The following is a 121,896-nucleotide window of genomic DNA, read 5'->3' as shown; positions in this document are numbered from 1 at the left end:
TACTTGCTGAAAGAGAAGCAGCCAAGGGAGGGTGACAGAAGGCACAGAATAAAACGGCACATCTTGTGAGAATATTGTTCATGTTCCAAACATGTCATCTCTACGCTCCTCTATAAGATCTGATGTCACGATATGTCCCTCAAACCTGCTGTCCTAAACTAACCATTGCTCCTCAAAAATAATTCAAAGTCATTTCTTGTCATGAAATCTGTAGATACTGGAGTTTTACTTAAGAACTTCAGCCACATGGAAAGACATCAACAAAAATACTACTCATTCTACGGCAGCAGATTTAATAGAAGAAAGCATATGAAATGCCCAAACACTTGAACTGCTTGATAGAGTTTGAGCTCCCTGGGAACTTCTGGAAAAATGCATTTAAACTCTTAGAGGTTTCATATCTTGAGTCAAGATTTGCTGTCTATGTGAATAATGGAAGCCTAGCTTTGCTGGAGCACAAGCTTTGCAGATGGTGAGACAGTTACGGTTTTGCAGGACCCATCAGTACAAGAATGCTTTTCCTTCACACTTCCCAATCAACAATGAAAAACATTCATGAGGGCAGGTACCAAGATGAACTTCTGCACATAGTTTTCAATCTGTTTGATGCAACAAGGAGTGAAAATGCACAAAGATAAAAAAACTTGGAGACATCCAGCAAAAAAAAAAAGGGAGGTTTCCCTTTTTGCCTATTAGTGTCCTATCTCATCACGCCTGTTCCAGCAATCACATTTTTTTCAGCCTTTGATGTATCGATCAAGAGGTGATGAGTTAATAAATTCCCTGGATATTCTTTCATTCCTCGTAGGAGGAGACTTAAAACAAATTTACTCCTCTCCTGAAGTATTAAAAGAATATTTAGAATTCTTGTTCCAGATTTGCCCTGAAGACAATCAAAACCTCTTTATAAAAAACTTGTGTGTGAATTTAGTGAGCTTTAGATTCTTGAAGTCACAAAAGCAAAAATTGTGACCATGATCATATTTGCACAGATCAAATAAAATTTGGCTCCTAGGTGATGGATAGATGTACTTGTGCATACTGGCCAGAAAAAATCCTAAATCCCTTTGTAAAAATAATTTTGTGAAATGCTCAAGATAATAAATAGCTAATGGCATACATACAGAATTGTATGTATAGGGAAAAGAAAAAAAAAAAAGAATTATGTAAGAATTTGGTTATCCCAAGCACAGATACAGGCTGGGAGGAGAATGTAGTGAGAGCAACTTTGAGAAGGACTTGAAGACGCTGGTGGATGAGAGGCTGGACATGAGCAAGCAATGTGCACTTGCAGCCCAGAAAACCAATTGTATCCTGGGCTGCACCAAAAGCAGCGTGGCCAGTAAGGTGAGGGAGGTGACTCTGCCCCTCTACTCCGCTCTGGTGAGACCCCACCTGGAGCACTGCATCCAGCTCTGGGGTCCCAAATTGAAGAGTGGTCCTACCAGAAATGGGAGATTGCCCAGAGGAAGGCCAGGAAGATGGTCTGAGGTGTGGAGCTGCTCTCCTATGAAGACAAGAGTTGGAGAGGTTCAGCCTGGAGAAAAGAAGGCCCAAGGGAGACTTTCTAGCACCTTCCTGCACTTAAAGGGGTACTTCAAAGTAAGAGAGCTGGTAAGGGACTACTAAGGGCATGTAGTGACAGGACAAAGGGGAATCCCTTCAAACTGAAGGAGGGTAGGTTCAGATTAGATTCTAGAGAGAAATTCTTTCCTGTGAGTGTGGTGAGGCATTGGAACAAGTTGGCCAGAGTAGCTGTCAATGCCTCTTCCCTGGAGTTGTTTAAGGCCAGGTTGGATGGGGCTTTAAGCAACCTGGTCTAGTAGATGGTTACCCTGCACACAGCAGAGGGGTTGGAATTAGGTGATCTGTAAGGTGCCTTCCAACACAAAACCAGTCTATGTTTCTATAATTTGGCATCATCATCTTTGTTTTTTCAATGCAGCAACAGAAGAAAAAAACCACAACCAACAAAACAATGTTAAAAGAAGCTTATACATGTTAATCCAGTTATTAAAACCTTGTCTTCACAATAAGCCAAAGGGAAATGCTAAAGTCTATAATTCTATTTTCACTGAGATGGCTACAACAGAAGTTTGATCTTTAGTTCTCAGAGACAGGATTTGACTTGACCTGCAAGATTCTGAGTAATGGTATTACTTGTTAATTAAAGCAGTATATAAAGAAAACAAATAATAATTACATTTCAGTAAAATAAAATTCAGTTTCACTTTATTCAAGATGAAGAAGAGGTTGAGGGGGGGAAGGCAGTGTGGAAACCAAGAGAGCCATGCCATGAAAGCCATGCAGCTGAACAAAAAAAGAGATGCAACAACTAGATTTATGAAAGTTTCAGCAGTTTCTTAAAGGTAGTTCTAACCCTTAGCAAATTGAGAACCCAAGTGACATTTTTCAAATTTATTAAATTTACGTAACAGTAATCTAGAAGAGAAACTGTTCTTCAGCATTTCAGTGAAGGCCATGATAATACTTTAAACACCACAGTGGACAGAACTGAATGCCTACATTTTAATATTTATTGAGATCCCCTTTTGTAATTGCATACACACTTCCAGTAAAAATTAATATACCTATTCTGCCTTCTTGAAAAAAATATGCATATTGCAATGCGGAATGAGGCACAGCAGAGTGGACATCTCAAACAACCTGCAATAATCCAGAAAATTACACAATGGCACAAGTTTGAATACCTTTCTCTTTGCCCTGGGATGATATATAGTTAAAAGTGACAACTGGTGTTTGCTAAGAAATGGTAAAATCCACTCATGACTGTATGGAGAAAGTTTAAGGAAAAAACCCAATTTACTGACTAGAATAGGGAAATACAAAAAACACACTGACTAGAACAGGGAACTATAGAAAATCATGCTGTCATTACAAGTGGAAACAAAGTGGGAGGAAAGGTCCCACATTGACTTCTAAACATTTCAGCTCTTGTGTTAAGGCTTTCAGTGAGCACAGAAGATCAAAATATTTTATACTCTATAAGAAAAATGCAATTTGGGGTGAATTCTTATTTTTTCCAAAACATGAGCTGCTTAACCACAAATACGCATATTTAAAATAATTTTTCAACATTAATGATTAAATTACTCAAATATTATTGAAGAGCCAGATGAGATTTGAGAATCAGTGTTTGTTGATAAAATAAATGTAAGAAATACTAAAACAGAGACAGAAGAAAATACATAGAATCAGGTAAACTGAAAAGCTACACAAATGGAAACGTACAAAGTACATACAAGAGGTATTGTAAATGAAAGTTGCAGCAAATACTCCGTAAATGAGATGGAGCTCGCTTAGCCCTGTAAGGCCATCCATCTAAGAGAAGGTCACTCTAATTAACCCTACATCCCGAGGACCTCGCTGCCACCGTCCAAGCTCGCTCGGCCCCGGCAGATGAACCTTAGGATTAAAGGGTGGGCCCAGTTCCACGCACACTGCGTCTCACCTAAAAAATCCACTGCGCAGGCTCGACTCTGTAAATGCTGGGGATAGGGGAGAGACCACAAACTAATCAAGAAAATAATGAGGCTGTTAATTGAACAATCATATATAAGATGAAAATGACAGATTATAAACAAATGACAGATAGAGAATGGTATTCAGGGCATTTAAAAACACTACTTATCTAAGGCAAAGTACATAAGTTTGGCAAGATAACCTGAGTTCATACTCTTGGTACGTGCTTGGTGTACAAACAAGTGGAGTAACACAATCATTGTAATATTTTGGAATTATCTTATTTTGTTTCAATTTACAGGGAAAATTGCAAGATTACATGTATTTTGTAACCCACTAAATGGTTACTCAACACCAATGGCAAGACTTACAGTACATTAAAGATCTGCAACTATAGGTTAGCATGCTAGTTGTTTCAGATTTTACAATAATGGAACCATTTGGATATCTCAAGCTTCAGAATTCTATCCTGTAGCTATAAATATTGTAAACTATTGTTTAGAAATCATACTTTGGCAGCAGGTACTTTCTATACGTACCAGATGTTTTGCAGACTTTGATATTGGAATTTATGGAAGCCTTCATGTAACACTGTACTGCTTCATGTACTTTCTATATCAACTGCAGTAAACAGCCATTCAACAACACTATGACTACTACATCTAAGAAACAAACAGAATTGCAGACATTCAAACTATCAAAATTCTGCTGTCTGGGTACAAAACAAAACAGTTTCATTGGGTAAGAAAAGTTGATATAAGCAACTGTGACATATTTATTATTTAATATAAATCTGACTTCATTAGTCACTTGCTTAGCACACAATATTGCGTAGTTCAAGGCATTTATTTTTGGTATGCAACAGTGCACTTATAACCCCATCAACTCCTCCTTGATTTGCAAGACTGTAAGTAACTTCTATTTAAAACAATAGGCTTTTATGACTATTTTTTAGTGCAGAGAAATATTAATTCTCCCCATTACACATTTTTGTAAACTGTTATATTTTCTGTGAGTACAGACAGAGGTGCTGCAACATTGCCTTAGCTAGAATATAAAAAAGTTTACACTAAAAGCAGTACTGTGTTGTAAATCAATCATGACCTGGTCCATTCATTTGCAAAAAGAAAATAATATTGTCAAATAAGCAGCCCCTCCTGTGATCACCTAAATTCAACTTCTTTGATCAGTAGCCTCCTTCCTATATTTTGAGTTGTAACAGTAATGAATAACATTTCCTTTGACAAAGAAATTTGTATTTCAAAACAGCCCCAAGACATAAATTAAGTATTGATTTTCAGAATCAAAACTGAAACATTTGCTCTGAATAGTATCATAAGAATTATTCCAGAGTTCAATTTCAATATCAAATGTTAAGACTAATTCACTTTATGCTGCTTATATAAAAAAATGAAATTTGGAATCTTATCTTAAAAAAAGCTGGAAAACCAAGCCCAAACTTGGCAGAATCTTTTCATCATTAGGTATTTTTTTAACTTGACATCATCTAGTTCTGTGATATAGCCATAGACTGTTGTGACCATAATAAACAATTCGATAAATATTCCTTCCTTCTTGTTTTTGTTGCTGATATTCAAATAGTTCTGCTTTTTAAAGAGGAATTAAAAGGTAGCCGTTCTTCATATCTTGGTGTTTTTCCATTCATTACAATTTTGGTTGATTCTCTCTCACTTCTTCCAGTTTAGAAAGGATCCACTGTGTGAAGAAAAAGAAACAATAAAAGTCTTTCCGCGGTAAAAACCAATGAGATGGAAATCTAGAGTAGGACAAAAGGACTGCCATAAGAAGTGTTCATAATATTTTGCAGGAAGAGTAGATTATTACAAATCAGAATCAGACTCTACGCCCTCATATTGACAGACCACTTAGTTGGTTTTGTTAGATTCCTGAGCCTTTCTAGGAAAATACACAAACTAGTATTTTTATGAAAAGTGTACTCAATTTTTTCAGCTTTCTTTTCCTTACTTAAGACTTATGGCATACATAATATGATGTGCTAATTTGACTTTTAGTATTGTTCCTGATTTAGCTGAGGCATAGACAGGATCCCCTTCCCAGAAAGACTACTGGACCTCAACACTGCCTGTCCCTGTTCCACCACAGCCAAAAAGAAAAAAAAAAAACCAAAAAAAAACAAAGAAAGAGAACCTCAGTACCTCCAAAGATTACAGGCAAGTCAAATTCAACATGAGGCCCCTACCTTTCTGAAGTAAGAGTCAAGTATTATCATTCAGCTGTGGTTAGAAATTACCTCCATGAAGAAAAAGGCAACTTAAATTGATGAGAAGGTGCAAAAGCAACTTAAATTAATGACAGGATGCAACTTCCACAACCTGTTTCAAATCATGATCCCAAGGAACCATGTCCCACTGGAATATATACAAGACTATGGTTTGTGAAAATTATTAGCTGCACTAATAAAAACAAGGCAGGACCTTCACAACTCATAATTCTGGTAGCAGACCTGAAACACTCCTACTTCTCCATTGTAGTCAAAACTAATGATGTCAAAATGAACAGAAAATGTTTATAATAATAGCAGCAATATCATATATCAAATAGAGAATTTGTATTTTTATTAAGGATTTTCTTAATTCTTTAATCAAAACTGCATTTTGAGGAACTGAGCAATAACACCCTACCCCTTCCCCACCCCTGGAATAAAACTAAGAGTAATTTACCAAATATTTTTGTTCTATTAAAATGTACTATTTTAATTCACATCCTAGATTGTTTAGTTTCTGTTAGTAGTACTGTTAAATCAGTCTTTAGACAGATAGTTATAATTCCAAAGATTACGTACGGACAAGTTTGATGTTGAAATTGATTATTTTTGAAATTCAGTACTGAATAGGTCATTGCTATTTCCACCTCTATAATGCATATGTGGAAATTACTGAATTTTAAATACATATAGCAGTTTCAGGTTAAGAATATTTGTTTCACTTTTTAAGCCAAATTTAGCACAGCATAATTTTAATAGTATTTTGACTTTACCTTAGCATCCTCTGGACTTCTAAAATTAATAATTTTTCCAAATTCTTTGGCATGGAACACTGACTTAACTCGTTCCTAAAAAAGACCCCAAAACAGTAATTCAGAATTGAAGTTAAGTTTCTTCACACTTTAAGACTAAGAAGTCATTTACTATTAATACAGATATGATGGTTCAGACAGCCACGTGTACCCATTACGCTAACCTGAGTATGTTTGCATTGCATGCACATACCCTGAGAAACATAATTTTCTGCATGAAAGCACAGTGGAGTGGAACACTCCAGCAGTAACAGACTTCTCTTTTTACCATGGAGTCCCTGGAGAAGGGACTATCAAGTGTGTAGGAATGGAAGGCAGATAATGGAGTATGTGCGGTAACAAAATCCATTACTCCCTAAGGTTTTAATTTTTCATTCTTTCTAAGTCATTTCTTGAGTGGGCATTCCACCAATACTGACTTGGAAGTAGTGGTCTTAGGTAGTGAAAACAGCAACTTTGGCTGCATAAATAAAAACATAAGGAGTTATTTGCAAAATACAGTTTTCAACCACAGATTTCAGTAAAGACATACTGCAGACATGTTAATGGATTCTGAAATGGCTGCTGTGTAGGGGTAAAGATGGATATGTTATTCAGCATTGTCTGAAATGGCAGAAATGCTAAGAATTATTTCATCCTATAAAAGTTCACTTGCAGTCAGAAATCCAGTTTGGAGGATTCCAAACCAATATGGCTCTGCCTTTCATGCTCTCTGCAATAGAAACAAATAATCTGAGTGAAAAACTGATTTACTTTGTACACTGTCAAGACTGTCCTGACAACCAGTATGTGTAATTACACACGTGAAGCTTATTAAAAACAGAAACAAAACCTGTCAGGTAAACTTATTGATTGAAATTAAATTCAGTTACCATTCAACAAGAATGTAAGAAATATTTTTAAGGAACTGCCTCTGTAAGTACACTCAGTCATTGGTGGTCATCTTTCTCCTTCTGTCTTTTGCAATTCTACCAGGGAAAGAATGTTATCTGAGTTTGCCCATGCCAAATTTCAACTCCCTTCTCTGAGTGTATCTCAACTATAAAAGAGACCAAGAATTCAAAGGAGAGAGAGTAGAAATTCAATTTTATAAGCAGTTAACACAAAAAAAACCCCCAAAAACATGGCAAGGTTAATGTACCTTGGCTTCAATGCGCAATCTTCGACCATCAACAATGAATGGTTCTTTGGTAAATTCATCGTAAGTGTATTGCCATTCACATATCAGCTGTCCAAATGTCCCTTTTGTCACAAATAACACACCACTAGGCAACAGAAAATAAAAGTAATGATTTAAAAATTATTATAAAATTCTTAAAAGTTATCATGTTACCCTTGCTCTAGTGAATTCATTTGCTGTTGCAAAACAGTTCTCATATAATGATCTATAACAACTATACAGCACACTTTCCAAAAGAGTCAATTTTGAACCTTCCTCTTACTTACTTAAAATGCTCTCTTTCAGAGCAAAACTGTAACACTACTTCAAGCTGTATTTTTACAAAAAGTTGTACATACATTTTTTTGAGAAGAATGCCTGATACTCCACTATTAGATGTTGACTCTGCTTTGGTATTATCCTTTTTTCCTGCATTATGCCAATTTATAAGTGAACTCCACAGTTCAGTTGACTTCACCGTAACCAGGTTTATAACAAATAAAGATTTCTCAGCTAAAGAAATCATAAAGCCAACATTCCCTTCTTAAATAGGAGAGAAATAACACTCAATGCTTTTCTGTTGTACAATGCCCCAGCTGAAGATAATTAAGAGCACATTAGGCATGCCTTTCCAATTATTTTATCTACATAAATGATAACAGCGCTGTTACTGATCAGCAATTATCAAGGTATGTACATTTTAATGATTGTTTTAAGTACATATTATTCAAAGTTAAAACTGTTTACCTTTTGGTTACCATTAACAGATCTGTACTGTTGACCATAGCATGTGCAATATATCTGAGTTTTGCAAATCTTCCATTTTCAATTTTCTAGAAGAGATAAAAGTTTTATAGCTTTGAATATGCTAGTAAATTAATGTACTAATTTTGTGCTTAAAATGTATTTATGCTCCAAAAGTATAAACTATAACAAAATGCAATGGACATACTTTTAAAATAAAAGGTTACTTTCATACAGTCAGAACATAACTAACAGATCTGTGACAGCTACTATTCATAATTATGTAGAATTACATGGTTCCTGTTAATACAGCTATGCAAATAAAAATCAATCCTAACCAAAACTGGCAAAGAAAAATATAATTTCTCAAAACATTTCAGGACTCATTTTTTACATATTTTTAATATACTCTGAACTTACGATAACTAATACAGTTGTAAGACAACAAATGATAAGGATTCTTTTACTGATTTATGCTAAGTCACTTCCAAATCATTGAGTAATTAACTCCGAGAATAAATCTATGCCTAACTGTATATAAACCCCACTATCATGTAGACAGCAGAACTTATAATAATGCACTTAAGGTAATGCTTAGCATTCCTCCATATTCATTTGTTTTCCTGTGAACTTAACATTTTCCTACAATTGCTGCAAATACTGTAGCAGAATATTTTTTAATGGGTAATAAACTTTAAATATTGATGACAGCAGATTATTTTATAAAAACAGACACTCCCTGTAACTCTAACATGACTTGACAAACATTGGATTTCTGATTTTCTGAGCTATGAGTGATTAAATTAGTGATTTAATTAATATTGATGCATCTTAATTGGGAATAGCAACATGACTGCTCGCATACTTCCCATCTTTTACAAATTGCAAGCAAAACTAGATTAGTATAAACCAGTATGATTCATTAAAGCCTTAACTACAAGCATATTCCTTCAGATATGTATGCCAAGATTTATAAACATGTAGGTTAGTTACCAAAGCAGTTAAAATAGCAAAACCATTTAATAAGCGTTCATCAACACAGTAAAATAATAAAGACATCTAATTTGGTGTACCCTTCACATTTGGCTGCATGGATAATTCCACTTGCCCAAACACATATTTTGAAAATTATGTCTTCCCCAAACATGCTGTTTCTTTAGTGACTAAAATGCATGAATATTTGAGTAACAGGTTCCCCAGAAGAGAGCTTTCCAGAAAGCTCTTGGAAAGCTCAAATAATTTCTCTTTCCCCAGCTCTGCTGGGCTACAAAAATCACCGCTATTGATTATGTGCCTACTTACATAAGTCACCACTTGTATTTACTTCTACAAGAGTTTATGCCCAGTGCAGGGTGAATCCAGCAAGAAGAATGGCATAAGAAATGAGGAACTAAGGGCTTGGAAAAGTCGTTATTTTTTGTTATGTTTTTGGAAACTTCTTATTCAAGCTTTATCTAGGGGTTGCTATGCCTCTGAACTGAGTCTCTCTCTGCCTTTCATATTTAGGTCCAAGCTTCCACCTTATAAGGCAATAATCCTCTCTAAGCAAAAAATCCTCTCTAAGGTAGCCTCTACAACATTCCTGCACACAACACATTGGATGATTAGAAGACAGAGGAGGTTGTATGGACAGACAGCATGAGAAGGATACCTGATCCAGATACCAGGCTACTGGTCTAGGTCTATGTCCTCATGGATATAGACCACTCGCTAGTGGTCTAGCAAGTTTTTAGTGTCTAGCAATTTTCTAGTGGTCTAGCAACAGGGAAGCAGAGGAGAAAGCTGACAGGAATTTAAAGAAATAACGTGTGTGGAAAGAGCAAGGGTGCTCCAGCAAAGTTGAAAAATACACAGTTGAGTTTAACTGCAAGACACTGTGACAATGACATCAACTTCTCTTACTGACCAAACATACAAATATCGCACAGCATGACCAATATCTCTGTTCTATTAGAAGCAAGTATAGGGGAGAAGCATTTAGCAACTTAGCTTTATTAGGATGGAGGGGATATCCCCTGTTCAAGGAGGTAAATTTCTTGTGCTTTGCATAGCACTGAGGTAAGTCTCTCAATCCAAATACAATCCAAATACTTAGGAGAGGGATGTTACCTCTTTTTGTCTTTTCCGTAGCTTGCTAGGTAATTTTCATCAAATCATGTCAACCTGCTGTAACTTACTTAGCTTACTGAAAATGAACTGAGAATTGTAAAAATTATTTTGGAAGTACAGTATTTAACTATCACACAGGTGACAATCCCAAGCAAAAGCTATTTAAATGTCCACCAAATTCCACAAAAAGAATTTCATTCTACTAAGATTCCCAAACATGTGATTTGTGGAGCACAAAAAACATTGTTGGCATGAGCTAACAAGTCCTCGTTATCTATGAGTCAAAGATCATAAGGTCAGTTTATCTGTGTTGTATAGTTTTGTAGACAAAAGAAGTTAATTGGGAAATAAGGCACAAGAAAATATTGCACAGGCTATTTGCAGAGGGAACACTTGTATCCATACCAATGAAGAGCAGTAACTACTTCTAAATTTTCTGCCTTTGGATTTTTCTACCCTTCACTTACAGTCTTTATCCCTTTAAGCATTAGAGTTATACCTATGCACTGGGAAATGCATCAGAGGGATACATCAAGTTTCTGCTGATAATTCTTACAGCAAGGTCACAACTGCGCTCTGCTACCAAAGTGCCTTATACAGCTCGAACATAAAAGGATATACAATTGATTCCTCAATATAGATGCATAAATAGTTTTTAAAAATTTTATAGTACTTAGCTAATGCCTGGAGAAAGACGGCAACTTGGATCACTGTTTGGTGATGCAAAACTATAAAAGTTAACATTGATCAACTATTAGTTTCACCACTGGAAAAAAAAACAAACACTGTTTTTTTAAAACAATGTCTGTATTTCAAATTTAAAGCATTTTAATAACCTGATTAAGAGTATATATGAAGCTATTGGGAAAAAAAAAGAGACACTCCAGCAGCTGTTACATGTGAAGTAACACAAGAACAGATCCCCTCCTTTGCAAATTCTTACCTGCAGTACAACTGCTTAGATGTCACTGCAATAATCTAACAGTAAACGTAATCATTTATGGATGGATAAGCAAATATGTTCAATGTCTTAAGTGGCATCCCTGCATTTGGAGAGATTCCTAATCACACTACATACTCCTAATTTAACAAGAAACAATCACAAAGGGCTATGGCAAAGTTAGAAATGAAACAGAGCAGAATGTTAAGTAGCAGAGCCAAAATTTAAAATCTATGAACCTTCTGGTAATAGTTCTAAAAAATACTAGTGTTATGTGTGATACTGAAGTCTGAATGCTTGATATCCTTCTTGAACTCATCTCAACTGAAACAGGATGTACAAAAATAGTGTAAAGGCTGTTACTACTTAAAAGTGGTTATAAATCTGCTGTTCTGTATGTTCAGGTTAACTTGAAGGTTTCAACTGAATTAGATATTGACAGTGTATTTCCTTATGAACTGGCTACGGTATAAATGTGTGAGTTCTGAAAGCAATTCGCTGTTGCTAGAAACTCCAAACCTGAATGCATCTTTCAGCTCAAATCATAAGGTAACTTCTTCAAAAGCTGTAGAATTACTGATTTCAGCAGATTAACCTGCCATAATTACATATCCAATCTTTCCCACAGAAACATTTAATAGTTCTAAGCAGTTCCCAGGTGACTTGTTACATGTAGCTTGAATGTATGTGAAAAAAAGGGGAAAACTGTTATAGAAATAAAGAGTAACACGTAAAACATTCTTTTTTCTGCCTTAAAAAATTATCTCCTCATCCTTTATGAATAAGAACTGACATTTACCCTTTATTACCTATTTCCTCATTCCAGTTATCCCAATGTGCAGTGTCATTCTACAAAAAGCAAAGCTTTTGTCCATGATGTGTTAGTGTCTGAATTCAAGATTCCATTCAGCCATGTTGAACAGCAACTCTGAAACCAACATGGTTTTATTAAAATCAACAGAAATTTGCAGTCAAGATTAACATTTAAATCTAAGGCCACAGTATGCAGGACAATAAAAAGTAGGACAGCAGCTTTCTTTCAGTACACAAAATTCCTTCTTCACAGTAGGAATAAAAGTTGCCTAAGCTGACTAGCAGAATCATCTTGGTCAATTTTTGATCCAAATACACAAGAGAATTTCTTTGATAAGCTGAATGGAGAAACCATACTGATCCATACTTTCATTCTGATGACAATATCTAAAGGTTCTATTTCCTACCAATACAATCAAACCTCTTTGATTTGTAGCATTTGAAGCATGATTACTGCATCAGCAGGAAAATGGAAGAATATTGCATTTATGCTTCCATCACAATCAAGCTAAAATGAAACTGAGTCATGCAAGTTGTCATATTCTTCTGAAACAATTGGTGTTAGCTGGTTTCAGGCAGCTTCCCGGAAATATATATGTCTTCTATTTGGGGTTGTGCAATGGCTATGTAATACTATCCAAATGTTGTGCATTTAGGTGGTGAGGATCCTGCTTCTTCCTTTAAACTAGACAGAGGAGGTTTTCCAAAGGAGGATGGATGACAGCCATGACTCACTTAAGGGAGTAGCAAACTAGATGGCATACATGAATGTCTGGCAAGAGTCAGGACAATGTCAAATAAAAATGAAATTAGTTTGAACTTTGGAAAGAATTTCTCCCAATAATTTTATTGGGAGAACCCCAGTTTTAGGGTACTTCATAATATGGATGTTTATGTTTGGATTTGAACCCAAGCTCAAGATGAGTGAGGGAAGGAGAGGAAGGAATAGTATGACACACTTTTCCTACTCCTCAGATGTTCTTCCTGGCAGACTGGAGTCTGAATACTGAGAGACAAATCACTTCAACATTCTACCATCTGATCTGAAGGTCCATGACCAAAAAAGGATCACTAAACCAGAAGCTGAAGACTTCCAATACAATAGGACATGGTATTGAAGCACAGCTTTGAAGGACTGTCTTCTCTACAAGCTTATACAGCAATCTCACACAACACAGTGAAAGTGTCCTCACAAACTCAGACACTATAAAAGCAAATTAGAAATATTTTAAATTTATTTTGGTTTTGGGTAGACATTAAGCTGTGACACAGAGAACCACTGATTTCATGGTGCAACAGTTGATGACTTATCTTCATAAGCACAAAACTAGTCTTCCAGCTTTATTCCCTGGCAGGGTAAAGATCTGGCAGGTCTATAGCTTCTGTAAATGACTAATAATAGCAAACGCATATTAGATGATCACAGAAACTGTCTAAAGTATCCCCTTGCACTCGCTTGAGTCTCCAGAGCCTCTTGAAAAAATAAGACCACCACAGAACCCTGAACAAAAGGGATATACTGGATAACATCAGAGATAAAGCACACAGATTATTCACCTCAGCAAGGAGGAAACATATACATTCCACCTACTGTTATACAAGTCACTAAAAGAGAAAAACTGAACTGAGAAAAGCTGAATTGCTGACTTGTTCTGTTGGCAACTGTTGCAGCCAAGAGCAGAAAATTTAGCAATATGAGACAAAAGGATGGCACAAAGGATGACTTCAAACTCAATTCAGCAGTGAAAAAGGGGTGGGTGGGGGAAATCGTGCAGCCAAAAGTTAAATTGTTAAAACACATTAAATTGAATGAAAGAACCAAAATTGAAAAAAATTGTCTCCATTTTTGGTGTTACTTCAAATCCCTAATGAAAATAATCTCTACATGGTTTTTTGGTTGGTTGGTTGGTTGGTTTGGCTTTGAGCTGGTTTAGCTATTAGTTTTCATAGCTTTTCATTCCATGACCTAGAGAGAAATTAAATACTAATATCCCAGGTTATATAAGTTTTTGTTATCCCAAAGCCCCAAATCCAAATTATTTATTTTTTCAATGTATATTCAGAGAAGTCTAGACTCAAGTGAGAAACAAATAAAATACTTGTATAAAATGAATATTTTTGTTTATTAACATAAAAACTTAAAAAACACAACTATATTCCATCAAAGAGACAGAATAAAGTAAAGAATTGTATTTGCCAACTACACTAGCAATTTTTTCTACTCTTTTGTTGGGTTGTTTTTTGGTTTTTTTTTAGTTAGCATTCTACAACATTTGGATCTACTGAGTAAAGAAAGGATTCTTCAGTTATACTGCAGTGTAACTTGAATTAGCAATACCTGACCCGGGAGTACTACCATTTGTGCTAAATTTTACTTCCTCGTTCTGCAAAAATTAGTAGAACTTTAAGAAAAAAATTTTTAAAGTTAGGTCAACTTTTAGTCAAAAAAATTATTAAAATAATTACATTTCTAAAACTGTTTTAGAACGAGGAAGAAATATGGTCTTTTATAAAATTGACATGCATTGTCTAGAAAGACTGGTTATTACAGAAGAAAAACAATTTTATAGGTTAAAAAAAAAAATCACACTAAAACAGCAAAAAGAGAAGGAAATGTTAGGTAACATTATTCCAAATTCTCAAAATCCAATAAAGTTAATAAAATGTCACAGTAACCTTTCCATAAAGTTGTATCTAACAATTTCCTCAACTTTTAGACATGATGTGTCTTTTTTCAGGATTGAAGAACAAAATGATTTCCTTTGTTCCTCAAAGAAATATGGAAGATCCAGTTGTACCTGAAACATTTAAAATCCTTTCCACTATGTTTCAGGCAGTAACACACTGCAATACAGTCTTTCATCTATTTCTGCAAGGCATCCTTTTGAGGTGACAATATTACCGAACAAATAGAAACATATGGCCTGTAGTATCAGTAATTTCAGCTAAAACCAGCTCTCAAATTTAGTTGTCCCCTCTTTCATCTGTGAGATTAAAGGCAAAGGGTAATTGCCCAAGAGATCAGACTGTACAGCAGGTTTTGAATGCACAGAGCCAGAATAAGCAGTCTTAATGCTTTTTAATGGTTCTTCCCTCAGCATTTTGATAACTGGAAGCCAACAGACAATGAACAAAATGACATTACTTCGGTAAATATGCAAACATTTCAGAAGCTCTTATTGCTTTAGAGCAATTCTAACTGTTCAGATGTTGGCAGAATTAATTATCACTACAATACTTAATGATACAGAAATATCTGCTGCCAGTTGTCTTTAAAGAGCAACACAAATTTAAATTTAGTAATGAACCACAAAAAAGAATGAGAAAACTGTGCAAGCATTCCAGTGAATACAGAATAAATAATCTTTTAAAGAAACAAGTAACTTATAAAGGTATTTCGTAGAATTTATAATATAGAATTGTAGTGGATGAGTGTTCCCTGCCACCTCCCATATCTAGGTAAATAAAAAACTAAATACTTTTGCATGTTACATATGTTTTCCTACACAAAGTCTTGTAAAAATACTGGTATTTTTTTCCATCTGTCTGATTTTTACATGGTGTTTAGTTCTGGGGTGGATTTTTTACCTTTCTGTTCCTATGAAACCAAAACCAATTTATAGTCAGAATAAAAAAAATAACTAAATAACATTATTTCACACCTTTAACGATACCACAACACACACAAAATATTTAAAAATTATGGTAAAACAAATTATAAATGAAAAATTAAAGTTTTATGTTAAATGTTCCTTGCAAAATGTATGTATGTTATCTTTTAAATACCTTCATAAGCCATTTAGTGTTTTCACATTATCTAGTTCCAGGAAACATGAAAAACAATGTTGGAACAGAACAGATGAATCCGTTTTAGATATACTTTAGACATGTTTATTTTTAGAAGAAAAGCAGACAAAATACTTCTGAAATATTTGAATAAAACAGTCAAAGAGCATTTAAACACCAATAATTCAAACTCAGTAAAGTTTTACTAAACACATTTAAAAGCAATCCAACTACTAAATTGTAAATAAACCCTCTCAAACACTTATTTAAATGCAAAAACATTAAACACAGTTGATAGAAATACATCTGGAAATAAACTCTTAAGTCACAGTATCACTTATTTCTTCATATTATTCAATACTGTTTTACCTAATGTACAGTTTTATCTGTAAGACTGTTTTTATTACATTCTTTGCTCCTTTGCCTAGCACTCATCACCATACAGTTTATTATCCCCACATTTTTATTCACAGTTTTAAAAATAGGAATTTAGTAGCACAGAATCCCAACACTCTGTGGGAATTATAGCAGCAACATTTAAACGTTAAAGGTCAAAGGAATGTGACAAAGGCCATATATATCTGTAACAATCCACATCCACATTATCCTAACTGTCATCATCATCACTACTACTGTGAGTCATAGTCCACTCTTTGTAGGCCTGTCTTTTCTGAAAGCATGGTAAGGGAAGAAGAAAGCAGAAGTATTAGTTTAGAAGTAATGATTTGTCCAGAAAGTTTGTTAATTAAAGCAAAATAAAACCCCAGAAAACAAAGAAATTCTGAAGTGACATCCTAGTTTAGGACGCAGTATGAGTGCATGAAATAACCTATATCCTATTTCCTTTAATCAGCATATTCAATCTCTAAATTGCTAAAAGAAGTTTTACTCCAACCTAACCCTGTAATCTGTTGAAAAGCTACAATACAGTGACTGAAGTGGGACCAGTCACCAGATCTGTATGCAAAGAAACAATGCAAAAGGGGAGAATAATTATTTTCCCCACAAGAAAATACTACTCTATTCAAACTGTTTCAAATAGGGAACATGCAATCCACTAAGTTCCATGCAAAACAAAGTAACAGCTCTGGATCCACAAACATTAAGAATCAAAAACATTAGTATGCTTGAGAGTTAAATTAAGATTAAGACACCAAACATCCTGTAGCAGAATTTAATGTGTGGGAAAAAACAATACTACTTTCTGATCTGACTGTCTACAGGGAGAATTATAACCCTGCATGGAGCTTTGAAAACATTTCTTCAAGAGCAGTTGGAACCATACTAGTGAAAACTGATATGAAACAACAATTTTTCAAGTTCAGTTATTTTCAAATGGTGGCTACCATCACAAAATATAAAAGACAACACACAGGGCCGTGCTTTAATGTTTTTGTAAGTTAGATAATGGAAGGTGGTGGTACTGTACTCGACCATACAACACCGAAAAATCAGAATTACGTATTATATTGCAAAATTCTGTAAAGACTTCTCAGGAAAAAAAACAAAACACAAACATGTACAAATTTAAGAAGGAAAAGCAGTGTACAGTAATGAGAGAAGTCTGCATATTAGAGCTGACTCTGTTGTTTGTGAGCCTTTGTTTTAGTGGTACACTTTAAAACAGAAAAGAGGATGCTTTGAAATTTATTTTCTTACCAAAACCAAAAAGATTAGTAACAAATTTATGCCGTTCATCAGTAGTAGCTTCTAACTATCCTCTAGTTAAGGCAAAACTGCTTTATGGCACTAGCTTTAAATTGGAGAGCACAAGTTAAAGCTATCTCCTTAGAAGAAAGGCAGAGGCATAATATTATCAAAGACCTTTCATAGTCTCCTGAACTAGATCACCAGTGAATGGTATAGTGAACACAGCTAAGGTGCTACAAATAGGGCAGTCCTCTTCCACCAGAAATGAGAGACAAACTGATGAAATGCAGAAGAAACAAAAACAAGAGTGGAACTTGACATAAAACAAACAGCTATGGCAATACTCAAAGTGAGTCAAAATGCTCTTCCAAACACTACTTCATTCTTACCTACTTCTCCTAAAAGGTTATTTCTGTATGACATTTTCATGGCACACTGTGAATCCCTTTATGTGTATTTTTAAAATTCTGTTTAGATTCAGGCAATCAATAATTACTGCTTTATTTCTTATGCCTGAACATTTCTAAAAAGCAGGTTTATTTCTAACAGAGGAAAAAACAAACTCTGTAAGCTGTTTGAGTCACAATTGAAATTATTTCTCAAATTTCCTTAAGAGGCAGATGAATCATTAAAGAATAACTGCTGCTTAGCATGTTCTTCATGCAAACAGTATTCCACTTCAGAACTGTTTAGGTTCTTTCATGGCTTTAGTATGACACAAGTACAGCTATTCCCAGGTTCTTTAAAATGTTGTTTTACATAAAATTGAGATTTAAAAGTCACTGTTTAAAATATGTATTGTAAAATTACTGAAAAAGTATCTGTACTTATCATCACTGTTTATAAAAAAATAAAATTTAAAGGCATAAAACTTTTTAATTGCACATTTAAACTTTGTTCTTCTTTCAAAATGCACTGTATCTTGCACAAACTGCTATAGATATACTGATAGACATTATGGTGTCTTCCTCAAGAGTTGTATCACAGCAGCAAGTGTATCACAGTTGTATCCCTAAAGTGGTCATACGCCTAAGAAATTAAATGAAACTTCTTGACTATTGAGTTACTAGGTATGGGCAGATTGGGAATTTAGGAAATGGGAAATTCTAAAATATTTATTTTAATGTAAGATGAGTTTAAATGTATGTCAATCTATCTCTCATTTTTCCTTCACCTGTAACATTTGACTTCCAGTTCCATCTCTTAATCTGTAAGGTCTAATAACTCCATCTTCACCAAAGAAGCGAGGTGGGCGCAGGCTTATCACATCTTCTGATGAATCTGCAACTCTGACAATAAAACAGATTACTTCAGATATGTATCAATATCTCTACTCAACTATAATATTTAGCTAAGGCTCTAAATTATTTCGTATACAAATTAAATTCAAGTCCTAGTACAGCAACTGTTATTGTCTATATATGTACTTTTGCAAAGAAGTAGACATCCTGTGAAACAGTAACAGACTCAGAAATCTGTTTCAGAGAATCATTATTAGCAAACTAGATGGCACAGGACAGCACGTGCCTGTAATACTTAATTAGTGTCTAACCATTGTACTTCAAATCTTCAAAATTAAAGACAACTGTAAAATACATAACTTCCACTCTGATATGTTTCTTGCATTTCTCTGCTAAAGAGTTTAAAGTGGAAAACAAAAGAGACTGGCAATCTTATGGTAGCAAAAGTGATCTAACTCACTAAGAACAGAGCCATTGAACTGCTGTATTCAGACAAAGTTACTAAATGCCTCCTCAAAACTGTTTCCTACTTCTTTATACATTACAGTGTGAGATAATCTTCAGCAATGAATTCATTAAAGTGAAAATACCAAGTATTCAAATGCAGTCTTAACACAGTTCTCAGTCTGAACGACCATGACAGATCCTAGCATAATCTGGTGGTCTTGGAACTCATCTCATACAATAGTAATAATATATAAAGTAACTTTAGATTCATCTGAGAAGTCTTTTTTATCTCCTTATTTTGGGTAGAAGTTAAAAATCAGCAATTGAAGGAAATCCAATCATGAAGGCTTTTAAAACTAGTTTTTCAGTAATGCGAGAAATACCTGAGATTTGTGGCTATTTTTTAAATGCTGTCAACTGTGTATTTTGTTAAAGAGCCACCTATTTATTATGTAAATAACACAGAAGTGATAGGAAGACACAATGTACTACTGGTACTACTGTCTGTTTCATGCCATACGTTATCCTGTAGACTTATTTTACTTACTTTTTAATACCCTGAAATGTGCTGCTTGCCATGTCTATGATTCCACCAGTAGGCCTAGCTACTGCTCCCACTAAGCCTTTTCCGACACCTTTGAAAAAACCAGCTGCTCCTTCTTCCTGAGCTCCTAAAAGCATTAAGAGCAATAAATCATTGTAAGACACTGAGTTTTTCTTACAATCGTAGCAAACTTTATTACTATTTAAATACAACTCTTATTTGATACACAACTACACAGTCTCCATCCGAAGTTCATACAAACAACAGGAATATAAAATCAGCAGGAATATAAAATCTGAGTTTTATATCTCAGACTTACAATGTCTCATCAAATATGAAGAATTTACCATGATGTGAACAGTTAATGAAACAAGACCCAAACTTACCTCTTATTGGTTTTGTAACTATTCCTGTTATGCCACTGACAAAACCCTACCAAGACAAACAAAACAGACATTACCAAAAGGCTTCCAGGTAATATTTTTCATTTTTAGCATTTTTCTTTCTATTTCATTGATGAATAGGCTCAAAGTACATGTGTTGGGAGTATTCTAAAATTCACTCCAAGCTAATAGAATTAGAGGCACATGCTTCACAATTTCTACCTTCTCTCCTACCCTCTTACATTTTTATTTAAAACTATGACTCAATTGAGGCTATGTATTTGCAAAACCACAATTAAAACTTAACAAAAACCTAACTAACTAAAAAAATTTCAAAACTAACAACTCTGGTGACTACAACAAGCCCCTTGTTACTTTTGCCTGCATAAAATTAATTGTATTTTTTTTCCTCCTTACAGAAACTAATCCTTTTCCACCACGAGTGATACCCTCTCTTAGACCAGTGGGCTGTTTATTCATAGCTTCTCTCCTTTTTTGCTGGTAATCCTCATCCATGGTTATTGCAGCTACTCCTTTTGCCATAGCACCTGTGATTCTTGAGGCAGCACCTGCTAATCCACCTATTGGAATACAAATCAAATTAAAATTCCAATGCAATTTACAAATACTCAACTCTATTGCTGACTATTAAGCAAACTACCATCACAATGCTGAAACTTACCAACAGCTCCCCCTACTAGTGCTTTAAGTCCTAGTGCCATTCCTTCTATAAATTCCTCAGGACCCTGGATGGCTCCCTATGAGAAAAAAAGTGACATATTTATGATAAGCTTCAAATAGTATGCATTATATATTTTTAAATCTTACTTTTTTATTGGGATTTATATGCAACAAAGAGAACAAGAAGATAAGACTGAGCAAAAAGTGTGAAAGTGCCCACAAAAGCCCTGTGAGAGAATGACAGACTATTTTAGAATACTAATTAATTCCCTGAATTCTGCTTATTTTAAGGTGAATGGAAAAACGATCAGATTTATTTTAAAGTAAGAACCGTAAGGAACGGTCATTTGTGAGTTAAGTTAGAGGGACTTCCCTCTCTTCATCTCACTTGAGTTTTCCAGGCACTTTCACTTGAAATGTTGAATTCTAAATCTAAATTTAAAACCTGAACAGGTATTAATATAGATTTTCAATACAACTCCTATCTATTTACTTCTACACTACATTTCATAAATAGGCAGCAGAGATTTTTACCTGGTATGGTTCATAGAAGAATGCTTCTACTCCTTCAGACAAGCCTCTTATGAATCCGAAGGGATTACCCAAGACATCAAGGCCAAGAATAAGAACATACATCTGTTTAATAGCCTAAAATAAAGAGGTTTTAGTTAAATATTTCCTAAATTACACTGAAACAAAGGCAAACAGTGTAGTTTAGAAAACTACAGATTAGAAACAGTGAAAGAAACATTTGTTTAATATAAAACCCACAAAATTACTTGGAAAAGTAGTAGCTGTACTAAAAAGGTGAGAAAATCAGTCAGTAAACCACACTAAGTCAGCCAAAGAAACAATAATACTTAAAAGCATTTCAGCAGTAACTGTTGTTAAAGTTACTGAGATTTTACAAAGCCAACATATTACATAGATTTCTCTCATACAACAGGACAAACTGTGGTCTCTTTGTATATGCTAAGAAAATTTTGTTGATAGTTGCTGCAAAATGTTGTAACTGCATCTATATGAAGTGTAATTTGTTCTAAAAAAAAAAGGTTGCGCGTCTCCTAAACGCCAAATTTTCCCTCTGAGAAAAGTAAGGGAAAGAGAACAAGAGATAACTCATTTCCCCAGTCAAAATACTGTATTGATTTTTTCTCCTTTAAAGATGGACAGAGCACTAAACTAAAATGTCCCAAGAATCCCTTATTATCAGTGGTGGATGGATAGAAGATGATGACTTCTTTCATGCACAAGTGTGTGTGTTGGATTCTCTCCACTGGATGACAGGACTTCAACAGTATATAAAAGCCAAGAAGGAAGCAAAATTCATATGCTACTAATGTCCAAGAAAAAGCATTAATATTTTCATGCTAATTATGTTCTATCAGAGCTGCATTGTGTTTGCTTCCCCTACCCATTCCAGCAAGCTGCATTGTTGTCCATGTCACTTCTCCCCAGTATAAAGGAAGTAAAATTTAAATAAGTAATTGTTTCATATGTGTTTATTTTACCTTTGTACTTAGATACAAGTAATTTTACTCAGTTTCACAGAACAAAAACACAGAGTAACACTTGCAAAATATAAATTTACTGGAATATTCTAACCTGTTTCGAATAATGTTTTACAACTGCTGACTGGAGCTGTTGTGTAGTACAGAAGTGATACCTGAGTTCAAAGAATGACAACCTAAAAAAACAGGAAAGAGAAAAAGTAAATCCTTATTATATTAACATATGTAATATTGGTATAATCTTTGGGAGTGATCTTTACAATCACATTTTTAACCTACTTAAAAACAATATCTTGTACATCTGTGAGGGTGGCCCCTATACTCTTCAGCAGGAGATTCAAGGACTGAAGTGGTATCAGTTCATTCTTTCCTTCTTCTTTATTACTATCTTCTCCACCCGTACTGAGTGAAAAGCTTAAGTGTAACTAAAAAATGAGATTGGGAAATAACAAGGTTCATTATTAAAAATATTATATTTCTACCTTTATAATATTTTAGATTATTTAAAAATTGAGTTAAGACATTCCTGGTCTTGACTGAAAGCAGTAACTTTGTAACAGAGTACATAAATACACCACGTAGGCCAAAAAAAAACCAACTGACAAAAAGTCAAACTGAGTAATTCAAACTACCTTTAAGAAAACAGGAAATAGAAGCTGCTTATTCATGTTTTCAGAGAAGGTCTCCAGATTCTTTTAGCTTTAATTTAGGTTTTTAGCTTGTTTTCAAAATATTAGGTTTCTGTAAGTTATACTCAAAATCAAAGCAGACAGAAAATGATAACATAGCATGATGTCCAAGCAAGAGTGTAAAACAAAATCCTGAAAACAAATAATTACTAACACAAGTTTTACAGGTGCTAAATAAACACTGGAATATGCATACAAGAAAAATCCCACCTGTGCACACCTGAAATAATCAAATTATTTGTTTCACAGAAATTACGACAGTCTCAAAACAAAAACATTCAGGAAAATTGCTCAAATGGTTCTATAGTGCACAACTGTATTCAGTAGTGTTCAAAATCAGATTTAAAGAAGTTATGTCTGTTGCTGATTCTCTGAAGACAATATCATGTGCCACTCATTAATTTATGTTATAACACAGCTTAACTATAGCTCATTTCAATGATACACAGCTCATCTTGGAGAATTATTGTCATTTAATTTTTAATCATTAAAGACTAATCAGCATATTAGAACCTGAAGCCCATTTATTCCATCCTATTTCCTCTATGCAATTTTTCTTGTCCAATATAATTTCTAAGATCTCACCAGATACTGCAAAGAGGTGAAACTAAAATAATTCTTTTACTTATTTCCTATGAGATGGAGATGAGATTCTCTTAAGTACTGCTACAGAAACTATAAGATACTCTCACAGCTTTAACAGTGTTTGTTACCCTGGCTGTACATGTTATTCAGAAATTACTTAAACCTCCAATCCACAACACACTGTCTGCACACAAACTAGAGAATTTTGCAGGGAAATCTTACATAATAAAAAGAAAAATCATTACTCATTATAAAGGAAGTAATGGATAGGAATGAAATACTAAGGTAGTGGTAACAATGAAAGCACTTTCCTGGAACTTTTTTTGTTTTGATCACCTCTATATGTCTTCATTTCCAGTGCCTATTATCCTGCAGGAGACAAATCTTCAGAGAGCAAACACACATTGTAATGTGAAAAAGGACTACCTTAATTGGAGAGATATGAAAGTATTCATACAAGCTGATTTGTGATGTATCCATTGATGACACACTCATCAGTTCTTCTTGAAGACATTCAACATCCTTTTTGAAATGTTGTATCTGTAAATGCATTTCAAATGAATATTACTTCAAAAGTTGGAATATATTAAACTAGCATGCATTTGTCACTGAGACACAATACATTGACTAATACTGCTTATACTCTCCATTGTACAAATTCCTCTCATTTACCCTGTATTGTAAGGTTTTGAAGCCTTCTTTCCATAGCATTCAAGATGAAGATAAAGGAAAGAGCTTACTATCTGTCTCAGGCAACAGTAATTAAAAAACTCACAGCTTCATACCAGTCCTAGACACACAGCAATTAACCATTGTTATGGACACAGAAAACCTTTTTTTTTTTAATACAATTTGACTAATTACAACTTTAAAATCTAGTTCTCTTCAAACAACAAAAGGTCTCTACCTCTGGGTCACTTGGCAAATCAGTCCGTGTAAACAACGCAACAAGTGCATACAGGAAGCCGAGATCTAATCTGAGATCCATCTCTTGAATCAGGACCTTAAAATACCTATAAAATAAAAAAAAATATTAAGGATTCTACAAAAATGTGTAACACTTAATACAGGATATTTAGGTCACTTATGTATTAATTTCAGGTATAGGTTTTATGGCGGCTTTTTCTGGTGTGGGGCTTTTTTGTAATATTTTGTTGTTGTTGTTTTCTTTTTTGTTTTGGTTTGGGTTTTTTTGAGGGATTCATCATTACTGGTGAAAAGAAGGCCTCCCACAGAGGTGTAAGATAAACACATTTCTGGTAAACAGAACCATCTTAATCACGTAGTGGCATTTAACACTCTACATACCACCACTAAACAGATTTTTTTTCTAAATTAAAGAAGACTAAAATCTGCATTAAAAAGACACCTAAAAATCCTTGCTTTGCTCTGCAATTATGGGGATAGCAAAAGGCATTGAGCTTTCATCTCTCTTAAAGTGCTCTGATCTTTCCAAGAATGAGTTGGTGCTAAAATTACCCTTCATTATGTTTGCCTCTATAATAATTTTAATTTTAAAGCTTGATTAAACATAATCAATAGCAGAAGAGATGGAACATGTCAAAATACTTACTTAATATGAGATATTTGTGAATGTCCTGCAGTTCTCATGACAATACTGACATCAGTAAATGGTTTTGGTGCTATGAAGTTGTAAAATAAAAAGAGATCAGCACAGACTGCCATACGTTATACATAACTTTATAGTTTTAATATGAAAATGTCATATACATTCAGAGTTTTTTCAATCCTGTAAAGCAGGATTACAGAATGGATATGACTGGCAAACAACTAAGTCAGGGAAAAGAGCAGGAACAAAAAGGAATTGGAAGGCAAAGATGAAATGCAACATAGAAATGCTATTTCACTGACCTCTTAAAATGCACCATTTTCATTTAAAAGCAAATTAATACTGATATAATCTTAGATTTAGATAATTTCCTTCGTTATGGAATAAGATTTTCCAATTGCTGATACAAAGATACACACTAAACAACTACCAAAAAAATCAACCAAAAACCAAAATAGAAGAAAAAAATAACAAAACCAAAAATCAAACAACAAAAAACCCCAAACAAACAAAAAAACCCAAAATAGAACAAAAAATTCTGCAGATTTATGCACTGTAGCTTGAAACTGATCATATTGAGAATGAACACCTGACATCCTATTAGCTTCTGCAAAAAATTAAAGCATTATTTTTTGTCTCAATCCACAATCCCTTTTGATATTCCTCAGATCTTTCAAGTGAATTTGGTATGAAAAATTTAATGAAAGACTTCAGTTCATCACATAGTAGAGAGACACTGCAAGCAATGTCACTATGCTCCAAGCAATGGAGAAGTCGGAAGGCTAAATACAAAACAGACAAAATATAATTTTCCATCTACAGAGTATATAAATAATTTTGAGTTTAGACATTTCTTTTCATATTAGTTAAGGTTATTTCAGATAGGTCACTAGGTCATGTACTGCATGATTAAGATATTGAAGCAGTAGGGAAATAATGGAAGACTAAAGATGCACTAAAGTCAATCCTCAATGCCCCACAACTCCAAATGCAAGCAAGACAGAAACAGTGCACCAGATTCGCTATCATCAACATTAACAAGAAATCTATCTTTTCTTATTTTCAGCAGACAACTCTTCTCGTATATTAGTCAGCATTAAGTTTTAGCCGTGGTCTGAATGCAACTACCAAAACCTCGTTTTAAGCCTGATTTGAGCATAACTTTCATGCTTATGCTCTCCAAAAGCAATGAATTAGCATGCCAAAAAATGTGCTTAAAAGCTAAGATATTGATGGATAAAGGAAATTTTCTTTTCTTCTGACTGTTAACTATTGAAATGGTTTTCTGTGTATCTTCTTTGTAGACACAACTGCTTCCTTATCTCCAACATTAGTATTTGTGCTGTTATCTGTAGTCAGAAGGCTCAGACAGACTTCATCTGATAGAAGTGACATGGTTAACTTCAGTACAAATAAGTTATTTTGTCTTTTTAAACGGGTTATGTTAAACTAGAACAACAAACCTGAATCCAAGGTGATGGACTTTGGAGGTTTAATAGGATAGAACACAAAGGGAAATATGGCTCCAGGAATCTGGTTTTGTATCTATTAGAGGGGTAAGGACAGGACAAGGTGCAGCACGTTAGCTTTTCAATAGTGAAATACTTTAAAATCAGGACAAACAAAAGAATTATGAACATTACCTGCAGCCTTCCACCAAACTGAAAACAGAAAGAAAGCTACTATTGTGCTTACAAGTATATCTATTTTAAAAATTTAATAATCCAATTCAAATAGTTTAGAAAAGCTTCTTAGTTGGTGGTCCACAAAATTATGTACATGGTCCAAAAAATTTTTACAAAGGATTTGTTTTAAAAAACTTGAGCATAACAAGAAAAGAAACCGTACATATCTTTTTGCTGGTTACAAAGAAAAGCTCCAAGAAAAAGCACGGAAGATGAATGGCAAATGTTTTTTTCTAAACAGTCATAGTTATCTTTTTTCTTTTTCCTAGAGGTATTTAAGTAATATTCCAAAGATTGAGAATCGCTGATGTAAAAGCCAATGATTACGAAAAAATTGAAAACATGAGAAATTCAAACAATTCTAAAAATGAATCCAAGTTTCTATAAAAGTTGTTTTTTCTGAATAAGTAATTCACTACTTTCTGACAAGACTCACCTGTATCCTGTAAATTTGAATTCTGAAAGACTTCTGATGTGCAGATGAACTGTATTCCACTTTTAAAGCTGGCAGATAATTCCTTCTGATAGGAATTTCATTTGGTTGTTGAATTTTCATGTCCATTCCATTAGGAGTTAAACATACCTATTGTAATATTACAGAAAATTTGGTATGCTGTTTTAAAATACTGCTTTTTATAATATACTTAGAAATTCTGTCACAAATTTCAATAGAAATAGAATTACAAAATACTGCATTATTTGGGAGTTACTAGCATTTAATACACATCTTTCTAGAGGAAAAGCTGAGTAGTATAATGGTCTATGACTGAGATAAATATTGGCTTTACTTATGCAATGTTTATTTTCTGATAACACATTTCTGAGGAGCATCTAAGAATTTTTCTATAGAAGAGGACTGAGCATTTGGAGTATAATGTGCTTCAACATTCCAGAATAATTTCTGAAATTATTTTTCAATTATATGTGGTTGAATGACAGTTGAATTATCCCATAATAAGCCATCTTAAAAATAGAAGATTTTATGCTAAAACAAACAAACTAATCCCAAACTAATACATTTACTGGTATAATACATAAACCAAATGCAAAGCTTCCTTACTGTAGTTTTATGAATATTTAGTATCAAGACCTGCAAAAATGTTACATCTCAATTTAAAGTTAGAGGCTAACAACAAAAAGGAAGCTTTCAAATGTTTGTGGATTTCCTTCCAAATTTTTTTAAAGACAGAGATGAAGAAGGATATCCAAATGGATTGCGTAAATTGATATATCTCAAATTTCACTGGAAGTCAGCCAAATTGATATATGATCTTTTTCTAGTGTATACATACAAACAAAAGAATTAGAGAACTATCAGTAATACCGAAACATTTGATTCCAACTCAATAATCTTATTTTCTGAAGGACTCAGCTCACTGTAGTCTTTGAATTCTTGTTCTAATTTTTCAATTTGCTTAACACTCATTGGTCTCCACCTTGACTTCTTCCTCGGTTTTGTCTCCCAAACCACATCAGAACTTTGAAAACAAAACAAAGGACCAAAAGAGATGTATTAGCCATTTCAAAACAAGTTTCAGCTACTGTAGCATCACTTTTAATAGGTTGTAACTGGGGAATGAAAAACAATATCATAAAGCACTACTGTAGTAGTGGGACCCAAATCACCCACTGCCTTCTTGGTACTAAGCAGAAGCCAGTCTCTCCAATATGATACAAAAAAGAAAAGTTAATGAGTCAGTATAATTCCATACTTCGATGAAGAGAGGTATGTAATGATATTTAGGAAGCTCAGTTGCAATAGCACTGCCATCCATTATTGTACAATCTCAATGTATTTTTCTGCTTATACTCCTGTATGTATTTTGGCATTTTAAATTTACTACAAATCGAGAAGTTTAAGTCAAGACAAAACACCTCCTGAACTGCCTCCAATTTTTGATAGCTTGTTTCTTCACTCATTCCATCTAAATCAATTGATGGTGACTTTGGTTTACATGTTTCCTCTACTGATTTTATGGTGGGGGGTTTGGTTTTGTTGCTTGTTTGGGCTTTTTTTTTAAAAGTTATCTCTAAATCAATTCTTTTCTTTTGTCTCTGAGTTTTATTAATACAAATAATTAACCAACTTTAAAGGGCATTGGACTCTTTTCCACTGCTTCTATGAGAAACTATTGTGTCTAATTTCATCTTACAGTCACTCAATCACAGAATCAGCCGGGTTGGAAAGGACCTCCGACATCATCAAGTCTGGCATAAAACAGAGGAGAAATCAACACTGTCAGGCAGGTGCAGGATGTTTCCTCTTTCCACAGATATGCAGGTTTTGAGACAGTCCACTAAACCCTTTTAGCTACATCTGTGTCTGTGTTCAGACACATCAATGGCAGAATCACCAAAATAAAAAAGTGAGCTAAAACACAAAACAACAGCTACAAAACAGAGTAACGCCTTGAAGTTGCTGGGAGTTTTCCCCCCTTATTTTTGTTCCCTGTCTTTTTTTTTCTTTTTGTTCCTCCTAAAAAAGGAAGCTCAATTTCAGTACTGCCATCCATTTTCCCAGAGCTTGATATCCATTCAGGGTTTGACAAGAAAACAATACCAACTATAAGCATTGCTAGACCACTGACTATGGATGACTTCTTCCAAAAACACCAACACCAAAAAAATCTCAACACTACTATGAATCTAGGCAATCAGATGTCACTTTTAATGGAGTGTTTCCACTGTTTAGATATCAGAGCACAGTTTCTCAGGTGAGGGCACAGACTGGAATTTTCTTTGTAAATGAGAGATGTGACTGTGTGAAGTATACGTGTATAAGAAGTTTTTGCTTGTTTATTTTACAGTGCAGTGCAAAAAATTAATCAAGAAAAAACAACTCTCACTCTTGCAACCTCGTGGCTGTGAATATACAGAAATGTGTAGATTACGGCAATGATATGTAAGTGTCCCTTAACATTCTAAGGAGCCCCTGTTTGAATATATGATAGCACACATTTCTTAAACATTATATAATTTCTTTTCTGCTTCCTTCTGAAATGTTTTCTTAGGAAATCTAAGTATTAGTGCTCTGGATCACCATAATTTATCAATCAAAACTAAAGAGACCTATAAGCTGCTATTGCATCAAAATTTCCAACACAGAATTCAGCAACTGTTCCTGTAGTGAAGATAGAAAAATCCACTGACACAAACTAACCACAGACCTTACAGTTTGAAATTCTATTATCACTTGCCAAACTACATGAACAGGAAATACTTCTGTTCAGCATATTGGGAAGTTTGCCACACAGAGTTACAAATATATATTCCAAAAATACACAGATACAGAAAGCATATGCATTAACATAAAACAGTGAAAACATTTCTCTTGACCAGGAAAATAGAGTGATTTAGTTCTAAATACTCTTAACCTAAATCTCTTGTTCCTCTTCCATCACAACCCAAAATAAAACTCACAGAGTGAAAATACCCACAAAGTTAAACATTTTAAACCACTGCACACAAAGTAAGTTACCTTGTAATTCCAATGTAGGACACCTCTTGTTTTAAGTAATTATCAACCAATGAAATTCCAACATCTTGCAAAGACAGAATAATTTCTTGTTCTGCTAGTTCTGCTTTTACACTTTCATATGTCAATTTAAACACATTCTCATCTTCAGTGATCAGGACAATACGCTGCAAACCTTCATAAAATGACATTAAATAGACAGCTTTTCTGCAATCCACTCTGAGTATTTCCATTTTGTCCTACAAACAAGAGAGGAAATGTTTTTAGAACTCTATTCATCATTTTACTCCACAAGCAAATGCATACATCTTGGCAACATAAAAAATAATAGAAGACATTTTTAAGGTGCAGGAAAAAATTAACTATGACATTTTACAAGAGGCTAACACAAACACACACTTTTCAACTGAAGACAACGCTTACTGGCACAAGCTCTGGCAAATACGGTGTTGGTACTGTTCTGTGTCTGAAACTCATATATGAGACTCCTAATCATACTCATTAAATATGAAGTTTCATACATACACTGATGAACAGGACAATAAATTAGATGCCACTAAAAGGAGATTTCAATAATAAGCATACCTCTTTTGGAGAAATTTCCTCGGTTCTATTTCCACATTTCCATGTCAATTTCCTAGATCCTGCTGGGTCTGCCCAAGTATACAGTACTGCCTTATTGGGCTGAAGGCAGTCTTCCAATTCACTAAGGGAGCTAGAACAAAGTAATTTTAAATTCAAATGTCAACAAATATTTTGTGTTAATGACCTTTGCATTCTAGCATTTCAAAAAGAACATTTTACTTATATTTTCAAATAATGAAAATGAAAACTAAAAATAGCATTATGCATGAAAAAACATGAACAAAACCATGCTCAGGACAGTTATAAAAACACGCATTTATACTTCGAAATACATACATATATTTTAAAAATATACACAGTAGACTTTAAATACTCATTTTCTTTCCCACTTGTGATTAACGGGGAAAAATAAAGTAGAAAAAAATTCCAGACAGTAGAGCTTAAACACTGAAAGAAAAACTCAGGATTTGTGTCGCCTACCATTAATATTTCAAGATAAGAAATGTGGGTTCAAAATTCATTGTTTAGGAAAGGTTTCCCCCTATGATTCGCTGAAGTGCAGTGTTTAGTATCTGGATATTTTCGTGCAAACATATTTTAAAATCCATTTCCCCTCACAAACAGTTAAAAACTGGCAGACTTGTCTTCTACTGATGTCTAAAAGGGGGCTACCCCAAGAGAGGTAGTGGAAGGGTGCTGATCTCTTCTTGCTGGGATCCAGTGATTGGACACATGGGAATGGTTTAAAGCTGTGCCACGGGAGGTTTAGACTAGACATTAGGAAGCTTTTCTTTACTGTAAGAATGGTAAAATGCATAAGAACAGGCTTCCTTTAGAGTCAATGCCCCAAGCCCATCATTCAGCAAAGCCCTTAATAACATGCTTTTACTTTTGGTCAGCTCAGAAGTGATCAGGCAGTTGGACCATGACCGCGGCAGGCCCCTTCCAACTGAAATATACTACTCTATTCTCATTAAATTTATGATAAGGATGCCCAAAATTCAGCTAGGAAGATAAAAATTTCTAGTCTTTACAGATAAAAGCCAAAGTAAACAATTGTATTTTTCAGACAAACAGGAAACAAACAGGATTTGACCAGTAGGTCTTCCACTTTTCAAGTAAAAATCTTTAAACAACATTGCCCTGAATGACTGAAAGGGAAAAAAGCTAGAGACTGTTTGGCTTTTAAAAAGAAACAGTACAAGAATCCTGTAGGTATGCTTACTCTTGTCAGCACTGCATTCATAGCTCACTTTTTACTTAATCTGCACAGTCAGCACCCACACAGGTCCAGAAAAGCCAAACACAATTCTTTGCCCTCACCAGGAATGTAGAAAGCAAGGCCACAAAATTCAAAAAAGACATCAGAGAGCTTCTTTAGCTCACAAAATAGGTTATTTACTCGTACAACTACCTAGCACAACATAACACTGCTAACAATACATTACCTTCAACTTACCAAGCAAGAGATTTTTGGGTGCTCCGACAAAATTAGACAGCCATTTTTTAAAAAAATAGGTTTCTTAAGAGATAAAAACAGTTTTCTTAAGAGATGGGTATGCTTACAATACATGAAGTTACAATTCACATGTCTCTATGCAGACATCTATACTAAAACTCTTCATACATACCTTTGTCCGTACTCAATAATTTCGTCGTTAGTATGGTTTATCAACAGAAACGGAGCTGCGCCATCATGGTAATCAGAAAAGGTAATCACTGTAGAATGTTCAGTCAGGTTAACATCCACTGTAATTCCTCCAAGCTATCAGTTGTAAAAATTACTAGGTAAGTAACAATGGAATGGATTTCCAGCAACCCAAATGTAATTTAAATGTTTTGAAAAACTTTTCCTCTCATAAGATAAAACCATCAAATAGTAAAACAAACAAGCCATTTTACCTTATCTTCAAAATATTTCCTTGATCTAACTACTAGTTAACAAGTATTTCACTTAGTAATCAAAACTGCACAAGTTCCATACTGTGAAAATTCAGGCTACTAGTAGAGGAACCTTCCTTACAGAATCATATGCATTAATGCCCTCAAAAACATTCTACTACTAAAATCACTCACATATTTAAAAACTACTACTAGATGAGACTACCTGCAACATAAAAGTAAATTTAGTGGAGTCAGTTACTTTTCAGAGTAACTTATACAATACTTCTAGAGTGACAATACTTGCAAAACAATCTGTGTTTCAGCTTCTATAGAACTGCTTCCCAGAGAAGCACTTAAACAGAATACCTATTTATATCTGTGTGTACACACACAGGAAAGAGAGCATAAGAATACATTTACGTAAACATAATCTTTTTCTCAGATAAGGTTTTGCAATACTTGATTGTATGGGAAAACAAAGTTTTGAGAATGGAAATGAAACAGTGATTTATACTGTTTTACCTAATTTGCAAAGGCAACCATTTTTACCTTGTTGTCTAAATGCAGTAGGAGACAGTTTTCTTGCTGATCAAAATTTATCTTCTTTGGAGGGAGATCAGAATTTTCAACTCTAACAAGCAGTTTGTTGGCATCATTTTCAGGCCAAAAAGGAATGCACTAGAGAAAAACCCAGAAATTTTAAAGTGAGAAAACAAATTACATGTTAAATGGCATTCACTTTAGGCCGAAGTTCATCTACTAAAATTTTATCCGAAAGTGTACTGATTTGGATCAGAAACTATACTAAAACCCCTAAAAGTAATTACTTATCTGAACACAATAAATTAAAAGGAAGTCAAGAAATAATTCAAACTACAGTGAAGAAAGTGATGAGTTAAGGAGCTAAAAGTGGAAACAGTAAGACTTCATAATCAAATGAAGAAGTACATTTAAAATGGACAGAGTATATAAAATCCAGAGTATAAAATAGCTACAACAGTGAAAATACCAAGCTCATCCAAAAAAAAAAAAAAGACAAAACTGTAAAACTGTTTGTCCATTAACAGACCTGTTTCCAAATAAGTATAAATTACAAATCAATCTTCCAGTGACAATGAATGACAAAAAGGGCTATAAATACTCTCCCCAGGACATCAGCTACTAGCAGTTCTTTTAAAAATGCTTCACATATATTTAAAAGTGCATATACAGACATATATATGTGGGTATACAATATGTATAAATAGAATATGAAGCATTAAGTAGCTAAATCAGAGAGCATGTTTTGCTATTCACATTCACAACTGAAATCGCTGCAATTATGGATTTAACAATCTCACAGATAATCTCTCTTCAACAGTTTACTCACTAAATGGAGAAGACCATGAGACAGAGAACACAAAAGTTTTAATTATAACTAATGCAAAGTTTCCAACTAATTAATAGAGTCATGCCAAGGGAAGAAGACATGACTAACAGTAACTCTCAACTGGCAAGAGCCAAAGTCTGTTTAGATAGACCAGTTTTACTGTATTTCAAACTGTTGACGTGCAGCATCCAAAATTTCAGAAGCATCTTTCTCCAGCGTAGCTTAGGAAATGAGATGTTCATATTCAATTGCATCTGAATCCTAGACCTAAATCTTCAGTGGTGAAAGACTAGTTCACCAACTTACCATGCCACTAAGTTCCCTTTCCCATTGTTTCTCACACCACAGGAAGCAGAAAGACAAAGGAAAAAATATAGTTAAATGGTAAGATCAATGGTGTTTTATTTACATCAACATGTATCCCACAGACAAAGGAAATTTAAATTGTGTTGTAAACCTAGCATAAAACACAGCAAGTAAGTCTCAACATGGAATTAAGGAAGCCCAGAGGAAATTCAAGGAGAATCCACCAAAAGCAAATAAAAGTTTAAAATCAAAACCAAAATACATATAAAGGATTGGTTAAACAAGATGTTATAGAATGAACCACAGAGAATTGAAAAATTAATTAGCTACAGAACATAACACAATGATATTGTTTTCAAGCCTTTTACCACACACATGATAAGTGCTTCACTAGACATTATATTTATTCAACAATCTCAATTTTACAACAGGATCTTTATATTTAGTAGAGGTGTTATGACAGTCTTCAGCAATGTCTTCTTTCTTTCTTTAAGGATATATGCTTATCAACTGTCTTGCATTATACCTAATTCAAAGGACGGTCCTTGGCAAGCCATTGCATACTAATCGCTGTCCAACAAATTCTACTGCAATTTTTGAAGAACAAATGGATTTTTCTGAAAATAATGACTTAAGTTTCAGATAGATTTACTGTTTTCCAGACAGGGAACATGTCCCAGAGGATACTGGTTCTACAAAAGGATTGTTTTTTCCTCTGAGAAGACAGGTAATCTGTCACTAAGAAAGACGAGTGTACAAAAAAAGAAAAGCAGCACGAAGGACTCTGCTTAACTTAAAATGACAAAAAATAAAATAGGGGGAGCAAGAACAAGAGCAAACCAAAATATGAATTAACATTTCAACAAGCTGCTTGGTTTTTTGAAGATCAACCTAGCGTAAAAGAGTAATGTGAGAAATACTCAAACAAATCACAGGCATTAGTTAAAAGAATAATTCGGGTTAGCAAAATTGCAGAGTTCCCTATCTCAGGATCAGATGGAAACCTGTTCCTAGAAATCTGTTCTGGATGCCCAAAGATAGACCAATAATGGCTTTACGCTACCTAGATTTAGAAGAAATAAGAGACATTGGATTGAGCACTGAGTTACAAATGAACAACCCTGGCAGACCTATTTGTCACAACATGGACTTCTAGAGACTACCTATCAAAGGGAAAAATATCAACACAATATGAAAAGAGGATTTAGAAGGGAATACAGATTCTTCTATTGACCTCTACTGCTCCATTAGGTAAACTGCCACATCTAATCTTTCAAAAGTTATTAGGAGTGATCCTAAAATTGACAGCCTATCCTTGATACTTTATAACAAAAAGGAGATTATGATTAATTAGTACAATTACGAAACACCTGAGAAACAGTGAGATTTGTGAGACAAACTAGAAAATCCTATAGGCATATGAATAAAAGGGTCGACACAAGAAACACACAGGTTATGTAAGTAGCAATGTATTTCAACTTTCAAAACTATTACCTTTGAATAGTATTTGCAGAAATTCCAAAAGTTCCTATAAATAATTCAGCTTAATCAAATAACAACTCTATATCAACTATAAACCACAAAACACCAAGAATAATACCATCTGACTATATTTTCTAAGAGTAAAAAATATAAGTAAGAATATAGTGGCATATGGCCCATGCCACTACACATGAACCTACTGCAATTTCAGAGCTCTGTCAATGAACTAGATGAGGAATCATGCACGTAAAGAACACAAAAACTATGTAAGGCCAAACAAACACTTGGCTCAGAGGAACATAAGAATATTAGGAAATAGAAAAAATGGCTTATGGCAAACAGTCTGTTCTTGAGTAAGAGCACTATTTTTGAAAAAAATGATAAATGTTATGGGAAGTTGAATGGTCTTCAACATTTAAAGATCTAAACATCTTTATGTACATTCAACAAAAATCACAACACAACAAAGTAACAATTTCATTAACTGAAATAATGATATTTAAATGGTACATCTCTAAGGACCATGTCATCAAAGATAAGAGGCATACTTAAGGAGTGTGTGTTGAAGGTACCAAAAATGTAACAAAAATATCTGCTTAAGATTTTGATTGAAAATGCTCTTTTAACTTCTGCATTTTGGTTTGCAAACATTTTTAGTAACCACCCGGAGTATTTGCAATGGTGACATTGAGGTGCTTGAGCGTGTCCAAAGAAGGGCAACGGATCTGGTGAAGGGTCTGGAACACCAGTCCTTTAAGAAACAGATGAGGGAGCTGGGATTGTTTAGTCTGGAGAAAAGAAGGCTCAGAGGGGACCTTACCACTCTCTTCAGCTACCTGAAAGGAGGTTGTAGCAAGGTGGGGGTTGGTCTCCAAGCAACAGGACCAGAGGAATCAGTCTCAAAATTACACTAGGGGAGGTTTATATCGGATATCAGGAAAAATTTCTTCACTGAAAGGGTGGTTTGGCATTGGAACAGGCTGGTCAAGAAGTGGTGGAATCACCATCACAGGAAGTGCTGTGGGTGTGGCACTTGGGGACATAGTTTAGTGGTGAACATGGTGGTGCTGGGAAGAAGGGAGAGGTCACTCTTTTCCAGAAAGCAGTACTGATCACTTTCAGCTTTCAGAGACTTCCAACGCTACCCCAAACAGGTAGTGCCTTTCCTACACATTCTGGAGGAAGGCATGATGGCTCCAAGACTCAACACACATACAACACATAATTGTGTGATACTGTAGTGCAAACAGCCAAGCTGCACACCCAGTCTGCAACAGTCTATACCTCATTTTCATGACACTTGGCCTTGAGGCCAGGGATCCCTCTCTAGAAACTACGTACTGAGCACTAAAAACCAGCAGTGAGACTAGTTCCAGAAGAAGAATTTTGAGCTATCTGAACTGATTCACGTGAGGGAATTTCTTCCCATATAAAGTTGCTTGATGTATACCAGATCAGCCAAAATACTCTACCACATACCACTGCTAAACTGAACAGAGGTTTCAGTGCCACTGCAGAGATATAATACAGTAATAGTACTGGTTTTTTTCTGACATTGTTTATGATGCAAGGTGACAGAGAAAAAATTCCAATTACAACACAAACCAGGTTTACAGTATGTCCCAATGCAAGACTAAGAAATGGTAATAGAACAAGGATAATTTATTGAAAAAAATATGATATATTCAGACATTATCACTGAACGCATAATAGTTCATGTTTTTTATCAGTGAGTGTTCAAACCAATTTTTTTTTCCTTAGAGACAAAATTGGGAATAGCTTCCATTATAAGTTTACCTGTTGCAAAACAAGGGGAATCCACTTTTCCTTGCCTTCTTCAGCTACTTCCAAAGTATATTTACTTCTATTTGAGATCATAAAAAATGGAGTGAAAGTTACAATTCTAGTAATATTAAAACTGCTGTTGTTTATGGTGACACCAACCTGTGGAAAGAAAGACACTGTTAGAAGTACACTGTTCTTTTCTTACTTCATTCATGTCTCCTGGAAATAATGAATTTGAAAGATAAATCTAACATACTTGATATTCCTTTTTATGACTCTTGCATTTCACAGAACCATGACTTCCAACAGTGTCCAGTGAAAAATGATCAGAGAGTTCACTGTCCGTTACCCTAAGCTGCACCTGTGAAGAAGCACCCTGAATTTATTTTCAATTTACAGTCACTGAAACATTTAAAATTATATATAAAGTATGGATAAACATAAATATAAGTGCATACTGGAAATACTGGTGTTTCTATTGATAAGTCAAGACATAAGTGCCAGTATCATCTCACAAATGTATTTTCTACCATGCTTAGTTATAAGCCATGTGGAATTAGCATTATAAGTGTACAGCATTCCAGTGAAAGCAACCACATAAGGATCCTTTCCAAAACTTATCACAACTAAAACTTCAAAGGTAAATCAACACACTCTTGTAATCTCTCTCATATCATTCATCCATCAGTGATCTTCAGCATCAGAAAATTCACAGCAAGTGCAAATAGTGAATGAATCCTAACCTCAGCATTCTACAAACCCAGAACTAATCTACCAACCATCACTGCAAGCATTCATTTTTCAAGTACCACACCGTTACACTTCCTACACAAGGCCTATGTCTTACTTGGAATAAGGACCTTTACTGATGCAGTTTAAATGGAATAAAAGAAATTCTTTTATTTAGGAAACACTTCTCAGTGAATTTTATTTCTCTCAAAGGTGAAAATCTCTTTCTTAACAACACCTTTGATGATGTAAACTTCTTAACCATATCTGACAAGACACTCATTTAAATACTCTCTTTAGACAGAAGTATCATGTAGGTTTCATGCCCTCTACAGAGCACAGCATAGTGTAGATAAATTTCAAAGTATAAAAATACTTTCATACAACAACATGAGGTAGTACAGAGCTGCCAGGTTTTGCAAAACACAATACCTTGTTATTTTGGAGGAAGTTCTTAGGCTGGAAAGAAAAAAGGAGTGGCTTTTTGTAATCTGGAGGATGCTTGCGGTGAATACCATCAGCTTTGTATTGCAACATTCGACCAGTTTTATTAACCATCCAGTATGGACTGTGAATTGCTATAACCATCTGCCCAGTTCTGTAGGTCACATGAACAGCAATATCCAGTTCAGTCTTATCCAGCTCCGTGATGCAGTAAAATGTCGTGAAGCTGATATCAGGCAGATCGCTTTTTATATGGTACTCACTCTTCCAATTTTGATCAAGATAGTTAAGCAACTGCAAATCTAGTTTTGTTTGATCCAAAACTGCATTATGAATCTGTGCTGAACATCCTTCTTGTAGAGTGTCATATTTGTTCCCATTACCCTTTAAAAATAAAGAAACCAAGCAATGGAGCAATGTACACTTAAAAGAATCACATGTAAAATTCATATCAACTTCTATTTTCTAGCTAGCTTTAAAAATTCAGATACAAGTTATTTAGGCACAATTTTAAAATACTTTTTATGCTATTTAACTGTGTTACTTTCTTAAACAACTACCTTAATACAACATTTTGCAAAGGGAACCCCAGTACATCATGGTCATCATATTTAACACCATCTGTCACTAAATTCAAACACACAAATATGCCTAAATGACAGTTTCCGCAACACAGTATTTCCTTCACTAAATTTAAAGTTTTAAGAGACATTCAAATAAGAACCTGTTACTTCCATACATTTGGAATAGGGTAAAGTCTCTAGTTCTAGTAATTGTGTATTTGTGACAAAGTTTTATTATTAGTTTCTATTATTTGAGTCCAAATACTAAATATTAATACCATCTGAAAAAAATCTGTGTCTCCCAACAATATTTCTATTACCCTGATCAGTAAGGAGTGGGACATAGTCATAGCAGATCCACAAAATGAAATGTTTAGTGCTGAGGAATCAATGTCTACACTGCACGTTTTAAGTATTTTACTTGAGACTGGCTCTCATCTGGCACTGGAATGAATGCCTACTAGGAGTTAGAGTGCACCTAACTGTTCAATTTCACCTAGAAAGAATTTAAAGTATGGCATTAGCCAAAACCTGGCAAAAAGGCAGGGGTGTGAGAACTTGTTAAAAGCACGCTACTGCTGAAAGTCAGTGACAGCACATAAAATGCTACCAATAGGCTGATCCACTTATGTCACTTGAGGCAGTCATAATTCACAGGAAGAACTACACTGTTTAATTAGGCTTAAGCTGCACTTGCGCAACTCTCTCACAGACCCAGTGTGACTCTCTCACAGACCCAAACCTATACAGTGTTAAGTTTTACTTTGCATATATAACTGAAGTATGACTTAATACCACCACATTTCACACTCCTGTAATATTTCCTTTCTGCAGAAAGACTTGACCATATAAGATCTCTGAACTTGGTTCACAAACACTTTAACAGAATCCCTCTCTTTTAATCTCCATTTCACCCAGCTGGTAAACTTTCATATCATAGGTGGAAAACATCACAAAAAATTCAAGCTTAAAGTAATTACCTCTACAGAAAAAGTTATTAGATAAGGAAGAAGATTGTGGAGAAGAACAGAAGGCCATAAATGAACAACATATGGAAAATCCCATTGATCTTCTGCACATGAAGATGTCAATGAATCTTTTACAGGAACAATATTGATGATAAGAGAGTGGTTAGTTGACCCCACAGACTGGCATTTCCTTTGTAACAAACTGTCAACGTTTTTTATAATGTCATCAAACGTAATTCCTTCACACATATCATATTCTCCATTCACTGCATTTTCATTGGCTAGTGGTTGCAAACTCAATATGGATCTGTAAATGAAAACATTTTTAGATACTCAATATGAGATTGAATTTTTCAATTATAAAAAAGTACTATGAAACAGGAACATTTTAGTATTATTTGGAAAATTTCTAGCAGTAATTCTTTCCCTGCCTTTATCTTGATAAAAGGAGGAATCAAAAGGTGGACTGGATCTCAAAAGTTCATGTTATTGTAACACTACAGGTTTTTTGTTCCATACAACCCAATTCTTCCTTTCAAAAGAAAGGCATGTTGGAGATTCTTATGAAGAAGCTACTGAATATCCTTACAAGTGCTTCTCTATTCCTGTTCCAAGCAAAAGGTCTGGATAAACAACTTACTCTTATAACAGATGTGCAGAAAGTGCCTTTCTTTTCAGTCACATAAAGCATCAAGTTTATGGATTATTTACACACATGGCTTTTTTAAGGCAACAGCTTTAATCTAATACAGCTGCTCCTTGACTGAAGATTTTTTGTTAGGACACATTTCCTTACTGGCTAGTGGAACTCATCTGTGCAATGAATCAGAATGTCACTAAAACTTATTAAAAGAAATATAGATAGTTAGAAATATTAACAATCAATGAATCTAAGTAAAGTGTAACTTAAGTACTGAAAAATATACATGGCTTTAGTTGTGAAAAAAATAAGGAGAATATGTGCAGGAAAACAGAAGGGAAAAGTCTCTGTTAGCATTAAAAAAATCTGCATCAAAGTAAACCTACCTACCTAAAACTTGGTGACAGTTCAGTTAAAATGTAAATGAAAACTCACTGCTGTTTTAAGTTGTTAATGGATGTGCTAATAGTATAGCTATGCTGTAAGCCACGTTTTTCTAAGGTTGACAAATATCTACATCTTTAATAGAGTTTAAGTGTATTAGTTTCAATATTTTACTTCAGAATCACAAAATTAAAAGAAGACTTTTCAGAAAAACAAACAAAAAAAGCTGTACTACTTCATTAGACATCACCTGACTAAGAAGAAAATCTGTACTGTGTGGATAACAATCACAAAATTATTCAATCCAGAAGCACCTGAGCTCAGATTTTTAAAGTAACTTAGCTAATTTAACTTGTTCAGAAAAATGGATTTCAAATATTTCCAATTCAACAATGAAATAATACTCTGTTTAACTCAGACTAGATGCCCTGAGAAGATCCTACCCCAATAATGATAGCACAGTATTATTCCAGTATTAAGTAGCAAAGAGAAAAATTTTTTTAGCATATTCTATGGATTCAATAATTCACAACGTATAAACATATTTGCCGATAAAGGAACAATGTAATAACGTACCTGTAAGAAGAAAAGGGTATGTTGAATTCATTTCCTGGTGAAGCAGTCCCTAAGCATCTTCCTTCCTCAAAAACATTTAAGGGGATTGAAAAATGATTCCTTATCTGTGTGAAATAAAAATCCAGCAACATATATTAGGAAAGATGCAGTATTTTGAGAGCTCTCTCATTTTTTCATCTTACCGATCTACCATTCAAGGTCACATTTCAGAAGAACTGTCTCTGAAAACAGCAAATCTTTTTAAATTATCTAATTGTGCATTTTAATGCTATATGTTATTTATGAAATAAATATATTAAGTGTAAAATGCTTTTCAAGGAGAAACATAAGACCCTGAAAAACCAAAGACAAGTAAATCTGAACAGTCTCCTAAAAACGTAATAGATACAAAGGTATGTGGGTTAAAAAAATCCATATGGCAGAAAACACATGGGAAGCCAAATGTTTAAGGTTAAATCATCAATGTCAATTATCATTTGAGGGCATGTAATTCTCTTCTTTGCAAACATTATTATTTATTTATTTCAGAGTTAATTTAATGACATTATTAGCTCTTGGAAAAAAAATTAGGGAAGAATCAAACAGTGAATCTGGTCATGAATTAAGCTATAAACCACTTCAAGCAAAAAAAGCAACTGAAATATAACAGGAACACCATCACTATAGAACACTAATATCTGAATCATCCCTGTATCTGTAAGCCATATAATGTCTATCAAAAAATACTATTCAATATGCTCAGAGATCTTGCTTTTCAGCTGACAACATACTACATTTAAAATTAATGTATCAATGGTACAGAATGAAGAAAATAAAATAATCTGATTGAAGGATAAGCTTGTGGAACCACAATAAGGTTAAAAGAAGTTGATCACTTATACAAGACTGAAATTAGTGCCAGTATTAGGAAACATTACTGATTAATTACCCTGATCGAAAATCTGCTTGATTTCCACCCCCATTCAACCCCTGTCTGTCACTTTGAAAAAGCTTTTTTCCTTGAAAATCTCTTCTAAACTACTTTATAATACACAAACCAAAGTTATATGAACCATCCAGGTACATTTTTAAAACAGTTTCCCTTAATTTTTATTTAAAGACTACAGGATCATTTTCATTCATTAAAAAATTAAGGTAAGTGTGAATTTAAAATGTATGGATATATAACAACCTGAATAGGAGAACGTATAGTTATCATCTTGCTTCCTTCAACAGTGTCAATTTGGCAGACAATGGACCTTTCAACACCTGATTCCTCGTGTCTCACTCTGTAAATACATCGACCCACTTTTGTCAATGGAATCTTTTCCACAGTAGAATGATTATGTGGACCTAGGATTTACAAGATGAGATATGAAACACTCAAAAGGAGCATAAAAATACACTTGAAGGACAAAAATGTGCATTCAACAGAATTCTCTGTGTCACTTGACCTAACAAGAAAAAAAATCAGATGAAAAAGTAAAATCACCACTCTTAATATGCTGATCTTGCAGTGTTACTACAGAAACAGCAAAGATTCTTTTTTTTACAACAGGAGAAGGAGTAAATGACTCCATCACTCAAATATTTAAGTGGGTTTTGCTACTGCAAATAAAGCTAGTGCTTCATAAGAAATGTTTACAAGATGTAATAGCTTATTACAAAGGTACAGCTCTTATATTGCAAAAACAATTCAACTAACACATTGTATGGTCAAGTTTGAAAAATTGTTAATTGTTAAAATAAATCAATTTAAATTGTTAACACATACACCATTAAAAATAGCTAAATTTTAATTTTAGCTTTAACTCTGGTTTGCTTAAAACTATTTAAAACAATCTTTTCTTAAGAACATCGACCCTTAAGAGTAACTTCTATAAGCACGTAAATATACAGGGCTCAGAATTCTACAAAAAAAAAAAATTATTTTGAGCAGCTTAATTCTGCAATAATAAATAAACGCAAACAAAAATATTTGATTGCAATAAAGGTTAGTGTGGTAGTTTGGCCTAGGCCTTCCTTGGTGACCAGTTTGTAATCAACGAAGTGCCCAGATTTACCCAGTATTCCCTACGATTTTTACGTAAGCCAGACTATAAGAAGAAAGGAGGAGAGGCCTTTGCTCTCTTTCCTTCCGGCGGCTTGGGGAGCGAGGCCTGGTAAGGCCTTGTTGACCTTGGGAGACAGAGGTTGCCGGCGATCGTTCCAGAGCGACTCTCGGTTGTCCCAAGGAGAGTAGTGAGATATTTCTTTGCTAACTCTTTTAGTTGTTAGATATTGGGCTACTAATTGGGATATATATATATATTTTATTTTGGTTTTGTTCCTTTTTCCCTTCCCCCTTCCCTTTCCCTTGTGAAATTGTATATATTTCAATTGTATATAACTGTAACATAAGTGTAAATATATTTATATATATTTATATATATCACTTTAGCTGTCTCTCTTTCGTTTCGGGTTTTCTTAGTTGTTTTCTCCCTCTTCTCCCTGAGGTTTGGGGGGGCGGGGGGGGGGACTTCTTGTGGTAAGGTTTGGAGACTTGGCAAGGAGCCAGCTTCAAACTATATCACTTAGTTACCTAAATAATTTATCATGGTAGAAAACTTATGCTGCAAAAATTAACGAGCATGATACATATAACTTCTAGCTGCAAAGACTAAAGTAAGATTTCAAATACTGCCACACATCTAGAACCCAAAGAAACACTCCTTTCATGTTATGGAGTCCTCCAATATTTATTGAGCTGTATAAGACACAGTATTAGGCATGATGTAGTGTTTACAAAAACAGAAGATGTATGAACTTTGTAACTTACAGATTTGAATGTAAAATCTCTTGCTACTCAGTGTTGTCATCGCTGTGAACTGGTCACTTTCATTCTTAGTTCTAACAAATTCCATATTTAAATTCTCTCCATCTTTTAAATGAAATATTTTTGCTCCAAATTCAACATCAAGGACACTAAAGGCATCACTAGGCAAGACCATTATGGGAAGTCCTAAAGAATTTATTATTACAAACGGTGCTCGGTCTTTTTTGAAGATGTCTGAAGTTTGACTAGCTGCTTCAGCAAATGCCTAGGAAGCAAAAAAGAAATACAAAACATAAACACACTGAATAAGACTTCATCAAGATGATCTCTGAAAACATTCATTTAGCAATTCTAACATGGCATAGTTAAGAAATCTTTCTTACCGTGCCCAAGTTACTCAACATTTGCAGTCCACACTTGGATAGTGTAATGTTGAGCTGGTCTTTTGAGGAAACATTTATTACAGTTTTATATTCTGGAACTTTGTAGTTTTCTTCGTCTTCATCATCTGATTCAAGCAGCACTTTTTTTGCCTTTTTCATCTGAAAGGATATTTTTAAATAATTCTTATCTAACCACTCATTCTATATAAGCAAGTTTCACGTCAAGTCTCTCTATCTCTCCCTTTCCCATTACTATGTCCTGCCACGGTTCTCTCTCTTTTTTTTTTTGTTCATATTTTTATTTGTAAATAAAAGCAAAAGAGGAGGAGAATAAATAAGACAAGAGACAAAAGACATATTCTGGATGTCAATGAAATTTCAGTAATAGTAGCTACATTTATGATTATTCAAAATTAAAGAAAATACACTTAAATACTAACTACTAATGTATCCAGTAAATACTGTGTGATAACATTCAACTTAACATATCGAATAACACAGTGTAAAACCTTACACAATTTATTTCCTCATCTTAAAACAATAACCCCAAATTTAGTCTTTATATGTTTCCAAATCAAATACCTATTTTGTATGTTTTCATTTGGTTGAAGGAAAAAATAAAAATCTAATGGAATACATTTTTCTAGCCTTCAACGCTTTTGGAAATTATGTGTTTTCAAATGTTCTATTTCACATCTGGGCAAGAAGACATGAGGTTTGAGTCACTAGCTTCTACCTTTCTCCTGCACTAGGTCTCATATCTTCCTGGAAAATTCTTGGGAATATTTTTAATAGCAATTTCTTAACTGCAACATCTCAGTCCATAACCTTTATCCTTCTGAGGCCATTACTGTAGAAATTTGTCTGATGATGACAGTCCTAGGAAAAGGGTGGGCTTTCCATCCTAAGCAATCTCTCAGGTTAAAAATATTTGAAAGGTTTTGAAAAAAATCAGAAAACAATGAAAGAAAATAGTTAAGACAGAAGGAATTAAAACAAAAGATACCTTCTGTCCTTAGATAAAGTCTTATCTATTTTGAATCCAGAAACTATTTCCATTAAAGACGAAAATGAAGTGGTAAGTGCACTACCCCCATAATACACTTTGTGCTAGTCAACAGGTATCAATTCTTCAAATACATTTCTGCTACACATACTACTGTGGAACAAGAGGAATGGTTTGTCTTTCCAAGGTCCCTGAATGCACCATTTGCATATGGCCTGACAGACAAACCAGCCATTATGATTATCTAGTGCAACTGGTATCAGATCTCACCACCTGAAAGACAATATTTAACAGATATGTGAGTCTGGATCTTCCTTTGTAGAAGAGCTGGTTTCATTCACCAATCAGGAAAAAAAGTCTAAGTAACCAACAAGAAGGAATAAAATTGTTAGATTAGTCTCAGCAATGAAAGGCACAGAGCATTTGTTTTTTCTAAGGGATTGAAATGGAAGATTCGAGTTCAGCTTTGGAAACTATACCTTGATTTCAAGAATCCATGGCTTGAATAAATCAGTCTTCTCAACTTCTAACGGTTCAAGCAAAGGTTCCCACACCCCAAACATCTCGTTAAAATAGTGTACCTATCAAAATGCAGAAGTCAATTAGGAATTTACATACAACTGTTTAATCAAAAATTCTCATTTAGAAGTATATTAATTATTTTGGTAACATACAAGATTCATAATCAGTGTGCACTTTCAGCTCCCACCATAAGATGAAACAAATGCATTAGAGAAATAAATGAGGCAGATAAGTCTCTACTGCAAAAACCCAGTTCCAAATAAAAGGTGAGTCACTTTCAGTATAATCCTGGCCTAAACTGTAGGCACTGGAAGTCAAAAGCACTGTAAATAAGGAAGAATCTACCTACAACAATCACTGGACTTTACGTCACTAATTTCCAAATATGAGCCAGTTTGGATGTTTTATGAAGAATACTGGTACCATTATAAAAACTACATAAGAATATATTCTACTGTAATCTTAAGTGAAGATTATCAGAGAGTTTTAGCCAGTTGTTACTCCAACATTTAGTACTGATGCAACAGATTTTTGAGAACTTGTAAAAACTGTAAATGCGAGATGGTATAACACTACTTACTGTGCCATTAATGCATTACAGCTAATGCATTAGATTTTCATTTAAATTTAACTATCTTAAAACGTCATTCCCATCATGGTCCCACAACACTTATCTGCAGGAATTTAGTCATTAAATATATGGGTTATCTTACTTTTCTTGTCTAAATAACATGTATATAGCATTTAGATAATAGGGCTAGCATGTTCAGAAAACTTTTTTTTATTGCAGAATTCCTCACCTCTAGCTCAAGACAAGAACGTAGGTTGATTAGAGTACTCCAGTTCTTGACTTCTCCAACAAATGAGGATTTGGCAAGAAGCATTGGTACAGTTCTGTGCCCAACTCCAGCTTCAAGTGTTAGAAAAACAGATTCTATTTTAATTTTCAATGACTCTCCTGTGGGAACTAGTTCAGTGGTTGTGTTTTTATCTTCATTTTCATTTATCTCTTCAAGAAACCACATGTTTAGACTTTTTATATCTTTCTTATTCCACAAGTCTGGAGGAATTTGACTAATCTCTTCTTCTGTTGTTTCTGCAGTTTGATAAAGGGCTGATGTAATAGTAATTACTGTGTTTATGATTATTGGTGAAACCTACAAAAAAATTGGAATAATTGGAAATGAGAAGCTAGTACAGAAACAGCTGCTTCCAGACACAAAAGTATAATGAATATGTTACACTAACAAAATACTTCTATTTTGTACATGACTCTTGTTTGAAAATGCATTCCCTTCCACAAGATATATAGTTCAGATTGTCAACCCCTGCCTTATTTCCAGATGGAAGCTTTCTAAACTGCATTATCCAATGATCTATCTGAACACTTCAAAACTTGTATCTCCACATCAGGCCATTCTATAAAACACAGATTCCAGCTGCGAAGCACAGTGACACAATTATTCAATTTCAATTTTATTTGTTTTGGCATGCTAAACAGGTAGGTGACCTGATGAAGAACAGAAATAATTCCCCACATCAGTCATTCCTGATTTTGTTTTTTTTAAGAAACATGTGCCAAAAGCAACTTCATAGGCTGCTGAGCAGGAAATAGCAGAAAACTAAAATCACAATTAAGGTCTACCTACTTTTAACGTTAGAGATTTAATCATTAGATCAGCTGTCTGTGGATTAGTACCTGACTGTTTCATTTCAAAGAAGAAGTCACAAGGCTGTAATACCTATACAAAAGAGTAAAAACACATGTTAAATAGTGAAAAAAAAATCTGAAAAAACATATACTTTAAAGTAATACATATAAGTACTGAAAGGAAAAGTTACCATTATTTAGTTCTTCAAAATTAAGAGCAATCTGAACACTAACAACATGAAGAAAAAAAAAAGAAGTATCCAGAAGCATCACCTCAGCCATTCTCAATCATTAAAGATTCAAATGTCAGCTACAGGAAAATGCATTACACTTCAGTAACTCCACTCCTTAGGTAAAGTCTGCAGATGTCTTCAAATACACTGCACCATCATGCCTTTGAGTTTTGAGGAAAACCAGATTTTCAGTTAAGGGCAACACATCAACAACACAGATACAGTATTCCTGGATAAACATATAACTCTTTGAATCCCAATTCCAGCTTTATTTGCAATCAGTCCCTGCATGCTTTTACTTGCCGAAGTTTACCAAATCTAAGGTAACTCTATAAGCAAAATCACAGTGCTATGTGATTAACAGAGCACTTAGATATAGTTAGACTCTACTGACACTGTATTGACATGAAAATTTGCTCTCGAATCCCTACCTGAGAAGGTAAGTCTTTCAAAAACTGTAATTTCAAACCATACTGATTTTTGCAGTCTTCCGTGACATCAGTCTGTATCTGAATCAGGCGCCAGTGGCGTAGAAACACCCTGAATCAGTTCTACCACACTTTTCCCAAGTGAGTTTGAGCTAACAGAATTTGTTGTCCATAATATTATTTTATACTCTCTTGCTCAAATTACATTTTTTAATTACATTTTTTCTTATTCTTTGTTACAGACAGGAATGAAAAATAACATATTCCTCTTTAAAGCAATGCACATGTAAGAAATGCATAGAAACAATCTCATCACTTGTGCTATTCTATATCCAAAAGCTAGTTTCCTGTCTATCTGGGGAAACCTATTTGGCATATGGATGTGGCACTAAGGGATATGGTTTAAGGGTGACTGTGGTGGTGCTGGGTTGATGGTTGGACTAGATAATCTTGAAGGTCTCTTCCAACCTTGATGATTCTGTTATCAGAAGGATGAATTCATCCAATCTGATGTTTTCCTTAAGTATAGGCAATATAAAATCTTACTATCAACATCACCCTTCAGCAATCTTGTAATCTTCACATAACCTAATATCACTTAGTTTCTTTCCTTTCTTGACCAAAGGCAGCCATGGAATCTCTAATCCTCTGATTACTTTCCCAGACTGGATTGTTTACAGAAAACCTGAGTTCATAAGTTTGCTTACATGCATGTTTTCAAAACAGTGGTTATGTGGCTACCTGCAGCGAAAGTCTTTTTTTTTTCTTTTAAGTATTCCACTTAAGAACATTCTGAATCTTTCAAGGAAGGTACTGTTTAAGTATTTAAACTAGTGTCCTCTGAAGTTTTTTCCCTATCTATAGCACAAGCATCCTGTCAGATACAGGTCTTCTTCTCTGTTTCTACAGTCTGAGATGAGGTTCTGGCAGAAGATATTCCTGTAAGAGGGAAAGCTTGGTGTGAAGCCTTCCAATTGCTTTGTACAAAGAAAGCCATATTTATGCCACATTTGCCAGCTATGGAAATGGAAATCAAGTGGCATTGTGCTGTTGCTATCAATGGAAGTGCATTGCTTTCTCAATGACTAGATTAACATATCAGTGCAATTAAAGACTTCTACCTAGGGAGTTAACTCAGCTGCTACGATTCTACCTGAAAATGAGTCCCAGTCCTCTGTACTTATAGCTTTAGTCTTTTCAGTGTTAACTCCATAAGTAAGCAAGCATTAACAGAGAGCTGAAAAAGACTCACAAATTCATCAGTGGTCTGAGTAATGGCTAACAGTTGGATATACTGTCAATTTTAATTTTTTCTCTGATGCAACAATATCATCACAGAGTTAACTGAGGTACATTCCGCTGTACAGGCAGAAAAGCTGTAAGAAGCTCCAGGAGTCAATGCAATTCTACCTGGTCAGTAACTAACAAGTCTGATTCTGTTGCCAAAATGTAAACACGTAGTTTCAACTATAACAGATAATTCCTTAATACAAAGGAATTTATGAACAGCATATCACAATTAAACTGTTTCATAATAGGTACTTCCCATTCTCTCTGTGACCCTGTCATTCTCTTTCATAACTACTTGATGCAAACTTTCAGACTGAAAGACTGAAAGTATTCCAGATTTACTATACTGCATTTGAAATAGTGTAAACTTATAAAATTCTATTTATTTGGCTTACACAGGATATGAGATATAATTAACATTTTACTCCTTGAGGCTCTTCAATTTAGCTCGTCATACAAAGCAAACATCAACACCACAAGACAAAGATGATGTTTTAGGCATATCAGAAAAAAACAGAATAAAATCAACAAAATGTTAGCCACAAAATTTTACTCATCTATCCATGGTATACATTTTAACAACGAAAGTTTCAGAAATAACTTGTATTTTAGCTTGTATAAGTTACACAGCATCTTTTAGATACACACTGGATGTTTGTAAACTCACCGTAGTAATGTTCCCATTCCTTTTTTCTGGAATAAATGGGCATGCTTTCATTTGTATGTCTTTAACAGCAGCTGTCATGTTGTACCTTCCAGGGCTATTTTTAATGAAGACCTCACACTGTGTTGTAGCCACCAATGCAGGAGCATCACTTCTTGTTAAATCAGCCACAAACACAATCTCTGGATTTTTAATAACAATGTTCATCTCCATTGTAGATACAGGCTGCACAGGTGCTTCAAAAACATAAATAACATTAGTTTAATTGTTCAAAGATTAAATTTTAATCATTTGCATCTCTTTTTAACTTACATGGAAGTTTTAAAGATTTAGTGATAAGATCTAACATAACTGGTGTCAGCAAATCTGTAGATCCCTGCAACTGGCTGCGATTACTAAGATCTTTGCTGGAGGCACAAAACCATTAAAGACCTAATTACTTTCAGATACAAAAAAAGACTCCACAAAACATCTTTGTCAAAATCAAAAGGACTTTAACAGTATCAGCACTGTTAAAGTCTCTGACAATAATCAGCTGACAATTAGCTGATACTGAATATCAGTTTTATTCAATACCTACATCAGCCAACTACGAAAGTGTTGGGCACATTTTTTACTCTCTGGAGTAGGAAAACCACATTTTCCATGGGATAATAATGCAGCACTTACTGATGCTTGATGTAACCATTTGCAATAACAATATACTTTCATATAAAACTTCCTTACCTGTTTAGATTTTCATCATCATCAAATAATCACAACAGATCTGGCTGAGGTGGACACAACCAAGATATTTAGGGCACAGTAAAACAAAACTAAAATAAACAGGGACTTGCTTGGCCCACCTGATGCAAACTACCTGAGGCCTGGAAGCATAAAAGCCTACTTCTTCCTCTTACGCTCTAATTTTTGATATCAGATACTCAACCTAAAAGCCTGTCTTCTGATGTAGGGAGAAATGTGCATCAGTGGACAAGTGAAATGACATTTCTAGGCAGCAGTATCAGGCAGGCTGATTTCATGTGTAAGCCTAATATAATATGGTCCATCACTCTTCAGAAGGATGAAAATGATGACAGTGATAATCATCCTTATAAACAAAAGAAAATGCCAGCTAAAGAATGCCAGCTGTAACTGTCCTTTTCCATTTTATTTTATTTCATTTTAAACATGCATCTTTAAGTATTCCTTTGTCTGGTAAGACAAGGCTTCATTTGGAAATAAAGACCAAAGGTCATGAACCTATTTCCATGAGGCAAAGAAAGCAACACAGTTACAAGAAGATGTTCCATACACATAAACACAGGAAATAACATAAAAAGAGTATTGTATTTTTTAAATAGTATTACAATGCCAAAATTACGTGGATATTTAAATTCAGATTTTAAACTATTCCCAGTATATACCTTGGTCCTTTAAAGGTAATGTCTGTTTGAGATTTCTCTGTGCAGCAGCACTTTCTGCATTAGCCTTTAGAAATATATCTGCTACAGTAAGTAGAAACTCCATGCTTGCACAAAGGTATATCTCTTGAACAATCACATCAAGAACAGTGCCATCTCTCCCCTGTTTGTAGCTTATATCCACCATAACTTTCTTTTCAAATCCATGTTTCATTTCCACCATTCTGAAAGACAATTAAGGTGGCATTTAATGAGATAATAAAAAAACAGCCACAAATACTGAAAAACATGCAAGATTCTCATCTAGCTGCAATACATTAACAAGAGTGAATTTAAAAAGTAATACCAATAATTTTAAAACATGACCAATAAAAGCATTAACATAAATTTTATATAACTTTAAAACTAACTGGACTCTCATACACTGATAACTAAGGGTGTTGATAGCTTTAGCAAATCAAATCATCATAATTCCTTGTTCACATATCAAAAGTACTACACTGACATTTGTTACTACTCATGAAAAATAATCCTAGTCTTACTTAAAAGTTCATTAAAGCAAAAAGCAAAAATTTTTCAATGCATATTTATTCATTTCATATTTATAGCTCGATTTATTTCATTTATTCATTTATTAGCATTTATATTGGTCTCTCACAAAGATATGTGGAACAAAAACCAAGTAAGACATGTAAGTCTACAGTAACAGGTACGCTAAAACAACAGCAGTTTTAACAGAACACTAAAAAAATGGAACATTTTTAGCTATTTGTCAAACTCCAGTAAACAGTAATTCATGTCAAATCACAGACCTTGGTGTAGCCTTCTGGATTGACTGTCTTTTATCATCTAATGTACAATTTGTCAGTTTGACTGAAGCATTCATTGAGCCATCTGATAACATTTTCAGAGCAGCTGACATCAAAACTAATTTAAGCTCTGCAAGCTTCAAAAGGTCATCTCTCTGATCCAAACTGGTAACCTGTTTAAATCAAATGTTTGTAGACTTCATTACAGGTAGGGAAAATAATATACTGGTGTGATATAGAGTTTTATTCTAATAAAACTTCCAAAATTAATATATTAAATGAGTCCACTACTCATTCAAAAGACAACCACAACAAATAAAATACAGAGAAAACTTAAAGAAAGCTTTATCCTCCTACCATCTTTCTAAAGCGAGCTTACATCAGTGAGAGAGAGACAATGTTTACAAGAAAGTAATGCAATTTTGGTTTCTTTGTATGTAAAAACACATAGCATATGCAAAGATGTCAATTAAGAATTAAATTTTGTCTCTTATGACTATGCAGTGTTTAACCAGACACTGGAAAATTGTTCATAATCTAAAATAATATCCAATAAGTCTACAATAAAATATTATCTTTTGTCAGAAATCTGCTGTAAATTTAAACCAAGATGAATATAAATGCATTCCTACTGTAAATACAAATTCAAAATCTCTCTCCCCCCCAAAAAAAAAAATTATTTGTGTGTCTGTGTTCACATGTGTACGTGTAACTAATGCATAGGCTGTGTTCCTCTGCATTTTTTTCTTCCCAAACTGTATTTTAAACTAAGATAAATTTCCATCAAATTTTTACTCAGATCACAGAAGATGCCAGGTATTATGCCAGTTATTCTCTTTCCTGTAGTATCTGCGAAGTGATTTAGCTAAAATAGCTGTTTATCATTTCCATCACATTTGTTACTATTGCTAGAAAACACTTTCTCTCCTCATAAATTAAACTACTCTTGTTCAGAATTTCCAGGACTCCAGGCAACCTTAAAGCTGTTGCTTTCTCTTAGTAACCAAAATAATATTTACCTGTTTTGAATTTGGACTATACAACACTAAAGTCAGAGAGTCGAATTTGAAGTCCAGTTTTAGTGTTGTTTTTATTTGTACAGGTGAATGCAATTCCACAACAGCTGATGTCACAACAGTTACACCTTTCAGAAATCAGAAAAACAGTTAACACTAAAGAAAATTACCTGGCTGTAAACAAGGAAAAAACCAAACCAAACCAAAACATCCTCACTAATGACATGAAGACAACAATTTCCCTTTTCTTCCACATGTAAATCCATCCTCACTTAGGATTTGTTTATCATGCTTTCTGTAATTACTTTTCACAAAATCATACAACATTTGAGAATATAAACCACTCCCCTTATATATTCTACATGTGATTTTTACCATCTTTAAGACATAAATATACAATTTCCCTTAGTGTAGTATGGTACTCCTTGCCAGAATGTTACAAGGAATACAAACTTACTTTCATCTTTATTTGTTCATCTGCCACATTTTTGCTGTTTTTCACATTTAATACAGTAATTCAACGAAAGCTACTTTTCTTAACTTTGCCTTTTTATTTAGTATGTGCTGAGCAGTCTATGTGCAATGACGTATTGAACTTTTAGGGGTGTCATAACTATGACAAGACAAATAGATCTAAATCTGAACAGCAATGGAACCAGCACACATAAGAAAAAGAGTACCATGGCAGCTTTCTAAAGTTGGGATGTTACCACATATTACGACCCGCCCCAGGAAAAGAGGGGGGGGGTAACCCACGTTTTATCAAAAATTCCTTTGGGGTGGATTAAAGTGAAACGACACTAAATAATCGGTGTATGAAAACATATATTGATAAGATTTATTTTAACAATTTTGAATCAATAGGTAAGTTAACATTTTTGGGTGCTGTCATAATCAATAGGTAAGCTAACATTTTTGGGTGCTGTCATAACCTTTCTGGGGAGGAGAAAAATGCATAGGGGAGAGAAAGGCAGGATAAGAGCAAGGGAGAGTAAGGGAAAGAAAAGCTGAGAGTGGACAGATGTCCATAGTCACCGCCCACGGGGTCCAGCGATAAAACTTGATAGTTGCAGCTTCCATGTCTGTTGGTTGAAGTGGTGGTCTTGATCTGCTGGGGGTGAAGGAGGGAAGCCCCCACACTCCAAGAAGTTATGAATTATCATATCCATGGTCAGTGTCACGGGCCATGCCTCGAGCCTCCAACCTCTCCATGGGCCCTGCGCAAGAGCTCCTGTGTCTGGCCTGGCTCCCGCCTTTCAAGTTTAGCAGAGGGAGGGAAGGTCCTGATTGCTCGTCAGATGTAACAATAGTCAAAAGCCTGCAAGCTCAGCTCTTATCTTTCAGGACTTCACACCTCCAGCACTGGAGGGAGGGAGGGGCCCGACTGCTCATCAGAGGTATCATGCAAGTCAAAAGCCTGCAAAAGTCTCCTAGAATGCATAAATCATTAACCATTTCAGTCTCTGACACTACATTCAACCAACAGACTTGTAAGCGCGCCTCACATTATGGCCAGGTGATGGAGAGCTGCATTCTGGAGGCCATCTCTGTCTGCATGAATGACAGGGAAGTGATCAGGAGTCGTCAGCATGGATTCACTAAAGCAAAATCATACTTGACCAACCTGATTGCCTTCTATGATAAAACAACTACCTTGATGGATGAGGGGAGAGCAGTGGATATTGTCTACCTCAACTTCAGCAAGGCCTTTGACCCTGTCTCTCACGACATTCTCACGGGCAAACTCGGGAAGTGAGGCCTGGATGAGTGGACAGTGAGGTGGATTGAGAACTGGGTGAACAGCAGATCCCAGCGGGTCATAATCAGTGGCACAGGATCTAGTTGGAGGCCTGTCACTAGTGGTGTTCTCCAAGGTTCAATACTGGGCCCAGTATTGTTTAACTTCTCCATCAGTGACCTGGAAGGGCAGATGCCTCCTCAGTGAGTTCACTGGCAACACAAAGCTGTGAAGAGTGGTTGATACCCCAGAGTGCTATGCAGTCCTTAAGGAGAACCTCAACAGGCTGAATAAATGGGAGAGAACTGCCTGAAGTTCAGTAAAGACAAGTGCAGGGTCCTGCTCCTGGGGAACAACCGCAGGCACCAGTACAGGTTGGGGCCAACATGCTGGAAAGCACCTCTGTGGAGAAGGACATGGGGATCCTGGTGGACTGTGAGCTGCCTATGAGCCAGCAGTGTGCCCTGGTGGTCATAAATGCCATGGTATCCTCAGATATGGAATTATATCCAATTGGTGGCCAGTCACCAGTGGAGTTCCCCAGGGCTCAGTATTAGGACCAGTTCTCTTCAGCATCTTTACTGATGATTTGGACAAGGTGATCAAGTCCATTCACAGATGACACTAAGTTGGGTGGGACTTGATGATCTGCTGGAGAGTAGGAAGGCTCTCCAGAAGGATCTGGATAGCTGAATTGATTAATCAAGGCCAACAGCATGAGGTTCAACAAACCCACGTGGTGGGTCCTGACCCTGGGTCACAGCAACCACATGCCACGCTACAGGTTGAGCGGAAGAGTGACTGGAAAGCTGCCCAGTGGAAAAGGATGTGGGACTGCTGGTGGACAGCGGCTGAACATAAGCCAGCAGTGTGTCCATGAAGGCCAGTGGCATCCTGGCTTTGATCAAAAATACTACAGTCAGCAGGACCAGGGAAGTGATACTCAGCCAGCACTTGAGGAGAGGCTGTACTTTGAATCCTGTGTCGAGTTCCGGCCCTTAACAACAAGAAAGACATTGAGGTGCCCCAGCATGTCCAGAGAAGGGCAACAGACTTGGTGAAGGAAGGGTCTGGAGTGCAAGTCTTATGAGAAGCAGCTGAGATAGCTGGGGTTGTTTAATCTGGAGAACAGGAAACTCACGGGTTTTGTCACTCCCTACAACTACTTGAAAGGAAGTTGTAGCAAGGGTTGGTCTCTTTTGACAGGTAACTAGTGATAGGACAAGACAACACAGGCCTCAAGGTGAGCCAGGGGAGGTTCAGGTTGGACATCAGGAAGAATTTCTGCTCACAGGAAGGTGGTGGAATCACTATTCCTGGAAGTGTTCAAGAAATTACATGGATCTGGCACTTAGTGCTGAGGTTTAGTTGATGTGGTGGTGTTCACTCAAAGGTTGGATTCGATGATCTTGGAGGTCTTTTCCAACTTTAATGACTCTGTGATTCTACAGTATTGTTAAACACAACTGAATCTGCCATCCTTTTATAAATGCAATTCCAACAAAAGTAATAAACTAATAATAATACCTAAAAATGCCAGACTATGTCATTTTAGAAAATATTACCTGCAGAGTGCTGTGAAGTACTATGCGTATCACTACAATATCTAGTTGATTCTTTTGCTTCTGGAAAAGATGTTGATGCACCAGAGCTTTCCCCTGTATTTTCATTTAGTGTCCTCAGTATTGTAGTAATATCTTCCTGACTGAGAATTAGCTTTAAAAACAATTGGAATTAAAATCACAATTACAACTCAGTTCACGTAGCTTTCCATAACTAAAATGTGAGTTTACAAGTAAACAGATAAATTAAATTAATCTCATATGAGTCTCTGTTTAGGAGACTAAAGAACAAGTAAAACGTTTTTCTCAAATTCACAAAACCTTTATGGTAATTTCTAGAAATCAGAAGTCAGTCATACATTATTTTGTTTTCATCCAAAAAATTTCTTTACCAACTTACAGTTTAGAAACTAGAACATTAGATGTACACATGCAGTTGGACTTCCAGTCACCCAAAACTGTTATGTGCATTTAGTCAGAAGGTAGTTTACATTAATAGTTATGAGTTCTATTTCAAAATCTGGCAAAATGGCTTTCCTCATACACCTGACAACCTTTATATTTTTTAATGTTAAATTTAAATGAACACATGCACTAACTCATATTCAGGCTTGTCATGGGTATGAATTCATGCTGCTATTAAACAAACCAATAAACCCCAACTTTTTCCAAGCCTTCTTTGAAAGATACTGACAGGTAAAAGAAGGCTAAAACAGCACAAATATGTTTTAACTAATAATAGTAATTTATAGTACAAAGTCTCCCTGCAGTATCACAGATGAAACACAGAACTTAGATTAGAAAAGAAAGCTATTCGCTTCCTTTTCCCCTATCAAGCAACAAAATCCACTCTACATCTACGTCTTGAAATCAAACAACAACCTAACAAATGAGCTTGGACTTTAACGGAGAGAAAAATAAATCCATTTTCCTCAAACATTTTAACAGTTGACTTCAGAAATGAGTGCTTACATTCATAGCCTTGAGTCGGCCAGATATTTCAATATCAGGAACTTCATTATACCATGTGGCAGCTAAATTTCGTTCAACAGCTACTTCCAGATTGATTGGCTGCAGCAACTGAACTTCTGTTTGCAAAGAACCTTGCTCATAGCAGGATCTGTGAACAGAAACAAAATACTCCCTGCTTTACATATTTTGCTTACACATTCTAACAAACACATTTCTGTACTTCCTTAATGTTTTTAAACAGTGCTATGAAACTGTCTTTATATCACTCTTAATAGCTCTAGTTAAAATCTTACTCCACCAGCTAGGCATCTTTCTTTGTCAGGGAGGAGACATCAGGCACCTACCAGGCACACATCATATAAACTCTTGCAAGTTAGGACATCTTACCTGATCTCCAGTGGAGAGCAATTTCTTCTTTCTTCAGTACTCTTCAACCGTGTTTGAAAAGCCCCTTCCCCCTTCCCTCTCCACTCACCAATCCCTGCACCAACAACCATTTTCAAACAGATTTTTATGGCTATCTGACTTAGTACCTTTCCTGCTGTGCACAGCTTGAAAATCCCATTGAAATAGCCAGTTACAAATGAGTATAACCTGTCCCAAAGTAATGAATGATATATAAGTCTATGCTACTAAACATCATATCATGGCTAGGCTTCACAAACGAAGATTTAGGAAGGCTCTATCCACATTGCTACTAAACAATTTTGCCTATAAAAACATTTGCTTCTATTTAAAGATATGTAGATTGCTATTCTTCCTAAACCATACAATTTTATTGCTTTTAAAAAATGTTAGTTTGCCATTATATTTCAAGATAATAGTGAATCTGTCAACCACCAACCTTTAACTAACTATTTAGCAACTCCTCAAAGCTCTCTATCTGAAGAAGAATCCCAGAAGCATTTAACGAATTTTGAAAATATTGACATTACATTACCTGTATAACTTCAGTTCACTCAATTTCACCGTCATAGAGTCAATAACAGGTGGAAGATTGTAACACATTCTTGTTTTAGCGATAAAGAATTGGTTCTTCACGGTGATTAGACCAAGATCAGCCACAAGAACATTCTCAGACATTGCTGATTGTGGAATGATTACAACAGGCGCTTTGATGTTAATATCTAGTGCCAAACGGGAACTACGCTCTTTTACACCTGTAGCTGCTTTCTCTGCTGCTTGAACAGTTGCTTCAGTAAGAGCTTCCTTCGCAGCTTGAAAGTTATTTATAAAAGCCTAGGAAAAGAATACAGATCTTGGAAATTAATTACTAAGAACTGCACTACTTCAAAAACACTAAGAATCATAGTTATTCTTAGGAGACTGTTTTTCCTACACACTTTTTCCAAATCCTTTAATAGGATAATCTTTCCTCAAATATGATAAACTATGCATATATATATATATATAAAAATTTACATACTAAATATTTGGAAAATTATAATTATATTTGGTAAGAGCAGTGATCACTCCATACAGAATCCTTTTCTGGTTCTGACAATGTTACTTGAATGCTAAGAAACAGTATCTGGGAAATTTAACTTACCAAAATAGATGAAACAAACTTGTTGACAAAAAGTACTTGAATACACCCAACAGTGAGATAAACACGATTGTCAACAACATCCATATTTGAATATGCAACGCCATCTGTAGCATTCACATATGATATCATTCTGAAGTTGAAGACTTCTTTTTCTGTGATGTACAGAGCCTTAGGAAGACAAAAATACAGTATCTCTACTCTAAAAACTTACATGCTGAAGAAACTTAACTCTGAAATAAACATAATACCTCACACTCCTATGACATTTTTACCTCAAATATCTCAACAAGAAATGAAAAAAAAAAATCAAATTTAAAAAATCCATTGAAATAGCTGAAAATATTCAGTTGGAATCTCAGCTTGAATAATTCTGTTCATTAAAGTCAGCAGCACAAGAGATGTAATGAGCAGCTGGGTATTACTGGGTATCACAGTTGCACAAATTAATGTCAGCCTAATAATTACTGGTTGTGGGAGCAAAATCAATGTGTCTATAGAGAATGCTGCTCCCACCAAATACATAAAACATGATTGAAAAAGTCACAGCAGAGAGTTGAGTCCATAAGTAAGTTCAATTTAGCATCAATATTCCACTGAAAAAAGTCAATAATAAATGCAAATGCATACCTTTTTATACAATGCTGTCTCATCAGAATCCAAAATAACGATGTTCTTCAATTTTGCAGTCACTTCGGTTGCTGTTTTCCTCATGATCACTTGGCTATCCAGACCTCAAAAAACAAGATATACAAAATCTATAGACTGTTCTGGTTACAAAGTTCTGTATCTTCGTGACTAAAGTTTTTCTCCTACCTTCAATGTGAATTTCAGCTATTCTTTGTTTTTTCTCTCTAATAAAGATACTCAAACACGATAAATCTGCACAGATATTGAGGTCAATAACATCTTCATACTTCGATTTTTTTGATGCTGTGGGAAACACAAAATAATAAAAGTTACAGTTTTTCCAAGAGGAGATTTAATATTTTAGTGTCCCTTTGAACTGCACAGTAAGCAAAAGAGGAGACTGATGCTCCTCAAGAATAAGGTAATAACTGTAAATAACTGTAAATAACTGTAATGCCATCAAAAGCCTTAATTCATACCAGGAAAAAAAATTTTAAAATGACAATTTATGAATTTTTTATTTGCATCTACTCAGTGCCTCAAATGCACAGCAAAGGTACGTCTCAATCTCTGTGTCAGAAAACTACACATGGATAAGCATATAAATCCCAAGCAAAATTTCTCATATCAAGTCACTAACAGGTTTACTAAACTAGAAAATACATTCATTTTCTTCTTGCTTAAGTGAAGAGAAAGGAATGAAAAGAGGAAAAATATAATAAAGAAACTTACTTAATTTCTTAAGAACATCCTTCTTCTCCTCTATTTTTTCAGGGACTCCTGCAACTTTAGTTTCTTGTTTGGGTAGAAGATTATTCAGATAGTTCATAGTATTCAGCAGAGCTTCAGTATGCAAATGAACATCTAAAGATGAAAAGTTCACCTAGAAGAACAACTTTTGTTTATTCAATATGCCTGTCTCCCCACTGAGAAAACTATGTTAAAAAAAGACATCATACCTTTATTTTTTGTAGAACATTCTGATAGGTAGTTTTGAGTTCTGGTCCGTTAATATCAGTCTATTCCATCAAAAGTGCACACAAAACACATAAAGAAAACAGGAGAAGTTTGGAAATTTCATTAGAGAGAACTTATATTCAAAACCACTACAACTTAAGATGTACAAGTTATTCTGTTTAGGAAGCAGACAAACTTTGCACATGACACTCAAGATGCTAAAGGCATAAATAAGTGAGAAGAACCTTCAACAATTACTCCATAATATTGTACTATTTATGATAGGTTTACAATTCAAAAGCAAAGTCTGCTCTTTTCTCACCTTTATGTACTCTAGAGTGAGAAGATCATCTTCTACATTATCCAATGTAGTAATTATGTAAACTGGCTTGTCGTTATCATCTTAAAAAAAAAACCCCACAAAAAAATAAGATTACTTTTTTTAAAAGAAAAAAATCTACAACTTTCTTAATCTATATACTACAACCTAGGCTACTAACTGTCATTACTGTTTAATCACAAAACCTCTTTTGCAGACCTAAACTACTTAGATGTCTCTCAAATCATCAGCACCAGAACGTATTTACCAAAGCACTAATAAGAGAATGAGCTCCTACTTCCCCCCCCAATATTTAATTTAGAAAGCAAATATTCCCTAGTTGACAAAAGTCCTACAAGACTTTTTGAAGACAAATTCAAAATGTTATTTGTGAGTAATTTTTTGATCAGACTATAAACACTTACCCATATACTCTGGGCACAGCAGACAAACTTCACGAAGGAAAGCATTTGCAGTCATGTCAAATGTTCTTAATTTAAGTTCTGTGCCTAAGCCCAAAATATCAAGCTGCAGCACAGGTATCTCAGTATTATCAGTACAACGGCATAATTTAACTAAGACCTAAAAAAAACACACACCCCCAAAACCAGTAGGGGATTATTCTCTTAGTTTTTATATAGGATAAAATATTTACATACATTCTACCAGTTAATGTGTATTTGTGTATTGACCATTTAACACATTAATACATTAATACATACAGCAAACACCTTGGAAAAAATAAACAATTCATCAAGTAACATTGCTCAATTTGTTTGCCGCTATTTTAACAAAAACTTCAAACATGCACACTTGTAATACCAAAGTAACAGTTACACAAACTAAATAATTTAGTTACACAAACTAAATTCTGTATAGCACCTAGTAACGTTGAACACAGTCAAAACTAGATTTTCAGTCAGCATACAGTGTTTACTGCTTTCATTGGAATTTCTCTGAACACTCCTGGTAATTTAGATTCCCAAGATTAATGTTAGGCAGCAGGATTTACTACTTTTGCACCCATGCATGACAACAATGTTATTAAATAAATACCTAGCTGAACTGTTGTATCTGAACTTCACAACCAAAGCAAAACAAAGATATGTACACTTCCTTTCCATATAATACTGTCTACAAATAAGGAAAATCAAAACCTAACCCAGTAAACTGTGAAGCCAACAAATGGAGAGGTGATTTCTAAGAGATTCCCAACTGTACTTTTTTCTTACAGATTGTAAGATAATTTCCATTAGAGAATAGTGTAAAATACAGCATCTATCTTTAGACTAGTAGTTCTTAAACAAGGCGTTGTCATCACACAAAGAACAGCTCATTTCAGTTTTATTTGTAGCAAAGTTTTAGTATATAGTATGTTGCAAGCTAGCTATGATGTGTTGAAGACATTCTGCAATCCCTTGTAAAGTTAACTGAATTTGTATGATTTATTTGTATAATAAATGTAAAGTAAAATACAGTGATTAGCAACAATAACACTAATGGTCTAATGATAAAGGCAATGATAGTGTTAAGACACCACCTTTTTTACTAGATCAGCTGATATAGTCAGAAACAGTTGTCTTGCATTTGGATAAAATACTCTTTTTTCCCCCCTGTGTCTGAAGCAGCAAGAACACCACAGAAAACTCAGCATAATGAAGATGTTATAGATTTAGGTGTGCAGACAACAGGATCTGGGAAAAACTGGAGCAGAAAAATATGTTTTTTGTTACAAGAGGAAACATTAATGAAGTTTTCCCAATGAACACAGCAGTATCTAGAAAAAAATGTCAAAAACTAAATATTTACCTAAAACAAATACATAATGTGATTTTTGAGTGATAGGTAAAGAAAATTCAGTGATAAAACTGGATAAAGCAAAGTATTTCAGTGATGAAAATGATGTAGAAGCACAACTGCGGCTTGGAAAAAACTCTGCAGAATAGTTTTGGCAAAAAAATGGGGAATGAATACTTCTGCAGGCATGGATTTATGAACACAACAAATAGGAGAAATTACAGTCCTGATGTGCTTCAGAGAAATTTTTAAAAAACCAAGTAACTTTACCTCAGCAACTTCAAACCTGAGCTGGAATTCTGTCATATTTTTCAAAGATTCTTGTTTACGTAGTCTTTTTTGCCTTGCAGTACTGCCAGCTTGCTTGAGGGAACCAGACGGGGCTTCAAAAAATGTCACTTCTTCCATAGGACTGCTTAGTGCATCATAAAATTCTTCTTCTGATTCTATGGATTAATTCACAACCACATTACATACACAGTTTAGACAGCTAAAATTTTGGTATTACTATGACTTAGAATTTTTATGCCTACATCTATAAAAGCTTAAATATCCAAGTATCTAGCTCATAATTAGCAACCAATAAAGTCTGTTTCTATAATTACCTCCACTCCTGCCTTCACAACTTTACACCACACCTACAGCTATCACGTCATCTTAAATTTCAGTTCTCATCAGCTAATTCCCTTATCAACATTCTCTCACTACTGGATGTGTAAAAGACAGCACAAACTGTGGCTCATCTTGCCTTTGGTGCATATTAATAGATTATCTCCCCTGCTGGCCTGACTGCTGCTGAGGGCTGCAGCCTCTGCTTCAATATCAGGGGCACTACTTTGGATCTCTCCCTGCTACAGATCTCCCATTTCAGGAGAGACTCCTAAGGACTATCAAGCTTTTAATCCACTTGACATTACTATGGAAATATAAACAAGACAAATACATTGCACTGTTTTGTAAAGCTCTTGTCAGTCACCTAAAAATCATGAAGACTGAAGTTTAAGGTAACTGTGGAAAAAGTATCCTTCTCAAGAAATTATATGAAGAGCTATTTTCTAAGGCTTAAAAGCATCCCTGAGTTTGGAGGGTGAAGATCAAGAAATAACATGAATCACTTAAAAAGATCATACAGTTGTATGTACAGTATAGATTAAAAATCAGACTTTATTCAACCTAAATCTAGTTAATTACTTTCTCAAATTACTTGTTGCCAGCATTCATCCTCCTTTCATCCTCATTTTTAAGAGTTGAAAGACACTTCCTTTGGACACAAAGGAACTCATACAAAAAATAAATGAAGATGCACAAATACATGTTTCTATATATACTGCACATACACTGAGTTTCAAGCTATAAAGTAGATATAAAAATTAACTTTGCTAATAATTTCGCTAGTATTTGCAAACCACATATATCATTACCTTGAGAAAGGAGAAGCTGTTCTCTTTTCTCCAGCTGAGTGTTTTGGCATCACAAAAAAAATTGATACTGAAATAATACTGATATATTTGCTTATTTTCAAATGTAACTACTAGATGAAATGTTAGGATCTAGCTAAGCTCTTTGAACAGCAAAACAGTACTAAATACAAGTGGTTTCTCCACAGACAATCTTCTATTTTGAATTGAAAAATTCATTCAAAATGCTTGCTTATTAAAACACGGTAGTTTCTAACAATCATCGTTTCAGGATTTTATAATTTAAATAAATCCAACTAAATAGGAGATAACTCCTTCATAAGAAGAAAATAATCTAAACTGTCATCACAGGACTAAGTACATACTAAATGTCATAAATATTACTTCAGATGCTCTGAACAGAGACTTGCAACAATATATGCTACATACAAAAACATACAAACCATACCAAACAAACATGTTACCGTTTTACCTTCAGAAAGAAAATGACAAAAACAAACATACAAAATTTTACTGCTGTGAGAAAATACACAAATAGTTTGTACAGTGTGAATTATAATAATCTACACACAATATAACATTATTCAACCCTCAAGAATTTGAAACAAAGCCAAAAGTGGTTGCTTATAGTAAGAGTAATAAATTCATTCAATGAGCTCCTAAACTTCTTGACTTGACCTATTTCTTAAGCAAAACTTTAAATTAGATTATATTACCTGACTCAGGAAATGAATGAAGATCCAGAGAAGGAAACATGCCTTGTGATAAATGTGGTGCTGAAAGCACAGGGGATATTCCAGCCTGAAACAGGAGATACCATAAAATTTTTTGCTTGAATTTATTGGTCATGCTATTGCATGCACATATGCTCTGTGAAAGTTTTACCACTTAGGGAAACTTGTCTAAGTTTAAATGCAAATCATTACAGTTAAACACTTACATCACTGAAATAACCAACATGGGGAGAAATGAGACCTAAATTAGACAGAAGCAGCAGGTATTGCACTGTCATCTAGTTACAGAGAGAACACAGAAAAGACAGTGAAGAAGTTCAAACATACAACTTCACAGATCAAAACAGGGACAGAAATGGCACATCATATGAAAAACCACGAGAAAAGAAAACCTGTTCTCTGAGAGGACTACAGTATGGCAACTTCAGAGAACAATAAAGACCAAGAGCTTTTTTATAAAAATCACACAATACAAGTGCCAGGTGGAAAAAAAAGAAAAAAGAGCTAGACAAAACATTACAGCAGACAAAACTCTTTCTTGATTTCACAGAATCGTAGATACATTTAGGTTGGAAAAGACCCTTCAAGATCACCAAGTCCAACTAGCATTAAGCCTAGCACTGCCAGGGACATGGTTTAGTGGCAGAATTAAGTGCCACATCTACAAGTCTTTTAAATAGCTCAGGAGTGGTGACTCATCCACATCCCTGGGTAGGCTGTTCCAATGTTTGACAATACTTTTGGTAAAGAAACTTCTCCTAATATCCAATCTAAGCCTCCCCTGGAGCAACTTGAGTCTACTTACTCTTGTCCCATCACTTTTTCCTTGGGAGGAAAGACAGACATCAGTCTTTCTTTCTGGGAGTGAGGGACCCAAAACTGAACACAGGATTCTAGGTGTGGCCTCACCAGTGTCAAGGACAGGTGGAAGATCACTGCCCTGGTCCTGCTGGCCACACTGTTTCTGATACAGGCCAGGATGCCACCTGGGCACACTGCTGGCTCACATTCAGCTGCTGTTGATCAGCACCCCCACGTCCTTTTCTGATGGACAACTTTCCAGTCAGTCTGCCCCAAGTCTGTAGCACTGTACGGGGTTGTTATGGCCAAACTTAGGACCCAGCATTTTGCCGTCTTTAATCTCACTTCTTCACACATCTGAAAAATCAAACACTAGTAGAGAAACTGAGGGGAGATCTCACGGCAGTCTACAACTTCCTCACAAAGGGAAGCAGAGGGGCAACCACTGATCTCTTTTCTCTGGTGACCAGTGACAGGACCCAAGGGAACAGCCTTAAGCTGTGTCAGAGGAAGTTTAGGTTGGGTATTATCATCCAGAGGGTGGTTGGGTATTGAAGCAGGCTTCTCAGGGAAGTAGTCACAGCACTCAGTCTGACAGAGTTCAAGAAGTTCAAGAGTTCAAGCATTTGGACAATGCTCTAAGGCACGTGGGTGACTCTCGGGGTGTTCCTATGCAGGGCGAGGAGTTGGACTTTGATGATCCTTGTGGGTTCTTTCCAACTCAGCATTTTCTATGATTCTAAGATTCTTGAATTGTGAGATGCAGTTATGCATAACCCAGCGAAGCAACTGACAATATGTGAAATGCCACTAGAGTGCACAAAAGTACAGGAATCCTCCACTCCACCTGGTTTCATACATGATAGAATTAAGTTCTCTTAGTAAGGGTAACCAAATGGTTTATTCACCATCAAGTCTCAGGAAGCAGTCTTGGTGATCTGAGTTCATAAAGCATTCTAATCTGCAAGTTCCAGCTGCATATGTAGCGTACATGTGCCTTGCACACAATACTAAAGTAAGAAGAGAGCTGTGCACTGTCTGTGTGCCCTTTTTCTGGAGTGCCTTTGGCTCTGGACTGCACAGTCAACAGCTCTTTCCCTGCACTATCACCCTCCCTCCACCCTTATTACTGCACCTTTCAAAGCTTAGTGTCAGACAACTATTCACAGAATTACAGTATTTTACAGAAATATAAACATTATGGCAACAAGAAACATTAATCTTTGAACACTTCCCAAGGCTATATTTTTCATCTCCCTCATAACATTTCAACAGCCTCATTCATAGTCTCCAACCTACTTAATTTGACCTTTCTGAATATACCCATGTCCACAAGTAATAAATATATCAACTACATAAGAGTCTTGTAACTTGTGAAAGCTGCTCATCTGTAACTTCCACATTCTAAGAAGACAAGAAGAAAATGTAACATTTGACTTCATAATACCAAAAAATGAAAAATAAAGTCTTCCATGCTGGTCTTATGCTAAAGTACAAGTGCAGAATGCAAAAATGTAGAAGGAGCTGTTTCAAAAAGTCTTCTGTTGTCACAGCCCAAGAACACTTCCACCACTAATTCAAAATGTAAAGAACAAAGTTCACATGCAGCACTCTAAAAAAGGATAGCACATCCTTTTCAGTTCAGAAGTGGTGTGATGCTAACAAAGTTCAGAAGAATTTCAACTGTAGGGATGAAAGCTACCACCAAAGCAGAAAATCCACTCAATACAACCAAACTTAATACCATCAATTAAAGTCTGCCAAGCTCTGTGGTAGATGGAAGACTGAGCAGACATATTTAAGCACAGAGGGAGCTTCGCCTGCGTGGTCTGTGCCCTCGCAGGAGATAAGAAGGGGAGCCTCGGAGCACACAGAGGAGAAGGACAACTCTAAACCCAGGCAGATGGAGCTCGCTTAGCCCTGTAAGGCCATCCATCTAAGAGAAGGTCACTCTAAACAAACCTATGTCCTGAGGACCTCGTTGCCACCGTCCAAGCTCGCTTGGCCCTGGCAGATGAATCTTAGGATTAAAGGGTGGGCTCAGTTCAGCGCATACTGCATCTCATCTAAAAAATCCATTGTGCAGGCTCGAAGGCCTTACCCACATTTGCAAAGCTGACAATGACTGACATATAATGCAAATATATTCACGCTTGCTCCACAGTCTTTCCTCACCTCATCTTGTAAATCACAACTAATGTACAGGTAATACTAACCACATCAAGATCACTTAAAATGTTTCAGATCTAATACTTGAATTCTATAATTGAATTCAATATAGTAAATGTTATAAAGCAAAAGATAATCATCTTATATGTGTAGATTCTGTGTATGTATAAAAACTATGTAAAGTCCCATTACTTACCTCAAACAAAGTTTGTCTGTGATTAGTTGCAAAAAACAACAGAGACTAGGGCAGCTTTTGGCTGAGTATACTAGTAGTATATGAAGAGTGAAAGAGCAGGTCAGAATTAGCTAAAATTTTAACAGCACCACTGAAAAGATGGCAAGAACCACATGTCGAAGTGAAACAGTCTTCACTGTATATATACTTTCAATAGGTATGCATGTCTAGTTGTTGTGTTTACAGTTACTGAATATTATGCTAACATAACCCATAGAAAATGCCAAACTGCATCAACTGCCTTCATGAACAGGGCAGAATAACTTTTACAAAGATGGAAAGACAAATTATCAAATAATCTTAAAAAAAAGCCAACACAAAGATGACCAGTAGTCCTTTAGAACCAAGTACACAGAAGATTAAATAACAGAATGTTGGAAATATTTACAAATGACAAAAAAATGGACAGCCAAATTTTGTCTTTGACCTTGAGATTTGACATATTTTCTAATGATAGAACTGCTTTAAACACACATAAAATATAACCAGATCACACAGGCTAGATTTATGATAAAAATTAGGAACTGGAAGTTCATTTCCTAGTTTTGCTAAAAACAGCTCAAAAGGTAAAACATACTTTTCAGGAATAATACGAAAGGGGTAAACTTCTGTTCTGAAGAAAGCATAAAACAGTGACCCAAATCATTTTCACTAAGGGAAAGGGGTTGGGAAGGAAGGAGAGAACACACTCCAAACTCCTAAACATTACAAATGCAAGGCAGAACTTCTACCCACTAAGTTATGTTGTGTAACTGAAAAAAAAAGAAAGATGAGAAAAGCACTGAAGTCAGCTGAAAAAAAGCTGCCACTTTTGCTAGGCAGACACTGTTTATAAAACAGTGCCTGCCCAGCCGCAGATAGTGAATATTTTGTTTGTTTGTTTTTGAAACTTAAACTCTCATCTATTACTTGAACTTTTAAAAATTGTGACATTTCAACGTTTTCTTTGCTGAACCCAAACTCTGCGGCACTCTGATATATGTGTAAATTTGAAGGTACCATTAAGCTAATCCTCAGCAAAAGTGAGCATATTTGTTAATCAAGATTAATATGAACTACAAATTAATTCCCACAGCAGTAAAACTCTGGGAGGGTTTATTTCAAATCCAGCCACTGGACAGCTATTTCATAGTTACTGGCTAAAGAATGAGCTAACTTTTCCAAGAGGCATTAAGCAAATGCTTGTTCTTCACTTTCCTGCGCTTCTTTCAAAATTGCATTGCTAATGGCAAGAAGGTGTTTTGCTAATCATTTTTTATGAAATATCTTTTAAAAACCTTACCTCAGCTGGTTTTGGAGGAGAACTGGTAGCAGGCACACTTTTTGGCTTAGGAATGCTATCAATTAGCTCCAAGATACTTGTCAGCTTCTGATCTGATACTTGGATAGAAAGTAAAGGCATCTGTCCAGAGAGTTTGAACCTGTTTTGTAAAGAATCAAAGTCAAAACTTTCAAAGTTAAAACAATCAATCTTAAATCTATTTCATTCAAACTTCATGTTAATTTTCTTCCGAGAAACACAAAAGTCTTCCTGGTCAGAAAATCACTCATCTAACCATTGCACATAATACATACATATATATATGTATATATATATATATAAACACACACATAAATAGTACTAATAACCCCTTGTGATTTGGCTACATAAGCATATTTCCCTCACAATCTGAAATTTTTGCCTCTTGTTTATGTATTTAATCTAAGTACTTGCAATAAATTACATTACTGAGCCTTTACACGGTATTTTATAGAAGAGAAGGTTGAGGAGTTTTTTTGCATACGAATGTTTAGGGCCCAAATGTCAAAAAAAGTGACTTCCCAGAAGAAATGTATATTTAAGCTGACTCTAGCAGTAGTCTAAATGGCAGAGCAAAGTAGGATATAAAAGAATAAAATAAGTCTTTAAAAATGAAAACAGTAAAACAAATTTTAAGCCCATCTGAATAGGCTTTTGGCCAAAAAGAATCACCTCAAACACAGACACTAACTTTTTAAAGACCTAAAGCCCAATTCAGTTTCTCATACAAGTGAGTTTAACAGAAAGCAGAGAAATGGCTCGAATAATATTCTTATGCTTCTATTACAACTTCTAGTTAGAAGAGATAAAGAGGTTGGTTTAACAGATCAACTTTCTCCAACCACAGGTAGCAGCAGATGCTTAACACACGGGGTGTAAGGAACACCTCCCACTTTTGACGTGCTTAACTCATAACTCTGTCTTCAAAGGGACATATAATATATGACCGGTGAAGATGTGAGGACAAAAAAACCCCACATTTTCAATCATCCTCAGCTAATTTTGGGACTATGATAGTAACTGAAAAAACAGCTCCTGATACTTGAGCAAGCAAAGCACAAACTTGTACACGTTAAACTGCGACAGTAAGTAAATAGTTTTCTCCAATTTATGAATTTCTTCACATCCTTAAATTCTTACAGGATTAATTCGCGACTAGTTTTGACTTTTATTCTTAATTCCAATTCTGTCAGAGAAATTTATCCTTCTTTTTTTTTTTTTTTATTATAACAGAGAAGATTGGGGTAAATGAGTAGCTACCATGTTTGAAATGACCTCTCCATCTACTGCTCAAGTGCTCCAGCAACTGAGGACACTTAGCAATTCTCACCTATATTACACTTAAATCTCCCTACAAAAATTCATGTATATTGTGCAGGCATTTTGACAAAGTTTTCCATTTCGACAGCCCATGCAGTTATACAGAATGCACTTAGCAGATACCAGGCAGATAATTGCAAATAATCCCAATTCACTACACTGCTCTTGAAACAAAAGCTTTTAAGGTTCAGAAAACATCCAGAATTGGAATAAAATTATTCCCCATCTTTAGACACTGAGGCACGGAGGAGGTAAGTGTTTCAATTGACGAGGAAATCTGAGAAACTTCAGTGTTCAGTGTGGTCGTATTTAGAGAGAAGGAAATCTTAATGCCACTGCCAAAGCTGCAAATAGGTACATTCCTTCACATTGGAATTTTTATTGTGTTTTTAATGAATCCTATTATATGAAAGGATGCTCTTAATAGTGCTATCGCAATACTGGCTTCATACGCCTTCAAACTACATGACAGACTCTCAGACACCTCCTTTAGAAAACAGGGGAAACATATGACACGATAAAATGAACATAAAAAAAATAAAGCCTGACACAGGCTAGAAAACCACAGAATCATATTGGTGCTTCCAAATGTGAAGTGACAGATACTATAAGGAAATCACTTCTGGTAATTTCTATTACCAGAAATTAAATAAAGTCAGATATTCATATCCAACCAAAGAGTGAAAGTCCATTTTAAGGATCAGAAAACACGAGTAGATGAAAACACAGGTTAACAGTGAAAGGCCCTTGATACAGTGGTCATTACTAAATTAGAATTACCTAAATTAATATTCTCTTCAAGGCAGCAATATAGAAATGTGCCTTCCTAAAGAAAGCCAGCACAAAGCCCCAGTAAATTCATTACTGTTTTAAACAGTAATATCACAAAAAATTCAACTAAATTCAATGGTCACCCAAGGATGTGCAAACATTAAAGAATAAAAAAGTACAGCTACCCAATCACCTTCTTTTTAGATAACTAAATGTAAAACAGGTGCCCTCCAAACTAAGAGACTCATTCATAAAAATCTACGACATTAAACAAAATAATTCTGGTACTAGTTTTTTTTGTAGAACTAATATCTTTCCACTCACTTTTCTCAACAGAACTATGCTGTTCTATGCAGATAGTTCCAAATATCAATAAAAAAGCTCTGGAAAAATATAATGCTGGCTTTATAAGAGAGTATACTCGTAAAAATTGAAATATAAAGGAATAGCTACATGTATACTAAAAATACATTTATACATACATAATTGATGTGAGCAATACTGATGCATAACACTTTATTCAATTACAAATATTAAAATTTACAATTTAGGTGATTCTTGCTGAAACAAAAGCTATCAGTTAACTTTTATTATTTGTGCACAATGTCATTTAGAGATCACATGGGCTAAACCATAGAATCATATATATCGTAAGTATCTGTACAGAAACAGTCACCAACAGAACTTTCTTAAAAACAAAAAGAGATTATGCAGTGATAAAAAGAGATCTGGCATTTGAAGTTACACAGATACTGATAAGTTTGGGGGGGTTGAGTAGTAAAAGGTAGACCAAAAAATGGAACATTTCTAGTTTTAATTGATTTGGGAGATATAAAAAAAGGTCTAATTCCCACCATCAGGTAAAAAGCTGCATATCATTTCAAGACTGATAGATTACTCTGGAGTATTTTAATACCATCTGCAGAACACATTCTGAAAGCATTTGGAGACTAGGTACAAAATGTTCTGCTATTGTTGAGTCATGGTATCAAACATGGTAGATTTGAAATGGCTACTTGCTCTTGGTGTAAGTTAAAGCATTATCTTTTATTACTAACTCACTATGGTATACACTTATCTGTACCAAACTGCTATTTGTAGCATTCCTAGCAGTTGTGGAGAGTACAGGAAGAAGAACAGCTTATCTCCAAGAAACAGAACTATCCCAGGGGAAGAAAAATCTGTAATTTCTAGACACAAGTAGAAACTATTTACTGTAAATTGAGTGGCTGTATGAGAGTTTGGAATACAGAAATAATATCCACCAGGGAAGAATTTCCCAGAATCTGTATAGACACAGGAACTGCCAAAAGGAGCAGCACACCTGGTAGCCAAGACAGACAGGTAGTATTACAGTATGGCAACAAGTGTTCTTATTAAGAGCAGACACTCCTTAATTCAGGTTACACTGGCATAACTTTGATAGATGTCGATTACAAACCTACATTAAAATTAAAATAAAGCCATTCTGTTATGACTATAGAAATGAAATCTAATTTTCTAACATAAAAAGATTCCTGTGAATTGCACTTCCCTTATTTGAGTTTCTTCACCAAACAGACAAAAAGTAAGGAGGGAAAGCATATCTTTTGTAAAGTCAAGCATCAAAACTGTGGCCTCCCAGGTTTCCAGAAGATGGCACCATTACACGACGCAATCATTGACCACTATTAAGAGTACTATACATTTTATTCCAATTGAGTACATTTCCATAACCAACAGAATTTTGCTAAGTAAGTTTAAGTGCAAACTCAATGCATTAAGAGCTGTTTCCCTGAGAAGTGATCCCTAGTATGTAAACAAACAAGAAGAATAATCCAAGTCAAAGAGAGGGAGTATGACAGCATTATTTTTCAAAATATTTTTTGATGTTTATAAAAGAGACTCTAAGTTTGGATTTTTAGCTCCTCAGTATTTCCAATGAGAATTGAAATGTAGCTCTTCGAAAGACTCAACTAGAACAAGCAATACTATCTTTAATAAAAATCTTTAAATATATTATACATTTTACTTTTATAACAATATAACATTCTATGACCTTTTCAACATATGAAAATGTCTTCATTTTATTATCATTTTTCTACATACATGTATTTTACTTCCAAGAGTCACACCTAGCCAATTTTAAATAGCACAGGTAAAACTACATTGTTACTTTTCCCTCCCCCTCACCCCCCCCAAAAAAGTAATTTACTATAAAATTTCAAAATTGGGAAAAACACATACTTGGGCATTCTTGCATCTGTAACAACCATAGCCCTGCTAAATTCCATATTTACATCCAAGGGCTGCAAGATACATTGAGATGAATTTTTTAGCTTCCGAGCTTCTTGCCAGTTCTCATCTACAAGAACAAAGGAAACCTACACTTTAAACATTGGAAGAGATCTTCTCATTACACATATCACAGAATTAGTATCTAATATTAGTATATATTGCTAAAAATTCAGGTGACATGATCTCTTTTACAGGTCTATATATCAACAGATATACATTATAGAAGCTCTGAATTCAGACACAGAACGCTACCGAATAATTTCTCCCATTCACATCTAAACAGTTACCCCATCTATGCTGCAGCCATCTAAGAGTCTGATTCTTAACATGCATGGTACTGAGAGTTGAGACTGGAACCAAAGGATTAAGAATTAAATGCTTATGACTTCTCTGATTATAACTGACTCTATATTGCTAGTTACCAAACTATTAGTCAAAGTTTCCTTCGACACCCGATCAAAGTAAATTGATTCTGATTCTTTCTTTACCTTTACAAAATGATCAAACCTACAACTTCTTGTGGATTCTGCTCTAAATTTAGGGAAGAAAAGGTATCAAAGGAAAATACCATAGACAAACTAATTAGTCCTATATTTATTATGCAATAAATAAATTAGATGTCTTCAAATATAAAGGATTTTATTATAAATCTGTTTATTTAGCAAAAACTAAGATTGTAATCGAGTCCCTAAAGGTATGTTTTGGAAATTCGTAACATGTTCATAGTATTGAGTTTAGAACACATTGGAAGACGTTTCAAAGATTCTCCACTGCTTCAGTTAAAAATATAAGAGGCTCAACAGCAACCATAAAATTCATATAAAGAAAGATTACTTTCATGAATACTTACCATGTTTGCTGTACAGTAAGTGTATACTGCTGAGTTGGATGTCAAAACTGTCATAAGCTCTTGACATTATATCTTCAATAGTGCTTTGTCCTACTTTGAGTTCTGACAAATCAGAACGATTTTTGCTTGTCATCTTAAGACAAAAAAAAGAATAAATCAATTTCAAAAATATTCAAAGCACTAATTCTAAACCCACTTGTTCCTACCATGACAAAAGATTAAATTTAATTCCTCAGTACAAGGGCACAGACTCTTACAACTATCACAGCACAGGAGAACTAGAATTAGTAGTTCAAATTCTGCATCAAAATGAAAAATAGAGAGTATAAAACCCTATCTCTTCTTCAAGGAAAGAAACAAAATAAAAAGTGAATTAAAATATGTGAAGCTTTAGACAATATATTTTGCATTAAATCATTTTCTTTAACAAGTGACTCATACTCCAAAGTGTAAAGTCTCAAACCCTCTGTAATCAGTAGAATAATTGTTCAGTATTTTTATATATAAAAATATTACTGCATTAATCAATTCCGAAATATGAAATTGATTTCTGAGTTCTGCTGAATTCAGTTGTGGCATACTAGTTAAACAGAAAAAAAGGGCATTTGGACTGTTCATCATTAGTCTTGCCTTTATTATCAATCAATGTTCCTTTGACTCAGCATAGGGATGCCCATACTTCCTGGGTATTTCACACTTGTATGTGCCCTCTCTGCTGTTCATCTCTGATGGCTGTCCTCAACCTTTAATGTCTAACGATTTTGGATTTATACTTGGTTCTGTCAGACCCAGGTAATATTCAAGAGAACTGAAACAGGTTTAAATACTAGCATCTAGGACATAGCATTTTTTTCCAGTGCTGCTGAACTATGACTACTTTTACACTAAAAATAATTTGCAGATTGAAAATTCAGAATTACTTGATTAATAATCTTACGTATCTGCATTAAGAAACAGTTTTAATTTTATATGCCATTTCCCCCTGGGCTTGATTTCATCCAGTACACAACTGAAGGGAAAAGACTGTTGGCTTTGTATCAGACATAATCATTCAACAAATGACCCACATCTCACTTAAGCATATGTCACTCATAGTGAATACGTAATTACTAATCATATCCTGAGAGGTAATTAAATTTTCTCTTATGGTATTGCCAAATTCCCTCATCTTGCTTTCTAATTTCTATTAAAGGACAGGAGCCAATCCAGGAGTTATATTCACTACAAAAATTAGTCATCTATTTCAGAAAAAAAATTTCAGACACACTTACTGAAGTCTGATTTTGAAACGTGTTCTTCTATGTGTTATTCAAAGAGTAGTTTCTATGGGTGGAATAGGAGGTGGACTATTAGATCTAAGGGGCTGTCTCAAGCACCCAGGCAACTACAAAGTGCCACCTCTACAAAGTGCCTACAAATGACCAGCATTCAGAAGAGCTGGTAAAATTATAAATCACTGAAATAACTTGGATTTACAACCAGACCACTTATTTTTAGTATCAACACAGCAATGTTTTTTGCTAATTCCACTTTCTGAAGCAGTTCTTTCTAAACACGGCCTACTGCAAGGTCCTGAACTTGGGTTGGAGTGACCCCTGGTATCAATGCATGGCACCACCACAACAGGTGCAGGATGACCAGGCAGAGCTCCAGTGGGAACATGCTGCCTCACAGGTGCCAGCCTCCAGGATGTGCCAACTCTTACACCAACACCAGACAGCAGCAGTGAGCACACCTGTGGGAGCTGTGCCCAGGTAGAGGAACTCCTCTGCTGCAGGAGGAGGTGAGTAGGTGGAGCTGGTCAGAAGCCATCTGAACATGAGCCAGCAGTGTGCCCAGGTAGTCAAGAAAGTCAGTGGCATGTATGTGGCTATGTCAGTGGCTTGTATCAGAAATACCATGGCCAGCAGGACTAGAAAAGGGATCGTCACCTTACACTCAGCACTAGTGAGGCCGCACCTTGAATACTATGTTCAATTTTGGGCTCCTTATGGCAAGAAAGACATTGAGGGGCTGAAGCGTGTTCAGAGAGGGGCAGTAGAGCTGGGGAAGGTCTGGAGCACAAGTCCTATGAGAAGTGGCTGAGGCAGGTGGGGGTGTTCAGTCTGAAGAAAAGGAGGCTGAGGGAACACCTTATCCCTAAAACTACCTGAAAGGAGAGTGTAGCCAGGTGGAGGTCAGCCTCTTTTCCCAAGTAATAAGTGACTGAACATGTGCAAACAGCCTCAAGTTGTGCTGGGGGAGGTTTAGGAAAAATCTCTTCATTGAAAGGCTTGCAAGCATTGCAAGAGGCTGCCCAGGGATGTGGCTGAGTCACCATCCCTGGAAGTATTTCAAAGCCACATAGATGTGGCACTTAGGGACACGGTTTAGTGGTGGACTTGGCAATGCTTGGCTAATGGTTGGACTCAAGGATCTTAAAGGTATTTTCCAACCTAAGTGATTCTATAGTTCTATAATCAATGCAGGCTAGTGATGATGGGATCAAGAGTTGCCCTGCTGTACTCACGGATGAAAAGCTCAACATGACTCAGCAATGTGCACTTGCAGCCCAGAAAGCCAATCACATCCTGGGCTGCATCAAAAGAAACATGGGCAGCAGGATGAGGGAGGTGATTCTGCCCCTCTACTCTGCTCTTGTGAGCCCTGGCCTGTGTACTGCAACCTGCAGAAGCAGGTCCAGAGAAGGACTACAAAAAGGATCAGAGGGACAGAATACCTCTCCTGTGAAAAAAAGGCTGAAAGAGCTGTGGTTTTTCAGCCTGAGGAAGAGAAGGTTCTGATGAGACCCTACAGCAGCCTTTCAGTACTCAAAGTAGGCCTATAAGAAAGATGTGGACAGACATTTTAGCAGAACCTGTTCTGATAGGACGAGGGGTAACGCTTTAAAACTAAAAGAGGGCACAATTAGGCTAGCTGTAAGGAAGGATTTTCTTACAATGAGAGTGATGATACACTGCCACAAGTTGGCCAGAGAGGAGGTGGATGCCCCATCTCTGGGCACATTCAAGGTCAGACTGGACAGGGCTCTGAGGAACCCAATTTAGTTGACGATGCCCCTGCTCATTGCAGGGTGGTTGGAGTAGATGATTTTTAAAAGTCCCTTCCAACCCAAATGATTTTATGACTAGGTGAAACCACATGCTCCAAAAGTCAGTCTGTTGAAAAGACAGAGCCAATTTACTCTCTTTAGCAAGATTTTAAGATTTGAAACAAATTCTTACTTAAGCAGCAGATAAGGCAATACAAACAGGTATTAAGTAGCAGAATCAATCTTACCCAGACTACAAGTAAAAAAAAAAGAAATTGCCCGCATACATACAATATCATTTATCTTGAAAGAACACAAACTCAGCAGTGAGAAGATTGCTAAAAATACAGTTATAGTGATAAATTCTACATAAGTCATTAGCTTTTTGACTTTTCGCTTGCATGAAATCTCAAACGTACCTCTAATTTTACTCAAATTATTTTAAAAATTGTCAGTATGTTTACATTTCTCATTTTAAAGTAAACTCAATGACCAAAGGTAAATAATAATAACAATAATTTAATAAGAATACCATTTAATCATGTAAGTAAGAAGTTCACTATTTTATATTCTAAGGCAAAAAAAAAGTTAGATATTTTCCATGTAACAGTTCAAAGCATCAACAGTAGTTTCATATTACAGGATGATCACTTTCTAACAATTTTTTTGCGTTGAAAGAATGCACTGAAGAGAGTTCAGTAATTTCTGCCTTGACTGGAAAGCAGTTTAAAATAAATAACTAATACATAAACAGCAAGTGGCACTTTTACTTAATTGGTACCATAAAATACAAATGTAAAAGCTGAATTATAATTTTCAGTAAATTACCGCATTAGGTAAATACATACTTTAACACTACCAAGATCCAGAAGTAGTAAATTTGATGTATTATCATAGAATCCTGTCTGTGGAACAATGATGTATGAAGCCATGAGGTTAATTTTGAGGTCAAGAACTTTCTGGGTTTCAATAATATACATCAAACCTGAAAAATAGTGTGATTAGTAAACATAAACAAAGTAATCCATACAGAAGCTATAGCATTTAAAAAAGCTATAAAAAGCAAATCAAGTCTAACTTGAAATTAATCATGAATGCTAGATAACTAAGGTACAGATGATCTTCAGATTTCTTCTGAACCAATAATTACAGGCAGTCCTTAAAGAAGCACCAAGTAAATGAAATGGTTAGCAAACAATGCTAACTGACAAGTATAGAAAGCAACACAACATACGCAAATTCAAAAAAGTTCCATAATCAGCAGAGATGAAATAAGAACTGGAATGTGAACTGCAACTCTGTAATTACTGAGTTAACCCACTGTGCTCTGTAGATTCAGAAATTTTATTGTCCTAGAAATTCTTACTGGGAGTATCCAGCTGCACTGGTCAAACTCCTAGTGTTGTTACTATTGACGTAGAGAAGTTAACACTATGATGACAAGCATCTTCAGACACTGAAGATCAGCAAATACATTATCTTCCAAAAATTATGCTTAAAAATCATGCAATTAGTTGGGAAATTCAGACTGTCAGAACATTTGAGATCAAATTCTGCTTTTCTGCTTGTCTGTAGAGGAATGAATGGTCTTGCTTCAAGTTAGTACTGAAAATTGCCTTATGATGCAGCCACAACCCATTAAATATTTACCATGTGCAACAAGCTGATAATCACAGTAAAGATAATAAATGATGAAGATAACAACATGACACTCAGCACATCCACTGGTAAGAAAACAATTAAAACTGTTACATTATCAAAGGTCATCTTGCCACAGGAGATTTAGGTTAATCACATTTCAGGGTTTGCAAGGTAAAACAACTTGGGATACTGCCTAACTGGATTTGAGTGATGTAGAAAGTTCAAGCAAATACTTTCTTTTTTCCTTCACTTGGGAAGACAATATAGTGGAGTCCATATATTGACCTCTGGTAAACCAAACTTTTGTAATATCTTTTAATGCTGAAAATCATAACTACTTTGGCGTAGCAAGTTCCTTCACTTCTGCAGTTCACAGTTCCCCTGTATTTTTCAGCTACCTTCTACCACTCAAAGAAAAGTGTTAAAAATTAATTCCTGAGGATTGCAAGTCTGACCATATTAATTATGTTGATACATTCCCATTCTTCTTATTCTACCTCTGCAACTAGTGTAGTCTACCCCACAACAGAAGATTCTGCAGATCAAATCTTCGTGCCCTGGAAATTTTTTAAGTCTCAGACAAGATTTTACAAGAAATGTGCCACATATTTTTAGACATTCCATCAAATTTCTTGTTTCTGACTGGATCAAGCCTTTAAATTACCACAGGCAAATCAGCATTCTTGTGAGGGTGTGAACAGTATTTGGTATACCTCTAAAGTAATGATATGCTGAAACTGTAATAAACACAGAGCATGATTCCATATTTCCACAAAAAATTTCATTATGATCAACACCAGTGTATTTGGTGGTAATGAGCAGAGAACCAAGCATATTAAATCCAGCAAATTTACAAATTCATCTCAGGAAAGAGCAATGCATTGTGGTATCATTATATTTAGTATTGCTGAAGAAGTTTCTGAAAGAAAAGTAAGTTGATCCACAAAACTTTGACTGGTTAATCCGATATTAGTCCTTAATTAAACAGTTCAGTTAAAGAAGAGCTAATGAATAAAAATACAACTGACACCTAATTTCTGTCCCAACATCAGCTTGATAAAAGCAATCAATTACATATACATTATGCTTGAATTTTCTGTAAATTCTTTATCACTTGACTACTCAGATTTTTTTAAACTTACAATTCAAATATTAATACATTACAAATTTAAATGAGGTTTAAAAAAAAGCATTTGTTGCTTGGCCTTTTTGCTTTTAAAAAATAATTTATATATGAAATCTCCCCTTAGCATCCACTCCCATCCACACAGACAGGACACTGCTGGACATATCTCTGATCTAGAAAGCTTCACACATCCTTACTGGAACACATTAATTCTACACATCTCAGTGTTAGTTTCTGAAGTATTCAACTTTTTGATTAATGTGTTAAAATGTAAGTTCTCCAGAGATAAAATGAAAACTAGGGGGATGGCTTTAATGCCGAGCAACTGGAAGGCAGATAAATATAGTTTATGTGACTTGAACTGAGTTAGTCCAAATCAAAATCAATATTCATCAAGGAATACAGAAAATGGAAAACAACCATATAAAGGCAGATAGTGTCCTGAAAAGCAAGAACTCTGAAAATGATTTAGGGGTTACTTTAGAGGACTAATATCTTAGTATCAGTTTTTAAGGAGTAGGAAATAATTAAGGTCATTTAGATATCAGATGAACAAAACTGAAGAAGTAACAAACTGTGTATGGACTACAAATACTGAAACACTGTCTTATGGGCATGCAGCATATCTTACAAAGTAGAAACAGTTGAATTTAAAATAAGATACACACAAAATATCCAATACCTAGAATAAATGCATTGCAATGAGATTGAATAATTCAACTTATTTAGGTGTTGTGTTAGAAAGCTATAACTTGGGTGCATGCATCTCCATACGGAAGGATACAATGTTGTCTTACTCCTAGAATGAAAAATTTGTCTGAGTGTGTCGCTAGAAAGCATGTAGCACTTGCCTGTTGATGTTTTTTCACGGAACTCTTCAAGTTTCATCAGAGTTGCTGATGTCAGTTGCTCTAAAGTTACATCTTTTGGAGGCCTGAAGAAATCCACTAAGTTATTTACTGTCATCTGTTAAAATAAAGGAAAAATAAATCATGGCAAGTTTACTATTAAGATTTTCCAAGATTTATACCTTATTCCAATATTTACTTACTGCATCATACACTATTTCCAGTGGTTGTGATTCTATTCTAAGCTTCTGATCTGCTTGCTCATCCAAAGGATTAGTCTCAAACATTATGCTTAAAAGTGAGGTACTCTCATCCGAATAGGCCGTTCGAGAAGATAGGAGACAGGGCGTACACTTTTCTCGGGACATGCCTGTAACTTCAAGTGAGGTAATTTTTGATTCAAATCTGTAAAGAAAGGTAAACAGACTGTTTAGATGTAATATCCATCTGGCTAGGCACAATTAGGTAGTAAGAGTATAGGAAATGAGCTTGAAAAAAACCCAATACAATACATCTCTACCCGAACTTCAACACAAATAGTTTAAGGAGTAAACACACATCTGTGTGTTAACTGTTTTCCATTTCATTATCTTTTTTGTCTGTTAGCCTTGACTAAACAAGAAATGAGGTCCAAGTTATTCCCTTCCTACACTTTTCATGAGGACAGGTGTCAGGGCAGGAAGGAGACAGGCAAATGGGAATTCTGCAGTATGAGCTCAAGAATTACATGGTATAATTGATACTAGAAAACAGATATACATCAGAAACGAAAGAGTTCTAGTGCAGAGAAATAGAAGAAACAAAGATAAATAGTCTCATTACTCTCAAGAAGTATATTTTAGATCTTGGATTTTTTATTTTTTCAATACCTTGTCCACCTCTTTAATAGCTCTCAGTTGAAGATGTTTATCTCCAAACACTCAAAGAAAAATGTTTCATTGTAAAAATGTAATATTTTCTTCCTTTTTCTTAGTATAATAACTTTATTTGGGCCATTTAGATGCACAAGAGTACAAACAGAAAAGCCACATGCAAAACTTATAAAAAAAGATCAATAGTATCTTAATATTATACATACATTATACTAACATGCCTCAAAGTAGAGGGCACAAGATTTAAAACAGGAAGGCTACTTTCCCCCAGAATACTTAAGCCATTACATTTGAAATGAAATTAAAATATTTCAGTAGATACGTTTCATCTGCCAGTGTGAGAACACAAAACAAAGCAAAAATCATCAGTTACAGCTTTCTTCTAAAATCTAATCTGAAAGTGAATTGAGAATTTAAGAACTTTTCAGTAATGTTAAATGCCCACACACAAGCATTTGCAAGATCACCCTGCTCAGATTAAGTTTCAAAAGGAGTAACAGTTGCTTTTAAAAGCAAGTAACAAGTTGGCACCTGGATTGTTTGCACATAACAAACTGAAAAAACAGGAGTAAATCCATATTGGCACAAAAACCTCTGAAGATGCAGAGAACTCTATCATGGAAACAGTATCCATGATTCATCCATCAATTGTAAAATTATTCCACTCCCAAACTGCACAAGAAATTACAGTGAAAAATGGAGCTTAAATACTGTAACAGTCTAAAAATGCTTATTAGCCATAATCAGCATTTCATGAGGAACAAGTACAGTTTGACAGAAAGCTCACCTTACTGCTTGTGCACCTGGTCGTTGGGTAAATACTGTACTCAAGCCACTTAATGCAAATTCTACCAGCTCAGGAGTTTGCCTGTTTTCTCTTATGGATACAGACATGCTTAGTAACTTCACAGAGAACTTCATGGCTTCATACTATATATGCCAAAAAACAATATAGGATTACAAAATACATTAATACACATTTCAATAGAGTTTATGAAGAGATGAAAGCTACAAATAACAGTTCAAAACTATTTTTCTCATGCTATGAATAGTCTGTATCATAGCTGGTGTAAAAGTCATTCCCAAACAGTTACTAGGAAGAGATAGGGCTAGAGTAACAAGTAGATTTACAAATGTATGTCTGATGTCTCTACACAACATTTTGTGATAAACACTCTCTGATGAAGAGCCAAAAACCAGTCAATTGTATTGTCCTTGGTATCCCACATTAAGATGACATCAGACTATTTCTGAAAGGTTCAAAATGTTGCTATTCCCCATTACAGTCCTTGAATCACCTCTTTCCTTATATAATCATTTATTCTACCTCTTCTACTATCACTCATATTTTAGATTCTAGTGTATTTTCTTATCCCTTATTAGGATCCCTTAGCACATTCTGTGAAGAAGCTTCTGAATATTTAAAGGTGATCTATAAAGCACTTCAATATTTAAAGAACAATACACTACATACATGATTTTATGCTAGCTAGGGCAAGCAAAATTTAACTGTGAAGTATTTCAGAATATCCAAAGTAAGCTATACAAGTAGTATCCTGAAACTGCATCTAATGATGCTGTCTTCTGCATAAAGCCAGCATGCAGCAACTTAATTAAAAAGTATCAGAAGAGTATTCAAATGTAGAGACAGAGCTTCAAGTAATTTGGAAAGTGATTTCCTACGTTTAGATTTTTATTAGTAGATAAAATTGCCAACTGTTTGGCATCATAGTCAATCATGACTTACTGATTTTGGAAGAGTTGGATCCACAGCTGTTTCACTATATCCAATTGCTGCATAAAGTTTAGCCTTTTCTTCCTGTGTCATCAGTTCTTCAAGACCTGTCACATTTCAAGAGGTTAGTTAAACTCAGTACAGGTATCTAAAAAATGCAAATACTGTTATGCACTTTACAGGCCTTGGTAGCTGTACAATGTACAGTAGATACTGTCAACATTGTCCTGAATTAGTAAAAGCAAATATACTGAGGTTTAAAGCCAAGTCTTGAGTATCCTAAAGCATGCTTTAAAATGCTTTTATTCTGACCTGTTCTATTTACTAAGTTGCTAACAACAGAAGTAACCTTTCTGATTTACTTTCCATGTTCCATAACCATTACTAGGAGCCCTACACTTAAGTAAATCAAAGTCTAATACATTGCATGAAATAGACAAATTTTAAAATGAATGGAAGTAAAAAAATTTTCATTCCATTAAGTTCTACTATTTTCTAGCACTTTCTTCAAATACCCATACACATACATTGTGCATGCAAATACAAAAACTGTGGCAGAAGAAATCACATATTGAAGACAGTTCAGAAAGAATTATTGAAGGAATTGTATGATACCTCTGTTACATGCAATTAACAACTTCATCAGCAAAAAAAGGCTAAGAGAAAATGTAAACAGCAATAATTTGGTAATAAAAACAAAGTTCTATTCCACTGCTAGGGATCTATTATTCTAATAAATCATTTCTAACAACAGAAAAAATACAAATAAATTGTCATACTTGAACCCTTGATTTCTTGCTTTTTTTCATCCTTTTTTTCACCTGACCAGTTCCATATCCAACTAAACCAGCCACCAGAATTTTCATCAGCTTGTTTTACTCCTGGTCTGTAGATTTTTAATCCAGCCTTAGTTGCCTTAAATTTAAAAAATACTCAGGTAAGTAATTTTCTTCATGTTTTTTTCTTCATTTTCTTAAAGAAAATATAGACCCAAGACATCTCTAACACATCAAAACATCATTAGAAAACAATTAAAAAGGCAACATGTTATTCCTTAGTTTTCCTTCTAGTAACTTTTTCAAGTATACACTGCAATATCAGACCAATTCTATTTTGCATAATAACAAACACCTTTAAGAATGAAAAGGGTATGTAAAAGGTCAATAAATGTTTCTTACATAGCAGATTTTCTCTCTAGCTTTCACCATAAAAAATCCACAACATTATACAGTGCTTTACATTACAATAATGGCATTATAAACAATCATTTAAAATACATATGTAAGCAATTAAATAGCCAGCACAGGCCAAAATTTAAATCAGCCCTATATTTTTCATTTCAAGATAGATGTGCAAAGCAATTAAAAAAAATTACTCTTGTAACACAGCATTTACTCTAAGAAAAATAGAAAACTATTCCTGGATCTGATACATACAGGTATAATAGTAAGGAAGATCTCCATTCTCCCATATTCAATATTTCCATAACCAGGGGATGCCCTGTCTGATACCAGCAATGATTCTAATACTGGTCCTCACAGAAAGTGCAAACTACATCCACTGAAAGTTTGACATGGGAATGGCAAACAACTATCAAGTGATCTGAGAGACAGAGGGATTCTCAAACTGTAGTGGACCACATAAACTAACTTTCTTCATGACTAATACGATCCAAAAAGATATAAACAGTTGCAGATAAGCCCTAAATTTAGAGGTACTCTAGTGAAAGCAATACCTAAAGTGAGTGAGACAGGGATCTCTTCTGAGCATTCAAAACCCCAAGATCCGTGCAACACAATTAGAGAAAACAGCCGACTATAAATCAGAACTATGTAGGGACTTGTCACATCTATACACCTACAGACCAATAGAAAGTAGGACTCACCACAAAAACACAGAGGCTTCTCAATTGATACTACTGATTCACCTCAGAGAGATGATGCAGAATGTCAGTTAAACATCAAGTCTCAAAAAGTTTGAACAAAGTCCTCAAAAGTCCTCTTTATAAAGGTCACCAAGTTATCAAGTAGATGTTACAGAGTGAACAGTCCAAGGAAAAACTGAAAAGAGCCTTAGGCTGTTGAACCTGTGAAATTACAGGTTTCTGGGACATCAAGGGGTTGGTATTGAAGGACAACTGCTACAGTGAAGAAGAAATGATGTTTAAAGCTGTGATGCTCCACATAGCAGGCAGCAGCAGGCACTGGAGTCCAGGGTAAGCAAGACTACAGGCAGAAGCCAGGGGAACTGTATTTCTGCAAAGATGAAGAAAAAAATCTGTGCAGTATGGGAACTACACAGATTTGCTGAAGAACTCCTCTTGGATTTTCCCCATTGTCCATTTACAATGGTTTAATAATGAATGCAGTCACAGATTGTGGCAAGCTTAATCAGCAAGGTAAACTGTTTTGACTAACAGAGAGAACTATCTGAAAGGAGGGTGTAGCCAGGTGGGGGTCAGTCTCTTCTCCCAAGTAACAAGTGATGAACATGTGGAAAGAGCCTCAGGTTGTGCCAGGGGAGATTCAGATTGGATATTATGAAAAATTTCTTCAATGAAAGGGTTCCCAAGGACAGGAACAGGAACAGATGGCTGAGTCACCATCTCTGGAGGTATTTGAAAGACCTGCAGATGTGGTGCTTAGGTATATAGTTTACTAGTGGACTTGGCAGTGCGTGGTTAACAGTTGAAGGTCTTTTCCAACCTAAATGATTCCATGATTCTATCCTATATTCTTATTTAGGTGAATCACCTACAAAATTTTCCCTAGACTGAAAGCATAAAATATCTCAAGCTACCTGATACAGACTTGATGCTTGGCTCACTGAAGCAAGCACTGGTGTGCTAGTGTCTGGTACTTAGCACACTAGTGCTAAGAACAAAAAGTGGCTTGAGGTTTGCAATATAAAGTTCTTGCTACAAAGTTGCCAGAAAATCAGATAGCATTGTGATCACGAATATGATTTCTGGTGAGCTTGATTTCAAGATCTAGGTGAAAATAAGCCCTTGAAATTCAACTTTTAGGTATGGTTTTAAAAAACAGAAAAGCTTCACAAACAGCAGGATCATTTATCTGGCTTTACTCAACACACATCTAAAGGGTGCTCCTTAAAATACTTAGCAGACTCAAGGTGACCTGTCAGGATACCTAGCTAATAGTAGATTTTCCTCTTTTAAGTACTTCGAATCCTTTTTCAGAGGTATGACCTGATAATAGTAACACAGATGGGTGCTGACAGATAGGTGAAGATAGAACACAGTAGAATCACCATGACCTGATTTTCAATACTTTCAAATATATTTAGATAACCAGCTAGCAGATCTTTTAAGATGCTCTTTAACGCTTCTCAAATGCAATCCTTAAAGCCCAAACAACCGAAAATTCATTCACTTGCAATCTACTTCTAAGCATTACAGAAACCTATCTTAAATCTCAGGATTTGAAGGTAGTCGGGAATGCGATATGACATAACCTTTCGTAAGCAGCATAGTCACACTGGGGAAAAGAAGAATAAAACTAGATAGGAAATACTTCAGGATTTCCCTCACCTTGCAAAAAGTTTGAGGAGAGAGATAAACCAAAAGAAACTATAAAGTATAGGATAAAAATATTCCAAAATCAAATGAGAACTACAAGAAGAGAAAAAAACCCTCCTTGTGAAAAGCAGTCCAATTCAGCCAAACAACTGAAGGAGAGGGTCATGAATATGTCTTCTGTAAAAGTCTGGATAATGATGACACCAGAAGGAAAAATCACATGTACAGATTCATCTTCAGAGTTTTGGGTTAGAAGCACAATATCTATTACTGCAGCAATTGCATTCACACTATATTTAATATACTCCACACTCCTCAAAAAAAAAATCAAATTGCTTTCAAGCACTGCCATAAGCAGTCACTGAAATTCGTGAAGTTTAATTATTATTACTTTCAGATTGAAAACTTCATAGTCTACTTACTTTTAGTTACCTTGATTATTAATGTAGAAAGATTTCAGAAAATTTATGAAGATTTCACTTCAGTGTCCTAGAATGATACTCAGCCACTACTGAAAACTAGGCAGTATGTTAACCTAGGAAAACTGAGGCTAACAAATTAAGTGTAACTACTCAAGTCACATTATCTTGCCTCATTGTGATAATCTACTTAAACGTTTTCTGCATTTGTGGTATTCTGAATAGTAACACTGCAAAGAGTCAACACACAACAGATGTTCAGTCTACATAATAAGGTATCATGAAGGAAAGGAATAAACTAGAAGTCTACTGTTGGGGGATGGAGGGACCACGGAGCTTTGGATATAATTGCTTCCAACTTGACCTCTGTCACATTTTGACCATATTTTCCACAGCAGATCTTCCTCATCACATGTGGAAATTTATCCCAGATCAGTCACTCTGAAGAAGTAGTATATGGAGTTACTTAATTTTTGCATAATTACAAGCGGAAAGTAACTATGCCTTATAGTAGAAACCATGAAATATTAGGAAAATTGAAAGACTGTATGATACACAATTCAATTACTAGATCTAAAATCCATCTGCTGGAAATCTCCACAACCTCATGTTTCAGTTACTCTTGGACTAATTTAAATTATGGAATTTTACCTCAACTTCTGCTTGTTGCCTTGCTAGAGTGATGTTAAAAATATCCAAGGCCTTTTCTAATTCCTGGAAAAGAGGTGAGAAATTATTTTTTGACAATTTCCTTTTGTTACATGTCACAGCTCAGTTTTACAGTGAACAATTCAATTTATGCAACCTAAGTTATTTTGCTCAATCTGAAAACTTAAACCTGGAAAAGAAAAGCACATCACTTCAAGTTTTTCTTTCCCGAAGTTTCTAATTTAAAAAATTACCTCCTATGTTTGTTAATACCACTAACAGAAAAAGGTAGTGATGTAGGTACAAGTATGGCCACTGAAAATTTTATTTTAAATTAGAACTGACTTAAAAATATGTAAACATTCAACTCTAAATAAATATCAAGATGAACACTATTAAATCCTTCAACAGAAAATTACTAACCTCCAACAATTTCAAGATTTCTTCATCAGGTTTTCTTGATGTTATCTTTGTTTTATACATCTCTTTATAGTTTTTCACTTGCTTCCTGTGGTGTCGAATATGTTCCCATGACCACATTTGGAGCTTAGGTTGAACATTTACTTCAAGGATGCCATAAATAACATACTGCCACCTGAAAGCAAAGACAAATGAAGTATAACTTACATTTCTTTGAGTATACAGAAAAGACTTCCAAAGCTTTGCAGACTATTAATGAATACAACTCCAAGCTGTGAAGAGTGGAATCTCATGTCTAATATTGCACTTCTGATCAGTGGAGGAACTTAAGGATTTTACAGGTTGCTGTTTTCTAAAATTAAAAGGTAACTGTGTATGAAAAATACTCATAAATCTATGCATGTATGTGTGAAAATAATAAAAATATATTTGTAAGGAATCTTCTGAAATCAAATTTTTGTCATCTAGGTTGAAAAAGTTGGCCTATTTTTACGTATATTTTCTTGTAATAGTACCTAACATATAATGGGTGGGCATTCATTAAAATAGTGTTATGGTATAAAATACTGTAAGACGTAAGTTCCTGATAACGGCCTTTAAGATAGCAACCATAGGCTTTCAAGTATTGTGTCCTCAGCTTTGGTTTGAGGTCCTCACCAATTTTTTATAGTACTAGCTTAAGAAAAACAAGTGAAAACAAAAGTGAAGACTTCCTTTCGAAGACTTCTAACCCCCTTAAGTAAGAAAAAATTCCTTGGTAATAATTTCAAATTAATAACTAACAAATTATTTTCAAAGTCTGAGACTGCATACCATGTCTTGGCGTTGTTGTGCAATGGAACATCAGGTCTGTATTTTCTGTATGGCAGATTTCGAGTCATCATATCAATAGACTCAAGAAGCTCCATAACACTGAAGTACTAAGCAAACAAATTCAAACTGAGGGTTATTATCTTTATGAGAACAACATGTATCAAGATTCCCTTTCAAGAGCAAATCAGTTACAAAGAAAAACAAGACTAAGAAGTTAATAGATTCTGTATGTCCACTGTAAAATTTCAGACTGCTTTTCTTAATTCTCACAAACTAACTTCTTTACCACACTACATAAAACTTCAGAAAAATAGTTTATACCTGTGGCTTGTTGAATTCAACAGTTATATTCTGTAAGTTTACATCTAAATCCATTTTTGGTGATGAAAAGTCAACATCAGATCGAGGATTCATAAGGAGTTTGGCTTTAGCTGAAATTGGCCGGAATACTAAAAAATACAAGTTGAGATAAAAAGTTGAGATAAAAACTAAATTATTTAAAACCATCATAAATTATAGATATCTTAAATTATGCCAGATTATTAATTGTAAAATGCCAGACTTCAAAACATGAAGGAGTCTAAAACAACTTAAAATATAATACAATTTATACTCATTTTCAGTTTCACTCTGGCAACATTTGTGAAACAAATGTTTACAAAACATTACCACAAATTTTTCTGTATGCAGTATTACGTGCAGATGTTTCAATTACTAGTTTATATTTGTAAAAAACCTAATTTTTTGGGCTATGATATATTTATAGTACAAGACAGTTTCAAACATAGCATTTATTTCACTATATATAACTCATATTCTGTAAGAATTATTTTTTTTGTGTACTAATGATTTTCTGTTTGATAAATTATACTCACAATAGTGGATAAAACCAAACATTCCATATTTCTAAATCCAAGCCTAAATACGCATGGAAAAAAATCAATATGGATCCTACACAAAATAAGACATCACAATATTAAAATATTCAGAGCAGAATTGTTTTATCGGTTCCACATTTTGGCAATATCAGCCATTCAAAGCCATGTTTATTTCAATATTTTCATCTGTTTCAGCAATTGATCCAACAATAAGAATTTGCATATTACTTGCATTTGTGTAAATCATATTTTTATCAAACAGAATTCTTTGTTTTCAACAGAGATAATGATAGGCTATCTACATAACAAATATTCCAAATTCCCTGAAAGGTTCATACAATTCAAAGATGCATTTTTGCAAGATGAAACCATATTTACACCAATTTACCTTTGCTTTTTTTAAATCCTGGATTATCCTACTTTTATCTAAACACTGTGTGTGGTAGCATTTCTACTAATTTTCTTTCTGTATTTTGCTCCCTAAACTTCATTTTTTATGCTTCTTATAGGTAAGTATTATGTTTGCTTTTACATCAAGTGATAGAATCAGACTCGATGATCATTATCTTTCTATAAAAGTCTCAAACTAAAGAGTTGTCCTAAAAGAGGTAGAATTGCCATTCACCACAGTTTCAAACTTGTGTGATTACCGTATTCACCCCTCATGAAAAAAGATACTTCGCATAAAGCAGGTGACCTCAAAAACATACTTAAACCAATGTGATTCACAAAACTTACATGGTATACATATTATTGCTAAACTTCTTAAGCAAAGGAATTAATCAATGGAAGGTTTTTGTATGACATTCCACTTGAATAATACATAACTCAAGACTCATTTTTACCAAGGCCTTTTTAAGGCTACAGATGTGGTACAGTATTCACTGTCAGAAAGACTGTTACCCTTACAGGACTAAGCTGAACTCTTTACTAAGATTTTTGAGTAACAGCCAAAGTAGCAACCTCTGAGAGGCACTAAAAATTAGAATTAGGCACCTGTATCACAAATAAAATACCACTTACCAAAATCATAACCTTCTGGAATCACACTGTGGCTGGAAACTCCCTGTTTTAAGTTAACCTACACACACAATGGAGTTAAAAATAAGTTGCATTTTTATTTCCAGATAAAGTTTTAAAATATAAAGTGTTAGCAATTTATTACAGGTCTCAGATAATCCCTCCAACACACCATAAAGTTCAAAATATGTATCTATGTTTTAAACAGAATGTCTAATTTCAGTTAACAAAAATCTCTGAAAAGTAGTAAGATGACCGTAAGTTGTGTAAATTTTGTAACTGGCAAAAGACTTTCTCTTTTTAAACTTCCTCAGATAGGTGTTATACTTACATCACATAAAAGCCTTAGCATGTACTATCCTAAAAATGCTTCTACTTACAAACAATACTTACAAATGGAAGCAGAACTAAATGTAAAGCATGTCCTGTGTTTCCCAGATTCAACTAGAATACCAGATACACTATCTCATGCTTTACTTACCAATGATTCATCAAAACCACCATGGTAAAACATCTCTGATTGCACATTCCAGTAAGCGAAAAGGTTATCCAGTCGTACAAGCTGAAAATACAACGGGACGTATGTATTAACACCTACAAATTCTTGATTAGTAATTTGGATTTCACAAAGTCTGGATGAATAAAAATATTCAGAATGTTACTTTTATTCTAGAGCCTATACAGTTACATGTTTTCTTGGTCTTACATTCTGTGGAAGAAACTCCAATGCAGCTAGTTTTATAAACATTTCTTTCTCTAGCATACAGTTTATACTATACCTTGTAGAACAACTTGGCAGTTTCATCATGTAAACATGGATTCCAATTCTTATCTGAGGTCTGAAATGCAAATTATACAAAGTTACTCCAATATCTACAATTCACCAACATCTTATCATAACTGAAACAAACCATCATCATAATTAAACCCCATGGAAAATAATGGGACATCATCTTCTGATTTAAGGTGATTCATCCATTATTTTAAGTGTAAACTTTGTAAGGCTACTTACAAAAAATACATATGTGCATGTGCAGGCTGCACACAAGAACTGAAGATAAGATAAAATTCTGTTTTCAGTACTTCAAACTGTTTTCCTTTACACCAATATCATTTTTAGGCATGCTCTTTGGACAGAGCTAAACAAGGGACTGAATGCCTTTATAATTCTGGAAGTAATTAATTTTAGCTTGAGCCCAAAGAAAACCCTTAAATGTGGTAGGAACATGCATTCACGAGACAACTATCATTTACTTAGACACATTTTCTTTAAGATTATCAGTTACTCAGCAAAAACTACTGAATTAGTGCAACTCAGGACAATTAGCATACTGCTTCCACTACATAATCTTCCAGAAAAAAAAATTTATACGGTCTGTGATGACTATTCTTAGCATTTCAAAGTGGAGCTTGCAGTTTGAAAATTGAGCTCCAGTTTGAAAAAAAGATGTCATACTTTTTTTTTTCTTTTTTTCCCCTGCTCCCTGTTATCAAAAATTAACTTCCTTTCTTGAAGCTCAAGGCAGTTTCAGTAAAATATTCAGAGATTCCAAATAGCCCAAATCCAACAAAGTGGATTGGCAACCACAAAGTGCAGCAGGCAGAAGAATTTCCTCCTGAACATCTATTGTAATGATAGCACTTTAATGGCACCCCTTCCACAATATTTATGTTGAATTTAATAAGCCAAGTAGTTACCATTGCGCATTGCTGATGATTATAGGTATACTTTCATTAGACAGCGTGTTACCAGAACGCATAACACACAAAAATGTAACTTAATCTACTGGTATATATCGACATGCTTTTTAGATAAACAATGAAAAATAAAATTACCTGCAAACTTAGATTCTGAAGTGAAATCCCAAATGACAAAGGGTTATTCTTATTTGTGATCTAATAGAGCGGGGGGAAAATACAAAAAAAGGATTATTTCATAGCCTATAAGATACAGTTGACTAATAATTTAAGTATCTTTATGTTTTTTTATGAGCTTTTTATCAGTTTTTCTTTTTCTTTTTCTTTTTTTTAGACTATGAAAATGCCACAGCTTTACTAGGATTCTCTCAACATGGAAAACAACTAGGAGAAAAGAAATCAGACAGGTTCCTAATTTCATGTTACACTGCACAACCCTTTATGCTAAGATATACAAAAGTACTTACATCATCTTCATAGCGAATATGGATGTTGGAAATTTTCAGCTGAAGATTTTTTATGACCTGAGTAACTAGTTTTTCTACAAAAGTGTCTTGTGTCTCCTCTTTTACTTTATCTAAAAGAAAATAATTTGATGTTTTATTTACATTATTTTTAAAACTAGACAAAACAATAACATAATAAAGTTTGCATGATAAATGTCTGATTTTCTATTCCATTGTACTCTAGTTGTATAAAAACATGTTCGCTCAGTATAATCTGAAATATTTATATCCTCAGACTAAAAGGTTTCAGATTTATTACTTGCTGCATGAAGAACCAGGTACTTCAAAAGTATGACTTGCACCCACCAATATTCAAGGTGGCCAATAAAAATTTCTTAAAAGTACCAAAAGTCAAATTTAAAGAGCAGACTTATCAAAAAACAAAATAAACAGAACACTTAAAAGGTTGTAATTGTAACAATTTTTGCTACTGGAAACAAAGTTAAATTGTTTCTTATGAAAGAAGAGGAAACAAAATGTCAGGCAACATCTGACACAAATAAGCAGTATTCCAAAAGCTCTACTTAGACCTTGTCAATACCTGAACCCTTTTATTTTCAGGATCCCAGTTCTGCAGTAACAATGGCAGTTACAGCTAAACTGTAACTAACAAGTTTTTAAGTATCCAAACAGGAATCTAGAAGACTTCAACAAAGTCTGCATCTTTCTGGATTAAAATAAAGAAAGAAACAGCATCACTTTCTTAACTTTTCCCACTCTTACCTTGGTTAGCTATCTTCTGCTTTGCTTCCTCTATCCTTTGCAATTCCCTTTGTCTTGCTTCCAAGAACTGCCTGGCTTCTTTTTCAGCATCATATTTTATGCCTAAATGCGCAATGTAAAAAAGTATAATACCAAAAGAACCTAACGCATTTTCTTAAAGATGGTGTTTCAAAAGCAGTAATTTTTACATTTTCATAACAGTTACATAACAGCAAAAAATTAGGTGATGAAATGCAAATTAATTAAAGGCATCCATTCCACTATCTGATTGGATTTGCTAGAAGTATCTACTAGGAATCAAGCTCATTCAAATATCATCAACCTATTCCAGATACTTATGAAATCCCAGCAATCTGTATCCATTTCTTTCTCTACATTAACTTACTGGCTGTGGGCACAATAAGCAAATAAACTCCATCAAGAACTGCTTCAACAGGTTGAGTATAAAGGTTTTGCCATGGAATCTGTAGGTTAAGTTTACCTAAAAACACAGAAGAAAAAGGTTGAGGTATACAGTTAAATAGTTGACTGGGAAAAAAATTAGAAATATAATTGACATTAAACACAAAATCTTTGAACAATTATTACACTGGACAGAAAAAGAAACAGTGCACCTGAGGCCAATGTCCTTCAGGTTGCATTATTTTTTACACAACACACAAATAAACATGAGACAAGTTTTTCCAGGAGCAGAACTCTCAAGTCTCTAGATCCTCTCCTTACTCACAAGAATTATATTCCCTCTTCATAACAGCAACCTCTCTCCCCTTGCAAATCCACTGCACCACCCTCAGGAACAAGAAAAGCACATGGGCAGATCATACATCATCAGTCAGTTAAATGCTATGTTTTGTGAAGACAGGGATCCTGAGATTACAGTGTCTCTCATTCTTCATCCAAGCACCAATTTTAATAAAATATTAAATCAGTCACTGGGAAATACATATTTCCAGGGTAGATTTGAAGGAAGTATAATGGCTTCACACTTAGTTTGCTTTAAGGAACCACTAACTTTTACAAGACAATCAACTTGGAATGAGAAAACTTTTCATTTTAGCAAAAACAAGGAAGGAGGGTGGAAAGGGAAGTGAAAGGCAAAAATCAGTTGTGGAGTCTTGCTAAGACAAGGAATGAGATCCAGTCCTGCCCAATTGCTAATTTTTGCTGTGTTGGGCTCTTTTCTCACTAACATTGAAGTGATTAAACAAGATTCCAGTATATTTTAACTTTACCATCTCAGAAAAGGAGCCATCAAACAGGGTTTTTTTCCAGAAGAGACAAACTTCAGAGCACACAAAGTATGCAATTCAAGGAAAGTAAGGAAATTACTTGCTTAAGATGCCTGAGTGACTTGCAAGGAAAAGCAGTATGTTTAGAAACTCCTGCATGGGTACGTGATAAAATGTAACTTACCAATATGTCCTACTTTAACTTTAAATGGCACATCCATCTGACTCTGAAAGAAAATAGTTCAGAAAATTTAAGTCAATTTAGCAACTTGTGAAATGTTGTCATGCAGGAAAAGACATTATGATAACCTTAACAACAAATTTAACCTTTCAACCACTGAAAAAAAAATTCAATATAATAGGTAAGCAAACGTTAGGCTACCCATTTAGACTGTTGAGTCATGCTAAGCTAAACATATTCCCAAGAGCAAGTTTCTAGGTTCACAAGCTATAGGAAAAAAAAGATCTTTCAGTATTCCTTTTGACCTAAACATATTCTTTTAGCAATTGCAGAGAGTTCTCTCATGCAAAAAAAAAAAAAAGGCATATATTTTCACCTCTAAATTTAATCTAAAATTAATCAGATAATCCACACAGGTGTACAGAAAACAAACCAGTAAGCTTCCACTTAAAAGACAGTGTATCCTAAAATAAGAACTAAAAAATGCCCACCAAACCCAAAACATTGTTCATGAATAATTTTTTCATGTTATATTTTTATTTTCACTAGCTTACCAAGGCATTTTCTTTTATTTCCAGATTGTTCAGTGCTACAGCTCCTAAAAGAAAAGAAGCCAATAAGTAAAACTGCAATAAGAAAAGTAGTAGTGGTGCATACTAAACATCCCAAAGTCTGAATTAGTGGGTTACAGAAGTCCAGAAAATACGGCGGCTAATGTGTATGTCTTAAATATCAATAGCCAGATAGCCGTGGAGCCAATCAGGAATTGTTGGTAAGAACATACCATGAGAAAAAACAGGATGTGAAAGGAAAAGGGGGCCATACAGAGGTAAGGCAAAACTCTTCTGGGATAAAGGTCCATGTTCTGGCTCCTGGAGATGAGCACAACACAGTACAGCACAAGTGTAGGAATGAGGTCAAGCAGTGGGCATGGACTGCTGGCCAAAGATCAATAAGTAGGGACCACCAAAGATCCCCAAAGCCCTCTGATCCTTTCCAGAAAGGTCTGGAAGAACATACTGCACATGGTAACTCATTTGCATAGAAAACAAGAAACCTAACTCAAGGGTGAGGAAACCTTTACTATAAAATGGTACTCCCCCAAAGCTCAGGCACACATGTGCCCCAGGACCCTGGACATCACATCAGCCGCATTGACACTGGAGCCAGGACTGGTGATCTTTCTCCTTTCTTTCTTTTACCCTCTCTTTTAATCTTTGTTCTCTTTCACCTTATCCCTTATTAAAAATATATCATCATGTGTTTATATTATAAAGGACTAACTTATAACAATTTCCATGCTGTGCGTATAGTTTAATAATAAAACTTTGTAAGTTTTTACAGACACTGACTTCTGTTGTTCTTTTTTGACCATAGGCAACTACGAATCTTGGGTGCTCCCTTCCCCTTTACGGTGGGGTGCCACAGTGGTCCACAACCTGTGGTCTCAGACTCTTTGCTGTGGAAGATATCCATAACCTACACCTCAAATATTCATGAAAGATGATTAAGACTAGACTGTTCATTTATGCTACAAAATAATACCTGAGATTTTCTCATGGAGCTTGTACACCCATGAAAAAGAACCTGAGATTCTGCAAAGTAAAAATGTTGGAAATTAAACATTTTTGTAAGGACCCATCTTGAAATTAAAAGTTTGCTTCTTTTTCCTCAACCATCTGCTTCCCATGCTTGTAGAAATCCAGCAAAATTAACTGTTAGTGAATTTTTAGCTCTCAAAAATTTTACATTTGCAAGTTTTATTTATAAGCTTACAAAAGTTCACAGGAAGCATTTCAGTAATCTAACATTTAAATGTCTTAGGACAAAAATTAACTTCAGTACACTGTGAATGAAGAAAATTTGAATTGCAAGATCGGTTTTTACCATATACTTTACATCAGACACTTGCCATAACAAAGAAACACTGGAAGGGACCTGAAAACTCACAATTTAAAAACCATGAAAACTCACAATTTAAAAAACATGCATGTAATCTGAAGCAATGTCGTCTTCAAATTCTACAAGATGGATGGAGCTTCTGAAACGGTTACTTTAAAATTAATTGTATAGTGTTAATGCATGCACATGGAACAGACACCTGATACAACTGAGCAGAGACATCAATGAGATTCAGTAAACCAGAAGCAGATTACAGGCCTGGAAAGGAATACAATTTGAGATTACAAATAAAGATTTAAATGACCTAATATGTTTTTCTTTTGGGATGCATGTTAGAAAAGGCAAAACATAGGGGGAAATGGGAAGTCTAACAGCAAGAAACATTCTTGCAGTTACATAGTACTAATGGCATTAAACAACTGCTCAAAGTACCACCAATTTTGAGAAATTGGACCCAAATCTCAAAAATTAATACATTGGAAGAGTTGGGTCAAGCTGTTGAACAGTTTCAGAGGAGCTGATCAGGTAAACTAAACCATCCATCTTGTAGCATTCACAAAATAGTATGAATTTTTTAATGTTTTTAATTTTTTCATTGCAATGATTTATAATCACTTTCCAGTAGAATTCTATACATCTGTCATATCACTGAATCACAAAACATGCTGAGTTGGAAGGGACCCATGTGCTGGTTTAAAAGTTAACCAGCAGGGGAAATGAACTCAACTCAAAATAGAGATTATAAGTCAGAATAACAATTTAATAAAATAATACAATAAATACGATTATACAGACAAACAATTGTGCTTAACCCACAAAACCCAAATGTATAACCCAGCACCCTGGGGCATGAACAAAGTGGTGTTCCTTGGGCCCCCCCCAAGTCCAAAGTAAAGGGAGAGGGGAAAAATCTGCTGGTGGGAGAGCTGTTGCAGTCTGGTCAAGAGTGGTGATTGCAGTCCAGTCGAGGGTGGTGGTTACAGTCCGGTTGAGAGCAGTGATCTGCAGTCTTCCTCTGGATCCCACGAGTGGTAAAAAGGTTACAAAACTCCAAGTTTATATGTTCTCCAGTTCAGGCAGGAATGCTCAGTCCTTCCCTCAGAGCAGGGAATTCCATAAAAGGGTGTGAGGAAAGGAACATCTTCCTATCTCACAGGCCTCTTAACGCCTAGTTTATAGCCTGAGGAGTCAGGCTGCTCTGGGCAGAGGGTGTAAATGCTCTATTGATAACAGTTTCTGGGAAATGGCATGGAAGGCTATAGAATACACAGTTTTGGGTTACACCCATACAGTGATGAATTGGTCCCAGCTGTTCTAACTAGGACAATCCATCAGGATCATCAAGTCCAACTCTTGACCCTACACAGGAACATGCCCAAGAGTCACATCATGTGCCTGAAAGTTTCATCCAAATGCTTCTTGACCTTTGTCTAGCTTGGTGCTGTGACCACTTCCATGGGGAGCCTGTTCCAGTGCCCAGTCATCCTCTGAGTAAAGAACATTTTTCTAGTATCCAATCTAAACCTCCACTGGCACAATTTCAGGCCATTCCCTTGAGTCCTGTCACTGGCCACCACAGATAAGAGATCAGTGCCTGCCCCTCCTCTGCCCCTCATGAGGAAATTCTAGACTGCCATGAGGTTTCCCTTCAGTGTCCTCCTCTCCAGGCTGAACACACCAAGTGACCTCAGCTGCTTCTCATACAGCTTCCCCTCAAGGCCTTCACCATCTTCGTTGCCCTCCTTTGGACACTCTCTAAGAGCTTAATATCTTTCCCATGTTGTGGTGCCCAAAACTGCACACAGTATTCAAGGTGAGGCCACCTCAGTGCAGAGCAGAGCAGGACAATCCCCTCCCTCGACCAGCTGGCGATGCTTTGCCTGATACCCCCCAGGACACGGTTGGCCCTCCTGGCTGCCAGGACACTGCTGACTCCTATTCAACTTGCTGTCGACCAGGACCCCCAGGTCCTTTCCACAGCACTGCTTTTCAGCATCTCATTCCCTAGTCTATACAAACATTCAGGGTTGCCTCAAGTGCAGAATCTGGCACTTGCCCTTGTTGAACTTCATATGGCTGGTGATTGCCCAGTCCTCTCATTTGTCAAGATCTCTCTGCAGGGCCTCCCTGCCTTCAAGGGAGTCAACAGCTCCTCCCACTTTTGTGTCATCTGCAGACTTACTTAGCAACCATTCTAGTCCTGCATTCTATCATTTATAAAGATGTTTGAAGAGCACAGGGCCCAAGATGGAGCCCTGTGGAACCCCACTAGTGACAGGTTACCAGTCTGATGTCACCCCATTCACTGTTACCCTCTGTGCTTGATCCATGAGCCCACTGCTCACCCACCACATGATGTGTTTACCCAGTTGTGTGCTGGACCTTTTGTCCAGCAGAATCTTGTGAGAGACATTATTGAAAGCTTTAATGAAATCCAAAAAGATTACATCAACTGGCTTCCCTTGATCAACTAGGTGGGTTATATAAAAGGAAATCAGGTTGGATAAGCAGGACTTCCCTCTCATGAAGCTATGCTGGCTGTGACCAATGACCAATGCTGACATCAGCCTTTCCAGAGAAATACTACATGCAGAAGGATGTTTTTTGATATCTGGTGACTCTGCTTTTAAGCCTTACGATACATACATCTTGCCAGGAAGAATAGAAAAGAGAAAAAAAATATACAGGCAAAGACAGCATTCCCAACAATAGTCTATAACTACTCTAGTAACTGTAACTGTTACCGATACCATGTTTATTCTCTGCCATTATGATGTGCTCAGGTAAAATGAGAAATAATTATGCCATCACAAAGTATTGTTTGTAAATTGCTTAAGATAATCCTTACTTTGCAGTACTTTGGTTTTGGAAGCATCAGGGCCCCCAAATTATTTTAACTTAAGTAATTGTGCCTCAGCTGAAATGTGTCGTGTGTCAGACCCTTGATAAAAGAGAGGGCATGTTGACTTAGCAATCAGTGAAGAAACTCAACCTAGTTAAACTGCTTCATGTGTTGTATAGTCTTAAGGTTTCCATGTCAGTGTTTTTAACATGGCTCAACCGACATGCAGAAATTGCATGTTGTGGCCTGTTGTGCCTGGTAATTTGGTTACAAACCTGAACCTTTGCTCTGGATACTATTAGGATTACTTGCTATGAATATAATTACAATTAGTGATGTCTTCTTGGAGAAGAAAATAGGGTTTTTTTAGTGTTATAATAGTCTCTGCAGAGTAAGCTTTATCAGGGAATAAGTTTAGAATAGAATTGAACCCAGTGATATATATCTCACTTTTAGTACAAAACTAATGAAACACATTTATTAACATATAACAGTTTACTTACAAAAACCTTGATTGAGGGTCTGACCACAGTGAATGGACTATCAAAGCAAAGAAAAGGCTAACAAAAGCGGCGCTGTGTTTTGTACATTTAGGCAACTTTTCTTTTTCCTACACTTGAGAGAGAACATAAGAGATTGACTAAACATTCCTATTTCCAAAGGCACCACACCTTGGAAAGCTTGCACTCACACTCACAATCTAAAATGCAGCTACTGACCCTGTCAGTATTCTCTTTGATTGCCAAAATTTAGTCTTTATCACACTCAGCCATTTCACTTGCAATGAAACATAGATTCGAGCGCAACTGTACTGAACCCTGACTGCTCTGTTGGGGGTAGGAGGCAAAAAAACCAAAAGCCCTCAGAAACAGAAAAATCAAGGAGGCTTGTTACAGGACATAACACAGCTAATGAATTTACTATCTTGGAGCACTGACAATAGACTCTAATTGCAAGAATACAAAAATACATCAGGATTTGATTGTTTGTTTCTGTTGTTGGTTGGTTGGGGTTTTTTTGGTAGGGGTGGTGTACCCCTGTTGGGAGCAATTGGATGTTTCGATGACAGAAACGCATCCAGTGCATGGTTAAAAATTACTCAATTAAGCAACCTTGAAAACTGTATATACAAGTAGTTGGAGTTGTATAAATATCTAGGTTTAAACAAGCAGGTTAGCAGCCAAAACAATAATAAAAGCCAGAACATATATAAATACTTATAGCACAGTCTGGGATTTACTTAGGCTACACTATAAAGCAAATTCTTACGTTTACTGATCTCTAGACATTGTAAACAATTCAACAATAGCAAACAGTTGTCAAAATACTGGAATAAATAGGTTTATAGTTTTAATTTTAGATACTCAAAATAACTTCATGGATTTGAGTGCATGAACCAATGTCTACTACCAAGGATTTAGCTTGCAAGAAGTAACACTCAGTAAACACAGTAACACTCAGTAAACACAGTAACACTCAGTAAACCATTTCACCAAAGAGGCCTAACTGAAATTTTGTTATGGTTGTAAACAGAAGTTAGAGAGGGCAAAGAAAATTAATCCACATAAAAATCTGCAGATTTTACCTAATTAATCTGTGCTGTCTTGTAAATAAGGGGTGGGGAGAGGGAAGGCAGATGAGAGAAACAGAGATGAAAGATCAGAAACTGAAAACACCTTAGCTGGAATCTGATCAATACCCAACACTCCTGCTTACATATTTCAACAGCATTTCTACTTTTTACCAACAGCATTGTCAGCTTGTGAACCCTCCTGACCACTTCATACTGCCTTTGCCAGGCTTCTCCTACTTATGTTTATGCTGATAATTATTCCTGTTTAAACAGGTCATTAAAGACAGCAAAAACTATTAGATACTATTCATCCCCCAAGTGAATTCAAATTATCATTATGTAAGGAGAGGGAGGGAGGTTGCATCTGCTATATGCTTGCACCTCCTATACCTAGACAAGGTAAGGTATGCAAAACTAGTTATCCTTTACTATAACAGTAGCTGTAATCAAAAGAAAAAAGTAAAAAATGTTTTTACAAATGTTACAAATGTGTCAATTATGTGCCTATATCATCTTAATAACAGAGCTGCCCTGACAAGAGATACCAGATATTCAAATAAAAAGTGAAGAAAAATATGCTTGAGACATTACCTAATAAGCAGGTGTTCCAAGTCAATAGAGAATTAAGTATTTTAAAGGACAGTACAGAGGGTCTGGCCAAGAAGCTGAATGAAAAGTTACTTAGACACAGCCAAAAGAAAACAGTTGCATCCTGAACGTGGATGAAAGTGTTTGATCTCTGCACTGTTTGGAAACCTCACTGGCACTTCCTGTCTAAGATAACTGTATACATCTCACACTGCTGCAAGCATTTGCTTCAGGTATTGAAGTGTAACTTTACTAGGTCTAGAGCATTCAAAAATACCTAACTTACCTAAATAGTTATCTAACCTTTTATCTAAGGCAAGTACTTGCACACTTGTTAACACAGCTCATTGAAACTAAGTGAAGGCCAGAACAAGAAGGGGACTAAAGCACAGTCCTTCCCACCAGCCATTGCTTTCTGTGATGGCTGCCTAACAAAGTAGTCTTTTACCCTGATTCATACTAATGGAGTTATTTAGGAATACGATTTCTTTCCCTGTTACGTTCTTTTCTGAATCTTGGCCTTTCCAATACTGGCCTTATATGTTCAAATTACATTTGTTTTCACTTGTATAGGTTGTCCTTCCTTCTCCTTTCTGCACTGCCTTTTATATTTCAGGTCATTCATTTCTTGCAACAATCTGAGCCATGAGTGTTTCCACATATCACATCTTCCTTTAGTATTGAGACAGTCTACATTTTTACCATTCAATCTGAGAGATTTTTAACAAGAAAAAAATTTCTGTAATTATTTCTGTGTTCTTGTATTTTGTTTGAGCAGCATTATCGCACAACTTTACTACACAGATTGAATCTGGATAGCTTTAATATGATATGATGAATTCTCTCATTTATGAAAAACCAAAGTTAATGTTAAGCATGCTCATTAAAAACTCATTAATTAAGCTCTCAAATTTACAGAAGCTGAAACCTCTGTAAAATTAGGCGTTATACATATATTAAGAGTCTATCAACAGGTTATCAGTCTTAATTTAAACAGACCAGCTATAAAATACCACAAGATCACAACTTGCTCCCTACAGCATTTAAAAAAAAATAAATTCCCTTGGGTATTAAATCATTCAGAGGCAAAAAAATGCATGCTTTTAAAAATTTAAGATACAGATATATAGCACTTGTGCAATGCTCTAGCACTCAAAAAGCAGTGGCCATTTGTTAGAAGGAAAACAAAAAAACAAACAAACCAAAAACCCCAAACACACAACTTGCCTTTTTTTTTTTTTTAATCACTACTAGAACATTTAATAGATTTAGGAAAATTTAATTTCAATACTACATGATTTATGTAAAATTTAACAGTTTTATCATGACACACAAAGACAAACACTGCATGGAAACACACAGCTGTAATGGAAATGCTTTGGGAGCATGCAAGCAAACACAAAAAACTATTAAGTTTACACAAAATATGAAGACAAAAAATAGTGGTGATTTTTTTTTTAAAGACCTTAGTTCCAGAATTTTAGTAAACAGCCAGCCAAAAAAATTATCAGTAGACTTCAGATACACTGTGTGAGTGTTGGAATCTGCTAATCAGTGATCCACTCCATATAAAAACAGTACTCTACTGCTATTACTACTAATAGTTACTGCCTTTTGGCTAGCAGAATGCAATTTCTAGGTCCTTTGAGATATTTGGAATGAAAGAAATGTTGTAGATGCACAGACCATTTAACACAGTTTAAACTGCAAAAAAGCATAATGCAGTAGACCAGGAAAAAAATAAACTCCTAAGATGATGCTTCACCAATGCTACACAGCAGTTCTGGGCCTCTTAGAGCAAGACACAGGTAGTTTTATATACCCATTTTCACAATAAGCAAGTAAACAGGCTGTGTAGAGAAAAAAATTGTTTTGCTGTAGTACACAAGCACTGTTCTGAGAAATGAGAAATTTCATTTGAATAAAAATATACTAAAGCCTCTAAAAAATAAGAACTACTTGAAAAGGAAATAATAAAAACAAAACCAAGTTACATGTACATTAAAAAAAAAAACCAACTGAATATCAAAACTCCAGAATAAAATTTATTGAGATTTAATTAAAAAAAAAATAAGCAAGACAGTTAAGGTGCATCTAATCTCATAAGAGTTGCCTCACAGAGGCATAAATTGCCATGAGTAACCACCAGCAATCTACAGAGCAAGAAAAATAAACTTTTCCTTTTTTGTAATGTATAAATATTGCCCAAAAGATTTACACATTGTTCCATATCTTACATTAAATATTCTACCTGCCTTCCCTCAACTGAAAGAAACTATGACAACTTCAGAACTTCAGTACACAAATCAAATAATTAGGATGACACAGTTTTGCTGAAAGATACGCTAACTCAAACCTTTCAAATAAGACTCACTTAATCAGTAGTGGATATGCTATACTGAGCCTTACTGCTATAGATCAAGGACTACTACCTTCTCTCCAGCACTTACCTGTCATGTTGCAGTGTTAAGACTCCATACAGAGACTGAACTTTACGAAGATGCTACAAATGCCTTGACTAACTAACAGAAAATTACTGCAGATATGAAACCAAATAAGGATGTCATTTCGGAAAACAGAAGCATGAAAACAAAAATGTCCACGATGCAAAAAGCTCCAGGAGAAGCTTACAAAATCTGATTAATGTATATGAGTACCTAAGAATAGATTTGCACGTAGGGAATACCTCGAGGGTGCTTCACACCTACAGATGTATGAACACACCTGTAAAAAAACCCTGAACCTCTGTGTTTGCTTTTGCTGACGCTACAGACACCTGGAATGCACCCTGGAAGTGGTCACTTTGTCGCTGCACACATCTGTGCCTGACAGACCTTTGATACTGTTTTCTTGTACCTATTAAAGGGACCTCAAGAAAGTACATTCAAACAGAACACTCCTGCCTTCACAACTGGCATGTTAATTTAATTCTATAGACCGCTGCCTACCGCGCCTAGTACAGCTGGTCATCACCTCTGCAAACATCAAGGCAGGCTTTACTCCTGGGTTTTTAAGGCTAAAAGTGACAAATATTCTAGACCTACAGAAGACAGCACCAAGAGGAGACGGGACGTCACTGCTGTTCGCAGAGAGGCCACCCACTCCCGCGAGCACGACCCTGACACTCGAACACCATCCAAACCCCTGGCGTTTATGCTCAATTCATTTCCGGGCGGGGAAACCGCCCGTACGCCAGTTTCACATTCCCGCAGAGCCGGGTCAGGCTCCCAGCTCCAAGCTGCCCGCCCAGTCCTTCCAAACTTTACGCGACCGTCAGAAGCACCGCGGCCAGCGCAGGTCCGCCCCATCAGCAGAGACCACGGGCTGTCCATGACTCCCTAGCACTTCGCCAGGGTTTCTCTTTGCCCCCCGCCAGCTATTTGCCCACAGCTCCTCCCGCCCGGCCGCTCCCTGCTGTCGCAGGCGGCAGTCCCGCGCCCGCCGCGGACACCGCCTCCAGCCCGCCCGCCCCCACGGCTATTTTTAAGCTGCAGGCAGGTGGAGCGGCGGCTAAGCTGTCGGGCAGGCGGTCCAGCACGGCTCAGCACGGCCCTGCTTGGCTCGGCAGGCCCGGCCCGGCCCGGCTCGGCTCCCCGCCCGGGGACACCGCCCGGGGACACCGCCCCAGCCTCTCCCCGCTGCGGGCGGCAGGGCGAGCCCGGACGGGCAGGAAGGGACGCAGCGGCAGCAAGGGAAGGCAGACAGGCCCATACCTCCCCAGATGCCCAGCTTCAGCTGGGAGCTGTCCAAGTTCACCACGTAGTCGCCGAGGAAACGGTTCAGAACGTCCACGACCAGCGACTCAAACACCATCCTGCCGCCGCCTCTGCACCAGCAGCAGCAGCGCCGCCGCCCCGGCTCCTGCAGCTGCGCGGCCGATGGCACCGCCCCGCGGCCCGGGGGGCGGCTCCGCGCTGCCCCCGCCCCTCCACCTCCCCTGCGCGCCCGGGAGGAAGAGGCGCGGCTTGGCCCAGGCTACGGGAGCCGGTGGGGGTCCCGCAGTCCGGCCTGCTTCAGCCCGCTTCAGCCCGCTCCAGCCCGCTCTTTCTCGTGGCCTCTCCGTACGTACAGAGATTCTGATGGGAAATGCAGGGGTTTCGCGCTAGCTACTCTTGTTTGCTTGTAAGGTGTGAGTTAACACAGAATTTGTCAGGTTGGAAGGGACCATCAGAGAAGTCATCTGGTCCAACCTCCCTGCTCAGGCAAGGTCGTCCTAGAGCACGTGGCACAGGATTGCGTCCAAACGGTTCTTGAATATCTCCAGTGAGGGAGACTCCACAACCTCTGTGGAGAATCTGTTCCAGTGCACAGTCACCCACACAGTAAGGAAGTTCTTCCTGTTCAGGTGGAACTTCTTGTGTGTCAGTTTCTGCGTGTGGCCTCTTGTCCTATTTCTCAGCACCACTGAAAAGAGCCTCGCTCCACCCTCCTGACAGCCTCCCTTCAGATACTTACAGACACTGATGAAGTCCCCATTCAGTCGTCTCTTCTCCGAGCTGAACAGTCCCAGCTTCCTCAGCCTTCATAAGAGAGATACTCCAGTCCCTCAGTCATCTTTTTGTCTTTGGCTGGACCCCTCAGTTTGTCCAAGGGATTTAAATGTGAGATAGCTATAAAGATTTTTTGGATACTTTTCTCCCTCAGGCTAGGCAAGTGTAGAAATTACTGAGCTGTTCAAAAATGGCTGAACTATTACTGGCATAATGGCTAAAGCAAGTTGAACTGAATTTCTGTCTCCAAAGAGCTTGACTCTCAGGCTGTTTTTCGGCTTGAGTAATGCTGAATCACACTGGGCCATATTTACCCTGAGTGGTTGTACCGAAGCCCTCTGTGCTCAGAAGGTTTGTTCAGGAAACTTCCTGGTCTGACCATTCACAAGACTCCTTGGCAGACCCCACACCAGAGACCTTCACTGCTGGGACTGAAGGCCCTTCCCAGCAGACGGCTCTCACTTGACTCTCTATACACATATACTCACACAGTCAGACCAGTTTTCCCTAGGGATTTGACCCCAGGTTTCCCATACCAGAGTCTCAGATGTCCCATTCCACAAACCAATTTGTTCCCCATGCAGTAACACAGAAACAGCTTGAGCTGAGTGCCTCTAAGGAGAGACTCCCAGCCAGGGAACCCCTGGGCTTTTATACCCTCACAGTCCAAGCTGCACACAAGTCTTCCTCCTCCTAAGTCTTCAACTCCTGCTGTGTCTCCCAGTGTCCATCCACCTGGCTGGCAACAGTCGACTTCATGCCCTTTGTTAACCAAAGTGTTGACAGTTCACTGCCTCTTGCCTCAGGCTCCCACCCAGAGCTCAATCTGCAGCTTGCTAACTGAGCTACCTGTACCAGATGTATTTCTCCACAGGTTTCTCTGCCACACTGTTGCAAGGCTTTCTTTGCTGATAGCAGGAAGAATAGAATTACCCTCCAACTTGTTCCTGGAACTGCAAAAATTAGGTTTGAAATTAACATTAAGTATTTTATATTTTATTATTTTCTATATTATTTTCTATAGCACGGGGTATTAGATTTCCATGGCAGGTTTGTGGGTATGGAGGCCTGCCTCCCTAAGAGACAAAGGGCTGCCCTGTGCTGGGCACAGCCAGTTCTATCTGCTTCAAACTGAGCCACAACAGGGCACAGCTGAACTCTTCAACAGTAATCCAGTCACCTCTTGAGACCCTTGATACCTTAAGCCCCTAATGGTTTTTTATTTTTCTAATATTTGTAAGACTTGTAAGTTTTATAAGTAGGTTTTAAAAGCAGCAACCCCCCCCCCTCCTTTGTCCCTTTCCCTTTCTCTAGCACCCTTGTTTACACATTCCTTAACCCTCTTACCCCATTCTATGCTCCCTATGTCAATCCTACCCCTGAATATAGCAGAAATGTTTAGTCTTTTGTCAAGGCAAGGCCTAGATTGTTGGCAGAACAGCATATCAGGGCCTAAACCACAGAATACGGTCAAGAATTAGGTAACTATGTACCCTTTGTGCTCTGATGAAGAGGAAGGTGGGATGAACACGGGGTCCCAAAACCCCCAGACCCATTTCTCAGGGGGTGGACCCCGGGGCGGTCCAGAGTAAAGGCCACAGGGTGGACACATCTGGGATTGGATGGATGGTATTATAAAATGTGACATCTCAGGCACAGCCGGCGTGCGCATCATGTAACATCTACTGCCTTGGCAAAATAAACCCTTTCTTATCTCACCACTAATTAACTGCTCTGGAGATTTTTTCAGCACCAAAATTTCACGGCAACACCGTATTTAAAAAAGGGTAAAACAGGCTGTAGAGCAGCTGTGAAAGAAGTGAGAACAATGTGGGAGAAACAGCACAAGATTCTCCTGGAGCCCGAGAAGACCATGCTGGAGCAGGCTGTTCCTCTGCAGCCTATGGATGACCACAGTGGAACAGATACTCACCTGCAGCCTGAGGAAGACCCCACACCACAGCAAGTGGCTGTGCCCTGAAGGAGGCTGCAGCCCGTGGAATGCCCACACAGGAGCAGCTTTTGTGTCATGATCTGTGGCCCATGGGGGACCCACACTGGAGCACTGAAAATTCTTATCCTTGTTTCTTCCATGTGGCAGACAGTGCTTTCAAAATGGCTTTGACTCAAAAGAATGAAGTACAGTAAATAAAGCAGAATGAACTCATTAATATGTCCCCCAAAACAAAATTATATCAATCTTATAGGTCTATCAATTTTTTTGAATTATTTCTTGGAGTATTTGAGAATATAACTGCAGCAAAACACACAGTGCAGGGATGCCTTATTTCTAAATCTTTCAGAGACACACGGTTTTTAATTTCCTTCAGAATCAGCTGAATCATGGTGAAATGTTTGCTCACACAAATTTTTCCTCAGGACAAGGTGAAATATGTGTAAGTGCTAAACTACTTCAATTATACATGCAGCAGTGTAGTAACTGGTCAAAAGTGTAGTAATCCTAGTAAGTCCATAGTACTGAGCCTGAACTGCTTAAACATTTTGAAACCCAAAGACAAAACCACTCCAGAATTTTCCATCCATTCTTGCTGTGCAATAAAAAGTCCGAGGTCTTCTTATCAATAAAACATTTCAACTTAATTTGAAAGACAGTTCTTGTAGTTCAAGGTACAAACTAGAGAATAATTATATTCTTCCTGCCATTATCAAAGAAATGCATTCAGTAGTTTGGCAAAACAGAAATTTTAGGAGTCCAACAGCCACCTGAACACTTTCAACTGAGAAGACCCTGATCTTCAAATTTTGTTCAAAATTGTAGTCTAACATATCAGTAGACAAAAGAGGTCTCTCTGGTATATTGACAGATCTTCTAGTTTTTTAAAAGAAGTTATGAAGTACTATACTTAACATTATAAATACTTAATTTATACTTTGTATCTATAAATATAATTTACACCAGATTTATGAATTTGCATTTCATTTTAAATTTGTTAAGTCACTCATAAGCACTGAAAAACAACATGACATAGAAAGAAAAACAGAATTGGAGATACTATATTTGCACGTGCAAAGTAATACAAACTTATCTTACCATCTGGAAGTACTGTTGCAGGATAAATTTAAAGTCTGACACTGAACATATTTTGTTACATATCCTTGCCTTTTTCTTGACTCATAAAAGTAGTTGTCAGGAAACACAAGGCATTACAAATAAAACCTGGATTTCAGTCAAAACCAATTGACTTGTCTGAGAAATTAGTGTTGATGGAAAAATGTAGTCTTGGTAAAAGGACACTGTCTTCCTTTTGAGCAGAATGTAAAGTAAAGTAGATTATGTACGTTTCCGGTAGGCCCAGTTCTGATTTATTTTGGACAGGGGTATCAGGATGAAACCTGCATATATGTCTTGCAGTTAAATAGGGGTTTATAAACTATACATATGTAGTATGTCATTCGTATTGATAGTAGTGTGAAAAGTAGATAAACACAGCTGAAGATACGTTACATGCCTAGCTAGGTTGCAAATATTTGTTTATATCCTACATTATGGGATCTTGTGTTGGTTTTAAAATCAGTATAGACTTGTTGACATTAAAGTGTTTTTTATTTCTATGATTCTTTATGCCTACAATGTTGAAAAAGTTTAAAACCTTTTTTTTCCATTTAAACAAGTTATTATATTGAAATGACTTGAATTTTATCTTTACCCACCTCTCTGAAAAAAAAATTAGTTCAAGCTGTCACATGAAAAGGGGAGATTTTCTCAAACCCTTAATGTTTGATTAGTCTATCAGTGCCCTTGAAGGACTCAAATTAACAGTTTACAGAATGGCAGTCTTTATTAATATAATTGGGACAGGTTAAGGTTTGAGGATTTCCAGTGATAATATCTGACTGGAAAAACATTCAAAGCAATATACTAATCCAAAGCAAAATACTAACGAGTTCTAATCCCTAACAAAAGCAAAATACTAACGAGTTCTAATCCCTAACAAAAGCTAGTTCAAGATGATAATTCAGCACACATAGAGTACAGATTTTACCCAGTAGGCTTCCCTATGAGGGAAGAGGCAGGTTCAGCCCTGTCATAGGCTTACTTGTTCTAAAAATCCAAGCAGAAATTTTCCTTTTTCCTGTCTCGCTGTAAAAGAAGGTGTTGAACGAGGCAGGGGGAAGGGGTAATTGACTATACAACAGAACTAGCTGGCAGACCTGTGTTCCAGGCTGATGGCCTTCTCTAAGGCCGGGGTGTGGGGGAGGGAGTGGAGGGGAGTTTTTCTCCCCTCCTCTCTTTGGAAAGAGGCACTTCACTTTTTGCCTTAACAGTGGCAAGATGTGTGTTGGCCGTTTTGCTCTCGACCTGGTCATCTGGCTGTTCTGCAGCCTCGGCTTGCCTGCAATCTGCTCTGTTGCCAGCTGGACCTGCTCAGATTTCATCGGAGAGGTTTGGCGTATCCTGCAGAGGAACCTTTTGGGGAGGGGGTCGTTTTTTCTTTTTCCCTCCTCCAATCCCATGTTTTGGCAGCATTTTGTGCTCATCGAGAAGGGGGGGAGTCCCAACCACAGCCAACCACAGACAGCATGAGTTTCATGGGAAAGAAACTGCCCTCCTTTCCCCTTTTTCCCCTCCCCCTCCTCGGTGGGGGGAAAAAAATCTCCACTTTCGGCTTCTCCTGCTCCAGGGCCTCACACAGCGACCGCCAGAGCCCAACAGCGCCCCCTGCCGGCCAACGCTGAGCAACTGCAGGCTCTGCTCCTCCAGTGACCCAACAGCGCCCCCTGCCGGCCGTGGTTAGAATCGCGCTAGAGGACAGAGAAGTATCGAACTGCTTCCTTTTTTTTTGCAGGGGACTTTTGGGTACAGGATTATTGTTTAGTTGTTTTTGTGTTCTGTTGCTGGTTTTGTCAATATACATATATCCTCTAATAAAGGGTTGTTATTTCTTCTTTTTTCCATACTTCTTCAGTTGGAGCCTCTTAATTTCAGATTTACGATTGATGAGAGAGAGGAGTTTGGTCTACCTCATAACTCATCCTCCTTAGCAAAACACTTCAGTCTCCTTAAACTGAGACAGCCCATCAGCTGATCCCAGAAGTTATGATGGAGTCTTCCCTAACTTCTTCCCATTCTTAACTCACTTTTTTTCTCACAAGATTGCAGGAGTCAGAGCAAATGAGTAATATAGCCAGTAATGTGAAGGACACTTGGAGTGGGAGACCTGTCTTTGTTGAGTGATGGAGATGGCACCATCTGGTGGCTTCACACTGATTTCTGAGCATAGTATTGGATTGATGGGCTCATGCATTTTCTGGTAGTTTACAACAAATTCAACAGATAATTACAGTTGAGATGAATAATTTGAAGCTATTTTATGTCCCTTTTTAAATTAAGTGAACAGGGAAAATGTAAATTCTCACAAAACAAAGATAGTTGGATTTGGAGTTGGCTTTGGATAGTTGCAGTTGAATTGGCCTTTGGAAAGCACCCTTGGCAGCACAGCAATCATTTAGCAATGAATAGATGTATACTATGTGAAATTAGATAGGACAAGACTATGTGATCTTCCTGTGTTGTTTATTCTTAAGTACCATAGGTAAAGGGCCAAGAAGAGAAGACAGAACTTACTACAAAGACATTCTTGCAGGTTTTATCACTGTTTACAGGGTAAGGAGGACACTGTAGATACTAAAAATAATTTCCAGAAGTCTTATGGATTAATTTCACATTTGTGTCCCCTTTTAAAAAGACATTGTTACTGTATAGTCTGTGGAGTACTATTTGGATGTGAACCATGACTACCCCTGCTGAAATGGGGTGTCAGTTTAGCAATTTCTGCTCAGTCTAGAGAGACTGGAGCCATCAGTACTATGTCTTGCTTCCTGATCTTTCTGCACTGTTACTCACTCTGCAGTTCTAAATGAAGACACTCAGACTCCATGGCTCAAATGGCAAATCTGAATCTAGCAGCTCCCCTGTATGAACTTTTTTATAGGAAATGGGTTTATGGGCACTTGTACTTCAGTTACAGGAGTAATGGACCACTGTAGTTAAAATCCATATGACACTGTATAAAATCTACATAGCACTAGAGCTCAATTAATTTTAAAACACCTAGCCAAGCTAGTCTAATTAAAGTCCATGGTTACTTTCATCACCATGTGAGAAAAAGACTAGAGTGAAAACTTATGCAAAAGCTGCTGGCAACTTGTGGCAGGTAACAGTTAACGAGGCCTGAAGTCATCGCTGATGAGAAATAGAAGGCCCATGTGGGGAACATAGGAAGAAACATGGAAGAGCAGATACCTACTCACCTTCAAAGCACAAATTTTGCGTGTACATATTGTTTGAGCATTGTCCCTTACTACTTAATACTATAGCCAAAACCACTTGCCCCCTGCAAAGCGGTGCCTGGTGTTAGCCAGTTTAAGGTTGTCCTTTAACTTTATGTACGGTGAATTTTCTGTATGATTATGATAAGTCATTATGTATTGTTAGCATAATTTTCCCCCTTGATTTGTACCATGAAACAATTTGGTTATCACAGTGAAAACTCAGAATAATGACTTCTTTTTCCCTATGAAATGATGAATGTAAAGTTGGTAACACTGTTTGTTTAGGTAATTCTAAAATTCTTTCTAATATTGTGTATTTTTGACTATAGCATGATTATGTGAAAAATATAAGTGCACTGTTTACTTGATCAGTAGTAACAGTAGATTCATCAACACCGTGTACATCTGGATCACTTCTTTCAACTTTTCATATATTGAACAATTATTATTTTTTATTTTATGTCTCTTACTCTCTTTTCTAAGATTCTGACAATATTCGTCACATGGCCGACTAAGGACCTTCTTGTAAGAGAATTTGTCAAGAACTGTCAGACTGTCAAAATAGTGGAAAATGTTATTATCTGTTTATTCTCTGTTTTAAGTTTTTGAAGAGATCTGTTTAAACTGTTCAAAGAGATCTGTTTAAATTCTTCACAGAACAGGCTAATGATTCACAACAGACATTTCTAGGTTTCTCCCTGATACTATGATGCAGAATCCTGTCTAGCAATTTCTTCACTTATTTTTCCTCGTACTGAATTGGAGCTATTTATCTACAGAACCCTGAAACAGATTAGTTTTTTTCAGTGAGGATGAAATATCTGCTATGAGGACCAGAACTCAAATAATGCTCATCTGATTGTGAAGTTTTAGATAACTTACCTTTTTGAACTGTATCCTTTTGTCTGAGTAGTTTTGCTTAGCATGAGTAGGTAAAGTTGCTGAAGCCTTAGACCACAAGCTGCGAACTCCCACTCAACTTGAACTATTGCTTAGATATGCTGAGGCCAACGCAAACTGGAAAATAACCATGACTTTCAACAGAAGTAACCCATGCAGATAAGAAACAAATGACCCCCCAGGAGACAGAGAAAAAAATCAGATAAGGAACAAATAAGACTCCAAACCAAAAATCACCTTTAGACCAAATGTTGTGTGCAAAATGCATGAAGAATGATTGCATAGGTTGTAAGAGTATAAAGGCCCAGGGATATCTTTGTTCTGGGTTCCTTACCGGAGGCACACAGCTGTTTCTACTGCTCTACTACTCAAATGCTCTGCTACATTTCCTACCTAGGGTAGATAAACTTCTTTGACAGCTCTGCTCGGTTTCGCTTCCACCGGAAAATCCTCTATAGTCGGAAGAATAAGGCTTAAAAATGCCTAAGGTTTAGATTGTCATAGGTACCTGAAGTTGCTAAGCTACAATTTTTGAGTCTTAATTTACATGCCTTGATGCCTGTGAAGCCCTCCTTATGAAGACGTGGCAACAAGCTGGCCATACATTATTTGGAGAAGGGTAGCAATAAGGAAGGGATGCATAGGAATTGAACTGAAGTACTAGGGCAGGTACTTAAGTGTACATTGGGGTTTTACCATATAAGTAAGCTGGCTGAAGGCAGCTCGCTCTAGGCAGCAAGCTCTGCCATGCTTCAGAGCCTTCCCAGTGAAATACATTTAAACCACTTCTACATTGGGGAATTTCTTGCATTGCAGTGGGGAATTCATAGAGTTTTAAAGGCTAAGACAAGGGGATAAGAATCACTTTGTGAATTTCAGTAGCATTTAGGTCTCTGCACATGTAGGTGAGGTGACTTAACAGTCTTTAAGCATTGATCCAAATCATAGAATCACAGAATATGCCAAGTTGTAACAGATCCATCAGGATCGTCAAGTCCAATTCCTGGCCCTACACAGGACACCCCAAGAATCACACCTTATGCCTGAGAGCATTGTCCAAATGCTTCCTGAACTCAGACAGGCTTGGTGCTGTGATCAACTCCCTGAGGAGCGTGTTCTACTGCTCAAACACCCTCTGGGTGAAGAACATTTTTCAAAAATCTAACCTAAACTCCCCCAACTCGGCTTCATGCCATTTCCTCGAGTCCTGTCGCTGGTCACTGTCGCGGGATATCTATCGTATTGGTTAGGTTTGGTTGATAGAAGAAGCACACACACACACACACACACACAGAGAATTGAGACAAGAGTTGTCTGCCGTGTCAGCGCAGCAGCATCCTTTATTGAGGCAGCTAGCCCACATTTTCCCCCACACTTTCTATAAATATAATTTTTGCAAAACACCAGAGCACTAACACCTGCACCATGAACACAGCCAACATCTTTGTCCTTGTACATTTTATCCTGCTTATCACCTTTCTAGCTAACTCCCAGATTCTCAAGGCTGCTCTGTCCATGGGAACAGTTAATTAGCTTCTCTGCTCTCACAGGAATGGTCTTATACCGTCCAATACATTATATTCGTCAAGTTCTAGGGGCTTAGCGGGCCTGCCGCTTCCCCCCACAGGTCACAAGAGTGAATAGATCAGTACCTACTATCCTCTCACGAGGAAGTTGTGACTGCAATGAGATCTTCCCTCAGTCTCCTCCAGACTGAACACACCAAGTGACCTCAACCACTCCTCATACAGCTTCTCCTCAAGGCCCTTCACCATCTTCGTTGCCCTCCATTGGACATTCTCTAAGAGCTTAATATCTTTCTTATATTGTGGTGCCCAAAACTGCACACCATATTCAAGGTGAGGCTGCCCCAGTGCAGAGCAGAGCAGGAGAATCCCCTCCCTCGACCAGCTGGTGATGCTTTGCCTGATACCCCCCAGGACACGGTTGGCCCTTCTGGCTGCCAGGGTACTACTGACTCATATTCTACTTGCCATTGACCAGGACTCCCAGGTCCTTTCAGCAGTGCTTCTCTCCAGCCTCTCATTCCCCAGTCTATACACAGAACCAAGCTTGCCATGTCCCAGGTGCAGAATCCAGCACTTGCCTATTTTGAACTTCATATGGTTGGTGATTGCCCAGTCCTCTGATTTGTCAAGGTCTCTCTGCAGGGCCTTTCTGCCCTCGAGGGATTTGACAGCTCCTCCCACTAAGCAAACTTACTTAGCATTCCTTTGAGTCCTGTGTCCAAGTCATTTATGTCCAAGATGTTAAAGAGAACTGGGCCAACGATGGAGCCCTGCAGAACACCACTATTGGATGGTGTTTTTCAATGCTTCCAAGAATAATCCATGATTTTACCAGGCACTGAAGTGAGACTGACAGGCCTGTAGTTTCCAGGGTCCTCCTTCTTGGCCTTCTTGAAAATTGGGACAATGTTCACCAGCTTCCAGTCAGTTGGTACCTCTCTAGATTCCCAAGACCACTCAAAAATCATCAAGAGAGGTTTTGTAATGACATCAGCCAGCTCTTTGAGTGGTCTAGGATTAATCTCATAGATTTGTAGGGATCCATCTGGAGCAGCAAATCCCATTCAAGTTCAGGGTCAAGGGGAGTTGATTATTCTCACAGTCATGATCCTTCAGCTCAGGGTACTGGGACCCTCTTGGTCCATCATCCATGTTGAAGATAGGGGCAAAGACCTCTGCCTGTGTCTGTCCCTGTTTGTTAGGTGACCATCCTCATTCTGTATTGGGCAATAATGTTTCTATACTGCCTATTGCCATTTTTAAAAAAACTCTTCCTATTGTCCCCCGGATTTCTACCCGGCTTCAACTCAGTTGAGCTTTGGCTGCACAAGTTTTCTCTGCAGTGGTACATATTCTTCTTGTATTCTTCCCATTTCACCTGTCCTTGCTTCCACTGGGTGTACACCCTCCTTTTTTACCTTATCTCCAAGAGAAGATCCCTGTTGAGCCAAACCAGCCTTCTGCCTGCTTGACTTCTGACATTTGGGAATTACCTGCTTTTGTGCCCTTAGGAAGTGATGTTTGAAAAGTGACCAATACTGATGGACCCCAGCATGTGCAAAAAACATTTTCCCAGAGGAATTTACTCACTGGTTCCCTTAGCAGCCTAAAATCTTCTCTCCTCATGTCCAGAGTTCAGGTTTTGTTGGCACTTTTCCTCCTGTCAACAGAGATTTTAAACCCTATAACTTCATGGTCACTGTGGCCAAGACGGCCACCATTCTCCTCTTCGCTCATGAGATCCACTCTGCTAACAAGCAGCAGATCAAGGAAGGGTATCTTTCCAAGTTGGCTCCCTTAGGACCTATTCCATAAAGTTGTCATCCATGTGTTTTAGGAATTTTCTGGTGTGCGTGTACGTGGAAGTGTTCCTTAGTTCTTCAACAGATAATTCATTGGCATCATTGTCCTGGCTGGGTTTACAGTAGACTGCCACAATGACATCCACATTATTTGTTTGCCCCTTGATTCTTACCCAGAGGCTTCAACTGTGCCATTGTCAACTGTGAGCTCCATATATTCTTCTCCTTCCACTACATACAGTGCCACCTCCCTCCCTTCTGCCTTACCTATCCCTCCTGAAGAGCCTGAAACCATCCAATGGGGCACTCCTTTCACAAGACTTATCCCACCATAGAAATGATTTATTGAAAATAATGTTTTCAAACTAAACAGGGTAGGCTTGAAGTGATCACCATGCCAAAGAAAATTTTATGTTCGTAAACTCCGGTATGGTACTGTACATGCATTTTGGATTACCAAACCATTACCTTGGTTGTATGTCCAGGCTAATTAACCTCTTTCCTAGAAATGAGGGCCCTAGTCCATTTGCAGTCCATTTGTGAGCTTGCAAGCCCTTGTGCCATTGCTTTGAACTCACATCTTCTGGTGTTTTGAACCTTAGAATTTAGGGCCTTGTCTCCCCTTTCAAACCTCTGATAAATTCTTGTTCACCTGAGCTTTGGAAGTTTGTCTATAATTCTCCAGTTCCCCTTTCACTTATCCTAGTACTGCATTAAGGTTGACCTGCAGTGTCCAAAAACATAATGTGCTCTAAGTGTCAAAAGGGCTTAAGCCCAAAATGTACTTTACTTTTTGTGGTTTACTTTTTTGTTGTAGTTGCTGAATCATTTAGTTTTTATACAAATTTAAAATTTCTATAGATATCAGTAAGACTATACACATGTATCATAATTGGCATTATGTAGCAAAGCATATAAAGCATATCTGTCACTGAGAAATTAACAGTCATAAAAATATCTTATTTTTAGCATCTGTAAAACATAACTACATTATCACTGTTTTGCCCTAATTGGTTTTGTTTTATGTAGTCAAAACTCAGTACTTCATATGTGTTTTTGTAGAATTGCATCTGGAAAATTGCTATACAATTGCATGGTAGATTTTTTCAAGAGTGGTCCCAAAGAAGTATTTTGGTTTGAAGAGAAGTACTTTTAAAATACATTTGTGGATTTTTACAAAACCAGAAGATGGCAGCAAGTGTTGATTCAAATTTTGTGCCACTAAACCCCTTCACACCTTCAGACCAAATCAATATCCTTTGTAATGCAAGCATTTGCTTTGAATGTGATGTGTAACAGAAAAAAGCTGATTTACATTTGCATCAGTACCGTTATTCTTGCACAGGGAAGTAAGAGGGCTAATCCATTTCAAACAGGTTTATCCATTTGAAAAGACTAATGCTGTGAGAGGCAGTGAGTGTGCACATACCAAAGAAATAATGCAATGATCTGTCCAACATATTCCCTGATAATACAAACCTACGTGCATAGTGATGGTTTTCCCTTCACACTGCAATCTGAAACTTTTTGCAGTGTATGTTTGGAAGACAGATGCTGTTTCTGAATAGGCATCAACAGTTGAAAGTATTAATGGTGATAGAAGATATCTTAAATGTTGATTCCAGGGTAATTCAGAATCAGGGTAGTGCTTCTATGAAGTTCGGTGGGAACAGGTAAAACTGAGGTCTAATTCTTCTCAGTGTATCATCCTGTTTCTAGTTTGGTGGATAGATGGGAATAAACCAGCAGATAGAGATGCAGGAGGTTTATAGCTTTGTTTCTGGATTTTAATTTGAGTATTGTATATAACGTTAGTTTGTGGAAAGTTGGGAATAAACACAGACTATACTCTCTGCACAGTTTTATTAGAATAATACATTTGGACAGAGCAATTCATTGGCATAATTTTAAATTCTTTCTGGAAATCACATACTGGGCCACACACTGAAGCTAACTTTGAGTAGATAGCTCAACAGTTCAAGAGAAAAAAAGTCCTCCCATCTCAATGTAAATTGCAGTGAATCAGAGAAGAACTGGGAAAAATATAATGAACCTCACACATCAGTAAATAGTAGTTTTGGGATATAAACATCCTTTGAAGTGTTTAAATCTAATGAATTTTAGTGTAACTATTTCAATGTAAGGTTTACATATCATCAAAAGGGACCTGGAAGCCACTCATTATTTGAAAAGCCTACTGTATCTCTTGTTTTGTCTGGGCCTTCATAAGCCTGAAGAATCTTAACTTATTTAGTTTCTTCTCAGACAAATCATCCTATAACTTTGATTATCCCTATTGTCTTGATTTTTTTCTTCCACATTACCTGTTCAAGATGCAGGTGAGCCATGGGTTTTATACAGTGGTATACTGAGATTTATTCAGTCACATAATGATATTGCCTGATACTCTTTTCCTATTAAATCATAACATTTGACTTGCTTATGTACCTGCTGGTAATCCAACAGCCACACAGTGAGGGAAGGAAATGAAACCAAAATACAAAAGTTGAACAAATAACAGTATTTTGTGTGTATGTGTGTTGCAGCAGCACGTTCAGGAATCCATTTCACTTCTAAATGGATGAGCTGTGGAACTTTATTATTTTTCCTCTGTCCAATGGATAGAGAAAAAAAAATAGAAAAAGCTTGTGAATTCCAAGGTAAAGTAGATGACTGTAATAAATTTACAAGAATAAGAAGGAAAAAGACCATATTTGTTGGATAGGCTTCTGTAAGAAAGATTCTGTGTTTCGCTGGTTGGGGGAATGTTGGTAAGAGTCATTGAGGG

The 121,896-nt window shown here is 36.1% G+C and overlaps 1 protein-coding gene across 12 annotated transcripts; it reads right to left on the bottom strand.

The window, feature by feature from the left end:
* Positions 1-2,210: 2,210 nt before the first annotated feature.
* VPS13A (vacuolar protein sorting 13 homolog A) lies at positions 2,211-107,975 on the bottom strand. Of its 12 annotated transcripts, XM_064641315.1 has the most exons (73): positions 107,807-107,969; positions 97,743-97,786; positions 97,192-97,234; positions 96,164-96,259; positions 95,779-95,880; positions 95,017-95,126; positions 94,688-94,747; positions 93,631-93,690; positions 93,333-93,413; positions 92,855-92,912; positions 91,275-91,402; positions 90,954-91,060; positions 90,144-90,315; positions 89,724-89,786; positions 85,895-86,030; positions 85,128-85,222; positions 84,168-84,310; positions 82,712-82,913; positions 82,512-82,626; positions 79,742-79,878; positions 75,863-75,995; positions 74,962-75,079; positions 70,627-70,765; positions 66,122-66,206; positions 64,258-64,433; positions 62,616-62,772; positions 62,194-62,273; positions 61,874-61,933; positions 61,647-61,797; positions 61,101-61,217; positions 60,915-61,018; positions 60,288-60,455; positions 59,679-59,977; positions 58,739-58,886; positions 57,770-57,920; positions 54,470-54,594; positions 53,454-53,623; positions 52,645-52,865; positions 51,242-51,474; positions 48,622-48,714; positions 47,773-48,129; positions 46,930-47,031; positions 45,445-45,603; positions 45,065-45,326; positions 43,439-43,599; positions 42,268-42,371; positions 40,680-40,974; positions 39,125-39,520; positions 38,220-38,324; positions 37,976-38,122; positions 34,697-34,726; positions 33,571-33,699; positions 32,769-32,902; positions 31,138-31,267; positions 30,556-30,791; positions 28,402-28,555; positions 27,514-27,660; positions 26,856-26,937; positions 25,396-25,465; positions 24,730-24,835; positions 24,249-24,362; positions 22,828-22,973; positions 22,643-22,724; positions 21,572-21,685; positions 21,039-21,114; positions 20,774-20,937; positions 20,360-20,405; positions 19,977-20,100; positions 18,916-19,030; positions 8,447-8,532; positions 7,682-7,805; positions 6,502-6,576; positions 2,211-5,199 (listed from the first exon to the last, which is right to left on the bottom strand). In XM_064641315.1, exons 1-73 carry the CDS (start codon positions 107,904-107,906, stop codon positions 5,149-5,151), a joined length of 9,603 nt encoding a protein of 3,200 aa, XP_064497385.1. In that variant the 5' UTR covers positions 107,907-107,969; the 3' UTR covers positions 2,211-5,148. The 12 variants fall into 12 exon arrangements, 11 of the variants coding, with proteins under 11 accessions (XP_064497385.1, XP_064497377.1, XP_064497378.1 ...); XM_064641307.1 differs by lacking the exon at positions 34,697-34,726; XM_064641308.1 differs by lacking the exons at positions 2,211-5,199; positions 6,502-6,576 and adding an exon at positions 6,583-7,252 and having other exon boundaries at positions 107,807-107,970.
* Between the last annotated feature and the right edge of the window lie 13,921 nt (positions 107,976-121,896).

The sequence above is a fragment of the Pseudopipra pipra genome, chromosome Z (genome assembly GCF_036250125.1).
Source record: "Pseudopipra pipra isolate bDixPip1 chromosome Z, bDixPip1.hap1, whole genome shotgun sequence".
Taxonomy (NCBI): domain Eukaryota; kingdom Metazoa; phylum Chordata; class Aves; order Passeriformes; family Pipridae; genus Pseudopipra; species Pseudopipra pipra.
The sequence above is the reverse complement of the archived record's forward strand: the minus strand, read 5'-3'. Positions and strand labels throughout refer to the sequence as shown.

Excerpts from the sequence above, each read along its gene's own strand:
- VPS13A (XM_064641315.1), bottom strand. The coding sequence starts at position 107,906 with ATGGTGTTTGAGTCGCTGGTCGTGGACGTTCTGAACCGTTTCCTCGGC. Across the intron at positions 92,913-93,332 it reads GTGGTTTTGATGAATCATTG|GTTAACTTAAAACAGGGAGT; the intron begins GTAAGTAAAGCA and ends TTGTGTGTGTAG. Across the intron at positions 20,406-20,773 it reads GTGGAAAAGGATTAGTTTCT|GGTTTTGTCAGTGGCATAAC; the intron begins GTAAGGAGGAAA and ends TTGTCTTGGTAG.